The 101,075-nt window shown below is 43.1% G+C and overlaps 3 protein-coding genes across 7 annotated transcripts; all 3 read left to right on the top strand.

Moving 5' to 3' along the window:
- Positions 1-1,188: 1,188 nt before the first annotated feature.
- rbm8a (RNA binding motif protein 8A) lies at positions 1,189-5,015 on the top strand. Its single transcript, XM_070835348.1, has 6 exons — positions 1,189-1,287; positions 1,881-1,940; positions 2,024-2,101; positions 2,590-2,726; positions 4,165-4,301; positions 4,580-5,015. Exons 1-6 carry the CDS (start codon positions 1,221-1,223, stop codon positions 4,626-4,628), a joined length of 528 nt encoding a protein of 175 aa, XP_070691449.1. The 5' UTR covers positions 1,189-1,220; the 3' UTR covers positions 4,629-5,015.
- Positions 5,016-5,400: 385 nt separating this feature from the next.
- otud7b (OTU deubiquitinase 7B) lies at positions 5,401-38,989 on the top strand. 4 transcript variants are annotated; one of them, XM_070835291.1, is made up of 12 exons: positions 5,401-5,569; positions 24,919-25,155; positions 25,582-25,752; positions 26,044-26,271; positions 26,647-26,748; positions 27,229-27,356; positions 29,268-29,374; positions 29,759-29,886; positions 30,242-30,397; positions 31,174-31,288; positions 32,564-32,642; positions 33,730-38,989. In XM_070835291.1, exons 2-12 carry the CDS (start codon positions 25,071-25,073, stop codon positions 35,218-35,220), a joined length of 2,790 nt encoding a protein of 929 aa, XP_070691392.1. In that variant the 5' UTR covers positions 5,401-5,569; positions 24,919-25,070; the 3' UTR covers positions 35,221-38,989. The 4 variants fall into 4 exon arrangements, with proteins under 4 accessions (XP_070691392.1, XP_070691391.1, XP_070691390.1 ...); XM_070835290.1 differs by having other exon boundaries at positions 31,171-31,288; XM_070835289.1 differs by having other exon boundaries at positions 26,041-26,271.
- A 2,884-nt stretch (positions 38,990-41,873) lies between these two features.
- mtmr11 (myotubularin related protein 11) lies at positions 41,874-70,957 on the top strand. Of its 2 annotated transcripts, none has more exons than XM_070835605.1 (17): positions 41,874-41,944; positions 48,992-49,061; positions 55,338-55,474; positions 55,653-55,722; positions 56,359-56,498; positions 56,965-57,049; positions 59,460-59,607; positions 60,020-60,107; positions 60,669-60,757; positions 61,426-61,553; positions 62,609-62,687; positions 63,285-63,355; positions 65,286-65,458; positions 65,841-66,011; positions 66,292-66,510; positions 67,181-67,501; positions 69,889-70,957. In XM_070835605.1, the coding sequence occupies exons 1-17, from the start codon at positions 41,888-41,890 to the stop codon at positions 70,339-70,341; spliced, it is 2,499 nt and encodes an 832-aa protein (XP_070691706.1). In that variant the 5' UTR covers positions 41,874-41,887; the 3' UTR covers positions 70,342-70,957. The 2 variants fall into 2 exon arrangements, with proteins under 2 accessions (XP_070691706.1, XP_070691707.1); XM_070835606.1 differs by lacking the exon at positions 41,874-41,944 and adding an exon at positions 42,464-42,511.
- The last annotated feature ends 30,118 nt before the right edge of the window (positions 70,958-101,075 follow it).

Here is a 101,075-nt window from a genome sequence, read left to right as displayed (position 1 = left end):
CTAAGGTGTCAAGGAAGTATTGTTTTGTATTACAAATATGGAAAATGTCCAAACAATACTGAGCCCTGGTGTACACGGGACGAACAGACTCTTCTTAGTAATCTGCGTTGTTTAAGCTGAATCTAAAGCATGAGTCTGTGACCCTCCGTATGTGGGTTTTACCAGGGAGAATGAGTAGTGTGATCCCTCTGAAGGTGCCCCTCCAGTCAACGACTGCTGTTCCCAAAATCTGTCACATGTCTCAACCATGAGGCACAAGCAGCTTCTACTGTACTATTTCTCGCACTGTGTTCCTGCAGGGATGAGGGAATCAGTCTGTTACTTGGCATTTCCAGCAAACCCCCACCACATGTGGTCTATTTAACATGCTGGTCCGTCAGCCTCTCTGCTATTTGATCCAACCCACCACCAGATGATGATCAAATCTGCCAGAGGGTCCAGAGGTGCAGCCTCAGGCCCCAACACATGGACCAAGAGCCTGTGCGGCCACACGAGAGCACCCTCTGCTGGTCATATGAGTAATTGTAACAAAATCCAGCACTGGGCAGTGGGAGAGTCTGTGGCTCATCTAGAACTAAAAAAAAATACTACATGCAAAAGTCTCAGCAACATCAAGACTCAACCCTAGTGGTCCCCTAAATTGCCTTTATTGGGTTCAGGACTGTATAGATGTACACACATTTAGCTATCTTACCACTTCAAGGCCAAATAAACACCCTCAACAATAGAGCAAATTTGTGAGTATGATCAGGATAATAATCAGGATTAATCTGATAATTGTTTCGCATGTATTTCTACTTATTGTTGGGTAGTTTAATTTATTATAGACCATCAGATTTGATAAACTCTCTGTATGTTTTGTCTGCAAAAACCTTAATTTGTAAAGCAACTAATAACTAAAGCTATAAGCTAAATCTAGTGGAGGATAAAGTACCATATTTCCCTCTGACATGTAGTGCAGCAGAGGTAGAGAGTGGCATGAAAAGAAAAGACTTAAGTACAAGTGTGCAGCCTCATATGTGTCCTAGTACTAGAGTTACATTGCACCACTGCTGCTGAGGTTTACTGAGAGGGGGAGGAACATGTGATTCACTGTTTTACTTACTTTTATGCAACCTGGCAACATCCGCCAACCTGTTGGCTCTGCCTGCGTAACGTTACGTAAGTAGCGTTGGTCCGCCGCGCACGCAAACACTCACAGAGAGACACAGACAGACATCATGGCGGACGTTTTGGACCTTCATGAAGCGGGAGGCGAGGACTTTCCTATGGATGAGGATGGCGATGGTGATAATAATATGTATACTTATAGTGGCAGATGCTTTATAACCCCGGTGGTGAAGTGGTGTGTAAATACTGAGGTCGTACGTTACATCAAAGTGTCCGTGGCCGAAAAGGCGCTTCAGACGCTGACTGCGTGGTAGCAGGCCTGAGGCATGCTAACAAGCTAACGTTAAGCTAACAACGAACCGGTGGCTCATTCAAACGCTCTTTTAAGCTAGCTAGGTCGTGGTCACGTTTAAAAAGCACTTCCACTTTCAGCACATCCGTTTTAAATAGGTTTCTTAGCTTTACGGCTTAGTTTACATTACAGAAAGATATAATTTGGATTATTAGCCGCTGTGCGAGTTGAAACTTCCCTTAGCCGTTAGCTACCACTAAAACCCATTAACAACACTTAGATGCGTTTTTCACAATCCAAATACCTCATGTGTCTGTGCTGCTTTTGTATAATTATAGTGTAACTGCACGGACTCTATCTACATAGTTAAATGTTTTTTTTTAATGTAGTTAATTGTTAACATCCAGAAACTGAGCACAGATAAAGTTGAAGAGGAATGCGCAGCGAGGTTTTGACTTGTTTGAACTTCACTTCCCAGAAAGCATCCACAAGCTGAAGGAGAAAGCCAAGAAGAGGAAAGGACGAGGCTTTGGCTCAGGTCAGTTTTCGCCTCTGTGATACTAGTTTGTCTGTTTAGCTGATCAGCAGAGTTTTAAGTGTTTTCTTGATTGCTGTGTCCAGAGGAAGGAGCCAGGTCCAGAATCAAAGAGGACTATGATACTGTGGAGCAGGACGGGGACGAGCCAGGCCCTCAGAGATGTAAGTGTTGCACTTCATATTGAAGATGTAAGATAATACAACAAAGACGCACTCTTGTCACCCCAGAGTGTCTCAGCAAGTTGCTACCTTACTTATGAACTTGTAACGAAGTAAGTAATTAAATCTGGGTGCCAGCAGTCATTGGCTTATCAATCCCATTCACATCCCGTTTATCAACGATGCATGGAAACATGTGAACAACCATCAAGATACAAAAGTTACTATCAGCTGCACAATTAAAAAAAGATTTTCAATTTTTCTCCCAAGTTGAGATTCCTGTGTTTCTGGTCCGGGTTGCCAGAAATTATGTTAATACATAGGAGGCACAGCCTGGAGGTTTGAAGGTTTTATGTTAGTCTGGTGTTTATTTGTATATCTTGCAGAGAATTAGAGCTTTAACAATCAGCTCTTCAGTTCACCTACATGAAAGCACTGCTTGGTTTATTACCAGAGCGCTGAAGGCTTTCTTTGTCTGCGTTGTGTTGCAGCCGTGGAGGGCTGGATCCTGTTTGTGACAGGCGTACACGAAGAGGCCACAGAGGAAGACATCCATGACAAGTTTTCAGAGTTTGGAGAAATCAAGAACCTGCATCTCAACCTTGACCGCAGAACGGGCTACCTCAAGGTGAGACAAATAACCAGGCGTCGGTGGCATGGTAGTGAGTTTCAGTGTATGCAATTGCTCCAATCGAATCGGTGAGCTGAACCAAATGTATCAGCTACACACAATTCACACACCATTTGTTGACTTGATTTAAGCTGGTTTATATTTTGGTTGTTGGGTTTGCACACTTATTCGCCTGTAATCTGACCATGAGGGGAAATATCTTTTGCATTGCACTTTAAAATAAGAGAAAGAATTATGTTGAGTTTTCTATCACAAAAAAGATGGTTTGGAGCACCAACCTCCGTCTTTAGTATCGGCGCGCATCGTGGATGACTAAGATGGCGCTGTGCACTTTTGTCCGATGAAGAGCAGCGGCGCTCCAGATGTCACTTTGGTGCTATAAATAAATGGACATTGGAGCCCTGCAGTGTGTGAGCAGTTTATTTGTTTATTTCATTACTCTGTCAGGAGTGCCCTGCTTGTGTTTGCACATCACTTGGCAGGACAACTAATTTGTTTGACCATTTATGGTGACCTGACAAAGCCATGTATGACAAGTTCGACGCCAGAACAGAACACCATCCAATCAGCCAAATGCCTTTTTCTTTTTTCTTTTTTTTAATGCTTTGGCTCTAACTACACTGAGATGTTCCAAACGTCATGTTGACTCAACCACTAAATGGAACATCTGCCCTAGTTTCTCTGAATCGCACCAATTATTGGCTAATTGATAATGGATACTTTCCAAATGGAGCAAAGCTGCATCCCATTAAATTATACAACTAAAAACTATCACATTACAATAACAAATGTTGTTTTTCATCCTTCCCGGCTGGTATGAAGACTCATTTGTTGTGTCTGTTTAAAGCAGATTTGTGCTTTTTCTAAACAAGTAATGACATTTTGCAAACAAATCACATTTATTGTATTTTACCTGTGATCTCATTTTAGCGTGAGTTACAACTGGACATGATGTTGACATGCCAGGAAAGACAGAATAAAAGTTACCTTAGGGTTTGCAACTATTTACAGTGCTTAGAATGTATGTTTTTCTGCTATGCTAGGGTATAGTATGATGCATTGTTTTTTTTTTTATTGCTGTCCAAATGTACAGTATGCCTCAAGTTTCCTGTAAGCCACAAGGTGGCAGCATTGTCTTGAGTGTGAAGTAAGAACAAAGCACCTCTGGCCTGAACTCTTTCTCCACAGTTGAGCGAACTAACCATAGAGACTGTCCATTTTCATTACCGGCTGTCTGAAGATTAACATGATGTAGTACCAATCTCACATCTCTTCAGTGCGTGGCTGCAGCCTGAAAAATATTATGAGATTCTTCAGTGATCAGTAGCCCTGTTGTCTGTGCTCTTAATTTATATTGGAAAAACTGCAGAAATTCCCAAGCTCTGATGCAGTAAATGTGTAATAACTCACATGATGTCCTGATAACTGTCTCCAGGGATATGCACTGGTGGAGTATGAGACATACAAAGAGGCCCAGGCAGCCATGGAAGGGCTCAACGGTCAGGACATGATGGGGCAGCCTATCAGCGTTGACTGGGGATTTGTCAGAGGGCCCCCTAAGAACAAGAGGAGGTGAGGGTGCTGTGTGTCATCTGTTTATCGGTGAAGGGAGTGTTGTCCACATTCTACATGTATGCTCTTTTGGTAGAATTTCATCATGTCATTGTGCTATATTTAGCTTTTTTTTTTTTTTTTCCTTCAGCGCACAGCACTTGATGTTTGCAGTGTCGACAGTGTGCCTATTTGAGCTATTTAGAAAAAGTGATGCGTGATCCGAGTTATTTATTCACCACCGTTTCCAATAATTGATCTACATTTTCCTGTTTAGTCTAACGTGTGTTTTCTCACAGGACCGGTGGACGGAGACGCAGCAGAAGTCCAGACAGGAGGCGGCGTTGACTTTGGCAGTCGTCATTGGCTAGAGGAAGTGTCTGTCACTTAAACCATTTATACGGCTCTCAAGCTTTCATAATGTAGCTAATTTCAAGTTTTTGTACAACATTTTCGAGTAACAGTTGTTTATGGTACATATTCAGATAAAAAAGTTGCTCTCTTTGAATGAGATGAATTTCAAAACATTACATTGACATAACGGCAGCATTTTCAGTTTTTTGGAAATTGCTTATGCTGCTTTACAATGCAACAGACTTGTGAGGGTAGTACATACACGGGGTTGTTCACTATTGCTTCAGAATGTTTCAGTTTGCTCAATGTTACGTGCATTTTATTGTGATTGAGTGTTTTGTTTTATATTGTTTGGGGAAATTAAACTTTTTAAAAGGTGAATGATCGCCCTGTTTTATTTAGCACTGCTAATGACGTAGTGCTTACATCATCCTGGATGACCTCACCCCGGCCATGGTGCCGCCCCGGCTATTTTGTCAACTCCAGAAGCACCTGTCACTCTGCGCTCAGTGCCGCACTCATAGGCTACTTGGGTTAAACCCCTTGGTCCTTGTTTTTCTGCAGCCAATTGGCGAGCGAACGTTTTCTACTCTGCCGCTCTCATTTGGTGTTTACTCCATCGGGGAGCATCAGTCAAAGGATCCGAAAATGACCATAGGTGCTTATAAATGTCAATGAAACGGACTCTTCGCTCTGATTGGTCGGCTCTTCGTGGGGGGCGGGCTCACTTCTTCGGTTGACGTTGTTGTTGTAAGTGGTGGAGAAATTACTTTGTCGGTGGTGGTCCGGCTTGGGATTTTACGCTTAGTTCCACCCATGAAGATGCTAAAAAGTTAGGAATTGTTGGTCTCGGAGGCGTATATGCTAGCCACAAGTCGATACTTGCTGGGAAACTACACAGGACGATGAAAAAAACATCTGCGAGGCCGTTCAAGGTAAGCAGTAAAGGGATACTCCAGCTACTAGCGTTAACGGTAGCTAGCGCTAGCTGCTGATTAGCCAGGCTTGAAGTAGCCACTTGCTAGCCAAACGTTACGGTTCGGCGTACTTATTGGGAAAAAGACCAACACGTCTTTCTAATGACCATTCATGCACACGTATAGCAGTTCCCCAGAGGGGTGATTAAATAGTCCGTTCCGTGAAAATAAAGTTATTGGACTGAGTGTAAACGATGCATGAACCCCATGCGTTTGAACGCCTCAAATGCGTTTATGTAAGCATGTGTATTGTTCGTTGATATTTTGTTCCAAAGAATAGTCGTAGCCATAGTAGCTGGCTCAGACTCAACATTTAGGACAAGCCATCATCACTAGCTCTCCATCTTTTTGCAGGTTGGCGAACGGAATTGGTTTCTGGACATTACGTTAGCTTTCCGAGCTGTCAACTATAGCCGTGCAGCTTATACATGCCGTTTGTAAGTTGTGCTGAATGGGAGGTCAGTTCAATATCTCCCCCTTTATCACTTGTGGTTTCTGCCTTCAGAATTAACTCGCAGTACATTAGCTAGCTTTCGAAGAGCTGGCAGTCACGATCCAGGTTATCTGAGCCCGGTTTTTACTCAAGGCGCATGTGTGATGTAACATTAATATTTTCTTAAAGCACCAGCTTAGAAACATGCGTTAGAGTTAACTGTTTACACTCGCCCACGTGTATTTCCCAACCTCTCAACAGGACGAATGCTTTCATTAAGCATTACATCAAGTGGCTGAGTCAAGGCATTTCTCCCCAAAGCTTGCTGCCAGATATGGGTGACTACAGCCTGAGCTGGCTGGTCATTGGGTTCATTCTTCCCTGCTCCTTTTGAAACTAGGACTGGGCTTATTTGCCGTCATTTCCAACATCACCACGATGAGAGAGGGTTGCGTTACACTTTGCCTTGAATTATTCAGGTCTTGTGTTTGTGGACTGCTCTGTTTGCTCGGCCACCAGGAACACACAGTCAACATGAAAAGTATGACAGTGGTACAACAAGTTCTTTACTGCACTTGGCCTTCAGCGACTGTTTATGTTGTTAAAAAGCCATATCCTGTTGGAAAGGCATGCGGCACCAAGTAGGAAACCCACCTTATAAGGCCGGTAGAATTTAAACAAGCAAGATGTTGTGTAGTAGGAAACAGAGATGCATCCAGCCCTCCCACCTGTACTCATTCCTTCCAGCGGCTGCAAGGGTGATGTTTGAAATGCGGGACACAAATGACTGCCTGCCAGCAAAGAAAACGGCTGATCAGTGTAGAGCAGTGTGGAAACTTTGAATAAACTACCAGCTTAATGTTACTGGATATGGCTGCTGGTTTTGTGTTTTCTGCCGGTCAGTGTGGCAGGTGATCAGGCAACGTGTTGACGCGTGATCATATCTCTCTGGATGATGAATTCAGTTAAGTTGCCAATCAGCTCTGCACACCACCATAAGCTGATGCGCCGTCTCTGTGAGTGTGTGTGCTGTCGGGCTTCATTTTGCAAGTCTCTTCGAGGAACATATTGATGCATCCAGATGCACACAGCTCTTGGGGCAAGTATGTTAAGTAAGGTGTAGCATCCTTCCCACTTCAGATTCCAAACTGGCAGGGTGTAAAAGGAAGAATCTCATGAGATAAAAGCTTTTTTTTTTTTTTTTTTACCACTTAACATAGCAAAAACACAATTTAGCCACAAGCGGATGGTAGGAGCTGGTTTGTGAATGCTTGAATGGCTCTATCGGTCAATACACAAAACAGCCAGCACACGAATCCTCTTACAATCTGCCTCCAATGGCGCAGAACAACACAGAATATTTTTGAAGCATTTACTCACTCAATTATTTTATCCTTGAACCATTTGTATTTTTTCGATTATCATACTGAGATCTGTCAGTATTCAAATGGACTGCGGTAAGCATTTCACACATTTCTTGTATGAAAATGATACATAGCTGATGAGAATGGTAAAGTGTTTTCACACTGTTATCTTGAATGGTCAGTAAAACGCAGACGCTCGTAATGCTTGTTGAAAAGGGTTTGTTTTAGAGCTATCATCTTCTACTTGCAAAGTTGCAAGATTTGGTGACAATGGTATTATTGACACTGTCATATGATTACACAACGGAGGGTAGAGCTGCAGCAAGCCAGTAGGAGTGTTTGTGTCTAGTTTTGAAGCAGGGTTTTAGTTAAACTTGCTAGTCTTTCTGGTGGGAAACGTGTTTATTCTGGAGCATTACTTCTCAATGGCTTTGTGTTACTATCTTAACTGTATCATATCCGTAATAGCTTTAACATGGATGCTTAGGTTTTTTTGTGCTGGGCGGCTGTGGCTGTTATGGCTGCTGTGGTGACTATAGTGTTTCACAGGGTAACCATGCTGCCTCAGCATCGCAGAGGGTATGAAAATTTAAATTCGTCTCTTGCTGGGCTCCCCCAAACAGCTGCTCACCAAGTGTGTTTGTGTGAGTGCGTCAGGGATCCAGTGTCAGTTTCAGAGTCAGGCCCATTTGGCCGTGGAGGTATTCCCATAGGATCTCTCAAACACGGCCAGATTAATAAGTAAGTAGATGAGTGCTTCTTCAGGTTAGTGGGACAAGCACATGAGTTCTGTGTCAAGCGTACATGTTCCTGGCTTTGGCAGTTTTGCAACCTATTTGCTCAGCCTAGACCAGACAATGAAGCGGGGGCTGCGCCTCGCACCTGCTTCCTCTTGGACACTGAGCAGCTATCGCTGCGGTCAAGATGAAGAAATGTCATATCATAAATATGACATCCATACAGCTGTGCATCCTTGGTCTGATCTGTAAGTGGCACCGCTCAAAAGGACTGGAACTGATGCGATCCGAAACAGAAAACTACCTTCGTGCCTACATTGCCACAGGGAGACGGGGATCAATAGGTGGCTTGTCTCCACGAGGCCTCTGTGTCCAGACAGCAACTCATAAAACTCTTTGGAGCCCCACCCTCCCCAGCATGGCTGGTTGCCTGCCAGTCTTGTGACACAGCAGCCAGCCAGTGCCCAGGGCTGTTTGTGTCAGGGTGGAGACACCTGGAACTGAGGCATCTACCTGGGTGCCAGCAGCTGCTTGACTAGGGACAGCATGCTGAGGACAGGAGGCCCTACACTGCCTGCTTGGGGATTATATTTAGGTAACTGACACTGTTGTTAGACAGCGGAAGAGACTGTAAAGTAGGATGGAACGGTTATATGAGGAAAGAAATAGCCTTATATGCCAACTGAGCAGCCATTATCCCATACAGCATGAGATGCCACTCCCACAAGAGAAGCTATGGTAATGAGAGCTCGCTGTATCAGTTACTGTATGCTGTTCGCCTTTCCCTCCTCTATATACACAATAGGGTGGGGAATTGATAATAATTATACTTGCCACCAGCCAAAACCTCTGCCTGTCAGAAATTGTGGCACACCTTGTTATATAGCTGTTAAATATTATCATTACTTTGTTTTTTTTTTAAAAAGACTTACATTTTAAAGTGAAGAAATTACCAAAACAAACACATGTTGACCATTTTAAGTTAAACGCTAGCAAGGAGCTTGTCACTGAGTGTTGTGTCTGTCACAGCACTTCTCGTGACTGCTGTTTCTTTCCTCTCAAAGTTGTTTTTCAGCTTTGTCGTCGCAAATATCCCAATATCACAGGGTTTGATAACACTATCAAATAAGTTCATGAGCTCCTCGCATGATTTCTGCCTCTCTTTGTATACAAATTTGTTAAATATTTTGAAATAATTTTATTGTTTTACCATTTTCATCCTTTTACATTGCTTACATGTTACTGTGTTTTTTTTTTTTTTTTTTTTTTTTTATGTCCAACCCGCTCCTCACTTCCTAATTCACTATGTTTATCAGTAGCTTCAGTACTTCTGCATCCAGCAATGCTTGTTGCTGCTGCATGTAGTCATTAAGTAAATTAAGAAAATGCAGTATCGGTGATATGACCAAAACTAATACTGATGTTATCATAATCAACCAGGACATCTGTTAGTTTGTGAAATGTTGCTTTGAAAATTCATATCAACGTGTCCTGTCTGCAAAAACTGTTGTTTAGGTGACACATTCAACTCAATTCAATTGTTTTATTGTCATATGTACAGGAAACGCACAATGATGTTCCTGCTTTGCCCATTCGGCTACATTGCCGCTTCAGGATTAAAGAAAAAATAGATAAATAACAAAAGAAAGGAGATAAATAAACCGTAGATATACAGTAAACACACACAAGATGAAACATATGTTCAAGAGGAAAAACTTTTTATACAAATTCAAGTAATATATACAATTCAAGTAATGACTGCACCCGGATATGTCTAATTGAATCCTGATGTAATAGTCCAGCTATATAATAAAGTTACCTCAGAGTCATTTCCAAGTCATTTTCTGTCACAATACAGGAAAATCCAGAAACCCAGTGGTAGCTGGTGGAACTGAGAAGTAACAAAGGCTCCCGAAGAGGCTCAGATTGGATTGTATGGGCACCTGTATGGTAGAGCTGATAAATTCACCAGCAGTATGGCCAAAGTCTGCTAACACTTGTTCAGGGAGTGATGTTTATTTCAGTGCCTTGTAGCAGGTGAATAATGAGGGTTAGAAACCACCTCAGCCTGTGAACAGTAGTGTAGTTTTCAGTGCAGACTAGAAGGCATCAGCCCCTCCTGCCCTGCCCTGTTGATCCAGGACAGCAGGAGTAATCCCACACACAGCCCTGATGAGGAGCCTGTCACCCAGGATGACATCACACAGGGAGTGATGTGAAGTCGCCCTGCTGGGTACAGGGCCTGGCCTGCAGCACGTGGGGATTCACATGAGCATTAGTGCTGCCCGCCTGCAGAGGCGGGTGCTTGTTGAGCCACTGGCTTGAGATCTAGCAGGGCTTGGTTGGCTTCACATTCAGGCTGATTTAGCAGGGCTGGATCTTGAACATTTGAGGCAGTCCTGTCTTACAACATGGTTCTTGAATGTTGTGGCTCCATTTTGTTTCTAATGTTCAAGCCTTTTTGGAGATACCTTTTTTTTTTACAGCAGTCTAATTTTGTTTAAAGTTAATTCTAAAATGGCACAGCCTAAGGTTCAAGTTAGTGTCAAAGAAATGTCTTCTATTCCTCAAGGGTTACTATGAAAATTAAAGCAGTGGTCATCTTGCTTGCCTTCTAAATGTGAATTATGTAATAGCAAGCACTGTTTGTACGCTAAGCAAAAAGGATATTTTGTCATCACTGCCAAGCCAGAGACATTATTTGTTACCAGTGTGTAGTTTCATCCATCAACATGCCAAAGAGCAATGTGAGAGGTAAGGTTTTTCCACTTAAGATCTTAAAGGCATTGTCTGTAATATTGGAGAAACTAGTAATTACATTTTGAACTATCCAACAGAGAATATCCCACCCCCTCCCTCCGAAGCCTGTCTCCCACAACTCATGATTGCACTGCCTGGCTACTGCTGGACGAGGCCACGATAATGACGAAGAGACCACCGCCACAACTCCATGACGGACTCTCATTCATTGTGTGTACACCTGCTTACAGACAACCTCTTCCTGATTTTCGGTCTAATAACTCTGAACGCTGCTATCACAAAAGCACAAGCAAAATAGCTTGAGGAACGTAAAGTTACCCTTAGCTCAGCGTTACTGCTCCCTCAGTCAGAGGCTGGGCTTTATGCTAACAGGTTAGCTCCATGGAACCCTCTCTCACTATTCGGCTCAGTGGGTGTGTGCTTCATGCTGGGTAACTGCAGCTCGACTTTTGGTCGCACCTCCTCTGCCATTCTTGCATGACTAGCTCGCTAGCTTTAGCAACATGTCTGGCTAGCATTGTGGAAGACTGCTCATGTGCAGTGAGTTCACAGGCAGAGGGCTCACAGGTACATATGTAGACGGGCAGGTCCGTCCAATCCATTCGGTTCAATGTGTAATTTTTGACGTGGCCTTAGTGGGAATCCTATACTATTAGCAACATGCTATCTATTTATACGACACGTTTGGGTTATTTAAATCCCTATAACCTAGTTATTACTGTGGAGTCATATTATTTCTTGTGTAATTCACTGTTGAATTTCCCCATCCTGTGCTGATAAATAGGTGGGCTGTGTTCAGATGGATGCGGAGGCTTGTATTTCATTACAAAGGCTAAAAATCGATCAAGGGGCCGCCAGGGCTGAATGAGGGCTCCTCACCCACAGAGTCTGGAGTTTAGGTTGGCAGCTTTCTGGAATACTGAAACCAGCACATAATGTTCACCAGGTGAAGAGATTTATCCATCTACGTCAGTGCTGCTGTCCCTCTGAGGCACAACAACACTTATGACTGGGCGCTCTGCAGCGGACACTCTGGATGTCTTGTTTCGCTTTGTGCACATCTCTAAAACAGTAATGCATTGATAACAGATTAGCTTCCATTTCCCACACTCACTTTGAGGATCAGATACCCTCATTACATTTTCTGCTGTTTCAGGTGTCCACCACACTGACACTGTGCACAATGTATTGTGGTCTCTGTGTGGAATGTGGGAATGCCTCTTATGGTCCCCTGCAGCCCTCTCTACACTAGCCTGCTTCATGTGGCTGGTAATTAGCCCTCCTTGTCTGGTGATTACTGGGCCTGACTGCAGTGATATGCCCCGGGCACAGACTGGGAACCTCTGAGGCCAGCCGTAATAGACTGCCTAATAAACTGCACAGCACACAGACAGAGAGGGGGAAAATAAAGACTTGCAGCCATTGGTGGACTATGAAGAAAAAATAAAACTGTGATGATCAACACAGGGTATTAACCGTATACATTTAAAGTTACATTACACGTTTGTAAGACATTAAACTGAAGGCCGCCCACTATCCATCCTTGAGGCTCAAAGGACGAGTGGGTCGTCCATCAATCGGAAAGTCTGCTGTTCGTTCCCCGGCTCTTCTCAGTTCTTGGGCAAGATATTGAACCCCAACTTGTTCCTGAAGCATAGCTTCAGTGTGTGAATGTGAGTGAAAAAATAGAATAGTTTCCTCCAATGAATGATGTGTGAATGGATGAATGGATGTGACGTAAAAGCGCTTTGAGTAGTCGAAATGACTAGAAAGGCGATATACAAATACAGACCATTTTACCATTTGCTCAGTTTTGGCATCTTGTAAGTTTAAAAGACAATCTTCCTAAAGATTAAAGACTGAATGAAAGACAGATTTAGGTAAAATGCAAAATGATGTCAATCATTTAGTCATTAAAACCTGTGATGTGAAATGTCTCTGTGAATATTTTGTCACATCTAAAGGGAGAAGTTATAAAATCTTGAAATTCGCCCTAGTCTTACTTATAGCTGTCTCAAGCTGAATCATAGAGACTGTGGACCAGAGATCATCAGCTGCCCTCAAATGAGACACATTGTGTTTAGGAGGAAAACCTGTGGGTAGGCCTATTTATTTCACTTAACCGTATGCACATGGAGGAGTAGGTGATGGGATAAAGTTTTGTCCAAAAATTCAATTCTGGGCAAGATTTCTCCTCTAAAATGTGAGCCTGTTGTTCCAGGTATTGGCATGCTGACAGTGCCACAGTGAACTATGTGAATTGAGAGATCTCTGCTACATACTCTGACGCACCATGACATCAGCTCTCAGACACTTCGATAAACACTTTTGCTCAGAAGCTAATACTGCCCATTGCAGCTGGGCTGTTATTACTTTGCTCCAGTGAGTATCGGAGTCCTTTTTAGGCTGAAGGGAACCACTATGAAGCATTCTAACATCCTCGTCGTTTTGTCTGAAGCCGTGTCCCTCTTCCTGAACCAGACTGACACCTTTCCACCTCAATAATGGGCACAGTGGAAGACAAGTTGACATCATCTCAGACGTCACTTGCGTGCTAACTGTACTGGCTGTGTTGTATTGAGAACAGCAAAGCCTCAGGGATCATTGTCTTTTTGTTAATGAAAATTAGGCCAGAATTGGGCGGGTACTTGTTTGGGTGTCATGCCTTAGGAGAGCTGATGACGTCACCTATATGTGATTGCCTTTAATTAAGGCATTAGGCATTCACCAGGAGGCTTTGTTCCTGTCCGTGTTTAAATGTTGGTTGTGGGCTGTTTTCTGAGCTGTGCACAGTGCAGAGTTTCTATGTTTAAACTGTGATTATGAGCGGATTATTTTTAGACGATCTGAAACAGGAGGTTGCTCTAATTCTAGCAACTCAGAGATTAGGCTAGGTGGTGATTCTCTGTATGCTGCAGTTGTGCTTACACAGTTGTTATTGCACTGGTTTGAAAGCAAGCATAGATACTCAGAGGAAGCAGTCTAGTGTCTAATGGGCAGTAAGGTATTTCCTTATGAACAACACTAATAATGAAAGTGAAATAATTCCTTTCTAATTCCTTGTGTTCCATCGGGTCTGTGAACTATTTAAAGATCAGCTGGACTTGGTCCAGCCGCAATAACTAAGTTCAAAGCTACTGCAACCTGAGGTCAACACTTCTTATGGCTCCATACACAAGTAACAATAAAACTGGGCTCAGATTCATGATCCGTAAGTAGATCTTGTTTTTTTCACCTTGTTTTGCCTTGAGCTCTCATAGAGAGAAAGGCTGGCTGCCGAGTTCACATGGATCAGGTTTGGATGTTTCTGAGCCAGCAAGCAGGATAGGGAGGCCGCGAGAGGGAAGTTAGACCTGGCAAATTTTTGTGTGATGACTGGACAGCTTTTGGACTAGACCAGCTCGAGTGGCACGGCCTCCGAGAGGGCAGGCACAGTGTGGAATCTCTGACATCAGCTGTGTGTGCATTCAGACTGGTGTTGTCTTACGCATTACACACACGGACGCCCACAGCTGGTGGTCAGCCCTTCATCAGGGTCGGAATGTGCATGCAACACACTTCACACTGCAAAAATGTCATCCGTTACACTAATGATAATATACTTGCAGAAGGAATTTTCTGAAAGATTTTGATTTCCTTGTAGGGAGGCTGAGGTTTTCCTCCTTTTTTTTTTAATTTTCACTTGACTCACTTGTTTGCAAACACTTTATAAGCTTGAAACGTCTTAGAGTGTAGGCCGAGGCGAGTGGTGAAAGATAATTAATGTCCTTATTTGGGAAGAAGATAACCAGTCCTTGCTGCAGCTACATCAGGGTTCTTTGCTCCACTAAAGACAAAAGATGTCTTTGATTCTCATGAAGAAGCTCTTGGATTCACATGAAGGAGCTTTTTTTTCTTATAGCTAATGGACTTTAAATGGTCCACTGGTTCCTGTAATTCACATGTCAACAATAGCTCGGTGGTTGTTCTGTTTTGCTGCTGTTCAGTAGGTTTTATTGATTTTTCTCCAATGGCCAGCTTACTAGTATATTTCCTTTTGTCCAGGGAAATGGTCACACTGCAATTTACTGTATTGATTTCTGAGATGTAAACCAATGGCAACTGGAAGCATCAGTTCCATCCCTCAGTAGTGGTCAAGCACATCTGCTCAGCTGAGTGGAAGAATTAGTGAAGCAGCAGTTTAGAAGCAGAGCAGGATGGTTAGCAGTGCCGAGCCAACAGAATCTTACATTTTGTGTCGTTTGCTTTTTCCTTTTCTTACTTAAAGGTAAACCTTTTGTCTTTCTCCTATCTGATGAAGATATTATTTAAAAGTACCGTATAAATGAGTTTATTTGACTTTGAGAAAAAAGGAAAAGCATCGACATGCTTCGCCACGCAAACTTGTTCCTGCAGCAGCCTTGTCTAAGCCTGAGGGGCATTTACAACGCAATGCTGTAGCAGAATGGAAACCTTTTGGAAACGAATGTGCCTGCGTTAATTCTGCTCATATGATGCATTCAGTTGCCCTTGAAGACAACAGCAAATGACAAAATTGATGAGACGTCTTGTGCTTTTTCTTCACAGAATGAGAAATTTGTCTAAGCCATGATGGGTTTATTTATCTGTGCTGTTTTGTTAACACATCTACAACACTGTTGGTAAAGAAAGCATTGCCCAGCCTCACAGATTCATATTACGCTATGCCAAGCAAAGATTTTGCATTGCTATGCTTTGTTGTGCATTTTCTTGAGCGAGGCTGTGGGGACCGCTGATAAGCCCTTTCTTTTTTCAACGCCTTTGCTTTTTAAGGCAAAGAGGGTCTGAAGCAGTGCATCGTATAGGAGAGATTAATTCTGCTGAGTAAATGTGCAGCAGTGCCATTGTACTTCTCCACCGAGCTGAGAGAAACTTTGGAAGAACTGGGTAAAGGGCTTGGTTTTCCTCCCATTCCTTAGCCAGGCAGCGATCAGCCTCCTTCCCAGCTGTAGCGCTCATGTTATATAATGAGTCAGTGTAGGCTGACTGGGCTCAGTCAGTAACCAGATTACAGCAGCGCTCCACAGATAAAGACAGATGAAGGACAGCCATCTCACCACACCTTTGTTTTTCTTCCTCTTCTGGTTTTCTCCAGTCATTAGGTGTTTGCTGTGATTGAATGTTCACAGCAAACCCAGCCCTGCTTCTGAGAATGTCAAAAACAGGCCACTGAGAAAGCAAATTAGCAGGGAAGCCTTTGCTCCATTCACTCCTGCAAGTTTGTGTGCGTGCGCCTGCGGTTTTTGGGATAACAAGCTGCGCCTACCGCAGACTTTTAGAGCACTCACTTAGACTGACAACCCTAAGAATGTAGGAATGATTGAGATTTAAGTGTATCAGTGGTGGAGATTTAAGTCTCTCCACATTCCCCTCATTAGCTGTCAATAAAACCTGACTGATCCTGGAGTTTTCAAGCTGATATTGATATTTGAGAGTTGAAAAAATCTGACAATAATATATTGGCTGGTTAGAACTTATTTTAGCAAAAGCATATAACATAAATAATCTTAATGAGGATCCTTTAGATTTGTTTTTCCAAGATTCGTGACCAGGATGTATACTAACTGAGACATTTTATAGTTTAAGAATTGATTTGTCACTGCTCTCCTTTTACCAAACTATGTACTGGAGACGCTGTTTGTAAATTAAACCAGTTTGACATACCTGAACTGCAGTTTCTAGTCAATTATTGGCCAACTTATACATAGATATGATCTCTCTACACTAAGGTAATACTGGTAGATACAGTGGTGGAGCTCTAGCTGTTAATATTCACTGTTGTGGGCAAGGGTTGGATGTTTTTTTTTTTTTTCCCAGCATCACTCTAGACCAGAGATGGAGCACTGAGGCCACACTTATCACTCCTGCTACAACTCCCACCCGCCACATTGCCCTCCCCTGTTTGCTTACTTTATGTCCTTTATCTCAGCACTCATGGCTTTGCAGGGCTGAGAGGGTGTGTTAACATTCGCTGAGATCACAGGAAAGGTTTATGTGATTGAACTAAAATAGAAGTGACACATTTGTAGACGTAGTCATTAATCACGACCAGTCATTGACCATTAAAGGGAAACAGAACAACTCAGTCATCCTCATTTGGTAAAGTCTCAGCACAAACTGTGCCGATAATGAAATAATTCTCAGGCCGGGTCATTGTTGAGTGTCTATTCAGGTGTAGTGTACTCCCCTTGTTCTTTGACCCCAGCTCCTTTCGCTCTTAATTGTAAAGCAAAGCTCATGTTTCACACGATGAATGTAACCTTAGTGTGCCAAACATGAGGTGGTGAATCCTCCATTGTAGACATGTTACAGACAGTCCATGACCCTGTTTCCCTCGTTCAGGGAGACCTGTCCTGTCTTAGTTGAACAGGCATGTGGAGAAGCAGGTTCTGTGAAAGGCACAGCCCGTAATCCACATGTAAGTGAAAGTGTGACTCAAACAAGTTAACGAAATGTAACTTGTTTGTCTTTAATTCGTAAAATGTACATGGTTTACCGAACACACTGCAATACAGATCTCAAGACCTCAACCACTTCTTTTTGGAAATGTTTGGGCAACACACCTCCTTCTAAGATATAGCTCTGCTAGTTACCCACATTAGCTAACAGTCAGTAGTGGTTTGATATGGTGGATGGTGCTAGCTAGCAGCGCAGATCACATTTGGGTAAATGTATGTATCCATCCCCAAGTTCAGGAAGAGAAAAGAAATGGATTTTGACATAAAAATACTCAAAAACATTTGGCATATAAAAAGATAAAGGAACCCAGCATAGCGTCACACAACTAGGACTTGGAAATTGTTTTTTTCCTTTCATTTCGTTTTTTAAAACAGCCATCATCAATGTTTTTATGATAATAGCAGTTCTGGTTCATCTCACAGCCCTCATAGTGCCGTTGTCGGTGGCAGCAGCAGGCAGCTGTTTTCCCTGAAAAAGCATTTTTTTGAAAAACAAAAAAACCCACCGTACATTACCTGCTTGGCACCAAGCTGCTGGCCAACACAGTGAGCTGCTAGCCGGTGAACACAGTGGAGCATTTAGCTGCTAAAATACCAAATGTGGATCTTTTGTATTAGAAAATGTTTTAGGGTCCAATTTCCAATTTATTGGTTCATGTTGATAAATGGAAGGTTACCACAGCTCCTCTTCAGCATGGTATAAAGATTTAGGTCATGCCATATTGAGTGACCTTGCATGAGTAATCTACACAGTGAAGCATGACAAAGCATTTAGAGCACTAGCGTCTTTTGCGCCCATTAGGCTACAGGCCGCGTCTTTCTGTCCTGCCCATTGTGTGTCATACATTTTATTGTCTTTTTCTCTCCTTATGCTCCTTATCTTGGTTCGCTGTGAACAGTGGGTAATGGCCTCACCCCAGGCCGATAGCAACACATTGCACCAACACTGCTAGACGCTGTCGCAACAACACAGACAAGCACGACAACAACAAACCATTTTCATTTAGCACCTTTCATGCAAGAAGTGCAGAATGCTGCAGATAGAAAATGTAGAAGAGATAGATGAGTTCTAGCTCACAACAGAGAATCAAACAGAATAGTAGAAATGAAATAAGTATTCATATAAAGATAGTGTTACGGTAGTAATTAAAGCAAAGTAAGTTGCATTTATTATTTCTTGTGGTTCTTCTGTGGATTTATAATCGGGTTGAATTGACAGTTTTTGCTTAAAGAAAACTCGGATATGTGCACAGTGATTCAGATGTCTGGACCCAAGGCTTTTATGAAGATCAGTGTGTTTATCTTGCCATCTTCTTATGCTGCAGTTTACACTTGTCTTTTCTGTCAGGCTCGAGGATCGGGCTTGTTGAACCGCCCAGAAAGAGAATGATGCTGAAACTTCACCAGTTTAGCCGCTCATTGGTCAGCAGTAGAAGACAGTGGTTGTGCTCAGCTGTTCCTCCCAGTGAGAATGTAGATACCATCTGAAATGTGAGGGAATACATTCCACAAGAAAAGCATACAAGTATTTCTTTCATAAGTGATCTACAGGCTAGCAAAACAAACTTGTGTCCCCCAGCCCCAGCGGTAAATTGACCCTCTGGGCCCATTGAGGGCTGACGCAGTGGGCTGTGGTGACCTCCCTGTCTCCCTCAGTGATCCAGGCCATTCTCCCAGCCCTCAGCTCAGCACCCACGTGTTGTCAGCAGCTCCTGTTACGTAAGCTCTCCTGCCAGACAAAAGCTCAGCCATCCCAGACACAAATCACTGACTGCCCCATGTTGGCAACGGCGCTGTTAATGTTAGCCAGTAATCCACAGAGGCTCTTTCTTGTATAGAATTTTTTTTTGCTTCCTGTCTGAGTTTTGGCCACTAAATAAAAAAAATCTGATTTTCAGAGCATGAAATATAATTTATGATGCAATTGTTTGATCACCATGTGTCATTGCCATCACACAGCCTTGACAGTCGAGGCTTTACTGCAATTTTGAAACATTTTTTAAGGAGAAAACCCGAAAAAAGGTCTGGGGTGGATGTAACAAATAATATTTACTGTTGTTACGACAACAAAGTTGCTGTATTCTTAAAAATCTTCTTAAAATTTTTTTTTACTAGCTGCTGGTGTGTCTGAGGCAGCAGAAGGGCAGAGCTTCATGTCCGCTGACAGGCTGCGCTCAGCTGATGCTCCGGAAATGTACAAGTTCCAGGGCTCTGACTTAAGGGCGTCTCGCCTTCGCAGGGATGGAAAAAAAACTGATCAGTGAGCAAGCACTTCGGCACTCTTGGATTGTGTGCGCGCACACAGTGAAATGAGCCATGACATTTATTTCAAATGTCTCACTGAATCAGAGTAACCAACGTTGTCAGAGCATTGGTCAGACAGATCCAGAGAGTTGAGTCCAGCTTCAGCTAGAGTACATACGATAACTCCCATATGTCTGTACGTGTATATACAGGCCAGTAGTACAACGGGGGGGTGATTTGGTTATTGCTGTAGACTGATCTGGTAACTACAGCTTGCCCTAAGATGTGAAGTTTTGGCAGAATATTCATTTAATAATGTTGAAACGTACTGTACTCCCCTGGGGGGAGAGTGATAACCTGATAATGGGTCACATCTCTCGCCTCCGTCCAGATGCCGTCTCACTCCCTCTTCCTCTCCTGTCACTTTTCATGCCTTAGCTCAGTGTTCCTGCCTGTGTGGCTACTGCAGCTGCTTCTACACACAGTATGCTGGTGCTCATGTTTGCTTGTGGAACAGTCTGTTGTTAATAACTGCAAGACGTAAATCCGTAAGAAGTTCAAAAACATGGATATCATGTTATAAATGAGTTTTATAAATGTAAATGTCATTGGGCGAGTGTCAGGGTGAGGGGGGGGTGCAGTCACAGCCAGGTGTGTAGTAATAAGTTTACATCTACTTTATCACTGATTTAATGCACCACCCGATGAGTAAGCTAAGACCCAAATCAAACCAACCCACAATGTTGTGTGACCAGCAGATATAAGCCGTGTGTGGCCCACATGCTAAATGCTCGTGGACAAACTTTTACCGTCAGTGAGGTGTTTGAGCTACACTGACGAAGGCTGTTATGTAACTGATCATCAGTTGTATGGACAGGCAAGTGCCGTCTATCTGAAAGGAATATATCGTGAGTTTGGATCTGGGGCACTTTGGTTTGATTAGTATATGCTGGCATGTTAATGAAGTTAATGTTATAGCCTAAAAGTGTTCTTTGATTTAATAGATCTATCCTATGATGTCATCAAATACATATTTTCTTTAGCTTTACCTTCGCTTCCACCCCTTTCCTTTTAAAACGTAGGCTAATGCAGTAATGTTTACTCAGATAGAGGGAAAAAAGTGGATCAGCTAAAATGTACTCCAAGTACTCTTTACTTTGATGATTACACTTGGGTATTTTTTATGTACTTTGACTTTTACTTGATATTCTAGCACTCTTTCCATCTGTGATGAAGACACGTAGCAACAACCTTCCTTATTAATGTTTGACTCATGTAGGCTAATCTGACTTGCTAATGTGTTTTCATATCTGATCCAATACAAACGACAAGTCATTTTCTCTCTGCGTACAGATTGATTAAAACAGTTAAAAATGTAAAAAAGATTCATGATTTCATGATATCACGGTGTAACACCAGAGGCCTTGTGGGACGCTATCTGCAAGGATCCTGGCTTTTTCTCAGAAAGGAGTGTTTCATAAGTGTTTGTGAAGGAGAGCCATGTGACATTACATCCAGTGCATCAGAGTGGGCTCACAGGAATGGCTGATGTTACAGGCCCAGAGTGACAACAGCCAGCCTTTTGTTGGTCTGTGTCTGTACTTTCTGTCCACAGCCCTGCACTTCCATCGCCCTTTTAGCTGTTTATTCTGGCAGTCAGTGCCTTGTATTGTGAGGTGATGTGCCGTTATTTGTAGTCCAATAACAGTGTTTCTCAGAATCATCAGACCAATAAATTAACTTCATGACATGGTATTAAATAAACAAAGAAGAGCATTTACATAGTATCCTGACAAGCAGAGGTTGGATTCTGCCTAAAACCATAGCAGGGCCTCTGAGTAGGCCCATTCAGTTGCATTCTCTAAGCATTTTTGGAGACAGCGCGACTACATTTTATGATTAGGACCACCAGAACTTGGACACATGCCCCCTCTTTTATGTAGTTTTTTTTGTTAAATCCCTTAAATCCTCAAATTCTGCAATGAGCATAGACCAAGTTGTAGGACATGGATCGTTCTTTCTTAAAAAATGATCTTTTGTACACGGAGTACAAAACGCTGTGTGCAGGTCTGAGCAACAGCAGAGCTACAAGAATATCAGAAGTCACCAGTTACCAGTTACTGGTTAAACAAACTGGAAGCTTGGCATTTAAACAGGGACAGGTTTCTGTTTCAGTGTCTAGTGCCTTTAATTGGGTTTAATTAACTAACAGATGAGTTGTGAAGTGAGATGTGATGTTGTTGTTGTGATGTACTGACCATACTGTACCTTATGTTAACATCGGTAAGTTTATCATTTGGTGTAGTTTAAGAAAGAACCGTTAAACGTAATTATTTTTTTTCTCTCTGTCACTTTTTCCTATAAAAACAGCACATTGTTACATCTGTAAATTGTCTATTTATTACCAAAGCATGTATTAGTAATACATTTATAATGGAAAAATGATCCCTATTTGTGAGACTTTTTGGAAACGGCACTTGTCACGCAAGTCTACACAAGCTTGTTGCATTGAACTCAGTCACATGAGATTGATGCCACAAGTTAATGCCTCACTGTAAGTGTTCAGAGCCCGTACTCTGCTCCTTTTGTTCCATACTTACACTGCCATAGAGAGAGTTGAATGTTTTAATGTTAGTAACCTCTCATCCCTCAATATTAGTACTCCCTAATTCCTTACACATGTCCACCAAAGCCCAAGGCTTCTAACCTTCATTTAGCTTAACCCAGGTCAGGGTGAGGGTCACAAAGGTCAAATGACTCACATTGACCCTTTCAGGTCACCCTCCAATGAGACAGCGGTTTGTGTCAAAAACAAAACTTTGGCTCTTCATTCATTGAAATTAGACTGCTGCACTGCACTGCACTTGTGTTCATTGGTGGGCTGTGGCAAAAAAAATGCAGCCACGTCTAATGCAAAAGTTGATCCTGGCTCGGCCTTTGCTGCAGTGCAGTGCACCACAGATAAAATGTAGCGTGGTGCTTGATCAAACATGTGCAAGTGCACTTCTTGGAGATTAAACCTTCATAGTGTGTCTCTTCCAGCACTACGTCAGTTATACTGTAGGAAAAAAAGATTGTACTTTTAAGATCCTGTCATACAGGAAAACATGATGTTGAGTCTAATAACAAACTGGACTTCCTGGACTGGTTTGTATTGTGTCTTTTTACTAGTACCTATAGCAACACGCTCACTCCAACAGCCCCTGGTGTTTTTTAATTCAGCGCTATTATCTGTCACAACACAAGCCCACACCTCTGTGTCAGTCTGAATTGGGACTAAGTCTGTTTTGATACCCCGTGGCTTTAAATGGTCAACTGGCCTCGGTGTCACATCTCTAACTTGTGTAGGTGATCAGCAGAGCCGAATGTCACAGAATTAACAAACCACAAGAATGTGAGGAGACCCTGCAGGGGAGGATGCTGAATGCCTGACTTTGCAGAGAACACTCTGGAAATACTCTGCTGGCTGAGAAAGGCTTCTGGTACTGAAGTCTGTTCCTCCCCTGCGTTGCCCGTGTGGCTTCTTCTGTAATAATGATGAAGAAGCTGAGGGAGGCAGGGAGAGCATGTGGGGAGGCAAAGATGGAGAGGTGTAAGAGTAAACTCGTGACTCATCAGGCGCAGTGGAATAGGGTTCACTGAGTCAGAGATGAAGCAGGAACATCGGGTGGTGGATGAGCCACGGGACGGATGGGAATAGATGACTGTAGGTAGATCAAAAAAAAAGGAAAGAAAAGTCAGTCAAAAGTGGATTATGCAGTTTCCACACTTCAAGGCAGCACAGTGACTGGATGGGTTTATTTTTGTGCACAGCAATTCTGTGAATAAATTAAACTGCCATAAGACATTATCATTATTCATACGCTGATATCATGTTGGATGCTGCATTTAAGTCACTGTTTGCATGTAAAAAGGCAGCACAAAGTATTCTCCTGAGATCAACAAAACTAATACTGGTGATTTGTCAAAATGTCGAGTTGTAGTAGCCTACGGTAGTGGAGATTTGCATCCAGTATTTCGGCCCGAAGATGAAAGGTTTCGTTTGTTCTTTGACCTGCATTGATCAGCAAGGTAGATGATTCATCAGATGAAACTGTTACTTACACATCCGAGCAAAGCGTCGGTGGAAGGACAAATGTTACAGAGCACGGCTAGTGTCCAAATGTGGTTCAAAGCACTGCTGAAAAAGCATATGTACGCTCAGAATATCTTTTCTGGTAAAATAAAAGCTTTTAGCTTTAGCTTGGCCCCGACAGCACACCATTTTAGCCAGAGTTGCTTTGATTCATGCCTTTTGTCTGGCTGAGCATTGATTGCCCTCTACATCCTTTCTGTCAACGGCCCATTGATGCCGACTCTTTTTCCTCTTAGTCTTGATAATGTTTCTGTATTGATTTCAATGCCCAACTGATGCGGGTACTTTGGATCTGCCATTGAAATGTGAAGAGTAAAACTGTCTAATTGATTTCAGAGGGGCCTCTTTGAAGGAATACCATTTCACCACATCACGCTGCTCGGTCAAGTTTGACTTTAATATGTCTATGACATTGTGGCCCATTTACTTACCTGCTCTTGACATATAATTTCAATAAAATGTTAAATATGATGATATGAACAAAAACTTTGCCAGCACAGCAAGTACATTTTGGGATTCGATATCACTAGCTGATATGATTATCTCCAATTGATTTGGAATGAAAGCTGACTTTATCTCGGCTGTTTGCTGAACACTTCACACAGAAAGAATTGCTTTGTTTCACACATGGTTTAAGTGTTGTATGGTTTCTGCTCAGGCCCTTCATGATTTTTCTCTGGCAATAATTCTCGTCTATTTACATTTTACATATTTAATTCTTAACAACCCATCAAGTCGTGTTTACAAAAACGGGATGAAGACTGAAACGACACAGTTAAGCTGCATGACAAACATCACAGCTAACAGCAGCTACCCGACATGTGCTTGCTGTCATTTGACTTTTATTAGGTTATAAGGCAAACTGGAGCAAACAGTTCATCGGTCCTGTTGACTTTAGGTGCCATCTGTTGTCTTGGGTGGGACAAATGACTGCAAAGGTGTCAAGTACAAAAGTAACCAGGCCACAACAGGCTTGCATTTGAAAAGGGGGTCATTTTTATCAGTTTGCCTCCCATTCACTGTTGTACACACTCCAGCTCCAACACTGCTGTCATCTCCTGTAAGCTGTTACAGCTGTAATCTTTACACGAAATGTTTCACCCCTGATGAATTTATTCCTGCAAGTTTAATCTTACTTTATCTGTGTTCTCTTTACAGGTGTGGCTGGTAGAGTAGCACAAGGTTCAGGACTGGACCCCCTCCCCTCCCCTCCCCCCCCATCCCTCGCTGGAGAGCAGAGTCTGTATTTGTTTTTCTTTTTTTTTTTTTCTGCCCGGACACAACACGCAAACCTGTGAATTCATGATCACATGACCGCTGATATGGACACAGTCCTGTCCGACTTTGTCCGTTCCACTGGAGCTGAACCGGGATTGGCCAGAGACCTGCTAGAGGGTGAGTGAAGTTGACAGCTGGTGATGTTAAGAGAAGCAGCCAAACTGACCGCTGTCTCATTTAGTGCCTCTGGCTTGTTACTGTTAATTGGGCTATCGTACACTAACAGAAGGAAGGTATAGCAGGAGTCAACATAGCTCCTGTTGCCTAGCAGCAAGAGAAGTTGCAGATGAGTATATGGGTTAAAAATGTAATGCAATGCAGTGAACAGTAGCAAGCAGAGATGTGCTCCAAATCCTGATATTTGTCCATGAGAAGGAATGTGCCTGTACATGACATAAGACAGCCTATGGTTACGCTGTCTTGTGGTAAATATGAAGAGTCATTAAGGATGTGTCATTTGGCCGACATAAAAACAAGATTCAGGTTGTCGTGCTGGACCTGGTGGCTCAGACAGATGTTACAATCCCTCTCTCCCGTCTGTAGGCAAGAACTGGGATTTCACTGCTGCCCTCAGTGACTTTGAGCAGCTACGACAGGTGCATGCTGGGAACCTGACATATTCGTTCGCAGAGGAGAGACCATACCTGCCTCCCGAAAAGGAGATGGCCAGGGTGGGACGGCCTGTACTCCACCGCCAAGATGAGGTGGTGCAAGGTGAGGCTACCAGCAAGTGAGGTGTTGTTAATGTTTGATTACGTAATTTCACCGCTAGATAAACCAGTTTAAAACGCTGGGCTCAGTAAAGCAAAGCACCCAAAAGCATGCCCAGACAATAGCTCATAGCTAATGTAGTTCTTAAACTTAGGTTACTTGCAGATAATGTCTGCTAATCGTTGTAATGTTCCCCTTTAGTTCTTTTCTTTCCAAATTACTCCTGAATGTGTCCTAAGAATTGAGTCCAAAAATGCACTTCTATAAACTCTTGTCTCTGCTGTCTTTTAGCAGCCACAGAAAAGCGTCTGTCGAGGGGCATTTCCCACGCCAGTTCAACCATCGTGTCCCTGGCCCGCTCTCACGTCTCAAGCACTGGAGGTAGCAGCACTGAGCCGCTTCTGGACACGCCCCTGTGCACTTTCCAACTACCAGACCTCACAGTGTACCGGGATGACTTCCGTGGCTTCATCGAGAGGGACCTCATTGAGCAGTCGATGATGGTGGCCTTGGAGCATGCCGGTGAGAAGAACTGACCTCCAAACCCACATATGAGATTGTAGGATCTGCATGCAGGGGTTGCTGATTAAAATCTACCACTTTTTTTAGTTGTAGAGGTTTTCACACATTTGTATTGTAGCTCGAGCAGTTTAATGTTAGTCTTTTAGTGAAAAACATTTCATTTTAAAAACTTTATATGACTCCCTGAGCAAAACATCTGTATTCTAAAAATGAGCCACGTGTTTTCCAACACGAAAATCTGCATAGTATGTTTATCCTCCAAACCTCTTAATTTTTTCTATTTGGGAAGTAGCACTACAGCAGTTGTTTTTGATTAACACCATGCCATATTTGCAGAGCAAACAGGTGGGTTAAGTTTTTCCTATTTGCCTGCAGGGCGGCTGAACTGGTGGACGAAAGTGGTTTCAAACTGTCAGAGTCTGCTGCCTCTAGCAACAAGCGGAGATGGAAATTGCCTGTTACACGCGGCCTCGCTCGGTGAGTATCACAGACCTTTCAATCGAGACCCCAATACCCCGCAAGTTCACACTCCATTAGCATTCATTAAGAGAGCTACATTGTTAGTTTAAGCACTAATTGCATTTTACAATGTTGCTGTGCTCATTCACTTAGCCTTTGTGGCCCACTTAGGAGCCCTAGTCCAGAAAATTAATAATGTCCTAATTGATGTGCAGACATTATTCAAGCCCTTGTAGTGCAGCTCCTGGATGGTGCATTTGAAAGTAATATTCATGTGCTAAACTTGTGATTTTAAAAAGATACTCATACGTTTAAGGCAAAACAGTTGGTTACAAATTCAGCTTTTCATTTTTTTCTTAATTTGTGTCTTTTAAACATGGTAACATTAAGAAATACAAAAAAGGCCCGCTTCACTGAACTATTTTATCATTTTCAAATGCAATTATACACTCAATATTATTACAATTACAATTATACAAAATATGTTTTCTAATGCAGGTATGTGGGGTTTTCATGACCGGGACCTGATGCTACGGAAGTCCCTGTATGCGCTGATGGATCACGGGTTGGAGAGAGAGGCACTGAGGCGCAGGTGGAGGTGGCAGCAGACCCAGCAGAACAAAGAGGTCTGTTTCAGAGGCTGCTCATTTCTCTGGGTCATCTTTGTAACCCTGTGATGACTGTATTATGGAACTGGTAGTATGAAACTTGTGAACCTGTGAACAGATTGTTGGTAGTTTGACCCCTTTGACAAAACGGGACAGAATACACAGGGACAATGGACAAGCGAAGGCCTTTACATGCTTCCTATGCCAGATAGTGCATACCGCCTGCAGCTGCTTGCATGCCTGCAATAAACATTTGAAATGTGAATTGCACACAGCTTACTGTTTTTGATTAGCTTTCTGTCGTCTGTGCTATTCCAGCTGTTAAAAAACACAGTGAAACAGGAAAGAACATCAGAGACAGACAGGACAACGATGGGTTGCTGTAAACTTAACTCAATTCTGAGTGATTTCGAAAAAACATATAATTGCTGTAACCTATATTTATGAGGAAATAATAATAATAGTAATTTGGTGTACCATTCCTGTTAGTATTGCAAATATTTGTACAGTATTGTTTGTAGCTGGAAAATCTTTTGACCATTGGACCTATGAAGAAATCCCTATAATATTCAACAGTCACTCTTTCCATACAATGACACAGTCATGGGTACACTGAGTGCACTTGTACAATACAATTCATACCCTAAAATCTACCTTTACTAAGTTTATAATGTCCCGTTTTTTTTCAGACATTGTCTGAAATGTGTAAAATCAGTCATATGTATTGTTGAGGTCATAGTTGAAGGCACTGGACTAATTAATATCGAGAGCTGTTACTAATTTCTTGTCCTCCCTATACAAATGCATGAGGGTACCAGACCATTACATTTCTCAGTATAATACAGTCCTGTACAAGTACGGCTGACTGTGACCTGGGTGCTAAAACATTTCACTGAATTAACACCTCTTTGACAAAATAAAATAAAAGACATAACACACACATATACATTATAGGCATAATGTCAGTGAAGGTGTACCTAATAAAGTGGTCACAACTGCAGCAGCAACAGGGAATTCAAAACTTTGCACTGCAGGTTTGGCAAGATGTAAATATCTGAACCACTTCCATATAGCTGACACTGATTGCCTTCTCTTGGTCAACAGTTTCCTCTCAGCAGGGTAACGTTGGTTCACTGTCGCTTTCTTCTTTGGGTGTTTCATTGTTCTTAACTTTTTGTTTCTATCAAATACAAACAGTGGTTGTAAGATTGTTTTATCATTATCCTACTGTTTAACTGTGCTATCTGTTAACGCTGATATCTCCACCTACTATTGATACTCCTTATCAAAACCCCGGAAACAGGCAGACGGTGTGAGTTGTGTACGCACTGCACTTACATCCAACACCAAACAAAGACAAAAAGAGGATCTTTAGAGCCATTTTAGTCTTTACACAACACAATAACTGTTCTCCCCATGAAAGCAAGCAGAACGGCACACTAAGTATGTTTTCTAAAGTGGTTGCAGACACCCACAGAGGAGATGCCACACGAATGACGGCCTAATGGTCGCCCATTCTCCAGCAGCTACCACAGAAGGCTCCGTAAGCCAATAGCTCATACCAGCGCTGCTCTAGTGGAGCTGCACTGTGTAGTAGAGGACTGAGGCTCACTGGAAAGCTTTCCCGTCTGAATGTGCTGTAGGTGAACAGACACTGATTGTGAGGAAAAAAACATATTAATAAGCTTTTTCCTTCGGTCCGTATATGGAAGTTAAACATGTGATATTAATGAGGGTTCTGTTGCTGCTGTGGGAACGACACAGCAATCTTTAAAGGCTCCAGTTAATGTTCTTTTTTCCTCAATTGTCAGTATGTCACCTTGTGGTAAGATGCCATAACGTCAGTGCATGCTTTTGTGACATTTGACACTCCCTCTCTAAATGGCAAATGTGTGTGTGTGTGTGTGTGTGTCCTTCCTTTCTCCTCAGTCTGGTCTGGTGTACACGGAGGAGGAGTGGCAGAAAGAGTGGAATGAACTGTTGAAGCTAGCCTCCAGTGAGCCGAGAATACACTACAGCACCAACGGCACCAACGGGTAAGGTCTGGCTCGGACAATGCAGGGCCTGTGAACCCAGCACGCACTTAGTCACACTCATGTTTTTATTCATGAACAAACAAACTGGGCTCACAGACAGAAGTGAGTGGCTGGGCCTCATTTTAGTCAGTACGCTAGTTATTGTTCCAAGTGTAAGTCCAGTGGGTTAAATAGGTCTATAAAGCTCTACGATATGAGCAATATAAAACTCTACAGTGCAAAATGTTATGTGTAAAACCAGTTTAAATACAGGTAGCTCTCCTCTTAATCCTCTTTCCTACATTTGTTAATGAATTTTGTTTTTGTGACCCACGAACAAGCCTACAATTCACATTTTTTGTTTTTAAAAATGTCGACCAAAAGCCATGTCGCTGTTGTCTTCAGGGCGGAGTCCTCAGATGAACCGGTTTATGAGAGTTTAGAGGAGTTTCACGTCTTTGTCTTGGCCCACGTCCTCAGAAGGCCCATAGTGGTGGTAGCGGACACCATGCTGAGGGATTCTGGAGGAGAGGGTAAATATACCAGAAGTGTGCCAATGCATCATCTACTGCGTTTTGTAATTTTTTTCACAGATTCATCATATAATTCATCATCTTTATATCTCAGATAGATTACTCGTATGCAAAATGTTACTTGAAAGTAACATTTGAAGTTGTCAGTGATCGATGCCTTGCCTGTTATCTCCAGGAATTACTGCAACATTCATAATAGGCAGAAAGTTGTTGGTGAACTATTGATCTGATTTATTGATGGGGTGGAAGCTGGTTTTTAATTTTAGCTCATTTCCTCCCACCGTACTTTATGGCCTGCTAACAGTGCTGAGGTCGTGCTTTTCACAGCTTTAATGACCTTGTTACCCTTCTCTAGCTTTTGCTCCCATCCCGTTCGGAGGCATCTACCTACCGCTGGAAGTGCCAGCTGCCAAGTGCCATCGCTCACCCCTGGTCCTGGCGTACGACCAGGCGCACTTTTCTGCCCTGGTCTCCATGGAGCAGAAGGACAGCTCCAGCTCCAAAGAGCAAGGTAATGCTCTTCATCAGTCATCTTTACTATCATCTGGATATTGATTTTTTTTTTTTTTTTTTGGAAAACATCTTTCCACTAAGCAGTTGATGCTTTAAAGCTGTAATCATGGATGTAACACTTTCCTTAAATTGTTTAAAAGAGAGAAAAATGTATAACAAATATAATCACAAATTATTGTATTATTATTATTATTATTACACACACACACACATATATATATATATATAAAAAAAGTTATAGTGTGGTTTAGAACAGGAGTTTTCTAGCAGCAGTGGTATCCACTTCCTCACTTTGCAGCTTTGCTCGATGGGTCAGTCTTTTTTTAATATTGACCTACGTGGTTTATTTAAGCATGGTGACTACAGACCACTGGGCTTTTGGGTATATCCAGTGATCTCTGGAGCTCAGCACACAGTAAGCGAGCAAATGACCACCTTCCAGTGTTGAAGATGTCATAAAAGTTCAACCAATAAACGATAAATGATATAATACACTCCAAATTACTATGTATGCATGTCACTATCCTGCTTCTTATGTTTGGTTTTTAATCTTAAGAGTGACATTTTGGAGAAACCATAGACTGAAGTTTGTGCACAAGTTTATCCTTGAAGCTCAAGACAGTGCCCAGACACTGAATCGTTTCATCAGGATTAGACTATCAAAAAAACAATAGTTCAATTGTTAAAATAGAAAGTGAAAGAATTTTTCTCTGCAAACCACCCAGAGTGTTGGATTAAAATGTTTTATACTTTTTTCCCCGTCTCTACCAGCAGTTGTGATTCCTCTCACTGACTCAGAGCACAAAATGCTGCCTCTGCACTTCGCTGTGGACCCTGGGAAGGATTGGGAGTGGGGCAAGGATGACACAGACAACGTGATGCTGGCAAGGTATGGCCTGCCTCTAAAAACAAACACCCACGCATTTACTTGCAGCTCTGTTTGTCAGGTCAGATGTATTCAGAAGGTGCCTTTCACAAACGGACTCGGTCAGAGGTGAACTGATACAGATAAAAAGACTAGAGTGGCACTTGTTCACTCGCATGTGTACGCCCTCATAGACAGCTGTCCCTTTAGGACCGAGTGTTGCCGTGTAGGGATTGACTCCTGACTCCAGATTAGCGACAGTGCCAGTGACAATGAGATTAGCTCTAAATACCCTCTATGAATGGACCAGGGGAAGGAGTGCCAAAATAGCAGCTTGGTAAAAATAACTTTCCACCTTGTTTACGTCAGTAGATGACGCCGTGGATGTCTTATTCCAGTGAAATGGTGGGCAGAGATTATATTACTCGAGTGGCTGTTATTATTGTTTGGAAAAGGTCATTGAGTTGAAAGGCTAGTGCAGAACAGTTAAGCACAACAGCAAGATGCTTTCAGTGCTGCTAAGTACTGTACAATTCAGAACCAAATTACCAGCTGTTGTTAAGAAGCAGCAGGTAAAAGTTCATTCAGTTTTATTATCTGTCTACATTGTAGAAGAGGACCAACATCCTATGAAGTCACTGACCTTTACCGTTATCCCTGAGAACAGCTTAGTTTACTAATAACGGAATAGGCTACTGTGTCACAGTTTATTTCTTGTTGTAACGCTGGTAGCGCTGCATTGATTACTTACATGTGGTTCTACACCTGCATGTTCTTTTGGATCTGTTTTCTGTGGTTGCACATTAGCTGCAACGATTAATCAATTACTTTTCAATTATTAAACTAATCGCCAACTATTTTGATGATCAGCTAATTTGTGTAATTTTTTTAAGGGAAAAATATTCTCTGATTCCAGCTTTTCAAATGTGATTGATGTGTTTTTCTGGCGTCTTTACTCCTCTTTGCCAGTAAACTGAATATTTTTGGGTTGTGGACAAAACAAGACATTTGAGGACATCGTCCTCAGCTTTGGGAAACACTGGTCAACATTCCTCACCCGTTTCTGACATTTTATGAGACCAAACGACTAATCGATTAATCAAGAGAATACTCGACAGATGAATCAACAGTGAAAATAATCAGTTTGCTGCACATTTACCCCTTGTGTCGTGGTTTAGAATCCAGCCCATGACTGTTGTCCAAAAGAGTCTAACATTATTTCCATTCGACCCTGGAGCAGCAGGTGTTGCTCTCCTCTCACTGAGCTTTGACTTGTGTCTCTCTCCCTCCTCTTCCCAGTGTGGCTCTGTCTTTGGAGGCCAAGCTCCAGATGTTACACAGCTACATGACGGTCACCTGGCTGCCCCTGCCCTGCGAGGTAACGATGAAAGTCTGCACATCCACACTGAGCCATTGTTGCTGCTCTACAGCAGGGAGGTTTATAAAGCCAGCTCAGACAACAGGACAAATCATAGTTTTTTTTTGGATGTCCTGGTTTTACCCAAACTCCCTTTTGCAGAGACAGGCAAGATAAATCAGTGATTTTAAAAAAAAAAAAAACAGTGAATTATATTTCTACCAGCCATGAAGGCCGTTTGAGGATTCCAAAGACCCGTTCAGTATTTTATCAGCCAAATTGAGATTTAGAGTAAAAAAGAGCTTGTAACGTGATGATCAAACAGATGCCAAAGTGGATGGTAGACTTAAAGTATTACAGCTGCTTGTGGTTAGTGTTCATATCCCACACTCATTATAAATAAGAGCAATATTTTCCCCTTTTCCACCAGAGCAGCTGTCCCCTAAGTGCTGTACAAAGCATGTGTGAAAACAACTACACTGGGCCATTCAGGTCATAAAGTCACACCACACAAGCGCTGCGACAAAGCTCCTCTTGTGTGCCATACGCTAACATCAGGGAGCTTGGAAGGACCAGTTCATTGCAGTTTTGTGGTTAAGCTGCAGGAACTGTAGGCAATACAGGAATCTCTGTATTGAAATATCATTTATGGGCATTATTCTGTTAAGCAGTGCTAGCAGAGGACCACTGTGTGGTGGTCATATATTGCAGAGAGACGGAGCGTTCTGTTCTTGAATTCTGCGTCATCATGTAGGTCATGCCCTTTCCATAAACAGTATTCTTTATTTTGCAGCTTCCTTAACATGTTTGTAGATATGAAAAGGCGTTTGGACACTGAGTCATTTGTGTTTTTCTGCACCGCTCTGCAAAAGACAGCTTGTGACTCATTCTTTTCACATCCTCTGTATCTTGTGTTTGCTTATTTCCACCTGAGGGGCATGTAGCTGCACGTTTTTTCCCATTTCTTAAGAACCTGATATATATATACAGTATATATATATATTTTTTCGTTTCCATTGGAATGTGGTCAGCAGATTAGGGCCCAATGTGATTTTTTTTTTCTGCAGTATTTCCCATTAGTTTGTGTTTCTGCTGTGTCTCCTTGCAGCAAGCCCCTCTGGCCCAGCCCGAGTCTCCCACAGCATCAGCAGGAGAGGATGCCCGCACTCCTCCTGACTCAGGAGAGTCAGACAAGGAGTCCGTCAGCAGCAGCTCCAATGGCAACGGAGACACAACCACAGGGTCAGCGGTCAATGGAGGCGGGTCTTTGGCTAAGAACAGCTCCTCTTCGTCGTCTAGCTCCTCCAGCAGTGGATCTGCTGGGGCGGCAACGGGAACAGCGGGGAAGGACAAAACCAAGAAGGAGAAGGACAAGGATAAAGACAAGAAGAGGGCAGACTCTGTGGCCAATAAACTTGGCAGTTTTGGCAAGAGCCTGGGCAGCAAGCTAAAGAAAAACGTGGGCGGACTGATGACAGGAAAGAACGCTGGACCTGGAGGTGTCAAGCAGGAGGGTGGGGAGAAGAAGAAGGGCTCGTTTAGGGGGAGGAAGGGCAGCAAGGACAGCTCGCCTTCAGCCCACGCCTCAGAGGATTCTGGCAAAGGCTCCCCCTCCTCAGGTAGCGAGCGGCTCAACGGAACAGGGAGCAGTATGAGTAGCAGTGGCGGCAGCAGCACTGAGAGCGATACCTACAAGTACAGTGCTGATGTCAAGGTCAGCCTGGGCATCCTCAGAGCCGCCATGCAAGGTGAGAGGAAGTTCATCTTCGCCAGTCTTCTCACTACCAGCAATCGGCAGCCCTTCCAGGAGGAGATGATCCAGCGCTACCTTACCGATGCAGAGGAGCGCTTTAGGGCCGAGCAGGAGCAACAGCGCCGCGAAGCAGAGAGGAAGGGCGTCACCAATGGCATCCAGCCACCAAAGAAGGAGACAGTTGGTGGTACAGAGCTGACCTACCGGCCCTATGAGGCCAAAGAGGAGCTGTCAGAGAACTTGTCACCTTCCTTCAACCAGCTGAAGCCCTCTCCTCTGAGCCCCTCTATGTACTCTGGTGTTGTTCCCATCCCCCGGCCCTCCTTCATAGACCAGCCTCCTGCCCCAGCACCCCTTACCCAGCACCTTCATATGCATGGCTACATGGATACTCGGCGCCAGCTCGCCGGTGGCTCCCCTGCAACCTCCTACCCCGGCCTCCCCTCTTACGCCACCCTTCCCCGACACTGCCCCACAACGCAGGGTCCCTCCCTCCCCCAGTACAATAACTCACAAGGCCCTGCCTCCCTGAGTCCCTCTCGCCTTGTGCCCTCATACCCCCCTGAGTTCGACCCACCAGACTACCCTGGGTCTGAAACCGCTGGTGGGAGTTACACCAACGGCTTCCGGGACATGCGAGTCAACCTAGACTCTCGGAGTGGGCAACCCCCCGTCAGACACTACTCACTGGGCAGCGCCGGCGGTTTGGCCAGCCTGCAGTCCAGCCGCTGTCGGACACCCAGCTGCACCTACTACGGACACCCCGAGACGGGCAACTACTGCTCCTACTGCTACCGGGAAGAGCTTAAAAAGAGGGAGCCAGAAGCAGCCATCCACAGGTTCTGAATAGACCTTGTTATGGCTTGAATTTGATGAGTGGCCTTTTTCAGTTGAGACAAATAACGGCTGGGGGCGGAGCCGCCTCTGGATGGACAAGAGAAAGGCACAACCAGCTCCCTCCCTCTTTAGCTATGTCACTTCCTGTTGGAATAGATAGCCTCAGAAAGTGGCAGAGAGTCGACCTGACTACAGAACAAACAGGGTGGTTTGTGGCTGCTGGGGTCACATGTTAGACCATAGAATAAACTAACTGCACTTCTGTTACATTTTGCTGTGGCTCTTATGCAGGCGTTATGTATGAGTGTGTGTGCGTGTGTTTGTGTGTGTGTGTGTGTGTGAGCTGCAGGCTCTCCTCCTTTATCAGAGTTTTACGCCTTGCTACGGTCTCCTCCTGCTGGAGAGAATGTATATGGCAGGCGCCATACATAACACTCATCAACACACATACAGTACATGCTCACAGACAGTACACACTAAGTCACACTCACACTACTACTACACAGTGATGCAAGCACAAACAGAAAAGGCACGCGTGTCTCCACTCCATTTGTGGTCTGTGATAATGTTTGGATTGGCTAATTAAGGGATGTTTAAGCATTTTGAGGTCACATCCAGTTGGGGTGATTTCAGTGTTATACAGATTTTACACTACTGTTACTAGATGCTTGCGTCATATGTACCTCGGGAAACAGCAGAATTAATCCTTGTCGAATTGCTTTTTCGTCGGTCACCATTTGCATAATGCAAATTGAAACTACCGTGCAATGCTAATGATAAAGCGTTCTGTGGGCTGCTGTGGTGCTAATGTTCCAGAATGCAAACACATAAATGTCCATGCATTTAGCAGAACTGCTCTGCACTGTTAGTATCTTTTTGGCAAAACAAATATCACCTAGAAATGTCCTGTTTTTGTCCAAATCATATAAGCTATAAATTGGATTATGAAGATGTCAACCGTTTGAAGATTAAATGTGGTTGGTCACATTATTGACCAGGCGTTGTAGAACAAAGATGACACGGTAACATAGCACTGCAGTAAGATACTGTTCCCAGAGCCTGATCCGGAGTATTTCATATGTTTGTTGAGATGTTTTCTCTTTCTTAGTCAGGTCTTCCTCTTTCTCTTAACAGTGGTTGGCTGTGAGGGATTAGAATATTGTGGCCAACCCAGGCATGCAATACTACACATCATAAAGTGAAATTGTCACATCCAGCACAACAGATTATGGAGACACCCGTCACGTGCGCAACATACAGATAAGTTTGATTGATGATGTTTCTAAACACAAGCGAAGTGATTTGGTATTAACCAGGTGACATAAAGTTGCTCTGAAGCGGTGAGGGTGTCTGCAGCTGTGACAATTGTCGCCAACTTCTGTTTGCGTGATGCGAAGGGATGCATGCACTTTTGTGGATGCTGACACCTTCACATCCTACTGACGGTTGAGAAATGCGAAAAACATGTTTCATACAATCCCACGATCACACAACAAGGTTAACTTCAGAGTCCTCCATCCACAGCGTCCTGATCAACAGGACACCTTAATGCCGATTGGCTCTGAACTTCTACTTCTTAAGGAGGTTTCTCAATTTCTGGCATTCGTCCCGCCAAATCCAGTTGCGTTCTCTTTTTGCACAAATTCAAGCACTTTCCTGATGTCCGTAGATACAAAACTTCTTACTGTTTTTGAAGTGGCCTGACTGTTGTCCTTCGTTCATCTCTGCAGACACTGCCACCTCTGTTCACGGCAGATCAGGGGCACAGGTCAGAGGGGTTTCTCGAAAAGGATTCAGTTACTGTAGAGCTGCAGCATTTCGGCGCCAGCGCCACCATCTAACTCAGTTTCCTAGTTGCCTTTTTCAGCATTTGTCCTCATGGCATCACAGTCCTGTTTGTACGTCGTTGTAAGACCAACATCAAGTATTCACTGCTTGCTTCTTTGCCTGCAGTTTGTAGTACTACTGCCCCAAAATTGAACAAATGATTATTCTTAGATTGTATTGAAGCTGTTGAGATGATGCCGTTGTTCTTGTCAGTTGGGCATTATCGGCTGGTTGGCGGTAGAGTCTTCCTTATTATTTCCAATTCAAGGCAGTTTAACTTGTACTGTCAAAATGACTAAATACTTCAATTTGTTGTCACCACCACAGTGAGAAGCCATGGTGAGGAATTTATTTTGAGGCGTTTATTGAATCTGTTCTTGAGCATTAAGTCTAGAAAAGCACAATTCAGTATGCAATCCACTGCCTTGCCCAGCTGAGGGCGCTCTTGTTTTTCTTTTTCTTTTTAACTCACTTTTGAAACTCACTTTATTTGGAGCTTCCCCCCTCGCGACCCAAAACTTAAACCACAGACTTAAATGAATACTGGGGAGTGGTTATCAGTAGTACTGATTCAACACTGTGTCACACTGTATTACAAAATGATCTGCATCAAAAAAGCCGGTGAATGAAGAAAGGAGTCTTCTTGCCGTGCACATTTTAAGTAACGCTCAAGTTTTAATGACGGAACTTGAATTCTGAATTCCCCCCCCCCCCCCCCCCGAAAAATATTTGCATTTGCTGTGTTTCTGTGTGCTGACATGTGTCCATGCATCAGCATTTTGATTGAGAGGAGGCCCGTGAAGTGTTTCCCTTACTGTGGGACGGTGATGCCTGTTTTTAATGTATGTGTGCAGACTCTCCTTCCCCGCCCTCCAAAGTAATAATTAGCTCACGAAAACCATTTCATTCTATTATTTTATTTTATTTTTTTTAGTTTTTATTTTGTCTGCATTGTAATGGTTGCCTCAGAAACATGTAAAACACCAGACTCTACAGGCTACAAACACTTTTTTTGTATTTAAGAGGAAAAACAATGAGAGGTTGTATAAATATGTTCCAAGTTATTTTTGTAAGCCCAAAGTTTTACAGTGTTTTTAAAAGGGTGAGAATGTATATCGTTGGATACTAAAACAGGTATGGATGCTGAGCTTGTAAGAGTCTGGATTTGGGGTAGAATTGCTGTAAACCAGAAAGAGCCGTTGTTGCTGGCAAAGGCGACTCCCAGATGGGCCTCTGGACACTCGAGGCTCTCTCACTGCAAACTAATTTCCTCAATGCTGACCTAACAAGATACCATTTGAGAATATATATTTATAGTGAGATTTTTTAATAGGTTTCCTTGTGGAATGTTTAGTTGCGACATTTTAGGATGTTCTTTCTCACGTGGCTAGTTGTCTAGCAGTCTGGCTTTTATTTGTGGCTTTTATTTTATTTTTTTCAATTTGTACATTTTGTTTACTTTTTTCTACAACCACCAATCCGTGCTATGCTAAAACATGACAGTAATGTTCTTGTTGACCCAGCTCGTTTCCTCCAGACCAGAAGAGAAATGGCTCAGAATTAGTTTTTGCGACACAACTGACCCGATATATTTTTCTATATTGTACAACACTGTATTTTCTGTGTGAACAGAATACTCTTCATCAGTGACATTAACATGGAATACTTCGAGTTGCATGGGACTGGAACTGTTGCATGTAAATGGCAATTCATTTTACCAAATTTGTGCATTATTTTAACTCGAGTTCAGTTGTCCTGGTATTTTGATCTGTTTTTATTTTTTATGGTTTTAATGTTTTCGTTCTGTTTCTCTTGAGAGGAGAGCCCTACGGCTGTGTGACAGTGCAATCTGGATAGAAAGAACATCAGATTTTATGTTAGGTTATTATTATTATTATAATTATTCATTTTTTTTGCACCGTTTGAATAAATTCTCATTGTATTTCAAGAATACTGTGCCTCCTCCTTTCTGCATTTTAATATGTCTGTCGGTCTACAGACTGCTGGATCATAAAAGCTACAATCACTGATATGGAATTAATTCCATATAAACAGAGCTGACGGACTATGCATGTAATAATGACATGAAGATGAATTTAGATATTCTAAACTCATAGTTTAATGAACTTTACACACTAGGCTGGAATATCTTGGAATTAGAGTTGAGAACATTTTTCATTTTTCAAGCAAAAATGTTAAATACTTCCTGGTTCCAGCTTCTCAGATGGGATAAGTTGCTCCATTTCGTTGTCTAATGTGATAGGAAACAGAATAGATTTTGGTTTTGGATAGTTTCAGACAAAACAAGCAATTTAAACATTTTATAAACCACATGGAAACTCTGATAAATCAAAAATCTAAATCATCATTAGCTGAAGCCCTACAGACCTTACAATGGGCAAAATGTAACATGCTTTACATCTGAAGCGAGTTGTTAAAGACACCCCCAGTTTAAGGTTTCAGGGTGGAGGTATGAGAGTCATCCGAAAGCATCTGTCCTGCCAAAGTGTTCTTCAGTAAGGCACTGAGTCCTTACCTGCCCCTGGATCACTGTTATGCTGCTCCTATGTGGCTGTGAAGGGCAACAGATAACAGCATTTCCTCAGCAATCTTAATAAGTATCAATGGAGCAGAAACAAATTGAACAGATAAATAAGGGAGTTCAGTCATATATGTAATGGGAATATTTTTCCTGTGTATTACCCTAGCCTTGTTGCATTATACATCGCTGAATAACTGCAGCTCAGATGATGCAAGGTCCTGTGTCTGGGACTGTTTTATGTATTAGAGAAATCGGAGACCCTTATGTAATATTGAACAGTTTCCCATGTGGTAAAAAATCCAGACCTCTCTCTATTATAGTTCACAAGGACGCCGTCTCTCCACCTGTTCAGCAGGACAGACCGCCGCTCAGGATTATTCAAACTTTCCCTGTTCTCGCTGCAAAGGAATTTCTTCTGAATCGGGCTCCTGTATTTGTCTGAAAGAGAGGTAACTGGCGGTTTCTTTCCACAAATTTGGGTGAGAGAGGAGAGGAGAGGAGCCAGTGCCCCGCACAGACCTGCAGAGGGATCAGAAAAAGGTACTGCTGACCAAAAACAGGCTGTAGATGGTAAATCAACAGGAGTATTTAGTGTTTTTTTAAGGAGGAGCTTTGGAGGCTTCGAGAGGGTCGAGAGATGCGTAGTTTTATGGATGTTGGCTCACTGAGTCAGCTGCTGCTTCGCTTTAAACCCTCAACAAGGAGTCGGCCACGAGCCGGAGCGCTCCTGACTCAGAACAAACCTTTCATTTTACTGAGTGTGTGTGTAACAAAAGTTGTTCTCTTGGATGTCATTCATGGCCAGAAGGGTCATTGGAGAACAAAACCATGTGTCATATGTGAAAAGAAAAGCAAGCGGATATGTGAAAAGAAACGTCAAAACAGAGGACCAGAAAGAGAAGCCAGCTTGGACGTCATGACGCATAAGTTTGAGTTTAAAGACTTTAAAGAACTTGAGAGAAGTGACACAGGTTGATAGGAATCTTCAAAGTGGTATAAATGCAATAGTGCAAAGTAACTGAGTACATTTACCTGAGTACAATACGGTTTTGAAATACTTTGAATTTAATTCTAACCTATGCTTGTGTTCACCACCTTTCAGAGAGAAATGCTGAACTTTTTACTTTATTTCTTGTTACTTCAGTTCACTGCTGTCGTCACTTGTTCGATAGCAGATTAAGATGCTATATGCAGGACGTGTGGTGCACTTTCAAAAAGAATTTAGTTTGTATAAAACAGATAAAAAGTACCTGCACCTGGATGCTACTTAACAAATGGATGCATTACTATTAACAATCCGACAAGATGAGAAGAGATAGAAAAAGATAAGATGAGATCAAGTAAGATAAGCTTTTATTTATCATTTATTCAGGTTCAGTTCAGATTTTTTTGTTTTTAAAAGAACTGTTTAAATAAAATTATGATATATAAGATAGAAATATGAATAGAAAGAAGACGCAAGAAGAGCAATAAAACATAGAACTACAAAGCATGCAGCACCCACAACCACTTGTACTTTCACATATAAAACAACAGATTACTTGTAGTTTTTTAGTCTATGGGTGCATGTTGCTGATCACACCTCGGTGCTTGTGATTGTTTTGGGTGCAGGGCACCCACCGCTCTTTTTGGTGTCACTGTGGTGCTGTGGAGTGCTGCTGAGTTCAGGAGTTCGGTGAAAGCAGGGAAATCTGACTTCCTACCACTGCCCACTGACCTGTGGACCTCCGTAGTGGGCTTGGGACTGTGCAGGTTACTCACTGTACTGGTCCACACGCACTGGCCCTTTAAGAGGCTCCACTGCTGCACTTTGAGGGTTTTTTTTTTTTTTTTTTTCCGTCCGTGTGTGTTTCACTATGGCGAAGGAATAAACAAATACAAAGGCGGTGGGCAGGACAGCGGCAGTAACGGTGAACACATCTCTCCGTCGGTGACTAACGCCGGTTAGTAACACAGAGGCTTCGGCGGGCTGTGCTCTCGTTGTTGCGGGACGTGGATGCTGTCGGTGCCAACAGCGATGAAAAGAGCGAAAATAGTTTGCTGCCTGTCCACACTGAACACCTCAGTAGTAGCAGCCGGTGACACAGGCTAGCCGTTAACTTACCGGACCGGACCTCTCTGCTCTTTCTGACGGTCTTCTTCGGCTCAACATTCACAGAGGGGGGGACACTCACCCAGCGACCGTTAGCCTGTCTCACACACACACACACGGACATTTAAAAAAAAAAAAAAAAAAAATTTTTCATTCGCTCGGCGGTGTTTCTCTCGCATTTCTCTGTTCGAGTCGGGTCGAGCTGTCGTCCAAAAATGTTGACAGGATCTAAAACCACGTTCAAAGTGAGACAAATGCTCCCAGACATCAAGGTAAGGTCGCATCGGTGCCCGGACAGTTAGCTAGCGGCTAGTTAACCTACCCGGAATGTTAAGTTAATTCCAGAACGTTACTTATTGGAGAAACGGAATGCTAGCTGTGCTCCGTAGAAGACTTGTGTCAGCACTAACTTGTCTTATCCAGTTTCACACTGAAGTCTGAGCCACTCTTTATCTACTAAAAGCCATTCTGACAGTGATGGAACAGAACAGAGCGGGGCTCTCTTTGTAAAAACCCAGCTCTTCAGCTAGTTTCTTTATTTCTGTGATTCCTGAATACACATCTGACTCCTATTTCCCCCCCATCTTCTCTGTCCTGGGACTTGCCTCCAGCATGAAAGCTCCAGCACCAATAGTGTGGGTTACATCATTTTCAGCTGGATTAATTGTTACTATTGTTATGCCAGTGTGATGGAGGCTTGTGTTCAGCCAGTGTTGCTCTCTCACTGCTGTACCATTAACTCACCATCAACACGCAACATGTGACAAGACACCAGAGAGGCCAGGAAGCAGGAAACAGTGGCCGTCTTTCACCGTGCAGAGCTATAAATGTGCACTCAGGTAGTCTGCAGCCTGACTGGATTGGAAACGTGTGGTCTCCCCTCTGTGAGCCCATTCAGTGTGTGAACGTGGACTGTCTCCTCTTATTTTTGTTCACAGCTCAGGGTGGCAGCTTTGCAGGGGGAAAGTAGGCTGCATAGGGCTGCTGTTTCCCTCTGCGTGGACGACAGGGAGATGCCTAATTACTCTAAGGGTACATAATGTCACCGTCTTTGGCTGCACGCCTTGTTAAAGGCCAATGAAGTGGTGGTGAATCTTAATCACGTCTCATGGCAGGGCCTTGCCTCATATGGGATTAAGTTGTCGTGTGCAGAGACAAATGGTGCAGACCATCTTGATCTCCAGAGAACTGTGTGCTGAACACTTGGAGCCAGATTCAGCTGCTTTATTTGCCAAAGCTTTGAAGGTCACATGATGCTGCAATAGATTGCTTTGACCTGCTGAAGATGAAATCCTTGTGCTGCTGCATTTCAAAGGATAAGAAAGATACTGTCTCTGTTTCACAGCACATGAGACTGAGAGGGTTTGGGTTAGAAGGACACAATAGTTTGATAGGCAGCACAAAGGAATGTGTACACACAGTACGAATGCGCTCGTAGTGGCTCCTTCCTTCGGGAACGGTCTCTTGGCACCGTCTTTGTGTTGCCTGGCTTTTTGTCTCTCCCTGGTTATTTTCAGCAGCCGCAGGGGGAAACGGTAACAGATGCCTCTTTACTCTGCCCTCGGGCGAGGCTTGCATCTGGAGTGGGGGTGATGTGCTCTGCACAACATCTGGCTGTCGCTATGGAGACAGCAGTTGGGAGGTAGAGGAGCTTTGAATTTGATTACCTCCGAACGAGACGTGCAGAAATCCTCACAGCCCCCCACCGATGGAATCCCATGTGTCCGAGCATGAGGCTGTGGCTGAGCATAAGATATGGTAATGTGGAGTAGTAGGCTGTGTAGATTATATGCACAGGCCACCCACACACCCTGGTGGGTTTCACTTCCATGAGCATGTGTTGAGACTGCTTTAGAAAACTGAATCCAATCCTGGGCTGAATTTGGACCAGATGGCATTGCAATTTGCATGTACTGGTGAATCTTATCTTTCTAAATCATGGTGTAATATATCCAAACTATTTTTGATTTCTTGATTAACTGACTACTGAAAAATTACTTGCTTGGTTTGTACGACCAACAGTACAAAATCCAAAGCGATCTATTTTACAGTCACATAAGACAAACAAACGCAGCAAATCCTCCAAAAATGTTTGCTTGATAAATGACAAACCCGAGAAGTATTAAGAAAACAACAGCAGCACATACATGCTGCATAAGGATGCTCAGGCCTGCAGCGTGACAGGACAGCAGGGTTATTCAGGCTTATTTTGGCTGCTGCTATCCCCTTGAGTTCCTTCTATCTGCATCTCCCAGCCAGCTTTGAAGCAGCCAGCATGAAAGGCACACAGCACAAAGCTCCACAGAAGCAAAAATGCCAGAGGAGGGATCATCTGAGCTCTGTTCAGAGTGCTTGAAGATCCAGTTCTGATAGGAGTGGGCCAAGGCAGTACAGCCGCCCACACCCGCTCCCATAGGTCTCCGGCGTCACATTCACTGCAAGCCCCTGAGCCACGGGGGCTCCCACTGCTTAAACACAGCACCAACAATGGGCTCTTCTTAACACCAGAGCAGATTTATGCTCCCGTTAGAGGGGGCATTGATCTGGCATTGGGTGATAATTAACCAGCGGCACTGTTCAATAGTGAAAGAGCTGGGTCTTAAGAGGCTAGGTCGTTTGTCAGTTTTGATTGTTCGGAGCGACTCTGATTATCTCACTCATGGGACCTGAGCTGTCAGAGTAAAGCCGACCCTCAAAATAGCATTTTATACAAGAGACGATTATGAGCGTCTGAAAATGTTCGAGCTCACACTCTCCTGTGCAATGATGCAGGCAATCTCCAGGGACCAAGAGGAGGTAATGCTGCTGTTGATGGACACACTGGCTGTTGTGGGTATCAGACATGTGATCTTTTAGTCACACAGCAGCCCGTCTAGCCACTAGGCAACCCTCCTGCCCTTTTTAAAAGAAGAATCCCAGAAACCGATATGTCAGGGCTCCCCTGACAGGCAGTGCAGTGACTGGTGGCAACCTGCTGTCAAATCAGATAGCGTGTGATTTGTGAATGTAGGCTAATGGAAGCAGGCCAGTAAGCCGCACTGTTATCTTTTTATTTTTACTTAATGTTCTTAATACTGCCATCACTGCCATTTTACTGTCACGGAATTATCGTTAATTAGTGAGAGCTGATATGACCTGCTGCCTGCATCGTTTATCATGTTGACAGGTGGAAGCGCCAGCTTAAAGGGAGGAACTGTTAACTGAATGTGTTCTCCACTGCTCTTTGCTGTGACAGACAGAGGAGAAACAGCAGAATCATTACTCCAGGGGCTCAGTGAATTTTGCCAACCCAGGAGTTAGAGCAGAGTCAATTACCCATGTGACTGAATAATTTTTCACATTCACCGCACTCTAGTTTTCGCTCTAATATATTCAGCCTGGCTGTAATTTAGGAAAGCAGAGCTGCAACACTGGGAGGTTAAGCTGGACGAAAAGCACAGTAAAGAAACACAGCAGAGCACGGTAAATAAAGGATCAGACTTTGATCTGTTAAAATATGCCCAGGTCTGCTCCGATCCTTAGGATTGGCTGGAGACATCTCTAGCAATACGTTTGTTCAGCAGCAACAGGCGGGGATAATGTAGATTATTCCGCAGGGATAACCATTTAAAGAGCCAGCAATTATCTCTTTGTTGTTTGTCCAGAGGTCCTGACTAATGGTGTTATAATGAAGAACGGATAAAGAATGCACTTACTGCTGTTAATATTCTCTTGTTGCTAGACATTCATGGAAGGTTTCAGAATAAAATGTTACAGCAGGGAGAGTTGTACTAATAGCCGCAGGCTGTTGCAGAGAAATGGGTTAAAAGCTGGATATTCACTATAGTGTGATGCAGAAATCCCACATTAAATATTAACCATATGAAATCCCAAGTTATGAAATATTGATTTATTTTTCACCATATATGTCAGAATGGGTTTCTGTCCTCTCTGTCATTTCTGTGTTCTCTCATGATAAGTCCAAAATGCAGCTTTTGCTGGAATCCAGTTACTGCATTTTTAATACACTGCACCAGGTAGTATATTTCCACTGACAGCCTCATTCTACCATGAACTGCTGATTATATCCACGGCAGTTTTCTGTCCCTTTGCTTTACCCTTGGGGTTCTGCTTCCAGTGCAATATGTTTGATGTCAGGTATTTTGTTTCTATAATGGAAAATGCAGAATACAACTCCAGGTCTGCTTCTGAAGGAAAGACATGGAACTTCTGTGAGAAAAATTAGATTTTTATTTCTGTAGACAAAGAAAACCTCATGTTGTTCTAAGTGGAATAAGAGGAAACACTTCAAAGTGAGCCCCATTTAGCAAAATTACCTCATGTCCTCATTTTCCTTCCAAGCCAGTGCTGTAAGACTGTCCCCATTCATGTTAAGAAATGTAAAGCACAATACAAATGAGCTGGGCTGTTACCCTTTTCAGTACAGCGAGCAGTGGCGAAGACCTAAAGTGTATTTTACAAGCCCAGGGCAGAGCATGCTGGTGTTTTTATGAAATGTTTGCCCCAAAATAAACTGCCTACCCCAGCTTTAAGAATGACAGGAGATGGAGATTACAATGCAACACTTGGGGGAATTTCTCCAGTGTCCCTCTGAAATTCCCATTCGTTCTCTTTCCCTGTGAGTGTGGCCTGTTGTTTAAGGCAAGAGAAGTATGTTCCAGATCCAGGAGCAAGCAGGCTTACTGCCGAAGTCTGGCCACAGTAAAAAGGGGAAGCCATGAGCAATGGAAACTGCAATAAGCCTTGGCCACTGTCCCTAAGGATGAAGGGAGGGAGCAGAGGAGGGCAAAAGTGGGGCAGAGACATAGCACATGGGCGAATGAGGCAATTAAAGTGATAAAGTGGAGGAACTGAGGCCACAAATTAAAGCAAAAAAAGTGAAATGTCAGCTTAAACATGGCCCTGGAAATGAGTGGCTTGTGACCCAAGAGATGAAGGCAGCTACTGCATCTTTACATTTATGTATAGAGATGATCGTCTTACCATTTCCCTGATCTCTGTTGTCTGGTTTACCCCTGGATTTCACACATAAATGCATTTGCTGTAGATCTTTCTATCATATGCACCAATCAAAGCTTTGCAAGTTTAACCAAAGGACCTCCACTCATATCAGCCAGCCTTATCACATTATTTACATAGCCCAGTTTTTCAGCTGAGTGCCAGTAGCATTTCACCTTGTGCATTACAGTGTTATCTAGCATCACTTGCCTCACAAAACCCTGAGGCACAAGTTTGTCAGTGCTGACAACCTTCAGAGGATAGATCTGACAGACTAGACTCATGAAAGGAATAACAAAACAACATCTGAATAGCCTCTGATGTTCTTAAAAGGGGAAGAGGAATTCAGCTGCGGCTTTTCTGTGTGTGTTGATGTAGAGACTGAGGGAAAGCACAAGACTTTTTAAAGCCAGATGGAAAAAAAATGAACAATACACTGTCAAGCAGAAAAGTCTTGTAAAACTCCAGTGTCTTTGCCTTATCATCAAAAAAGCGTTGTTTTTCTCCAGAGCTTTCAGCCTTTTAACTTGGTCAGTAAATTTGTTCAAACCATAACCATTTTTTTGAATGTCCTGGACTGAGCCTAGAGAATATATGTCAGGGAGAACTCTCAGTGCTATTGGCTCATTCCTGTAGTTTTATTCCAGATGTTGGGTTTGGCAGTATAGAACTGTTTTAAAGCAAGATATTGCATCACAGCAAATATGCCCTTAATTACTGCTCATATATGTGGATTGATTAAAACCGTTCTCTGTTTTTATTACCACATTCATGGCTCACTTAGCTCTAGCATACTAGCTTAATTAATTAACAATGGAGTAAGGCAGTTTACAAACAGTTTTCTTCCTTCTTTTAGAATACATTTAGACCAATAGTTTACAATGTATGTATTAAAATATTAGTTTCATGTACAGGCTACTGCATGTCACATTAAAAACTATGAACTTAAATCTTCATGCCAACGTTCCATCATGATACCATCAGTACACTGCAGAATCTATGGGCTCCTGTTAAAGAAACAGCCAGACTCTCTCACGGGCAAAGAAAACAAGCAGCTATGAAGAAGTGTGATTTTACTACCTTTTCATGGAGCAAAGGTCCTCTTTGTTAAATGTTTCATAGAGGGCCACAAGCCCGGAGTCTCAGGTTTTCATGAGCACGCTGCTAACACAGAACTCAAAAATAACCACACTGCAAAATTGTTAGCATAACTGTGGCGACTGAGTAGACTCATTGTTATTGTTCACACGTCCTTGCTGATTCGAAGAAATACCTTAAATGAAACAATGATTAATAGTTTCATTGTGGGCCAGAACTGCTGAGAGAGACATTTTAGGCTGTACAATGTAAAGTTTTCCTGGATGTCAACTCAGGGCCTTAACTCCATTTCTGCACCACTATAAAGCTTGTGTACCACCTGTAGTATCACATCGCAGTCTCTCATAGCAGACCTTGCCGTATTATGGGATTTGAAGGTGATAAATGTAAATGGCCTTCACAAGGGGGGGTTAGTAGCAAAGTTAAGTGGAAGCATATGTGCTGGTAAGCTCGCAGTCTGATTATAGAAACCTCTGTGGCTATGTGGGGTTGGAGACTGCTTGTAGAACAGACTCAAGTATGTGAGACTTCATTACTGCTATAGGGGATACAGGAACAAACAGCAAGATGGAAACTAAGGATCATGGAGCATTGTGTGGTTTGGCTTTGTTTCTTTGTCTTTGAAAATGGGTCCATTGAGACGGGCCAGATGAGAGAAGCAGGCAGAGCCGTAATTTAAATATAATCAGTAAGACCAAAGGTGACATACAGTGAGGCTCTGTCCATGTGTTTAGTGTGTTCTTTGTAGGTTTGGTTTCATACCTAAACTATTTAAAGAGCTTGTGGGCACAAGTTAGAAAAAGAACATTATTCCTTTCAAATGAACACTGCTGTCATAATTGGTCAGGGCACTTAGGTACTTGTGAGGCATAGTGGACAAGATTTAGCCTTCAGTAAGATTAAATTGTTCAATTTTAGTGTATGTCACTTTCATTAAAAGGAATAGCTACAGATTTTGATAAATATGCATATTTGTTTTCTTGCCAGGAGTTTGATGTGAAGACAGACATTTCTCACCATTTGGGCAACAGTCAGCTGCTGGTGAGCTCAGCTTAGCATTAAGGCCGATCTTCTCATCTAACTCGCGGCAAGAAAGCAAATAAGTTCCCAGGAGTTCCCAGAGCTGTCCCTGTCTGTCACATATTGATGTGTCAAATAAAGGCCGTTGCTTCAGAAATAAGGATGATTCAATAATGTCAATGTCTGCTGTGTTTTTCTTCCAGGAGAGAATGCTGAGTCAGAGTGGGGTGAACGCAAGGAGTCGAGATGTGTTTGGGTTACGCTGCCTTCCAGGTAAGACTGTACTTTCACAAGCTAATGTTCAGAGGTATGTGTAACAGTTTTTAAATATGCAAGGATATTAGTGGCCATCGTTGTTATTATGATCAATGCATCAGTTCTTAGCCCCCTCACTATAACCTCCATTTTCTATTGTACTTCCTTTAACTTCTGCTTTTGAAAAATAAAGAGTCATTCTAGCTACGGTAACAACAAACAGCTTGCAACTGAATATTGCAGCCAGTAAGACAGAATAAATGTTCGAATGCACTGAATAATATAACACCTCACAGCACAACCTTCAGTTGACAACTGCCATCGTGCTCCGTGATCAAATGAAATCAAATGAATGAACTCAAAAACTGCTGCTGCATTCATTGTTCTATGTGGTTTGAGTTTTCCATATTGCACTAGGAGCCACACCTGGACTAGGAATGTCACAGCAGGTGCTGTGCCTTTTGAGATGGGAAAACATCTGCTGTTGAAAAGCTAACCTGAGCACACAATAGGGGACTGGGAGCGCAATGAACAGTTGTGAAGCTGAGATCAAAACGCCTGGCAGTTTTATTGTATAATGAAATCAGGTATTAACAAAATTAAATTAGAAATGTGTGTTACTTACTTTTGTAGATGTGTACATTATGGTTACTGCAAAATGTAACCATTTGCTTTAGCAGTACCAGTGCCTGAGGTAGTTGTGCCTACATTCTTTTATTCGCTTTGTATTAGAGTGACAGTCATGCTCACTTGGGATCATTAGTGATTCTATTTGTGCCCCACCCTGCACCTCCTGGGTTCAGCTGCCTTGAAGGATAACCACTGTATTTTCAAATGCTGGCCCTGTTTTTTTTTTTTTTATATATATATATATTTTGGGTTCAAAATGGTACAAAAACTTTTCAAATTTGCTCAGTAGGTTGCCTCCACAGGAAGCCAAGAACAGGCAGAGAACATTCTGTAATGGCTGCAACATAATCCTTTGAGGCAATTGCACCTGATCAAAGTAGACTTTTAAGATCCTTTTTGTTTAACCAGAAACAGCTATTGTATCGCACTGTTCAAAACCACCAGACCTCATTGACAAAAACAGTACTAACCCTTTAAAACACCAGCGTTGCACAATAGCACAAACTAACTGATCAAAACATTGGTAGACTTTAATTCAGTTTTTTTCAATGGACTCTGGTGGCTTAAAACCAAGCAATATAATGGCTATTTCTTGTTCAACAAAAATGTTCTTACATTATGTTCTTATTTATGTAGGGATCCTTTCTGTAATGTTGTCAGACAGTTACAATAATAACCTGAGCCTGTTAGTGGCAAAAACAAGCACTTTTAATGGACATATTTTGATGTGGCACAATTCTCCCCAAGAATTACATCACAGCGTTTACAGCCCATTCGCTGCCTGTGGAGATGATCTACTGGACCAATTCCAAACGTTTTTGTACCTACCTGTCATTTTTTACCCCAAAAGATGTAAAAATGGGGCCCACATTTGAAAATACTAGAGTTATCCTTTAACAAGATATGGCCTCCAGATCCTCGTCAGCATGAAGTCACTTTCCCTTTCCCCCAACCACGAAAACCACGAGAGAGTGCAGCCAGCTAGGCTTACCAGAGGTCAACCCTCTTAACCCAAGTGATAATCTGCAGGATGGTGCAGGGCCACAAAAAATCTCTGCTGCTGAAGTTATGTCTTGAGCCCAGCCCTGCTCGTGTTCCTGTGTCAGCAACACTCTGCAGAAGCTTTTCATAAGAATGGCAGCTGACCAGAGTGCCTGGATCTGAGACAGGCTAATCTTTAACACTGCCTATCAGCAGTTACTCACAGCAGAGCAGAAGTGTAAATGAGTGTGTGTGTGTGTGTGTGTGTGGTAAAGCAAGTTTATGAGGTGAAGAGATACTTCCTTGGCCCATTTCAGTCTCAGCTATATTCATTTGATCTTTTTTCTTACTTTTTTGTAATAAAGGACAAAAAGTCTCATGACCTTACATTGACTTTTACTCTAACAAACGCACACACTCACATAGTCATGTACAAACATAAAGAATAAACACACATTCATGAATGCACAAATACTCTTTACAAACACACTTGCACTTCCGTCTTTATTTTTATCCACTTCGTCAGCCTAATTTGTTTTCCAGCAGTGCCTTTTCATCACATACTTTCCACTGTGCCGCTCCTCAACAACACACACACAGATCCTATTCTAAGCTTTTAACATTTCACTGTGAAATGTCGACTGTCTTTACTTCACCTTTTTTTTTTTCCCCTGCTGGCTTTCATTTTCATCTCCATCTATAAACCACCTTACTTTGCCTAACCCCTCTCTCTTTATTCTCTTTCTTTCTCCACCTCCATTCTAGGCAGAGTAGAAACACAGCTGTCCACGAGAACCTGTCTCACATTAAGAGAAAGGGGACCACAGATGTGTACTGGCAGCATCGTTTGATTTTGTTCTCTTTTTCCAGTCAGGTCAATACAAACTCATCCTTAAATTACTTGCAGTGCTGTAAATATAGCTTTTAGCCATTTTTAGGACAATTAAGAGATTCAGATTTTGGGCAGGGAAAGCTATCCTTTGGCCCTGTCACCACTGTGCAGAGTAAGTCCACTCTCTGCAGAGTAAATGCTGAGACAATTTGTGAGAACAAGTTCACTTTCAGACACAAAGGAGTCGTGAGTCAGTGTTACAGCACCGAGTTAAAGGGCTCACATTGCACCTGTGGACTCGCTTTCTCTCTCTCAAACACACATAATCTGCGAAGGGACGGTTCATGTATCAGCACTGCGTAAAAACAGTATTGTTTGTTCTCATATCAGCAACAGCACAGTGTTGTTGCACAGTTGTGCCACTGACAAGTTGAGAACAACCATACCAATCACAAAATGAGAACAGCGTTTGCAGGAACTGTCCCGCGCTCCCAGTAGTTAACGGGCAGTGCTCGGCGTCCACGGTGTTCTCATGTGACACCGGGACACAGGACCGCAGAAACCGAGCCAGCCTGCGGGAGGGCAGATGGGTCAGGCCAGCTCCGACAGCCATAGGTAGATTATGTACTGTTTCAATGCTGTGAGTGGGGGAGGGGGTATACTGTCCATTCACACACAATGCCAAGAGGCCAGGACCCCCTTCACAGTCTTATGTTACTGTGGGCTTAAAGGGCTGTCAATCAGCGTTATACCGCGTTGATTGATGGACAAGAGACCAGAGCATTGGTATTTGTATACTTGGGTCTCGATCTTGAGGTTGAAAAGGGTATTAAATTCTCTTTGTATGACTTTGAATGGATAACCCCAATCCATGACTGGACCAAAGAGAAATTGGGGGAATTTATGTTTCTGGTTTTCAATATGTCTGGAGATATAGTGTATTACACTGCTAATATTCATTTAGCGATGACTGGTATGTTACAACAGTTTACTGAGACTGGCTTTGTGAAGGGAAAGTTAGATGGGATATGTTTTGCTTTGCTGCATTACCAGACAAGCTAACCTAACACGGTGATCATTTTGAAAAAGCTATCACTATTTGCGGATCACATGAAGGTTGGTGGTTTTGGACTCTCGGTACTATAATGTGTCAACAGTGCAGTCTTCTGGACATTTTGTGCCGTGTTAAATCATAGGGAAAATATAATTATGAGTTGCTCGCTTGTCAGTACAACTGCATCCCAAGATTTAACCCAATGTAACCTTTCCTGGTCTTTACTCATTCTCTCAGTGGGTTGAGGGAGGCAGAAACCTTTTGCTCTGCGTGTATCCTAGCCGAAAATGAGGACCAAATGTGGATTAAAACAAATAAAACGGAGGCTGGGAGCATGTGGTTCAGATCTCTCTCAGCTGTATTTTCTCAGGCTGATCCTTCAGGCCGCTCTCTCCCCACATCCAAGTCAGTGACCACAACATCAACAGAAGTAGCTGAAACATTTAAGGGGAAAACTCAAATTTAACCTAAATGTGGAGAAAAGTCCTACGTTTACGGCCCCACCGGTTGTGCACATCTAAAACAACTAAGACTTGGTTTTCATAGGAGCGCACATTCTTCAATAACTTCCTGAAAACAAGTCAAACACTTTCTCAGAATTTGAACTGAAGCGACTGTCTGACTTTACTATTCAATTCTGGGTTTCAGTGTAATAAAACTATTCAATGCAGCTTTTTTGCCTCGAGGCACAATGTCTCTTGTCTTCTGCTCCTCACTTTGTCAAAACTCCAACCTGACGTTTTAGTTTGGCAAGGATCTCCCTCTATAATGCTGTCACAGCTGATTTAACATGGCATCTGTGAAACTGCCACTGGCAACGAAGAATCTTCAGCAAACACTGTGACTCTGAAATCAAACAGCCATGGTCTTCAGTGAGGGCTGTCTGCTGTGTGACATGTTCAGCTGTTCCTCTCTGTCTTATTGCTTACCATTGTTGCTGCTTTTGTTTTATTGTTCTTACTAGCTGTAATTCAGCTAACTGTGGGCCACACCTACAGCAAAAGGCATGCACCAGATAAATATCCCAAAATGTCTCAAACGTTTATGGCATATACACACAGGGTCACAGATGGGATAAGACAGTGTGGCCTCAACCAATGTGAAACAAGTGCACTAATACTGTGTAATTAGTCACAGCATATATTGTTGAGCTCTGTCTGAGGCTCTCCAGGAAGAACATAAAAGATTTTACTTGATTAAAGGACAACTGTCTCATAAACACCTTCACTTGTCGGGCTGACTCGTGCTGGTCTGACACACCTGCCAGCACAAACCTATTAAATTTCACCAAATAGTACAAATAGGCCCAGAAGCCTCTGTTCCCTGCCTTCCTTTTCCTCTCCCCCTCAGCTCTCAAATCTTGAGGCTACAGGAATGTCTTCCGCGGTACTGCTCCCTGAGGAAACACTAAAATGAGGCATGCAAAGCCACAGATTGTCCTGTGAAAGAAATGCTCTCAACAAGGGTTCACTTGTGTTCACTGTGCTAAGCATCTGAAATCTCTGTAGCTAGATCGTGTGTAGTCAGGTTTAATTGATATTTCAAGCCTGGATTTTTTTTTTGCATGGTTTTAGAGGCTGAAGTGCATAGGCATAATCATAGAGCACGCCCAAAGACTTCTCTCCTCTTGTGCAATCCGCAAATTATGGCATTGGAAGCAAAGGCTCCTCTTCCTCTTTCTCTCACAGCATAAACAAGTGTGTCATGTGTAAAAATGGCCGTTTCCTGTTTGTGCCCTGGTATACCCCAAAACATTAATTAAGCTAAGAGCAAGCATTCTGCAGGGACTGGGCTCAGCCCAACAGCTCTACTCTCATTTTCAGTTTAAGTGCCGCGCTGGTTCCTTCCACATGTGCTGTGAAGGAATTTTGTGTTTCCTAAGAATGTTTTTTCAGTTTTCAAGGAGTCTTTCTTCGTCTTTTTGATGGTCTTTTGAGTGAATGAAAACATTTGCTTTGCCTGTGTCTGTCCAAACACTCTTGCCATAGACAAAAAGGCCATTTTCTCTGTGTCTACCCTATCCAGGACTCAGTTGCCATGGAAACCCACAGTCTAGCTGGCAAAGGCTTTGTATTCCTGCAGGAGACTGTTATGAATGTGCTGTCTCACCGCTCTGTGTGTGTCTGTGTGTGTGTTTTGGTGAGGGTGTTTATGCACATCTGTGTTTATGTGTAAGACATTTTTCTTGGTAAAATGTTTTTCTGTTTTTGAAAGCTTTGTCCTGGAATTTAAGATTCTTCTTTCGACCACCCTCTGCACACATATACACATTTCAACATATCAAATACTATTAAAAGTGAAACAAATAGTTTTGCTTCAGATGGAATTCTGTTCCCTCTGTAGACACCAGAAAGTCTAGATTTAGAGATTTAAGCTTTCATTAAACAGTAAATGGTGCTCTGTTTGCTAGGTTTTCATTGGTCTTTGCTCATACTGCAATTATCAGATTATCATTGGCATCATTGAACATTATTACATTTGACGTAATTTAAGTAGTGATTGTCATCCATAAGGTGGCATTAGTGTGTGTCTGTCCATCTACTGAGGCCTGAGGACCTGAAACAATAAGCAACAACTTGTTTAAAGGTGTTTGTTACACCCATTTCCAGTAGGTTACTCCCAGTGAACTTCCTTGCTGCTGCTTCTTTGTCTGTACACTTCCTGTTATGAATCCTCACTAGAAGCCCCCCTGTATACGTTCAGTCCTGTAGTTAAATCAAACCCCTTGGCTGACCTGCATTATCCATAAACAATAGCGTGTATCAGCTGTACTGCATCTCCCCTCTGTCCCTACTAGGCGAGTGTGTACTTCAGAGAGCTGTTATGGTGAGGAAGAAGTTGACTGCCAGGGAAGGAAGAGGCTGGCTGTCTGGGACCCTCTTCTGTACCCACTTCAGAGTGGCCTTTGTGCCCCAGGACAGTCCCAAACCTGATGTGAGTCCCCCAGAACACCTGCACAGATTAAAATACTGCTCCTCTATTATGTTTCATTATTATGTAAATGTATGTTTTAAGAGTGGCATTGTAAAGAACATTTAACATAATGCAAAAACTGTGATAACAGGAGTGAACTTTGCTCTTTAACATTCTTTTTATTACTTTCACAATGCAGGACAATGCAGACCCAGTTCTTTTAGGGGATCATGATGTGGCTTTGGCATCCATAGAGAAAGTTGTGGTTGGTAAGTAAAACCGTATGACCACATTTTAACTCACGACCAGTAGAAAGTATTTTCAGTAATGCTATTACTGGAGATTTATTGACTAGTATTTCTTTTATGTGATGCCCCACCCAGCCTAGTGTACTGTGCTTGAATCCTGTTATTACTGTCATTGTTATTTTTTTCTCAGGACTTATGTTTCTTATAATGAAGACACCAGGAAGGATGTTGCATAGTTTTTAAAAACTGGATTTTGTTATAACTTCAACCAGCTGCTTATTGTCACTAAATTGGTTTGGAGCCAAAAACGTTTAAAGTTGTAATCCTTAAGATTTCAGAAATGGTTGACTTAGTGAATGCAAATATTAGTCATTGAAGAGTATTAGAAATTGATTCCATGAAAATGTTAAGGATAAGAACTTTAAAAGTGGCATAATGGACCAAAGAAGGTGTTATGATTCAAGTAGAAAAAGCACTTCCCTGAGATCATTACTGAAATACAGAAATACAGTTGAAATAAAAATACTGTAAAGTTAATTTTAGTGGAGCCCGTGCACTATAGGTCTAAGCTACATACTGTAAATATGTTCGTAACTTATTCTCAAGGGTTCTTTGTCTCTTGACTCATCTGTTTGATTTGTCCCCCCTGTGTGACAGTGGGCCCAAACAGGACCAAGCTGGTGACTCCAAACTCGTCACTGAAGTTCACCCCAGAGGAGCTGGTGCTTTACTGCAGGGACCTGCGAGTCATCTGCTTCCTCTTTGACCGCCTCACTCCTGACACACAAGTCATAGAGGTGTGTATCTGTCTCCTGACTTTAGGACTGAATGCTGAATTTGTGCATGCGCAGCACAGAAATGGACATGGTCTAAGGATGATTGATTTTGAAATTACTTTTCACAGATCTATTCTTTTTCTAATTCTTCTCCTTCAGATCTGTGCACTAGGGTTGTTGCTAGTATTTGCATGTAACTCCATATTTCGGTGTGTGTGTGCGTGTGTGCGTGCGTGCGTGCGTGCGTGCGTGCGTGCGTGCGTGCGTGCGTGCGTGCGTGCGTGCGTGCGTGTGTGTGTGTGGCGGGGGGGTGTAAGACTCTGGATACTGTCCTACTGGTCTTTTGTCAGTTTACGAGCCTAAAGACTTCTGCGTAGAGAAGCTAATCTGTACCATAGATGGCCTGACTCTGACTCTGCGGGCTCCTGATGTTGAAAGCTGATGACCTTTGTCATGTTGATGGGCTCTCTGTGGTTTCGCTCCTCAGATAACCTACACCATCGCCAAGACCTACCAGCCTCTCAAGCCAGGGTCAGTTTTATCTTTCCAGAACGCTGCCCTCGGGAGTGTAGGTGAGTAGATTAATGTATGCACCCTCATGTATACCCACCCCCCCCCCCGTAACTCATACAATACCTTATCAGTCTTTCAGTCTGTCTGTCATCCTACAGACTAGAACACAGAGGGATTCTTAGATATAGCTCACATATTTTTTTTTGTTTTCACGATTGCATCTTAGCATGCACTAGACTCATAATGATAATAATTTCATGAAAATGGTGTTTACTGTATGTGTGGACCCATTCACACCGACTAATGTCCTAATGTGTAGACAGATAATCCGGACCTGAACCAAATAATCTTGATATATTTCCAAAATAACTGAGAAAATTAATTATTATTTCGCATACCACTGCCTTACTTGTGTGTCTGTTTGGATGTTAATGCATATTTCACTGTGATTAATATTCAGAGAATTAACAGCTCAGTGAAAGTGAGAAGCAAAAGCCCACATAAACCAGAAAGGCAGCATGAACGTGAGTCATGTCCTGTGCTTGCTCTGTAAGGCCTTAAAAGTTTTCTCCTGGTTTGCCTGCATCGAGTCTGTTCTCACTTTGGTTTTCACCCGCTCCAGCCCCAGGGACAGAATGTACCCAAAACTGTGATCACTGTTTGTCATTTACCCGTGTCTTCAACTCTGTTTCATCTATTTGTGTCTATTTTTACTTTCTTCTGTACCATCCGGAGGTGATTTTATAACTCATAAGACTGGAGAGAATATTAAGCAGGAAACATAACGGTTTCTGTGCAGACCATAATGACATATACTGTTGTGCTCACATCCTCTTTGGTTGGCAAAATTCTCCTCCATGATGATGAAATGAAAATATCACCCTTGAAACCATGACCAGATGTGAGGAAATCTGAGTGGTTTTGCAAGCGAAGCACACTAAAGTTTTCAAGGGCCTATTTTGTCAGTGATTGAAAAGCTCAGTTTGTGAAAGAAAAAAGAAACCATTATATATACTGTATATATTTTATAACCAAACCACTGGTTGTTCACCTCGACCGTATAGAGTAATATGAGCCCGTCTTTACAATACATTATGCTATGCTAACACTACGCTGGGCCGACCAGGCTGCAGATAACTGTCAGTTGTTGGATAAATAATGCAAGCCCCCCTCTGAAGCAAGTCACTAGATGACCCACAGTTCAACCTTGCCCCAGGGGTCAAGTGTGTGGTCAGTGCTTTGCTTTCTGTCAGAGAGAGAGACAGAGAGTAAACTTTATTGTCTCCAAGGGGAAACATGTCTTGCCGCGTGTTATTTCATATAAATAAACATCACAGAAACACGAAAAGCATCTGACACAATGCTAGACAGTTGCTTCACATAAAACACCTTAAAAGCATAAAAGAGACATTTGATCATATATTTGATAATGACGGCATAAAAAGAAACCGTAAGAATTTAAATGTGTAAGTGCAGTCTGGTAAATGTATGACGACATCACTCACAGTACTGTGGCTTTCCAGAGGATTCAGTCACGTATTAGGACAAGCAAGTGCCCTAGTTATTTAACCCTTACATACTGTTCGGGTCAAATTTGACCCGTTTTGACATTTGACAGCAGTAAAAATACCCTAAAGTTCAAAAAGTCTCCTCTTTTTTAGATATTCTAAATAGCCTCTGTAGTTTAAAATTTGGTATAGACACTTACTATGAGGGAATTCTTTGAAGGTTTGAAGGCTTTGAAGGCATTCTGGGAAGGTATAAAATATGAACAGTATGCAAGGGTTAAGAACATAAAGTTTATTCACTTCAGTTCCACTAAGACACATTTTTCTGAATTCTTTGTTCAGTTGTTGAAACGAGTTAGATTGGGAATTTGCATGATTTGACTATTTTGATCTCCCCCTAAAGTTAGTTTGGCAGAAAAGGAAGCAAGAGCTCCGACTGGATTAGTTCAGAGGCATCTCACAGTCAGCTGCGTCTGTCTGCTGAACATTCCAGCAGACAGCCAGTATCAAGTGTTTTTTACTCTGTTTCAAGTCCAAGGTCACATCTTTAAATAGCTTGTTTCATCCAGCCAGCTGTTCAAAATCCAGATGTGTTCAGTTACAATGATATACAACAGAGAAATACAGCAAATCCTTGCATTGAAGAAGCTGGAAATAAAAAAGCTTTTTCTCAGTCAATCAGCTCTACTCATGAAGCTCCAATCCCATTAGTTGCTCACTGATCAGTCCCTCATACCACACCAGGACTCGCTGATCTCGCTGAATTGCCAAAACTCTCTTCAAAAAAGACTTAAAAAGCTTTTTTTTCCCAGAAAAGCCACGTACTCTTTGTATAAAATATAATTTAAGAAGTCACAGTATCATCATATACTGTAACTGGTCATAGGTATCAAAACAATATTTGCACTCTTACACATGATATTAAAGATGCGATGTGTTTTGAATCATTTTCCTCCTCCAGAGATGAAGCAGTTTCTAAGCAACCGTCGCCGAAACGCCCACATGAACTGGTTCGAGTCTGCTTCAGACTGGGAGCAAGAGGTAGAGAGGTGTGGGGCCACGGGCTGGAGAGTCAGCTCGGTCAACGACCGCTTCGAGATGTCCACCAGGTAAAATTCACACCCGAGGTGAACAGTAAGCAACACAGTTTAGTGTGATGTATATCACTTTTCCCGAATATCCTTTTCTCAGTGTTATCTCATAAGCAGTGATGCAGAAAAACGTGAAACGCCAAGCCAAAGAATAGCACTGAGTAGCACTCTTTGTGCTTTTTGGAACGTGTGAATACATCTGCTTGCAAGACTTTGACAAGAGAATGTTTTTGGGATGCAGGATATGAGGGAAACTGAGAATGTCAGGCGAAAGCAAGAAACTCCTAAAAAAGATGTGAAGAAGACGCACTCAGTATGCTTAATTGATGTGTTCCACAAGATCAATGTTGGCCTTTTGAATGCAGAAATTCTCATCCATCTTCCATTGCTGCTGTCACTCAATAAAGCTGAGCGTTGTGTTTCCCGTCAGCCTGCCCAGGTTCATCGTGGTTCCTCAGAAGGTTTTAGACACTGAGCTGAAGAAAAGCTTCGCCCACTTCAATGAAGGACGCATCCCTGTGAGTGCACTTAGCATTGAGAAACATCGCTTCATGAATTCATGTGTTGAATTCATGTCCTGTGAACTAGGCTTTTCTTTCAAGGCTGTTTTTTGAACAACATTTTCTATGTTTGAATACATTTTTCTAGAGATTTGATATATTATTCTGATGGTCCTGGACTTTATAATTCTTGCATTTGTAACTCTAAAACCAAAGAACTGAGAGACAAATTTTGTCAAATGTAATTTGCTATAAAAATAGGAATGCTCACAAAACATATTTAAGGTGCTGCAGAGAGTACTCAGTTATATGTTATGGAGATGAGACCACATTTAAGTGTGTAAAATCTCCAACAAATATGCTGAAGATCAGAAAGATTCAAGTCTCTCATCTGGAGGAAACGGCACAAGCTGTGAGAAAGAGACGCTGAATGATACTTTCACATGTGTTCTTCCTTCTTACTGACATTCCTATGACACAAATTACAAGATGAGCACAGACACAGTGGGTGCCTTGAGGGGATTTTAACAATGTGGAACGTGTTATCAAAGAGGGCGAAATTGTGTTTTTTCACTGCAGCGCTGGTGTTGGCGACACCCCCGAGGCAGCGATCTACTGCGAATGGCCAGCTTCCAGAACAACATCTACCATGAGAAAGACGACATCAGGTGTGTGTGTGTGTGTGTGTGTGTGTGTTAGTGCATGTGTGCCTGTCAGCATGAGCACTAACATTTGAATGTGTTTTAAGATGATTTAGCTGTACTGGTGACTGCAGGCTGCAACTGTTACAAGGCAAAGCAAGGCGTACAGTAAGCTAATAACAGGTTTGATGTTAAGCCTTGAAGCAGCTGTAGGAAACTTTGTTAAAGAAAAAATTTAACCATTAGCTCTGTCCAAATCTAAATTAAAGGGTGCTACAAAAGAAATAATTCCATCCTTCCTAATTACATGGGAAATGTCAAACAGTACCAGGGAAAGGAAACTTGATGTAGGGAAACTGGAATGACTAATGTCCGATTGCTGTCTCCTTAGTAAGTTTTAAGGAAACTAAACATTTAAAATAGCCCTCAGTAAAGTAGCAGCTGGCTAAAGCTGTTAAAGAAGTTTGAGGCTACAGTTTAAAAGCCACCTAATTCAGTGTGAAGTCACAATAACAGGCTGATGAGGCAATAAGGAGGTTTTAATGAGGAAATTTTTTAGGCATTAAACCTTCAAGCCTTGAGAGATGAAATCTACCGCTGACAAAGAAGCAAATCAAAAAGCCGCTGCAAGGCAACTTGATCACAAAGTAATCCCAGCTTGCTGCAGCGTGCTAACGTGGTGTGTTGTTCTGTAGGAACCTGGAGATGATCCTGTTTGGTTGCCAGTCCTCTCTGTGCGTGGTGGTGGAGCTGGGCGAGGAGCTGCCCTCGCCTGCTGATATCCAGCTGGCACACAGCCGCCTGCGCGCCCTCTGTCTGGGAGGTGGGGATAAGACTTAAAACACACACATCCGCCGCACACAACACCTGAGCAAATATGTATTTAGACACAACACAAAAAACACTAATGAGGTGTCCACTGGGTGTATAAACCTCTGTCACAACAGGGCTGATGTTGCACCAAACTAAATCTTATTTATTTACTTAAGTTACTTACTTATTTGAAGAATTTAAATGTCCTTCAAACCACTGAGGCTCTCTGAGTTTTCTTCACTTTCTTTATCCCATTTGATGCACATTTCAAAATGTGCAATTACATGAGTGTTGTGCAGAGCTGTTTGGGTCGTCCCTCTCATACAGTGACAAGTCAAAACAGGCTTTTTGAAATGGTCTTTATTGCTGCTTTTGTCATGTCGGCACACAGAGCACATTCCACAGTGGAGTAAACAGAGAGATGACAAAACTCACGGCCGTCTACAACCAGTGGTCCTGGAATTGAAATGCTGACCTATCTCACACTCGCACACAGGCTCACTCTGTCTCTCGCTCTCTGTTGCACACGAACAATGTTCAAGGGTCGGCGATTATCACGGTTCACACGTTTGTCAGCTCAGTGTTTTGTCTTTTGTGGGTGAGTGGCTCACAGCTCAGAGGATTGTTCCGTAAAAACAACCATTAAGATGTATTTGGTTGGCTTACTGGCAGTGGGCTTTGATTCATCAAAACAACTAGGTAGAAAATGAAAATAGACTTTGGGAATAGCATTAAAGGCTAATCCCCCTGAGATTATGTGGATTTTGCATTTAGGGTCCCATTTAAGATGTGGACAATTTAGTTTGAGAAGCTAGCTTTCCTTTGGTGTGAAATGGATACTAGATTTCATAACCTGCAGTAAATAATAGACAGCAATAATAGACAGAGAAGCATAGACGTTTTCATCAAAGCAGTATTTCTGCACATGTTGAAGACCTGATGTTAGTTCCTGTGCTTCATTAAAAGCTTTATTTCTAACTGTGCTCTAGATCAAAGCTGTTTTGGATTTGTTGAGTGACATAATGTCTGAACATGATCTGCCTTTTTTCCTGTTTTGGCCTCTAGACATCTCCACATCTGTGTCAGTGCCTGATGACAAATGGTTATCTACCCTGGAAAGCACCCGCTGGCTAGACTACACCAGGTATCAGCTCTGATCTGGATCTGAGTCTGGCAATTCATGTCATCCATAACATGATGAGGCATTAAAAATCCTTTGACACAAGATGTTTGCAGAAGTGAATGCATGCAGAAGTGAATGCATGCTTATTAAAGTATTCGGTTTCTATGTACATACAGCATCCAAAAACTGCTGGTCACTTGGGGTCAGTGTATGTTTGTTAAATGCATCATCCTTTATGGGGAAACTTCAAAAAGTTGCTCCCATGAGTATTATCTGATATTTACTGGGTTATAGAACATCTGCTGAGAAAGCATTGATAATAATTTATGCTAAATTGTTTAACTCCAACATTTTTGACACATGTTTGTAATGGGATGTCTGTGTTAGATTTTAGATATCGTTTATTGATCCCTCAGTGGGGAAAGTTTGCTGTTACAGCAGCTCAAAGGGGACAGACAAAAGCACACAGTTAAAAGAAATAGAAAATTAAATAGCAATAATATAATATATACCGAGGAAAAAACCTATATACACAAAGAAACAATTATATACACAATAATTATCGCTGTAATGAGATGAATGCGATTTGATGTTATCAACCTGCCTCTCTGTCTCCAGGTCATGTCTGAAGAAAGCTACAGAGGTCGCCTGCCTGCTTCGCGGTGGTCACCTGACTGTGGCACTGCAAGGTGAGTCATGTGACCGAGGCTCATATTATTCAATCCATTCATTATTCACAGCGCCTCCCTGTCATTAATCCCACATTAGGGCTTGCCCTGAGGTAGCTGTATACCATCGACAAGCACACTTCACTGAGTCTACATGCACACTGTCAATAGGCCTCCATACAACATGCTTTCTGCCATCTGAGAGGAGAGATTGGCTCCATATGAGATTAAAACATATTATGGAGGACTTGTATTCATCCCAAGACAGTTACCGTAAGGTAAAATTCAAATTTATACTTTTTAACACAAAGCAAATAGCCTCCTTCCACATGCTTCCTCACATTACTCTAATATAGGCGCTTATAGACCCACACATATATTCAACAACAGTTCACAGTACTAAAGTATCAGTTAAAGGGTTTCAAGAGAATGAAGTGGATCTGTGACTGTCTGTCAGCACAGAGCTGTAATACAGTGTGGATGTTGTGTACGGTCTTTCATTGTTCACTATTGGTTTGAACTTTTAGTAGTACAGCAGGTCTGTTAGTGCTGTGTAAGCCCACCACCCACAAGGGCGGGTGTGGTGTGCTGCTATTCCAGCATCAGTTGAAAGCAGAGGCCTTGTTGACCTGACCCCTGGCTACAATAAGTGGCTGTTCAGATGTGAAATGTTACTTCTCTGGTGGGAAAGGAGACATTGCTACTGTGGAGGATAGAGCAGCAGTAAGTGTAGACAGCCACTGGAGTTTCCTTTCCTGGAGTCGCCTGGGATGAGTGAGACTGGGTGGGTGTGGGGATACTCGAAAGCCCCCGCCTGAGTGTTGCTGTGTTGGAGTTTCTCCCGTAGAACACCACCTCACCTCACCTCCATGTGACTGTGGGTCGCATAAACGAAGATGCTGACTGTTGTTTGTTGTGGAGTAGAGGTGTCAACAGATCACCTCCTGGCAGGGAGTTGGATCAGGTGACGGGGAAAGCTACTTGGGTAAACCCAAACGTGGAGTGAATGTTACCTAAGAGTGTCTGGCTGAGGCTGCAATCTGCAAGGTCATCAGTCTTCACCTCCAAGTTATTTCCAACTGAATAGTCGTGTCATTGTTGCTCTGACTCTGGCAATGCTTCAGCTACCAAGAAACAGTAACACTGAATTTTTGTTTGCCATCCTAACTGCACTTAGAGATGTGTCTGACGCTGAAGGAATGGGAGCAAACCAACACAAAAGAGGGGTGATTTGAAAAGCTAATACTTCACAGTGCTCCTTAGATTCCATGTTATGACTCATTTTACAGACAGTAGGCTTTTGTTTATTTCTAATCATCTGGTCTGGCTGCTTGTGGTTTATTCATCAACACCCAGAAACACAGACCCAACACTGCATTCGTCAAACAATGGGTGTTTTCAGCTCAGGATGTTTACTACTTGCTGCTGGTGTTTGACTGTCTCTGCCACTCCACAGCTGCATGTGACCGAGGCCTGTTCAGCTGAGAGGTCCATATATCAGTCGGAGCTCATTGCCTCCTCGTTGTAGCAGATGTGTCACTGGCTGGCAGTAGCAGAAATGACTCACTACACTAGCCCCAGAAAACTCAGTGTGCCTCTCCCTATTTTGTTGTGTCTGGCACTCGGTCCTTGCCTTTTGTCTTTGTCATCAGCATCATCATCTTTATCTGCAGGTCGTCCCCTTTTCTCTCTCTCTCTCTCTCTCTCTCTCTCTTCCTCTCTCAATTGATTTTAAGCCCTAAGAGGAGTAACAGCAGAATGAAATGGCGGTTGTAAATTACAGGGTTGTATGAAGTACGGTATATATCTCTTAATGATAGCTAAACAAAATGAATAGCAAACACATTACAAACAACAGACACCTCTGCACATCTCCAGCACTGTGATGTACAGTACGTTTCATAAGTCTAATGGCCTGTTAAAATGTGATTCCCCTGCTTTGGTGTTACAGAAGCAGACGACCGGGACCTGAGCTGTGTGGTATCCAGCCTGGTGCAGGTGATGTGCGACCCCCACTGTCGGACCCAACACGGTTTCCAGAGCCTGGTGCAGAAGGAGTGGGTGATGGCCGGCCACCGCTTCTACAGCCGCATCAACTACCACCGCGACAACGACAAGGAGGAGGTGAGGGTCAGGCCTCGCACCAAAACTGCACTGTTGCATTGAACTGTGATGTCTGAATGATGGAGTATAGTCCAGTCTTGCATGTAGGGTTGGACAATAATTCATAATAATTGTAATTGTATTGTGACAGACTACTGTATATCATGAAAACATGATCTCATAAAATGTGACCCAGATGCACGTCCACTCCATTAAAACACTGTAAGACAAAATACCAGATATTTTTAGACCGCATTTCTCAGTGTTAGGCCTTCATCTGAAAGTACAGTTGTATTTTATGGTATTGCTTTTTATGCGCACTCGTGAAGCACCTTGTAAATTAAAGACACCAAAGGAATAAAGTCTGCTCACATGCTAAGTTCCCTTCCCTCCATCCCTACAGGCTCCAGTCTTCCTGCTCTTCCTGGACTGTGTTTGGCAGCTGCTGTCCCAGTATCCCTCTCGCTTCCAGCTGACAGATGACTTCCTGTTGGCCTTACACGACAGCGTTCACCTGCCGCTCTTCTCCAGCTTCCTGGCCAACTGTCAGCGAGAGAGATGCAAACGCTCCCAGGTACCAGACACCTGAGAGGGGTTCTGACAACTACAGCCTGAATACAGTATTGATTAGAATAATAATCATGCAACTCCACTGTGTTATCTTTACAGTAGGGCCTTTGTGTTCATTACATATTAAAGTCATTACAATACCATTTGCTTTTATTATAGATAGTAAAATACTGCTGGGACATTTCTGGATCTTGTTGTAATGTTCTCTTTATCATGAGGAATTAAGTGCCCTACACAAATCCCTACCTTGTATAAATGGTAAATGTATATCCTTGTCTACCCAGAACCTCGGGCAGTCCTACACACCGGTCAATGGCTGGAGAGATGTGCTTCCTCCGGATTCTTCCTCAGACCCATCTGACCCTCCTCTTCCCCCCGTGTGGGACTGGGCCCTGCAGTACAGCAAGCACAGACGAGACCGCTTCACCCAACCTGTCCCCTCAATCCCTCCACTCCAACCGCTGCTCAACGGCAACCTCAACACAAACCCAGATGCACACAGGGTAGGGCAGCCATCTTTTATGATGCAGCACACCCTCTAGTGGCTGTAGTGGGAGCTGCAGCTTTACCACAGGATGACACCAGAGAGCGTCTGGTGTTATTTCTTTGCAGCTTTTTGTTTAAAATGGATCATTTCAGTAGAAATTAATCTCATCAATTTTGGACAGATGTCAGATGCTTATCATGGTAGATGTACAGCTAGAAAGCAACACAGACATTCTTCACTGAGGAGTAAAGGGAGATTCTACTTTAACAGGTTATCAGTATCAGAGAATATGAGGTGCTTACAGATTTTGTTACTGGGAAATGGTCTGATTTCCTGACTGAGCTGACAACTTTTAATGCCTCTCGTATTTCCAAAAGGCCACTGCACCCTCTTCTGGTAGTCACAAAACCTGCATCCTATTGAATCCTTCAGGACTGTTGGACTATAATGTCCCTCAAACTGATCATCAGCAAGTTTCACTGATTTATTGCTCTTCTCTGGTTATAGGACTGCATATAAGGATGTTTAGTAGTTACTTTTGAATAAACATACTCTTTACATGTCACAGCAAGACACTAGCCTGTTGGTGTGAATTATAAAAATTGTATTGTTAGGTTATTTTTGCGGGGGTCTGTGACTCACCACTTTCTCTAACAGTATCTTATCCACCCACGTCTGCCCACCAGCTGGCTGACACCATCCCCGGCTCGGTCTTCCTCCTCTCTCGAGGCACCTTCTCCTGTCCTGCCAACCTGCTTCCCTGGCGCAGCAGCAGCAGCTCAGGAGTTTACAAGAAGAGCCACCGGAGGGCGGCGTCCTCTGAGAACGTGCCTGGCCTGGAGCGGCTGCTGAAAGCTTGGGCCCTGACTGAGTTTCCCCAAAGTCTCACCTCCACCTCTGGACCTCAAGGACCGCTTGACCCCTATGAGCCCTTGCTGCCCCACCTCATGGGGCCCTGCATGGGTCTGTGGAGGGAGTGCTACCTCCGGGGGGCGCTCCATGCACAGGTATGTTGGCAGTGTCCCATAGGTGGTTAAGTTGAAATTAAGGGAGGTCCAGATGAATAAAATGCACACAAAAAGCCCAAAAATACAGTATGCTCACCTCCTCACCTCTCTAAAAATCCTTTGAATGAAACGGTCTGAATGGATGAAACAGAATGAAAAGACACTCTTTGGTTGATGATCTATGATGAGAGGCCGCAACTGGACAACTCTTTTCAAGGGGTCACAAGCCAGAAATGTTTTGAAGCTGTGGTTTACAGGTTGAGAGTGATGTTATTCTATCTATTTATTCATATCAAAAGCCTGTTGAACTGTAGCCAATAGCTCCACAGCTGCATTTTAAAGTTTTAGAGTCCTTCCAGCTCAGTGTTGATAGACACCCAATTTTCAAAGCATTAAATGTCACGACACCAGAAAAGGATTAGTGCTGATTATTTGGTGCTACATTCAAGGAGTTAAGGTGAAGTGGTGAACCGCAACGCAACAGGCTAGGTGACTCTTTGTGTTTACACTCTAATGTAGATTTTAGCTCCTAAAGGATGTAACCTGTAATACAGTGTGTGGAAAAGGTTTCCACTTCAACCTGAGAGTTGGTGAAAGATGCAACAAATAATATACATTTTGATTCATTTTAAGTGATAAAAAGTTGGGCAGGCATCCGTTCAAAGCCCAATACAGTACACTTTAAATATTGCAGGTTTGAGCGTCTAGCTGCAGATGAGTCATTGGGTTTATCGAGTGGGCGACATCCTCCACAACTCTTATTAAATATAGCTTCCGGAGAGCCGCTGTGTTCTGCCTCGTCTCGTCCTCTGTGCTGTATCCTCTCACTTCATGACGTTCGATATGCAGATAAGTTGGAGCAGTTGATTGACAACTCCCAATATGGACGCGGTACTGCCTCGGCGATGTCTGTGCAACAGCGCGTCCGTCAGTGTCCCCATGGTGATGTTAAGAATAGTTGAGGGCTGTGTGGGTGGGTGCAGTCATCTATTTTGAGGGAGCTGTAGAGGAACAAGTAAAACCATTCAAACCGCTAAAGCCCCATCTCAGGTTAACAACGCGGGGGGGAGAGATTCTGTTCTTTTGTTTAACTGAAGTGTTTCCCTACTATTTCACACACCATTAAAGTGCCCCTCCAGGCCCACAAAATCCCCTTTTCTTTCTTTTTCATTCAGGAATGACTGAACGTTTGCTCCTGGGAACCTCTGTGGGTCTAAAACTAGCACCACTTAGCTTTGGTTTCCTTTCCTGGATAATTGATAATTGTCTGTTGCTTTTTCATAGTTGTATCAAAGTCTTGACATGACACCAAACAACTCTCATGTACACTTAATATTAGTACTACTAAACCACTAACCACAACATAAACAATTACTATACACATCTGTAACAATGGCAACAAATACCCAATCGGTAGCATTAGATTGTACAGGTGTACCTATTAAAATGGTACCTTGGTGTGTTGACGTAACACTGTCTGACTGTTAGAAGATAAGGATGGTGGTGTTCTATATCTTTGTTTTTGTCAACAAATTCCATGAAAAGATCACAACCAACAATGTGTCAGTCCATCTCCCCGTACTCTCAGACTTCCCCACCCTGTGTGTGACTCTCAGCTCCAAGCCCACTCCTTCCTGCTGAAGGCATAAATCTTTAAAAACAGGTCACAGAATGTGTGTATAGTTTCAGGTTTTATTTAAAATGGCTAAATATTCTCCCTGTAGTTTTTGGCAAACATTACTCAAACAAGACTAAATAGTGCATTTGTCGGGGACTATTTTCAGCCATGGATGAACACACCCTTGGTGCACCATAGAGTATTTAAGGCAGCTGTGTGTGTGTGTGTGTGTGTGTGTGTGTGATATCTACTCAAGACTACTGTGCCCACATATCAACCAGTGCAACAATGTCTTTTAGTCATAATTGTATCTTTTGGGCAGCCATGGAGGTCTATGGAATAAAGGAATAAGATATCTTGGTGAAACAGTATTATTCACATCTTCCAGCAGTGTGCAGCTGAATCAGGTGCTGCTCCGCAAGCTTCAATCGTCCGTGGGAGGGTTCATCGTTTGACACAACTGTGTCTTCATCAGAGTTAAAACAAACAGGCAAACATAGTTTAGTCAACCTAGAACAGGCGTACAACAGTACGAATAAGATATGTCAGGCTTTGGATACACAGACAATGCTTGTTATTAGGATCCGTTCAGTGTTGGCTTTGATCTTATTTTAATAGGATTTGTTGACACTATGAAAATAAAGCACATCACCAGACTTCTACTTTAATAGTGATCCAAGTGGTAAACATTAAGAAGACTGTGACGGATGTGATGAGGTTGAACAAGTGAAGGTAGTGACCAACTGATCACGTTGCCCTCCATCCTCAGGCCTTCTCCCATCCCATCTCCGCAAACCACCGCCACCCTGTGGAGCGACTGGCCCTGGAGGTGCAGCAGCTCAAAGACAAGCTAGCACAAGCGTCCACCAGCGCGGATCCAAACCCACCCACCAAGACGGCTGAGGCCCGGCGGACCGACACCAACCTGAACCAGAACACCAACAACGGCACCTTCCTCTTCCCAGCGTCGAGGCCTCAGGGCACGGCGGTGCCCAGAGCAGCTCCCCCTCCTACCTCCGCCAACCACCAGACCTCCAGAGGCCCTCCGCCCGCCTCAGCTCCGCCATACAGGCCCGGCCACAAAGACAATGGCGGCAGCAACAAGCACACCTTCCTGTTCGGGCACTCCTCAGTAACAGAGGCCCGCCCTGACCAGCGTTATTACCCAGCGCCCAATAACACTAAGCTGCCTAAGAGCAACGGGCCCTCGGTGGCTTCCTGAGGTCTGTTCCTGGTCTTAACTGGTCTCCTATATGATACAGACGCCATGATCAGGTACTATAACCAAATCACCTGCCTGCACAGTATGAAACCAACGTGTCCCTCTGTGGTGTCGTGCTGAGGAGACCCAGACGGGAGCTGATTGACTACAAGGTGATAAAAACGTTGGGGTGGACCACAGGGAACTGCAGTAGTATAAAATAATCAGTGCAAGAGCTCTCGACTCTGCTACTTATCGTCTGTACTGTACTAAAAAATGTGATAACTGTTTTTTATATTTGTAAAGAAACTATTCCACTGATGAGTATGTCTAAGACAAAAAGAAAAAGGGCTGAAGATGTCGGAACGTACGCCGACACATCTTCACGAGCACATCCGGCAGTGTCCTAAAATGCAGTCGACACATTTTGTAGATGTCAGGTCACCCTTCAAGAGAGAAAGACAGCTTCAAGTTTCCATTTTTAGCTTCTTATCACAAGTGGGTCACAGTGGCTGAGCGGGACAGCGACATGGGTGCGATAAGGTGGTTCTTAGGGCGCTTTGACAGTGAATGGACACACCCCAGCGCCTCACTGGGTCTGACCTGTGTGACCATTAGACTTTTTTTTTTTTTTCCACTAGCGCTTTAGATCGTTATCATGTCATCCTAATGTGCAAAAATTTGCTTCATGAATTCCTTTTTGAATTACAGTATCGTTTGGAAAGTGATCATCTTTGAAAACTGTCATTTTTGAACTCCAGGCGCTGCGACCAGTGACTTTAATGTGGAATTTAGGGCATGAGAGCTATTTCGGTCCCGCTCTCATATCTCTCCACTTGCATGTGTGTTCGGGAGCAGCGAGGCCTATATTCAGCTCTGAGTGCTCCGTTATCCTGGATGCGGCTAAAGTCGCTGCATACGACTCCCTACATGAACAACATCATTTCAGGGCTTCAGCCATGTAACCTTATTTAAACTTTCATCTTTCTTTCAAGTATTTCTGACCGTTATCCGTCAATTTATCTTGTCATACATGCAGATAAGTGTGATTTCTGAATCGTTTCTGACCAAATTTAGTACGGAGTCAAAAAAACAAACATTACTCTGCCTTTTGATGGCCGTACCTTGAGAAGGCACGAGCGGTGGATGCAAAGGGAAGCTTCTCTCTTCCTGTGTTTACTTTTCATTTTATCTATTTTGCCTGCCTGGTGGTGCATTAGTATGCAACCAGCATTTAGGTCAAGGACTTGGAAGGGCCTGACTGCATTTAAAGCACAAAGGGAAGCATCTGGTCCGGCGCCTTTAAATCCAAACAGGTTGTCGTTCGCATGATGTGGGTGTCAAGTAGATGCACTGGCCCCGCTCCCACGGATCATTGAAACAGCATCGTCGGGTATTTGAAAAAGCATGTTTTTCTGAGTAGTTTTTTAGGCAGGACAACAGTTGTCAGATGTCTGACTGATGCCGACCTTCTCTCATGTCAAAAGGTACCTCACTCGATAGCACTATGAATTATTAAATTGCTGTAAATATTCATCACATCAATATCAAGGCACATTGATATCAGCTACAATTTCAGAGCTCTCCAGTCGTGATGCCAATGCATTCACTCGTCTTCCACGGAGAAGACGCATGGTCATCTTTGTCCTGTTGCATGGAAAATCTAATCTGATCCTCCGCTGACTTCACCTGTCGGTCTGTATCATTGTATAATTTAATGTTTTTGGTACGAACTCCACTTCAATTTGCCAGATGTACATATTTTTTTTTGTATCCGCATGTTTTGATCCTGATGAATAAAAAGTGTTAGCAGCTCAGAAACTCTCATCTGTGTTTGGTACCTGAATCTATGCCACAAAAATAAACTAATTCCTTTTTTGTACACGGCTCACAAACTTTATTTTTTAACAAAATAAATATTTACATATGATCTGGAACACTTAAAAAGTAGCATGGCACTGTACAATAGAATTAAAATGTAAAATCCAGCCGTCTCGCATGATATGTACAGTCAGAGTAAAACAATTGGAGAATCATGTGCAAATATGTGCAATACTTTCACAGAAAATGTACAAAGTAAGAACTCGCCCAACAGGGAACATTAAATATACAAAATATCTACTGCACAGGTAACTGTATGTTAAATGGAAAACTCTGTTTGGTCTCTGCAGTTTCCAACATCTTGTTCAGTAGAATGAAACTCTGTTTTTATACAGAATAACTAGAAAACCTGCATGCTAATAAAAATATGAATGAGGCGTTTTTCTGAATCATTATGTTGTTTCATCACACAGCGAAATATAAGAGACTCCTGCTCCACATTTGTATATGATTTTCAACCACCTACTGAGATGCATTTCGGCACTTTGCACCTACGGATGTTGGTGACATGCAGTCTCACATGTTTCACCTGATAACTACAGACGACAGAACAAAGTAGGGAGGTCTCTGGTTGTAGTCCACGTCCCCACACAGCTATCATGGCAGTGGCTGTGCATTAAATATCATGCAGGTCACAGCAAGAGAAGAGAGTCGGCATCCCTTCCATCAAAGAGCCTCACTTCTTTACCCCGACCGGCTCCCGTGCTCCTTCCCTGTGATCTCCTGCTGCTGCAGGATGCCGTAGGGCCCGTAGAAGTACCCGGAGGAGGACGGGCCAAGGCCTCCCAGCTGGCGGATGGACTTGCACATGGGGCAGGGGTAGTCGGACAGGCCCTCGATGTCTTCGAAGGCCAGGTTGACGATCTGGTCGCAGCAGGGGTCGCAGTAGAGGTGTCCGCAGGACAGGCGCTTCAGGCGGGCCTCGTAGGAGATGCAGCACTGGCAGTGCGGCAGGTCGGGGCCCAGCGACAGGGAGCCGGTCAGGGAGCTGCTCTCCAGGCTGCCGGCCTGGCTGGAGCTCTGCTTGGTGGGAGACCTGTGGAGTAGGGGGGGGGAGGGGGGAGCAGTCAGGAAGGCAGACAGAAGACCTGTAGAGCTGAAACCATGAGGCGACTCAATGACTCTATGAACTGGTTTCATTTTGACCTTTCAAGCAAACACTGGCTGGTCCCACCTTCTCAAATGAGAACATTTCTACTTTTCTCTGTTTTCTATCATTAGGTTGAGTGTATTTGAGTTTAGGACTGTTGGTGGAACAAAATGAGTGATCTAAACACCTCATGGCTCTGAGATCTGTTTCACTGTTTTCACATTTAGAGACTAAATGACGACTAAATATTGGGCTAATTAATGGATGATGAAAAATCTTGTTAGATTCAACCCTCACTCTTAAACACACGTGCACTGGAGAGCTTTGTTTGTGAATAGACAGTGGTAAACTGGCCCGGCCAGTGTATCAGCTGATAACTGCTGATCACACATCCGTCGGTGTAAATGTCTGTGCTGCAACACGTCAGCGCAGAAAGGTCAGAGATGTTCAACATTCTTCAGAAACAGTATCTCTGCAGACGGCACGGATGGCTTTGTTTTTTCTGTTTTTCTCAGAACATATCTGAGTCACAGTTCTTTAAAGGAGTAGTCTGACAATTTGGGAAACCGGCCTTTTAGCTTTATTTATAGAGTTAGACGTGCACCACTCCATACCAACAAACTAATTTAAGTGATTAAAATGTCCATGGGGTGATGTATTGTTACCAGTTCTCAGTATTGGCCGGGCCGCGGTGGTCATGTGGGTGCTGAGGAAACACGAAGGACCCCTGAATTATCTTTTTGGTCCTAAATTCTCTGATTTACAGCAGGAATGCGACAGCCAGTTGTTTTCATTATGAAATAACCTGTCAGTTAGGATTCTACTGATTCAGTGTTTACCCTACAAACTGTCAGAAAGTATTAAGACAGCGTTCATGAAGTCCCAGAGCTGCAGGTAATGTCTGAAAAACAGTCATGTCTGACACAGATTTTTCACTTACAATGAAACAAAACAGCAAATCACTCCATTTTGTGGTGTCACTTCATTCCCTGCAGCTTGTTTGGTTGACATCTACAGCACATAAGCCAAACTAGAGCTGCGGCTCATCATTATTTTCATTATTAATGTATGTGCCAATGTTGCTCATGTTTGGTCTGCAAAGTGCCACGGCTTGTTTAGTCAAAACCCAAACATATTCAGAGAAGGGGTGACACCTTTGTTTGAAAATGATCAAAACAGACCAAAGCTCACAGCTCTGCAGGCGCTGGGAGGGATCAGCCGTCAGGCTTTTCCACTGAACACTACAGACAGATTTGTTGTGCGAGTACAGATTTGCTCTCAGGAAGAAATAACTGGTAAAACGAGACCTGAGTTGATCCCAGTCAGGGTGGAGCTTGCTTATTGCTCAATAACTGTAACCGTGGAGGCAGGTCTGCTGACATTCATCCACCCTCGGCTCCTCGGATGGACACTGAGTGTCACTCAGGTTCGGTGTGCTGGATTAGAGGGTGCCTGGAACCCTGGAACCTCAAACTGAGCCTGTAAATGAGCCCGTGCGATCCTGTATGAATCCTCCAAGACTGGATTCCTGCTGGACCCCGTCTCTGAGCCCCAAAATGAGTGCAAATAATGACTGAGAAAACCTGTTGTCATAACAACTATGAAGTAAAAAAAAAAAAAAAGTCTCATCTACAGGCTGCACAACACAAATCAAACGTGTGTGAGAGAGAGAATAGATCAGTGAGGATCACACGATGAGGGATCATCCTGAATCACAACATCATAGCAGAGAATATGAGAGCAGGTGGATTCACGGGGGATCGGAAATCAGGCCACTGGGTGGCTCTGGGGGTGTGAGGGGATCTGAGGTGATCAGGCTGATCGGCCGCCACTCACCTCGACGACGATGAATCTTTGAAGCAGTCGAAGCTGAGAGCAGCCAGGATCCTCCACAGCAGGTCCATGCCGGTTCCTCTCATGGTAGAATCCAGATTCCTGCGACCTGCTTTCTGACGAGCGTCATATTTTAGAAAACACGACACCGCAGATCCACCCCCCTCCCACACCACGTTGTTAAATATGCGAACGGAGAGGATGCACCATCATCATCATCATCATCATCATCATCCTCATCATCATCTTCGTCATCATCATCGTCATCGTCATCCGCAGGCGCGTGAAGGTAAACAAAGCGCTGCTTTCAGTCTCCGTCCGTTTGAGCCGCTTTCGATGGTTTCTGTCGTCCCGTCTCTCCTCCTCTTCCTCCTCCTCCTCCTCTTCCTCCTCCTCCTCTTCCTCGGCAGCACAAAGTGGACGCGGAGAGGCGCAGCTGAGGTGTTTGATTTGGATCAATCAGAGACAGAGAGAGGGAGGGAGAGAGGGGGAGAGAGGGGGAGAGAGAGAGAGAGCCAATGAGGGGAGCAGGAAACTGAAATGGCCCCGAAATAAAAACTAAAACTGCCCTTTTTGTCTAAATGAAACCAGATCACAGTGATCAGATGTTATTCTAATTTCCTAAATCACTTCCTGTTAGACATGTGATATAAAATGTCCTGTCATATTATTCCCAGTCTCTCACATCAGTATTAATCACTATTAATGCATCTTATTTATTTCCGCATACATGTGAACATGGTGATATATCACACACACACACACACACACACACACACACACACACACACACACACACACACACACACACACACACACACACACACAGTGTTTAGACTCTCCATCAGTGAAAGGTCACAGCTCCAAAACTGTGACTCGTCCAGTTTTGACATGTTGAGGTTTGTGTATATAAAAGTGTGGCAGTAGTTTTAAAGGTCTTAAACTTAAGTGAAGTCTTTAAATGTAGCAGCTCTTCAGCTGAACTGAATGTTTGGGCAGTGGCATTTTTAACTGAGCATTACCTGAAGTAACCACCAGAGGGCGACAAGTGCTTGAACTCCACGTCTCCCTTAATAACAGGAGCCACATGTACAGACATTTATATCTATAAGAACAAATGCTATAAATGTAATAAACGCTACACCGCCAACACAGCTTTAAAAGCTCCGCTGGGATAAGAATATTACTGTTGTTCTGACATTAAATGCCTCATGGAGATCAATCTGGAGTCTTACTGTATCCTGATTGATGAAAACGGACACTAATAGTCAGTAATGACAGACAGTCTTTATTGCTCGGCACATGTACCTGTGCAGCTTTATGTAAAGCCTTTGTTTCCTGCTGTGGTCCATCTCAGGATTTACAGATGCAGATAAGAGCTGGCAGAGGCACATCATTAAACTGGCTGCCTTATCAAGTCCAGGAAATTTGATCCAGTTTGGAAATTAAATTGTACGTCAACCGGGTGTGACCTTGTGTTTTTTTTGGTTTAACAGTTAAGGCAGATGAAGATAGACGCTCATACAGCAGGGCTGCACTCTGTCTCCAGAGGTGTTCTCTGCTTTGTTGAGATGATAATCTGGTGTGTCAGGCCTCCAGCCGGCCCAGCTGCTGCAGGGAAGCGTCTTCATCTGCTGTGTCACATGACTAGCAGGCTCCGCTGCAGGGCCCAGGATGGAGATGGAGAGGTGCTGCTCATCCCTCCATCACCATCTCTTCACCCTCTCTTCACCCTCTCTTCCTCTCAATGTCTCCTGCCGTGTGAAATTTGTTCATTTGCAAGGTGATGAATATGCAACATACTTGAAAATAAAGGCAGAACCAAAAGAAAAACAATAATTATCTCATCATACAGACTTAGAAGGTGCACACCTCTATATACTTTCAAATAACGTGAGCAAAAATTCAGATAATGTCCACTGAGATGCCAGATCCCATTCGATGGCTGCCATAAGTGACTGTGATCTGTTTCTGTCATGATCCACTTCTGTTCTCCCCTCCGTCTTCAGTAGAAGAGAAACATTTTAAGGACATGTGACTAAGTGGATATTTTTGGCTTTCACTTCCACCATGTTTTTTTTTTATTTTGTAGTATTGATAATTATTCAGTGTTTCCTGTTTTATTTTGTAGTATCATCCTCTCGTTTCTGTTATTTCCTGCCTTTGTGTGTTTTCTCTGCCTTGTGATCGTCTGCTTGTGTCACCTGTCTTCGCATCTTTGTTTTAGTACCCGATCCTGGATTTGTTCCTCCATCTGCTCTTTGTAGGAGTGTGTGATCATCACCACTGTCAAGCCTTACAAATTGGAGGTGAAGCTAGTTTAGATGTCACCTTCAGCTGGGCAAGGCCTCAAGTAAACTTCAAGATGTGCAAGAAACATCATGTTTGTTATTGTGTGAAAGCTGTGGCTCCCTGTGAGATTCCTGACACTGACATGTTTTATGTGGAAGGTGTCCCCTCAGTGTGAATGTGCGGGTGGATGTGTGGAGGGTTGCGTCTGGTGTGGGGGTTTGTGGGGAAGTTTTCCATCTGCTGGTTGAACGTACAGCTTAATTAATTTCTCATGGTAAAATAACCGGGAACACCACAGGTTAAAGTTTGGTTAAAAGCATTAAAAGTCTATGAAACTGGTCATCACTAATCTGCCCACTGTGTCAGTCAGATGAAATATTCCGTGTTTATGACGCATGAAAGTAGTAATGGGATAATTTTGCCTGGAACACCGTCCAGTAAAGCTACACATCACCAGTCGGCCACCAAGGGAGCAGAATCTGTTGACAGCCAGACCTCTCAGCCGGCAGCAGTGCGGGACTTGACAGAAGACTGAGTCAGGTATTCTGCATTGGAGCAGAGTCGCCTGTGTCGCTGCTCAGGGGAAAGGAGGGGAGAGGAAAGACAGCGGAAGAGATATTCTCAGACACAGCTGTATGGAGCAGGAATCAATGAGGTCAGATCACAGGTTGCCCCCCCCTCTCCTTTCTGCAGACCAGTGCTTTGATCACACTGCAGGCAACACGGCGATCAAAGCACAAGTACATCAAACATGCACGGTGCACGAAATCAGCAGAGTCACGGCACTGAGAAAAGAGGCTTCGTCTGTTTGGTCGTCATAGTAAAAACATGGATGGAACTTTTACTAAATCAGTAGAACTAAAAACAGAGAAGGTCTTTTTGAGTATTCTTGTGTTTTCTGCGACACATTGACAGCTGCTTAGTCCAAATCATACGTCAGGTCAGTGAAGAAAAGTCCAGGTCTGGTCCCAGTGCTGATCACAGCCCGTCTCATGCCAAGGCTCAAAGTCCTAAATCATTAACAACCTGCAGACCCACTGCAAGTCTGTCAGGTTTCTGAATGCTGACCATTAAAATCAGACCACACTGGAGCATTTTGTCATCAAAGCTGTTGCAAATGGTCTTTAAATCTCTGTGAGGTCGAGTCTCAATTCAGTTCCTCTTTTACCATTTAGCTTGTAGCACCACTGTGCCAAAGAACAGCCTCACAGATCTCCCAGCACGGCTGTGCACCATTATTCACTCCCAGCGGCTACGATTCACATGGCTATCAGTAGCTGTTACTTCAGCAGTAAACTGTGGAACAAAATGCAAAGAAGCCCTGGTGTCAAATTTAATTGTGGCTGGTGGAAATATTGGGATTAGTGGCCATATGAATGTCAGGAAGACGCCACCAAACCAACCAAAAATACATGCAGAAATTCAAATTGTTAGCTTCTACTCTCTGCAGCTCCACATTCCACTGAAGAGCGCTGATAAAGCCTTACAGTCATCCTACCACTGTCCTCTGTGGGGTAAAGCTAATGAATCTTTCATCTACCAATAATGTGTCACTTTGTCACTTTAACAGTCCTGCTGTTTCATCGCTCCTCACAATCAGAGCCGGAGGGAGGAGGGAGGACGGAGGCGCTGGCGCCTGCAGATAGCAGCCTTTTAGGCCGGCTGATCAATAGATGACCCGAACAGACAAAAGCAGCTGAAAGCCCAAATCCAGATGAAAGGCCTCATCTGATCCAGGGGCTCCTGATGACTATCAGACAGCAGCTGGAGTATCTGTGGAAATCTGACTGAAAGACTGAAATGTTGACGGCACGGTGAACATGACCGAAGGCCGCCTGGTTTTAGACCAATCAGAGATGGCGATGTTGATTTCCTTAGAGCAGGATGTGTCCAAACTACGGCCCGCAGGAAATTCTAAAAATGTATTGGAACACGGCCCACACATGGAACCGGCGCTGGACTGTGTTGTACTTCTTAGTCTCGCCGCTAGGTGGAGTAACTGTCTTGAACGAGGAGAGCTTCTCTATAAAATGAGTAATAGAAGAAGAAATGTGCTACAGGTGACCCAAAATGGCAGAATTAAGGAAACGTAAGAGAGCAGGTTAGTTAGAAAGTTTGAGACGTGGTGTGCGATGAGAGCACAGCTGATAACTAATGAAGATCACTTTGCATTACGGAGGAGCTGCTTGATGTTAGCAGTCTAAAGAGCACCACGATGGGTGAGGATGTTTTTGAAGCTGTGCCAGATGCAGTTGGCATGATGGGAGTTAAATGGGACGAGCTGTGTGGAGGTAGGACGGATGGAGCTCCAGCTGGGACAGGCCAGCGCAAAGGAATCGCCTCTACGGTGTCCGCGGAGGGGCAAGAAAGTGGAGGTAAGGCTGTTAATTCGAGCACCAGGGCTCTAGCACAGACTATTACAAGCTTCCCTCTTTGATGCTGGTGCTGATGCTGGCGGGGGGGGGGGGGGGGGGGCATGTGCACTGGCTAAGTCATGGCTCTGTGCTGCAGCGGTTTTATTCCCTGAGATCAGAAATGGACCAGTGTTGGAGAGAGAAGGAGCTCTTCATGAGCTCAGTGATCCTCTCTCTGTTTTTAGTGGATCTCACTGATCACCTGAACAAGAGCCTACAAGGCAAAGACCAGCTTGGACCACAACTAATAAATGAAAGCCCACTAATGGAAAGGCTGTTTTTTTTTCTTGAATCATATTCAGTTATCAAGCTGAATTTACCTACATTTGATTGATTTTGCCAACTTTAATCCACTAGAGGTGAGGCGATATACATCACCTCTAGTGGATTAGAGTTAGTAATATAGCTCACTTCTAGTGAGTGGCCCAGCCCTTTGTGTGTTTTTCTGTATGTGGCCCTCAGTGAAAAAAGTTTGGACACCCCTGCCTTAGAGGAAAGAGAAGAATTCATGTTTACTTCCTGGAGAATTCACCCATTAATGAGTTTTTATAGTGTTGATAAAGTTAAAGTGTGTTTTTTTTCCCCCATCTTGGTCTCTTTATATCGCAGAAACTAAGTTGTTGCAAAACATTTTCAGTTCGTATTTGAAGCATCTCATAGTATTTTTTAGTTTAAGACACTTGACAGACACACTTGGGGGAAGGACCTTCCCTGTACCCGTTGTATCAGCACCCAACATGCAACATCACCAGGTTTGAGCTCGTCAGCTTCACGAGTCATTTCAAGTTTTGAATAGAATCCTGGAAAAGTTTAGGAAGCATTTAGGTTCACTTTGGCCTAGATTTTTACATTTATGAGAAATATCAATACCTGGAATTCCTCTAATGACTCTCGCTGCTGATTTACAGGCTCACCATGTGGTATTTTCATCTCGTGGTTTATCACAGCAGTGCAGTGATAGCTGTACCACATCCTTACAATATTAACAGGATAAGCTTTGAGTTGTTTCCCACCAGGGGCATCCTGGAGGGTTTCTTCTTCTTCTTTTAAACATGGCCAATTAGAGGCACGAGCCCAAGCACGTGCAGGGAAGAGGCTCGTCTTGCACGGTTCACTGCACCAACCATTTGGTGCATATGGAGCAAATGACAGTGTCACTGAAATAGCCTGAGTGTGCGCGCGGAGGGCGCAGTCCCCACCTGGTTCTGTGCATCACACAGAAAGTGTGACCTTGTAACAACTGAGACTCACCAATGACTGACAGAAAAAATAAATAGGCCTCACGGTTTTTGGTCGGATGCAAACCTGCAAACCCCCCTCTTATCTCTGAGAGGAATGGTGTCTGCTGGAGGAGGGATGGGAGTGAAAGAGGAGGAGGAGGAGGGGGCGGTGTCTCCATCCAAGAGGGATGCTGTGTAGTAAGTGAAGGGGGCGGAGGAGGGAGGAGGGCGCAGCTCTGTGCTACTCCGTCAGTGCGTCAGTACGTCAGTGGTACTCGGGGTGACTCCCTGCTCTGAGAAAAGCGAACCCCGGTCACCCTAAAACGCGCTCATCCTCCCACCGGAAGGTAAGAAAACGCACAATCCTCTTCGGTTTAATCTGCTTCTCCGTTTTTATCCAAGTAATTCCCCTAATTTCCTCAGCTGCTGCCGTTTTCGACCATGTATCCAAGCGTAAGATAACAGGAAGAATCGCATCTTCGTGTTTCTTTATGTAATGATACACCTCGACATGTATTGATCACTGAAAGCGGCTCTGTGGGCCCGTGTTGCGCAACGCGGTGACCCCTAAACCTGTGCCCGAGGGGAGTCAAGGAGCACGTCGTCTGATGGATGGAAAAATGTTGGAAATTCGTTTGAAATGTCACATTCAGACACAATTTTTAAAGGTTTCTGATTGCGGATTTTCGGCGAAAATGCCCCCCTCCGCGCTCGTTCTTGAGGGGAGGTCTTGTGCGTTAGGAGCGATCATAATCATCCATCTGAGCGCAGAGGGTTCACTCTGAGCAGGAGGCGGGGAGGGAAGGGGAGAAGGTGACTAGTGTTTGGTTTTTTTTTTTGTTTTTTATGTCCTTAAACTGCACACACGGTTCGGCTTCCCGTCATCCATCCACTTTTGTCTAATTGGAGATGGTTCGGGCTCCGATGCCCTTGCACCTCTCCGTCGCCTGTTCCGCCTTTTTCTCTTCAGTAGTCGGGCATAAATTTCAGTTTAATTCACCTCACTTATGTTGTAAAAAGTTGTCCTGCTTATATGTTCTTACATTTCATTTGTATGACATCAGAGCAGGCGCAGAAAGAGCCCGTGTTGCTGGGCGCTCCGTCCTGCGTCGTGCGCCAAAATGACCTTGTAGAAACCCAGCGGGGGGGAATGTGATGGAGAGAGAGAGAGAGTGATGAGCAGTTTTTTTTTTTTTTCCTGCTTTCCTCTGTGCTGTTGCTTTGCGGTGGTTTATGTCGGTGGTGCTGAAACGACTTTGCCCAGAGAGGGACGTTGTCTGATGGACGGGATGTCCTTTAAAGCTCGTCTGAAAGAGGAAGAAGCTGTTGGAAAATGGCTGATGGGTTTTGGTCTCTTCGTTGAACATAAATGAAGCGTTTTACAACTTTGCATCATGTCTAATGTCTTGTCCCCTGGCAGCCATGATTGCAGCTCAAGCAGTTTCTGAGCTATAAATGCATCCAGCCCACATGAGGGGTGGCGGCTACTGTCGCAAACCTGCAGGACTACTGACAGCTCTCTTATTTTATATATATATATATATATATATATATGTGTGTGTGTGTGTGTGTGTGTGTGTTAAAAAAAGATATTTATGGTTTGTGCTTTAAAGCCTGACACACTTCCAGTCTAATTAACCTGCACCAGGCTGCAATAAGAGCACTGGTATGATGCTCACCTTGACATACAGGATAACAGTTTGAAGTAGTTCTCAGTAATCAGAGGCATCCTGATTCCTTCTCCCTGTTGCTGCTGGTTGTGACCGGACCTCCAATAGACTTCTGATGCATTTGACATCCAAATAGCACTCCAGGAAGATTCAGTTTTCAGTTTTCTACGTTGCGCTTATTCAGTGTTGCTTGTGTTTATCATCCATCGATCCATTCCCTACCCCCCCCCCCTCCCCGCGCAGTGCCGTGGGGTGTCGGAGCCTTTGGGTTGGAGCTGGAGCAGGTTGGGTTGGAGCAGAACATACTGTACTCGATGTGGCAACCAGGAGAATATGGGAGCTCATGTTTTATTTACTTCAGCAAATGCATCTTTCCAGGCTCAGACAGATTTCCTGGCCCCGGTCGGACCAGTCACAGCAGTTTATTTAACATGGGGCGGCCCAGAGGCATGTTCGTAAACAACCAAAATGGCTGCCACAGATGTGAAACATTCTGTTGAATCAAACTGGTTGGTAGATTTTCTCTAAAGGAGAACAAACAACTGCACTTAAAGCTTCTGTTGATAAGGCAGATGTGTTTGAAGTGTTTCAGACAGGATTTGGTAAAAGTTTCATTTACGCTCAAAGTCACACATTTCATAGCTCTGATTTTTTTGGCCTTTGGGTTTGAGCCCACTGATTATCCCCTTGGGAAATTGAAAATGAACCGAGAAGTTCCAGACTAATTGGCATTTGTGAATTGGTTTGACAATGTCAGGCTAGAACATACCCTCATAGAAAGAATTTGAATTTCTTCATGGTGTTAATCCTTGTCTCGAACTTTTCAATGTGAATCTAAGTCAAGCTGTCACTCAACATGCAGCCCACAGTGCTGTTACTATTGGTGGGGATGTTTGCTCCAACTTTACAGTGACTGACAAAGGTGCTGCAGGTAATAAAGCCAAACACAAGCTAATCCCATTTAGAGCTGCAGCTATTAGTCAATGAAAATAATTGCTGGTTCCAGCTTCTCACGTCAGGATTGGATGCTTCTCTTTCTCACATATGATGGTGAACTGAATATCCTTCGGTTTTGGACTGTTGCTTGAATAAAACAAGCTAACAAGCAATACGTTTTAGACAAATTGATCACGAATTAATGGTGAACAATGATAGGCAGAGTGCTCGATAATACAGTGTGCGGCTAAAGGTTGAAAAGAACACAGCAAAAGCAGCAGGACTTGACATCTGCTGTTGTGCTGCAGGTGAGGCTGACATTCCCATTGAAAGGGCTGCTTCAACCCCCAAGAGTCCTCAAACGTGACGTGACGTAACGTGACGCTAGATAAAGGCAAAATCAAAAGTATTCAAAAACCCCTGACATAAACCCCAACCCTAGCCCAAGCCCCCCCTGAGGGTTAACACACAGCTTAACACACACAAGCTTAACTTGAATCCAGGAGGAGCCGAGGGAGCCGCTCTGTTTGGTGTTCTCATTTTCTGCCTGCTACCCCTGCTGATTGGGCCGTGCTCCAGTCTGTCCGCAGAGATTAGCCCCATCACAAGTTACAACTCGCCTCTCCCTGCAGCTGGGAGCGACGGTGTCGGCACATTAGCATATCATCGTCAAAAAAAAACAAGAAGAAAAACAAAAGAATCAGGTTGCGTTGCAGTAGAGCACAGCAATCCACCTCATCCTCCACATCCGCATGCTGTCGAGATCAGTGATTAGCGCAGCTGTTTTAACATTTAGATCAGGGCTCCAAGGAAAATGCTGGTTCATTTGTGTTGCATCGTTTTTCCAGACTGATCTGTTTTTGGCTGGAGATGCTGCAGCTGAAACATCCCTCTCTGCTAAAGATTTACTGTGAGGCTGAGAGATAATCGATGGCCTTTTCTGTGGTCTCCAGATGGGTGGGTTGGAGCGGCGATTAGTGTCAAGCACATAACTCTCCATTAACAACTGTCAGCGCACTTGATTCTTAGATGCCAAAGGAGTCTGACTACTCCTGCTGTCTCCTGCTTTTATAAACAAATGCATGTGATTAATATCTGTTGGTGTCGTCTTTTGCTTGGTTTTTCTATGTGATATCTGTTTCTTTATTGATTTTCACTGTGGTTAGATAACAGATCATCAGAGATACTAAAGATTCATTTTAGAAATCCCAAAGTTTCCAAATAATTTGATTTTAATTTCATAGAAAGGATCTTATGTGTAACTGTAATTTTCTAGGATGGTTTCATATAAAGTCTGTGCAATTTGTTATGCAGATGTGACAGTATTCAACTGGTACACCTCTGACTCCAACTACTTGGTAGCAGAAGTAATTTAGTACATGCAAAAATGCAGATATTTCTGTGCAGTCTTTGCATAAAGGGAAGTAGACATTTATAATGGACCATGACTAAGATTTTCCAAACATTAAGGTTTTGGCTGTTCAATCACGGAAATTGTACAATTGCTAAAAAGTCAAATAAATTAGTGGACATTAAAGAAATAGTTTCACATTTTCGCTTTCGTCTCGTATCTGTGTGTGTTAAGTACAGAGCTGAATCCAGGAGGCAGTCAGCTTAGCTTACCTTAGCATAAAGACTGGAAGCAGCTCATTGCTGTCAAGAAAAACATTTTCCATTTCTGGTTGTGTACAGTTAAATAAATGATATACATAATATTCATTATGCCACACTTCCCTTGCCACACTTATGCTAGGTCAGACTAAGCTAATCACATCCGTGCTCCAGCTCCGTACATAACACACAACACTGCAAAATAGCGAACTATGCCTTTAACATGTGTACCATCTCAGATCATTGGAATTACAGCATCTCCTCTCCCCTACTCCTCTACTTTGGAGAGTTGTGTTTGGTAGATTGGACTGGACGCAGTAATGAGATGATGACACACTTCGCAGCACCAGCAGAAACACAAATAGGCTTTGATGCACACGGAAGCAAGAGCAAAGCTTGTAGTGGCGACAATTTACTTCACACAACCACAAAAAAAAAACATTACACCCATTGTTCACTGAGAGAGGAGCTGCAGCAGAGCATCCACAGAGTGTGGTGGTAATGATGTCTGCATAGACAGTGTGGCCTACATTTCCTTCGGTGTCTAGGAAGAATTCACTTTCTCCTTGGAAGTAATGGCGTTACCTTCAAGTGCATAGTTCACTGTTAAACAGAGCGATATGTCTCTTTTACACTACTTTGTCATGGCAAAGTCACCACCACTACTCCACCACTTTGGTCACTTTGGTGTAAAATTTCATGGTTTCCAGAGGATGTATCCCAGTGACTTTGGTGAATGCCTGAATATTTGTTTATTCAGTTATCCAGTAAAATGTCTCAACACTCACTAGATGGACAGACATTCGTGGTTCCCAGAGGATGAATCCTAATGCCTTTGATAATCCTCTGACTCTTCCTGCACCTAATGGGGTTCAAATCTGTGGCTTTGAGTGAAATGTTGGATGGTATGTCATGAAATTTGGTCCAGACATTCATGTTCGTCTCAGAATGAACTGCAATCATTTTGGTCATCTAGTGCCATCAGGCTGTTTGAATTTTTACCTGCTTTAACTAATCACTTTCCCATCAGCCTCAGCCAAACGTTGCGTTTAGTGCTATCAGTAGTCGGCATGCCAGCTAAGATGGTGAACATGACAAACATCAGCATTAACATTCAGTCATTATGAGCATGTTGGCATGCTGACTTTAGCATGTGGTTCTGTGGCCCGTGGACGGCCTCAGTGAGCTGCTCGCGTGATGTAATCCTTTAGCCTTGTTTTCTCCAAACAGATGCAGTGATTTAACGAACTTATTGTGCTTCTTCTGTGACTTCGTTGCCTGAGGTTGTTGCGTCAGCACTGATTATTTTATCACATTTTCCTGACGAATTTAGTTTCATATTTATAATTTGTCGGTCCTCAGCAGGTCAGCCATATTCTAACATACACACAGTGTAAGAAAGAGATGACTGCAGGTCACAACACAATTCATTTGTAGAGACACGACACAAGTGCTGAACGCTAATGTGCTTAGAAAGTGACACTCATGTGAGCTGCTTGTACATTCTGTGAAAAAGCGATTTCTTTTGCCACAGCTGTAATCGGCACACCAGTTTTTTTTTACCCACCATGCTGCGGTTTTGAATCACACCTCTCAGCTGCCCTCAGTCTGGCTCCTCTTCAGTCCATTTTGCAGTGAGCAAAGCCAAAATGGAAGCAGAGAGCTGACGTCACTGTGTTTGACATGGTGTTGTTAGCTGCCTTGGTGCCACCAGGGTGACGGTGCACACTGAGAGCCCAAGCAGGGGAACAATGACGTGACTCATGTTAAGCTTCAGATTCTCCCAAAGGGGGCTTTACAGCCGGGGAGGAGCTATGACCCAGTGAGCCTAACAACCAATCATCACACCCTCCTCTCAGGCTGCTGTTGTGTCGTTAGCCTTGAGGGGCCTGAGGCCATGCAGGAACATGGTGCAGCTGAATAAAGCTGTCACTTCCTGCGTGCCTGCGTGCAGATGTCACGCTGTGGTTGGTGCAGTTGAGCAGGAATTGGACCAAGGCTACTGTAGAAGATCTTTTTTTTAAATCATACCAATACATCACTGCTGAGAGGGGCGAGCCGGCTCTGTCCTTGTGGCCAGAAAACAAGACATGAATAATTGATGGGTCCTCCACACAGCCTCAGCTGCCTGGGAGGCTCAGAACAGAGGAGCTGCATAGAAAAATGATGGATGAAAAATGGTGGTGGATGGGTGAATGTCAGAGCTACTGCACGAGGCTTGATGAGTAAAGAGTAAAAGCTAGTGTGTGTGTGTATTTAGCATGTATGCGTCTGTAACAGGTTCAAAAGAATAATTTTCCACCTCGCCCTGCTTAAGTCAAGGGGGCATTTCAATGATTTTATCAGTGAAGCGGGGTGTTTCTAAAGCAACTAACAGACAGGGTTTATATTATTTTGATTAGTGACAGAGGATAATATTGATTTAACCTTTCACTCACACGGTGCACGAAATCAGAGAGAAAATTACATTCTCAGGTTTAAATCTCTTTTCGAAACATCTGCATCCTAAATCTAAAGGGAAGACGTTAATTTAATAAGTGTTAATTTATATATAGTTTAATATTGTCTTGTGGTGAGCCTCATGATATTCTAAATTTAGCAAAATTTAGCTGTGATTGCAGTTTGTCGTGTCATTACTGCACACCATGTCCCTCTACATTTTATACGTCAACATTCTGATAAATGGTAACACACAGACGACGCTAACATGTTTAGCAGGTTAAGTGTTAACCGTGCTCATTGTGGCGTGTTAGCATGCTAGCATTTTAGCACCAAAAAAGCAGGGATTTAGTATTGAACAAAATTTGGCCTGATGATGGCGCTATATGGAAAGACAGAGGATCCCCACAGTTATTACAGTTCATCCTGAGGGGGACATGAATGTTTGTGCCTCATTTCTTGGCAACCCATCCAACAATTGTGGAGACATTTCACTGAAAACCTCATGGCTTTGGGTGAAATGACTCAACAACTATTGGATCATCTCATGTTTTCATCTCAACATGTTTTAGCGATATAGCGATGGTGGCCGACCCCTCCCAGCCCAGACGCAAACTGTTTCAGACACATCCCTGTGGCGAGAGGCTACGGCCCATCAGGGCCAAAACCTCACGCCACTTCAACAGTTTCCTGCTGCACAGATGGCCTCGTCAGCAGGACCCAGGCCCCCCACTGTTACTGACTCTTACAACCCCCCCCCCCAATAAGACCTAGGTCCCCCACTTCACTGACTCGTACACTATGCTTTAAATGAAAGTTAAGCGTACACATCTGAGTCACATTAATGCACATTTGTTTGCTATCTTGCACAGTGCCATATGTTTTATACCGAATACTGTGAATTTTGGCACGTTTCCTGCTCAGAACCTGGTCAGCTAATCCTTGCGTAAAACTGTATTCAATTCAATTCAATTCAATTCAATTCAATTCAATTTTATTTGTATAGCCCAATATCACAACAGAGTGTCTCATAGTGCTTTACAAAGTTCACTGAAATAAACAAGTGTAAGCGAACAAACAATCTAATAAAGAGTCCAGCAGTCGATGAGGCCAATGGATCAGTCCGGTGGATCAGTCCGAGGCATCACCTCTCCTTTATGACCCTCCTTCTTCGGGAAGGAAAAACTCAAAAAAACTGTAGAGCTCTTTCATTTCAAATTTTCCCCATTTTTCTTTATCTTATACTTTTTATCTTTATTGTTGCACCAGTGTACCAAGGTACATTTCTTGTATGTGGAAACCTACTAGCCAATAAAACTGATTCAGATTTGGATGCTGGCATTAGAGGAAAAATCAAGGGAACACCAAAGTTATCCAGGTTGATCACCTGGGTACCATTTATCTCTGCCAGTCCTATGAGAGATACATGTTTGGATATTTAACTGAATGAGTGAACATGCCATCCCTAGAGCCACGCTGCCAACATCGCTAAAAAGGTGTTTAGAACAGTGAATATAAACGTTTCAATAATAATAATAATAACTAGTTTATTGCAGCTACTCAGTTTGACCAGCTTGTTTAAACAGCTTGTTTCCTATTGGTGAGCAGTCTTAACATCCTCCTACAGTTAATATTTTATATATATATATATATATATATAGACAGCTGCTTGGTCTCTCTTTTCACTTTGGCGAGCTGATTTGAAACGAGCATACGGCTGAATGTAATCTCCTCCTGTGGTCTGAGCTCATCATGGCAGCTGACAGTGCGTTTTATCATGAGCGTAGGTGTTTGTTGACTGAGTCTTGTGGGGGAATATTCAAACAGAGCAAGCGCGAGGGCCGTGCTGCTGACCCGGCCCAGAATGCAACACTGTTGATGCACCCATGAGAGCAGAAAAGACTCTCCAACTGAGATACCAATGGCCATCCAGTGGACTGAGCATGAACACAGTCAGACCTTATTGCTGTGTGCATCTCAGTGGGCTCTGAGGACTAGTTATGTAAATAGACATATTTTGCCTTGTTTGCAGCGATTGTATGGACGAAATGTTCCAAATAACCTCTAAAAAGAAGCACATTAAACTGTATAAGAGACACCACTGCTGTTTAGTCATTATGGAACGAGTCACACTGATGTTGTGAAAACGCTGGGCGCGATTTAATCTCCCAGTATGATAATTGCAGCGCTTGGTGTTGCTAAGAAACTATTTTTGTCTAAAGCGACATAAGTCTGTAAAAACACACCCACCAAATCCATAAAAACAGAGAATGTTATTTATCATTTTAAGGCCACGCTGTGTCTGTTTTTTGTCAAAGTAGCTATGTGCAGTAGTACGTCATGTTTCATCCAGCAGCCACGCTTTTTCTATCAGCATGTCGTCTTGATCAGGATTGCGCTGAGCCTCAGGGACAATCTATCAGAGGGAAAATTCACTGCGCGCGTCATGACGAGAAATCAAAGATGTCAAGTGAAATTAATTCAGCCCTGCATGACATTACCAGCCATCTGCAGCTCTGAGGCTTCACCACTGACCTGGTCAGTGCATCAGTGTCTCTCTGTCTCTGTCTCTGTCTCTCTGTCTCTCCGTCTCTGTCTCTGTCTCTCTCTCTCTCTCTCTCTCTCACTCACACACACACACACACACACACACACACACACACACACACAATTATGCATGCTGCATTCATTTCACACTTATGCACACACGCATTTCTTTTTCACTCTTCAGCTTTCTGGCACACATCTATGTCCACACACACACACACACACACACACACACACACACACATAAACACTCATAAAACAAAGACTATCATCACTCATGCCCATCCCTGTCACACTCTCTAATTGCAGCGTCTGTGCTGTAAAATGAGCATCAAGAATTAATTCAGTGTATAAATGTGTGAAAGTGGAGAAAAGACTGCAGCAAAAAAAATCAAAAACTACAGAAACTGTAGTGATATAGAAAGTGACAAAAGCAAAACATTCATTAGTTCTACAGTGTGTGTGATAATAAAGCGAATATATTTGAGTTGGAGTCTGTTAGATAAAACAAAATGTAACTATTATCTGACTTTTTATGGACCAAACAATAAAGTGAGAAGATAATGGGCGGATGAATAAATAATGAAAGTAATTGTTAGCTGCAGCCCTGGAGGACAGTAATAGATTATACATGAAATTTGGTGTTAATGTCACCGAAAGTTTGTCAGCCTGCGTGGTGATGAAAGCTGAGGTTATATTTGGAGACAGGAATGACTCATCCAGGTTGCAAACGAAGGGCTGTTAATGGGATGCAATATTGAGGAAATGCGAGAAATTCAAATGAACTAATCCGAGAATCAGAGAGCTACAGTAACAGGAGTCATGAAGCAGAAATGTGATTCTTGCTCTCATCAGCTCTCTTCTTCAGTGAATTACAGTAAAAATCACTAACAGTGAGATGATAGTCAAGATGCCTCTTAAGCACTATTCTGAGATAGACTCGGTCCAACTCTGCAGAGAATACTTTATATTGTTACGGCTCCGTTCCAGCTCTAGATGTCTTGTGCATCATTTTATACACATTTACCCCAAATTCAGCCAGAGATATTTGGTAACTTTGAGATCATTCAGATCTAGAACAGATAAATGGATTTTACCTTTTACCTTCATTTATGATGGTTTGAACATGTTTGGGGTTTAATTAATACCCTCATGTGTCAATAACACAATCCACATTTTTTCCTGTTGGAGGTTGTTGGTGCTATTTGACTCGCTCTAGTGTGTTCTCCACAGGCACAACAGCAGCCTTTCATTTTTGTTCCATAAAAGCATTCTTGTGTTGTTGTGTGTCACACAAATATTGTGTTGAATCTGAGCCAACCCTTTTAAACACCAAATCACACAACAGACAACAAACCAATCAGGGCAGTGGTAGTCCAGCGGCCCCTCCGTTCTTCGGGGTAAAATTAATGTTTTTGCCAATGGAGTCTGGTGGCTTAGAGGTGAACGTTATAACAGGTGTTTGTGGTGAAACAAAGAGGATCTTACAGATTCATCTTTGCAGGGCTTCTGTCCATAATGTTGTCAGACACTTAGAATAACAATCTGAGCCTGTGAGTGGCAAAAACGAGCACTTTTAGTGGACGTACTTTGATGAGGTGCAGTTGCCTCAAAGTATTACGTTGCTGTCAATGCAGCCACAAAGGCCGTCGGACATTTCAACCCAAAATAACAAATGAAAACACCTGGGCCCCTGGTAGTTCGACACCTAGCTTATTGCTACACGCATAAATCTACCGGACATAATGAGGTCAAACTAAAGGGTGCAGCAGGTGAGCCAGATCAAAGATGCAACAGCACCTTTTTAAATCATGCAGACATGAATAATGTGATTACGCTAATCTACAAAAAGATGATGTGACAAAAGCACAAATCTGGACTTCATCTGTTTGTCATGCAAAAATATCAGCTAACATTTAAATCCCTGGATGGAATTGAGTCATGATTAATCTTGCACACTTTTCCATTGGGAGAGAAGAGGAAAAAGAAAGCAGAAGAACAGATAGTAACTCCATCTACCTCATGTTGTCAAGAAAATAAATCAAGCTGTGCGTGTGATGGAATTTCATCAAAGCTAGGTTAAGGGTTGATGCTCTATATGAAGTGTTCCCACGTTTCTTCCTCTTCATCCATCTTCTCCGAGCCGGACAACTGCTTGTCGTTTTCCCTGCCAAGAACTATCTGCTGCTAAATGGGTCTTATATTTCCACTAAATAAAATGTCCCGCTCCTATCATCGAGTGCCAAAGCCTGATGTGAAAAAGGGTAAATCTATTTTGAGCAGCCCAGTTTAGCAGATGCTCTGAATGTTTGCGTTTTAACAGTGCAGTGAGGAGTAATTGTTAAATGCCCGAGGCTATCGGCTAGAGTTATAAATGGTGCTTATGCACTGGTGTTGAAAGAACTGCCTTGTCAGAGCCGAATGTGGTCATAACTGCCTCAGTGGCAGCTGGAAATCTCTAGTGCTGCTGTGAAAGGTAAATAGTTGAGATGTGAGCAGACCATTAGGAATAAAATGTATTCTCAAAACGCTACTACTGAAGAGTGAGACTGTTGTAGATCACTGAAGCTTACAGCATAAAATATCACCAGTGATTCAGAGTTACACTGTTTCACAGTCTATTCTATAGGCTACTTTACTCTGGCAAACAGTTGCTGTGTCTCTCAGGGATAAAACCAATAACACAATCATATCTTTATAGATAATGAGAGTTGAAAATAGGAAAAAATAACCCCAAAAACCATGTTATAAAGGGTCAGTTCACCCAAATTACAAAACATGCATAGGTTTAGGGTAGAAGAAGAGTTTCAGAGGCAGAAATTTCAAAATCTCAGCACTTTCAACATGGTGGCATATGACACAGCAGCTATTAGCTCCCTCAAACTTTTAAAGGGGAACACCAATTTCAAAAATACTACTGCATAGACAACCAAGTTTTATGAAAAGGCCATCTGTCCGGCGGTGAATTACTTCTTTAATAATCCAGGCACAAAACAAGGGGGCCACTGAAACCAGTGTAGATTCAATTGGGGCAAAGCAACAAGCTGTAAACACAACACTGACTTATGATCACCTCATAAAGTTTTTACGACATTCATGGAGTTCTGTTTCTTGCCACATGGCAAAAGTAAGTCTAATATCTGAAGACTTACATTTTTACTCTGTTTTGGCCTCCACCAACTCCTGAGGGAAATGTATAGTTCTTTAGCTGCTAAATGCTCCCCTATGTTCACTGTCTAGTTGGTAACTTTGTCTCCTCCGCTGTTAAATGCTAGGCTGGTCGTGTGAGGCAATGCAATCGAAACTAACTGCAGGGAAAGTGTGTTTTTTATACTTTGTTTTCAGGATAGTACACATTTTTCATACTGTTGGGGTTTTGGCATAATGGGCCATCAGAACAATGGGCACTCCTTGAAAGGGAAACATGTAAGAAAGCGGAACAGAGCCAAGCTAACATCAAGTATTCAAATATTTCAACAGAGACGGTTTTAATATTCACTAAAACAAACAACTTTCTGATTTTTTCCAATGTTTTCATCATCAGACGATCTGTAAAACTGGGATTATTCGGTGCAGCATAAAGTTAAGGTAGCTCCAAGACATCCTGATTCATTGAGCTCCCATATTTGTGCCTGCTGTCTTTTGTTAGTGTGCTTTTAGCTTGCCACATTGTAACCTACATTGTACATGTGTTAGTGTGTGTGTGTGTGTGTGTGTGCGTGTTTGTGTGTGTGTGTGTGTGAGGCTGTACTTCCCGTTCCTCTGGTGTCTTCACTGCTCACTGAAAGAAAATGGGATTACATAATTAAGTCTTTCATCAGCTGCAAACGACAGCCAGGGTTATTGCTCGCCGCCCCCTCCCCCCAACCGGTAATTTATTACCAATTTACACTTCATTAGAGATGCCAGAACAGTTTGGAAAACTACTTTGTTTTACAATAACTATTTATACTGTGATCTGATCTATTTTCCCTTTACTGCAAACCGCTTGTAGCTTTCACTGAACCCATATAAAATGTACATGTGAGGTTTTGGACCATCAGTCATGGTGGTAATTTCACTGCCCTGAGAGAGCAGCCACAGCTGCACAGTAACCCTTCATGTGCACACTAACATATTTGTTATTCATAGTCAACCTCCGCCCACACTCATTTCACTATCGCCGACTGGTGAAAGGCTAATGGGATGGTGATTGGCTGCCTCGTTGCATTCAGATGGTACAAAGGTTGTGACCATGGTGACAAAGGAGGATCAACCAATCAGCTGCCTCCTTGGAGAAGAAAAGAGCACAACATCTGAAGTTGGAGACAGGAAATACTGATTCCTTTTCAGCCTTTCCAGACTCCGGGACCAGGTGGTGGTGATGCTGTAGGCTAAAAGGTCACAATATAGAGCATGATGAATATTGTTACACTCTTATCCATATGCGTTTTACAGGGGGGGGGGTGTTGTTAGCACTAATACACAGACAGGTATCTCTCCCTTCGTCTGCTCTCCATGTACAACACATGTTCCTGGCAGTAAAAACCTTTCTCTGTGCCCTTAACATTACTCATCTTTCATGAGAGCAGTGTAGGCTGAGTAAATGTCAAAACTGATGTGGATCCAAACTGCTTGTTTTTCGCTGGCTGCTCTCATTCAAAATGAATGAATTCTAGACTGAGTAGTTTTTTCAGTGTGTAGCCATCTTACTGTGGAGCCTGTTTGAGGATGAGCATTTAAACATCTCCAAACACACCATTCCTGAGCCTTTTCAATGTATCTATGAAAACTACAAACACCACAGAGCGTATCTCTAATGCACTCTGGCTGTACTGATCTGATCCGGTCTGCAGACAACAGAACGTGGACGTAGTGTCTGCCGATGATGTCCCCCACACATTTCTGAAGGGATGGTTCATTTGAGGCCTGGACTTTGACTTTATCACTTGCTGCTCGCTTGCAGTTGCTTTTGAACCATGAAATCTAATTTTCTGCAGCAGGGTGGAGCAGAGAGGAGTGAGCAAACACCCCCATCATGGCTGGCGTGGCCTTTAATACACCCATAATGGAGCAGTCCTTTTCAGAGTTGCTTCTAAGACATAGACCCGAGGAAGTGATCATAGCTATTTAGCTTAATGGATTTATTTAGTCTAGTGGTTAAATACAGTGCAGTCAGTTTTTTGGGGCCCTTAACAATCATTAGATGCATCTTAAAACATTTAGATAGAACTAGTTTGGTGCTAAATTCTTGTGAAGTGGATTAGGCTATAATGAAATATGTCATGTTTTACCACCTGAGCTGAACTGAAGCTAGTGGTGTAGACACTAAGGCACTTTACCCTTTACACAGTCTTTCCGGTGGTGTGTCGGCACTCTGCAGAGCTCCTATGAACTGCTATTAATATGAAAAGTTACATGAATGTAATAAGAATAATAATAAACTGGAGTTATATAGCACCTTTCACACTGGGGTGGGAGCTCAAAGTGCTTTACAACACATAAAGAAATGAGAATTAATTAAGTAATCAAACGATGAACAAAGAAACAAACACAAGCAAAGCAAAGAGCAAATACAGACAAGCTGAGAGCAAAGTCGTATGAAAGATAAAAATAAAGACAAAGGACGACATATGACCAATGAAATATGCAAATGAGGAGGAAAAAACAAAGGAAGAATGACAGTTACAAGTAATGCTGAATGAATAAGTGTATGTAAATAGGTAATATGTAGTTTGTATTCAAAGATTAGGTTAATAAATCAATTTTCACCTTTTATGTTGGCATGCACCTTTTTTTTTTTTTTTTTTACTTCCAAAACAGCCCAGCAGAACCAACAATGAAATGAATCTAGAGTTGCAAGTCAATTCATTTATTGACCAATTGGCAAAATATCAATCTGCAACTATTTTGATTTTCAAATAATAATTTTAGTCATTTTTTAAAATAAAAAAATGCCGTTTGCAGTTTCTAGCCTCTCAGACGTGAGGGTTTTGATGCTTTTCTTTGTCGTGCATGATAGTGAACTGAACATCCTTCCTTGGGTTGGTCTGACAAAATGAGACATTTGAAGACGTCCCCTTTGTCTGTGGGAAACAGACATTTTATAGACAAAACGATTCAGCGAGTACTTATATAATATAATAGTTAAATTCATCAAGAATGAAAAAACAATGTTTTGCAGCCCTAAATGAATCCTTGACTGTTTAGCTGTGCTGCAGCATGTCCAGCCTATTAGGGGACGGCCGGACTGACCTTCGAACAGATTGACATAACAGCAGTGGAACATGTGAGTCAAAGCTGAGCAGCTGATACTTGACACTGTCCTAATATGACTATGTAACCTATCCACCTGCCTCCAGGTGTGTGTGTTTTATTTGTATACTATATGTCTATTAAGACGTCTGGGCTCATTTTGCATGTTAATGGCACGTGGTTAAATCTCCTGGCTGGAACCTCGTGAATCCGTCTTTCAGTTGTCACAAACACATGCAAGTGAAAACTAAAATGAGCAGTTCATAGGAAGAGATCCAGGCTGATGACGAAGCACCAAATGTCTTTCACAACATTTGCTCGTGATGTGACGCCGGCCTTCACAGTGAGAAACTGTAGAAACAAAAGCGTTGGAGTTTTTTTTCTTAAGCTGACCATGACCATGAAGGATAAAGATATGGATAAATGGATAGATGGATAAATGGATAGATGGATAAATGGATAGATGGATTACTGAATTCAGTCAGATAAACCTTAAGTCGTACTGCTGTAGCTCTTTACACATATGATTTGTGCGCACCCTGAAACCCACGTTTCTGTCCTAAGCCTGAGGCCTTTATAAGGCTAAAAATCCACAGCAATAACTGTTATTCAGCAACAAATATATTTTTTTTATAGCAGAGCTATTAAGTGAAAAATGGAGCAAAACCTGGCCCAAAGGCAGCGCCACCGAGGCTCCAGTCACTGATGTACAGGAGAAATCGATTCAGCCCTGGCTGCTTGTTCCTGCAGTTCAGCCTGAAGTGTTTGTGTTTTTGACCCCCAAATGTTGGTCACTGGTGCAGTTCAGCAACCCGTAAAGCCTCCTGCCTTTCAACTAAATATAAGGGGACAGTGGCGATGGTGCGGTGATGATGTATGATCTATTGATCAGTTTATTCCAGACCATGACGAGCAGAACTCCACATAGGAATAAATTTCTGCTTTAGAGCTACATTTAGAAATAGCAGATAGTATAATAAAGCATTTTTCAGTTTGGCTCGAGCGGTGGCAATGTCTCATGATCCTCAGGCCTCTTTGGTACAGAAGATAACAAAAAAAAGACTGTCCAGTTTACTGTAGATGGAAGTCAATGGCACTCCGATGATGGATGTAAAAATCCTTTATTAAGTTATGGAAAAACCAGCGCGTTTCCACTCTGAGAGTCGCCATCAGGGTCTAAACGTATTTCTCATGACATTCATGTTCCTGTCAGGATGAATCGTGATGATGGCTTTTCATGTTGTGCCATCATCGTGTCACAATTTTAACAAATTCTAATGTTTCATATTTTGGTTTACGGCCAAAGCTGTTGACATGAACTTGTATGTGTCTGTATTTACTGTATTCTGTCCAAATCCTGACAAGCAGAGTGAAGGGAGATCTTAGAGGACAACACGACACCCCCCCCCCCCCTCCTTTTGCTGGGTTATGGTTTCAGCAGGCTTTCAGTGAGCATGTTCTTAGAAACTCAGTCGTCCCAGCAGACCTCTGGCTTGTGTGATGTCGGCTTGGCAGAAGTCAGTCTGTTCAACACCCCCGAGGCCGCATAGAAAGCTTTCAAAGATTCCCTCCCTCCTGCCTCCCCCCCTCCCCGTTACCCTCCCTCCTCTTTTCTGCCCCGTGATAAAATGATTGTGCACCTGTTACACCGACATTGTTATACGAACGAACGGGAACAACAATAATAATAACGTCACCAAGGTTAGTTGGGTGCTTATTTGGTGTAATTTAACACCACCCCTCCATTGTACCTGATTAATTACATGGCTCATTGATGTATTGATCGTTACACTGTCTGTGCCATCGGATCTCTTCCTAGACGTTGAGAAAACAATTACTAGAGAGCGCTGGGGGATGTTGATACTATGGTGTTGTTTCTAAATCCCAAGATTTAATAAAACTGAACATATAGTATGACAAAGTGGTCTTGTAGAACGGCTCGGTCACGTGTGAACGCTGGTGAATGACCATAGTGTGCCATAGTGCATTCTCCCCTTCACTTACACTGAACGAGAAGCCAATACTCACCAATCTTCATTTCGCTCGCGTGTCCGTGCCATAATGCTTTGTATATCGGAGGTAAAGAAGGTGTCAGCGCTGTTATTGAACCCTTTATGAGCTGAAGCATGAGGAGTTAATTAAATGGTTTGTTTAACTGCTCTAACATAAGCTGCAATCGTTATCATGTCTGCTACTACTTTACTACCCATTACTTTTATTGGATTTGGGTCCAATAACATCAGCCCAAGGCGTTACGTGGGATAGCACCAAGCCCATGACTTACTGTACTGTTAAAATACAAACAATAAAGGATAAGTCACCTTCGTGTGGCTCATATGGTTTTCAGTAGGAAACTGCAAAACGTGGTTGTTAGATGAAGTCATAGCTGTTTTTCTTTTACATGTTTCCCCTCATTATTGTACTACAATGCAAGAGCAATACAAGAACACTGCTGCATCTTTATTTCCACGTCTTCTGCGTGTTTCATTAACCGGTGATGCATAATTTAGCCCTTATTAGAGGGCTTTCATTTTTAAATGAGTCAGTTGGAGACTGATTCCTAGATACTGCTGATTACTTTTGTGTGCCGACAGTTGTCATTTCAGCTGGTTTAAAGTGACAGTTACCGGCTAGAAACGGAGGTCTGCTTTTGTCTCCCTCCGCCTGAAATCAAGGCATCATTGCTCTGAACACTAGTAAGAATTTCCATGTTAAATCTGCCACCGTTGTCTCTGTAAAGTGCATATGGACATAAGAGAGGGGAGGGGTGTTTGTGAAGCAGTTGGCAGTAAACACAGAGGATGACTCAGAAGAGCTGGATGATAGCCTGCATTGCTCCTGCAACACCTCTTACACCCTTGTTATTACTGCAGGCAGTGGACTAAAGGAACGCAGGAATATTTTTAATTCTGCAGTGCCACCTTCTTTTCTTTAAAAAAGAAGTGTAACCTGCCCAAAATCAGCTGGGATTGGCTCCGGCTCCCTCAGGCTGAACATTTCCTCCCCTGCTCATGCTGAGCTGCTGCTGCTGCTCTCTTTAAAGAGACTGTGGGAAGCTAGCAGAATGACTTCAGTGTTGGCTACAGCTGCAGTCGATCCCCAGAGATTTGCTCACTGGGGGCACATCATCTTGGTCTTATGAGCACACACATGCTGGCGATGTGTTATTGTAGCAGACAAGCAGTAAACAGTCTCTCATCTTAGAGACAGTTAGGACATGTCAAGCAGAGGTTAGAGCTCCAGTAGTAGTACAGTAGTTAAAAAAACTAGTGAGCCAGAGTAGCTGTTTCCACCTGTTTCTCATCTTTACGCTGAGCTGAGCTGAGCTGAGCCAACCAGCTGCTCGCTGTAGCTTTATATTCATCATACAGATATGAGAGATGGTATTGAATATGCTAATGATGTTGTCCTCGCTGAGTTTGTTGTGCGTATCAGTAGTGCATGCAGCCTTTTTCCAGGCGCAGCATGTCCCCATCAGTGAGACATCACACCGACAGAGGTGTGATGGAAAAGAGCAGGGTGGCCTGCTGATAGATTCACAATGGCCCTTTTTGTCTGTTCTGTATTTTTTGCTCTTCTCTTCTCAACTTGATGACACAATTAGAAAGAAGAGCAGGAGGAGGGAGGACGAATCAGACGGTGATAAGATGTTAGATATCGTAAATAATGAACAAGAATAGTATGAATTCTGCTCTACACCACTAAAACATGCAGGGAAGCTTTCTGTCAATATGTGTTTTAGAACTGTTGCATTGCTTTAATATTTAACGTACACATTCACAGCATTCACTCCTCTCATCTGTCCAGACCACCATGAAGGAACATTGTGTTCTGGCTTCTCAGCAATAAATGGTAATAACTAGAGACCGTCTTATGATCACATCAGTCGTGATACTGAATCGGTGTGTGTGGTGCAATGGAATACGCAACATGAGAGAAGTGACAAAACAGGTGAACTGTACCAGATATGCTCAATATGCCAAACCAACGTGGCACGGATAGGGACATCCAAGTAAAGGTTTAATACTCCTTCTCCCTAAGTAGTAGTTTTGGCTGTTGTTAACAGCACAAAACACTATTTTAGTACAAAACATGTTGAATTGCATCGTCCCTGTCAAATAAAATAGAAATGATAATAATGATAATGTGTAGACTATGTATGATGTATCCTGTTATTTAAATACAATTATATTAAGTATGTTAAGACTGAATGAAGTCTGAATGTATTGCTCTGATCAGTGGAGGGAACGCCTGATTGAGACTGGGATTCAGTGATCTATGACGCTAAACAAATGTGGGCCAGGGTTGTAAAGTGGGGGTGCCAATGGCCTTTTCCTTACTTCCTACCCTCCTACTTCTGGTGCTTTTGATCAGATGACACCCATCTCCAAACTCGACCGTCACTGCGATCTCATTTACACACCTGTGAAATTTGCCGACTGTCTCTTGCATCTTGTCGTGACGCCGTCGTGTTGACAAAGTCTGTCCAGTTCTCACAAGGTGAAAAGAATACCAGCCACACTGTTGCAGCTGTCCATAATGAACACTAGTGTGAGTGGGTTAATCCTGCCTCTAACAGCAGCAGTGC

Source organism: Pempheris klunzingeri, chromosome 8 (genome assembly GCF_042242105.1).
Source record: "Pempheris klunzingeri isolate RE-2024b chromosome 8, fPemKlu1.hap1, whole genome shotgun sequence".
NCBI classification, from domain to species: Eukaryota; Metazoa; Chordata; class Actinopteri; order Acropomatiformes; family Pempheridae; genus Pempheris; species Pempheris klunzingeri.
Note: the sequence above shows the minus strand (reverse complement) of the source record. Positions and strands in the feature narration are given on the sequence as shown.

Bases quoted from the DNA above. Each gene is read 5' to 3' on its own strand.
- rbm8a (XM_070835348.1), top strand. From the start codon at position 1,221: ATGGCGGACGTTTTGGACCTTCATGAAGCGGGAGGCGAGGACTTTCCT. The intron at 1,941-2,023 runs GTCAGTTTTCGC...TGCTGTGTCCAG, and splicing joins AGGACGAGGCTTTGGCTCAG to AGGAAGGAGCCAGGTCCAGA. The intron at 4,302-4,579 runs GTGAGGGTGCTG...GTTTTCTCACAG, and splicing joins CCCCCTAAGAACAAGAGGAG to GACCGGTGGACGGAGACGCA.
- otud7b (XM_070835288.1), top strand. From the start codon at position 25,071: ATGACCGCTGATATGGACACAGTCCTGTCCGACTTTGTCCGTTCCACT. The intron at 26,749-27,228 runs GTGAGTATCACA...TTTCTAATGCAG, and splicing joins GTTACACGCGGCCTCGCTCG to GTATGTGGGGTTTTCATGAC. The intron at 30,398-31,170 runs GTAATGCTCTTC...CGTCTCTACCAG, and splicing joins CTCCAGCTCCAAAGAGCAAG to CAGTTGTGATTCCTCTCACT.
- mtmr11 (XM_070835605.1), top strand. From the start codon at position 41,888: ATGTTGACAGGATCTAAAACCACGTTCAAAGTGAGACAAATGCTCCCA. The intron at 55,475-55,652 runs GTGAGTCCCCCA...TTCACAATGCAG, and splicing joins AGGACAGTCCCAAACCTGAT to GACAATGCAGACCCAGTTCT. The intron at 57,050-59,459 runs GTGAGTAGATTA...TTCCTCCTCCAG, and splicing joins CGCTGCCCTCGGGAGTGTAG to AGATGAAGCAGTTTCTAAGC.